The sequence below is a fragment of the Bos mutus genome, chromosome 14 (genome assembly GCF_027580195.1).
Source record: "Bos mutus isolate GX-2022 chromosome 14, NWIPB_WYAK_1.1, whole genome shotgun sequence".
Lineage (NCBI taxonomy): Eukaryota > Metazoa > Chordata > Mammalia > Artiodactyla > Bovidae > Bos > Bos mutus.
The window spans coordinates 75,618,895-75,763,073 of NC_091630.1; the positions used below are offsets into that span (position 1 = coordinate 75,618,895).

A 144,179-nucleotide genomic window follows, 5' to 3' on the forward strand; every position below is an offset into this window, starting at 1 on the left:
GTATTAAATGCTTGACAACTGAGAACTACTGTTTTTCCTAATCACTTTCTCTCCTCCCTTTCTCTGTCCTCCTCTTTCTTTCTCTTTGTTGTGCTTTCTGTCTTTCTATCACACATATTCTTCCTCCCTTTTGTCCTTCTGTTTTATCTCTCCTTTGTAGTCCAGCTCCATTGATTGTGTAGTAATCAGCTGGATCAAAAGTTGCATTATCATTCATCTGAAATGTTTGATCAAATTCCAGGGCCTTTTGAGCTAGTGAACATCAGTGGAGCAGGTCCATAATGGTACCAATATTTATGGCACCAGAACAATCTTGCCTGCCTCCTCTCCAGTAGCCAGGAGATTGCAGAGATAATCACAAAAGGGTTTATGTTTCTCTAGTCACGATGGAAAAGCATCAGAGAAACAACCTCTTAATCTAGGGTAAGATTTTTCTCTGGACAAAGCAAGTAAGAAATATGATTATTATGCTAGGATGTGAATCTTCTCTCTTCTAAATCGAGCAGGGGCTCATAAATTGTTTGCCCAGTGTTTTCAGGCCAGCTGTTAGCTGTGTTTTCTGACTCTGAATTACGGGCACCGTGTTAATCATGGAAACATTTCCATTGCCTATTTTGGAGAGAAATCCTGCTTTCTGAAGGAATATACCATTTGGCAAGTCAGAGTTTTGAATCAAGCAATGGTGAACCATTAACTCCCTAACCGCCCCTCCTCTGACGTCCTGCTAACCTCACAACTTTGGAGTGAAAACCAGGTAAGATAACAAGGCATGAAACAAATTTATTCTATGCACAAAGCAGGGAGAAACTTCAGGATGTAGTTATGATGAGTTGAGATGATGCTCAAGGGCAAAGGACTGACATTTATTGAGTAATTACTTAACAGAGCTTCAAATACTTTCTTCTGTGTTGTATCATTTGAAACCACCCCCTCCACTTCAGAAAGGCAAGCTGATTTATTACTTATCTATCATACGAGGAACACGGGGGTGCAGAGTTAAAGTAACTTGCTCATTGATAAACAGTAGATGAACTATAAAGATGAAGTCTCAACTCCTCTTTCCAACAACAGACCCTGGTTCTTTTCATCACACCGTCCTGACAAAACCAAATGAATGCTTCTCCCCTTCTTAAAAAAAAGAGAAAAAAAGAAGGAAACAAGAATAATCTCAGATAAGCAAAGCCCTGAATCTAGAAACATCTCCTCGATCCCCAGGGTGGAGTTTCCACCATCTGAGTTTCCATAGCTTTTAGTAGCCATGTAACTTTATCATAGAATTTGCCAAAATGCAAGGCCCTCAAAAGAGGAGACCCTGTCTCCATTTCACATTTATTAAACATTGATTGAGCTCTTGGCATTTGCCCAAGCCCTGCAGTAAACATTAGTGATTGAGCCAAAACAGACACAATTCCTGTTCTCATGGTGTGTATATGCTTTAGCAGAGGGAAGAGGAGTTGAATTAGCTCACAGGGTAGGAGCGTCTAACAGTGACAAGCACTGAACTGAAAGAAAAGATGGCAATTTTACTGAGAGCTCATGATAGGGAGTTTAATCTGGCCAGAGAGTAAGCACAGGGAAAGTTCCTTTCTGAGTGCGATGCTGAGCTGAATCAGAACTCTCTAATTCATCTTCAGGCCATGGTTAATACTTAGAAGCGTGCTTGACACACAGCAGATGCTCTGCAAATGATGGCTGAAGGAAGCGATAGTCGGCTATTGATAAACGTCTTAGATGATAATTATATTCACATCATACTGCACGGTTGAAACCCTCAGCACATTTTATGTCATTTTATCTCACAACAATAAAAGATATTTTGCAATGACTATTCCGTTTTTTTTTTTTTTAGAGGGAGGTAAATAAGTTTTCTAAGGCCAGGAAGAAGTGAAGCTGTGATCTGAACTCAGGGATTCTGAATCCTGAGTCTCAGCAATGTGCTTCTACATTGTTGGATAATGGCATGTGTACCAGCTTTGTGCCAGGCATTTCACTGGTATTATTCCATAACATGCCTGGAGGAGGTGGGTACCATGTTTTTTTTTCTCTCTTTGTGTATGTTGGAACTAAAAGGATAGAAGTATTTCCACCTAAAATAATAAGGTTATAAACAGCAGAGACAAGAATAGACGCAAGCTTAGCCCCCCTCAGTGGGTATCTGGATTCCTTCCACTGCCCAACTGCCCACAGATGTTGAGATGATGACAGTGGTGGGCAAGAGATGTTGGAAGCTGACAATGACGGAGAGGAGAAGGAGGAGGAGGAGGAGTGAGAGCCTCTGTTTAGATCTTCCACTCTCGTCTTGGGATTTGGAAGTGGGCTGTTAGAATAACACAGACGTTAAAGGCAATCAGCTTTTCGTGAATACCCTGGAGCCATTCCATTTCTTTATTACTCTCTACCTTTCCCAAGTCACTTTGCATTTATAAAAAAGCATCACAATCACTTGTAATACTGCCTGATTAGAAACTCAGCCTATTTTCCTATGCAAATATGAAGCTGCCCATAGTATGAAAATGTTATACAAAATTACTTGTACTCCATGGAAATTTTTAAAGAAAAATTACCGGTTGCCGCTGCAGATTTTAAATCCAGGTTTTTCTTCCAAATGGATTGAAATAATATTGAGCTATTGTTAAATGTTCCGAAGGTATGTGAGTAGAGAAACAACAGAAGAGGGGGAAGGGATGCTGAAATCTGTGCTGACTCAGCTCCTGAGCCGCAAGATGCAAGTTTCAAGACCTAAGCTGTCTCTGTAGATTCCATACCAATCATGTTAATTGGAAACCGGAAAGAGGAAATGGTCACAATCAAAACATTTATCACCCAAGGGTTGAGCAGTTCATAAATTTAATCTAGCCAAGGAATTGGAAAATAGAATTGATGCTTAGAAGGTGGAGGAGGAGGGACCCTCCAAACAACCTTTTGCAGCCAGATGGCAGGGAGTGCTTGAACATATTTTATTTGAAGCTATTAGAAATATGAAAGGCAGCTTCCTCCTGGCCCCTGGCTGTAGTATCATAGCTTCTTTTTTATGGTCTTTATTAAAAAAAAAAAAAAGCAATAAAGAGACACAAACAGGGTAGTTAAGTTTAATGGCAGTAAAAACCAGACACCTGAATATATGTAATTTATTTTCCGAAAAAACTTGCCCCATTGAGACTGCTATTAATTAGTATGGAAATGTATTGCAGAGTCAAGATTGCGTGAGGTTTGTTATCTTGGCTACTTTATAAAGAGGAAAAACAAAGCAATCAGAAGAACCATTGTCACTTCACTGTGAAAGGAGATAGTGGAAAGTCATCCGTTAGCTTGGAGGCTTCACCTGGAAAAATAATCATATGAGATCCCATCTTTCCAAAATTGCGCATAGAGACTTCCTTCACCACAGGGGCAGCATGGCCGGGAACAGGAACCCACACCAGTTCCTCCTGTGGCCAAGGACAGGTCTGTGGGCTTTACATACAGTAGCTGCTTGTGATCATTTTTCATTTGAGGAAACCGAGGCTCAGATGAGTTATGGCCAATAATCATCAGTCTGTTGGCTGCAGAGAACCCAGAACTGTATTTGGGGTCTTAGGAACTGCAGTTTGAAAGACACGAATCAGAATAAAACCATAAGGGTATTCCGGGAAAAGAGTCAGGGACTTACAAAGGCAAAAACTCAAGGTCGTTAAATCATCTGGCAAGCCTCATATTGTCACGAGTTATTTACTGTAAGGTCCCATAAGTGTCTCAAGTTTCTGGAACATTGTGTGCATGTTCTGGATGCCTGCATTAAGACAAGTAATCCAAGTCTAGATTCCTTCCTGAGATGTGTGTAAGTCACACATCCTCCATGTCTTCTCGGCTCTGTTTTAGACAGTTCTCTTAGCAATGCTGATCCCATTTTGATTTTCCTTTCGCAGGTAAGAGCCTTTGGGCTAAAAAGGGGAAGGGAGACATTCCGGGCTGATGGGAGAGTGTATACTAAGGCATAAAGACCTGAAAGTGTGTTGGGAGGGCTTCCCAGGTGGCTTCCCTTAGTGGTCAAGAACCCTGCGGCCAATGCAGGAGTTGTTAGAGATGCAGGTTCAATCCCTGGGTTGGGAAGGTCCCCTGGAGAAGGACATGGCAACCCACTCTAGTATTCTTGCCTGAAGAATCCCACGGACAGAGGAGCCTGGTGGACTGCAGTCCATGGGGTCACAAAAGAGTCAGACATGACTGAAGAGACAGCACACACGCAGGGCATGGCTAAAGCCCAGGTAGCATGGTAGCAGGAAAGTCAGGAGGCAAAGTAACGTCAGCACACTTATCTCTTGAACACACAGGTTCATGTCTTGTATGCGTTTGCTGTTCAGTGAACATTTTTTCATGGAATGTTGAATGAAAGAGCCAGTGCTCATACTTAAGAATACAAAGTGTGTCTCGATAAAGAGACACAGAGATTGGTATATTTTTTTCAGACACATGTTCTGGCTTCAGTAAGAGAGAAAGAATAGAACAAATGTGGTTTACATTAGAGAGACGTTTAGTTTTATCTTCTACAACAGTCTGAGCGTGAACAGTATAGAGTTGATAAAGCAGCTCGGTGGCCCTGGGGACCTGGGTTCCTTTTAATTTCTTGTTCTGCCATCTCAACACAGTTTCCATTTCTGGACCCATGATGGCCACTCTAGTTTTCACCACACTGCCCCCCTGTAACCAGCAGATGGGGAAAGAGAAAGAGGAGGTTGCTGCTTTATTTCAACTCCTCCTCCCAGTGGTCCAGGAGCTAACTGCAGGAGACTGGGGATGGCGGGTCAAATAAAATCTCCAGCTGTGTGATGGTTAGTTTTATGTGGCAAGTTGACTGGATCATGCAGATGCCTATATATCTAATTAAACATTTTTTTAAACTGGGTGCATCTGACTGTTTCTGGAAGAGGTTAGGAAAGGAAGTAAAAGCAAGTATTGGGGTGACATTTAGACATCTCTGATCCAATTGGCTTCTATTCTTGATTAGCCTGCTGAAATAGGAGTTACTGAGAAATCTATAAAGATGAAACTGGCTCCTGGGAAGACTTTGATTCAATGTCCATCCTGTCCCAACTGTGCAGCTAAAGTTAATTCAGTAAAAAGTAGATCTCCCTAGAGGAATGGGTCAGTGCAGCTTACATCCATTCATGGGGCGGGGGGGACAACAAAACCTCTGATGTTCATACACCAGCTATGGGAGGTGTTAGGAGTCATCTACTGCTATTAAAGCAAAAAGATTTAGAAGGAACAGTTCCCTTCTGCATTTGGATTCCTGCACTTGTATGATGAGTGTAGGAATCACTACGCTTTATAGTGCAGGAGAGAAACGGGCAGGCTGATGATCAGCTCAGTGTGACTTAGGGGGCATGTTGACATAGGGGTGACTGTCTGTCTTCTCTGCAACAGAGTCTGACAGCAGGTTTTGCCTGGGAATTCCCTCCAGAATTCATGTCACATTGCACTTGACAGAGATTGGGGACTACAGAAATCAGAGAAACGCAGAGTCTGGGAAGGAGGAAAAGTCACGGAACTCTTTTCTTCAGGGTAGGAGGAGAATGAGGCCAGTAGTATTCCTGGGAGGAAACTGAGACCCTCACACCAAGGGCTGTGACGGTGATAATTCTACACAGTTACATCTTTCATCAGATTATTTTTCAGCACATTTTACTCCCCCTCCCTCTCTTTGGAGTGGATTATACTTTTCTTCTCAACTGACTTCTGCTTGGACAATAGGAAGGAAGTAAACATATTGAATAAGAGCAGATAATGCAGGTACTATTTAAAGTGCTGGCACAGTTTGGCTGGGCTCGTGGCCTTCAGGGATTTACCTTGAGAAGTGCAAGCCCAGGAGAGCCCCTACTCCTTCAACCTGGGCCCCGTGATAAAGATGGGTGAAGCAGACCTAAACCCAAGGCAGCCTGCCGCAGCCCGAAGCTGGTTGTTGAACTGGGGAGATGTCAAAGGCCAGAAAACTTGGGAAAATAAAAATCTGAGCAGTGATCAAAAAATGCCAAGTCTTTGGGTGAGGTCCAAGATTCAGAAGTGTGCAAATCAGAAGGAAAAACATGGACAGCTTGATGTCAAACTTAAGAGTTTTCAAAGGGAAAAGTCATTTGACCCAGATAAAGTAGAGAGATCCATGGTGCCCATATGGAGAGCTTTTCATAACTATGAACAGTTCTCCTTTTCTGGGAAGTCTCTTTCTTCTTTTTCCACTTCCAATACCAAGGGTGACTCCATGATAGACCCTCAGAACAAGATAAGACTTTGCATTCATCCAGACCAGTGGGTCTCAAACTTCAGAACCACTGGGGAGTTTGTTAAAGCACAACCCAGTGGGACCCAACCAAGACCTGCCTGTTCAATAGGTCTGGGGGTGGGGAGTGGGCTCAGGTGTGTGGATATGCATGTAGTCCAGATGCTGTCCAGCCACAGAGGACAGCTGGAGTCCACTGGTGGCTCAGATGGTAAAGAATCTGCCTGCACTTCAGGAGACCCGGGTTTGATCCCTGGGTCAGAAAGATCCCCTGGAGCAGGGCATGGCAACTCACTGCAGTATTCTTGGCTAAAGAATTCCATGGACAGAGGAGCCTTGTGGACTACAATCCATGGGATCACAATGAGTCAGACACCACTCACACACACACATACACACACACACACACACACACACACACACACACAGTACACAAAGCCACTTCACTAGATTGGAAAGCTCAGACACAGGGAGGGAGAAAGAGTAGTCAGAGGGTAACCCGGCAAGATTTGAATCGCGCTTTCCCACCCAACCCAGAAATGTTTTCACCAACCCTGCCACCTTTCCATCGCCCTTGGTGAGTTCCTGGCCATTCTAGTATGTCTACTACATACCTGTGACACTTCTATCTCCTAACTTGCCTCACTGCCTGAGCTTGACTCAGAGTCAGATGTGTTTGGTGAGTCTGAGAGCAAACAAGCAAATGACAGGTAGTAACCGCTCAATAATATTGGCTGAGCTGAATTATATTTCCATAGGTGCTCTATATTTTTTTGTACTTTCCAAAAATTGAATCTGTCAACAGTAGTTGAAGATTTACCATCACTAAGGAAATAGTCTTCAGAAGAAAATTATCATTTGCATAAGAGTGCATGACAGATGACTTTGTGTCAGGCATACTACGATTTACTCATGGACCGAAAGGGAACTGAGGGAAAGCCTAGATTCCAACTCCATCTGGATGGTGTCTGGCCATCCTCTTGAAGTGTTGAACTAAAAACATTTTAAAGTTATTTTTTCGTTGTGATCTAAACAATGCATTTTCAAGTAAAGTACAAATGTCGGTTGAGGTGTGGGTATTGTGCAGATTTCGAGTTAAAAGTCTGGAATTGACACTGTTACTTAGTAATTTATAACATGCCTTCCTGGGCATCCCTGGTGGCTTGGTGGTAAAGAATCTGCCTGCCAATACAGGAGACTTGTGTTCAATTTCTGGGTCTGGAAGATCCCCTGGAGAATGAAATGGCAACCCACTCCAGTATTCTTGCCTGGGACATCACAAGGGCAGAGGAGCCTGGTGGGCAACAGTCCATGGGGTTGCAAAAGAGTCTGATATGACTTAGTGACTAAACAACAACAACAAACATACCTTTAGTATCTTATGAATTTGTATTATGAGTTTTCCTAGAAACAACAACATGCTCTGCCATATAGTGGCTCAGGAGGAATTCACAACATGGCCTGCCAGTTGGTAGTTGGACAGGGAAGCCTGGCGTGCTGCAGTCCATGGGGTCTCAAAGAGTTGGACACAACTGAGTGACTGAACTGAACTGAATCACATGGAATATTTGTTCAGCATCTCATCAGATCAGATCAGATCAGTCGCTCAGTCGTGTCCAACTCTTGGCGACCCCATGAATCGCAGCACACCAGGCCTCCCTGTCCATCACCAACTCCCGGAGTTCACTCAGACTCACGTCCATCGAGTCAGTGATGTCATCCAGCCATCTTGTCCTCTGTCGTCCCCTTCTCCTCCTGCCCCCAATCCCTCTCAGCGTCAGAGTCTTTTCCAGTGAGTCAACTCTTCGTATGAGGTGGCCAAAGTACTGGAGCTTCAGCCTCAGCATCATTCCCTCCAAAGAAATCCCAGGGCTGATCTCCTTCAGAATGGACTGGTTGGATCTCCTTGCAGACCAAGGGACTCTCAAGAGTCTTCTCCAACACCACAGTTCAAAAGCATCAATTCTTCGGCGCTCAGCCTTCTTCACAGTCCAACTCTCACATCCATACATGACCACAGGAAAAACCATAGCCTTGACTAGACGGACCCTTGTTGGCAATTGATGGAAGTTATTGGGTGTCCGAGAAGACTTGAGAATCCATAAGATGAGAGACATTAAACTGGTTGAAAAGAATAGGAGAAGAAATGTGTTTTAGCCCCTTTAAATGTCACAGGGCAGGGTTCCATGTTCTATCAACTCATCCTCTAGTAGCATTCCTAGAAGTTATATATGCGTATCCTTGTGATGCAGAGAACAAGACAGAGACTCAGGAAGATTAGGTGACTTATCCAAGGTCACGTAACTAAAGGTGACAAAAATAGGATTTGAACCTGGGTCTCACTGATTCTATAGGCTATGACACTGAATGAGATAATAACAGTAAATTTTTTAATAAGTAACATATGATTTAGATGTTACATTTTGCAACCTCCGCGTAGAATGCCTGCCCCACTCCACTTTTTCCTGCTCACCTGTTGGACCCTGGCTGAGATGTCACCTTTCTGTCATAGATATACGGCATACTGAAAGGCCAAAATGCAGTGTGAAGAGACAAATCGAGCATCGGAACTCGACTAAGATATGGCAGGGAGTTGGGAATGATCAAACCTAAAATTTTAAATAATTTAATTTAATATGACAAGGACTGCAATGTGAAAAAAGAAAAAGACCTGTCAACAACCAAGAATGGTATATCCAGCAAAACTGTCCTTCAAAGGTGAAAGAGAAATTAAACCATTCCCAGATAAGCAAAAGCTGAAGGTGTTTTAACATTATTCTACCTAAAAAGAAAGAAAATTCTGATTATGTGCGACAGAATAGGTAAACCTGGGGAATATGATGCTAACTGAAATCAGCCAGCCCCCAAAGGACAAATACTGTATGATTCCACTTCTGTGAGGCATGTAGAGTAGTCCAATTCATAGAGATGAGAAGCAGAGTAATGACTGCCAGAGTCTGGAAGCAGCCAAGGGAGAAGGGGGAGTTGTCGCTTAATATACAAAGTTTCAGTTTGGGAAGATGAAAAAAATGCTGGAGAGGGACAGGACACAACAATGTGAATGGACTTAATGCCACTGAGCTGTATTACTCAAAATATTTAAAATAATAAGTGTTTTGTATATTTCATCACAGTGAAAAATAAATACAGTACAGTTCTTCTCATAAATTTGTGTGATGACCACTTTTCTCTTTTTTCAGAAAAAGGAACTATTGTATCTTACCTTAATACAGAGATATCAGAAATTTTCAATCAGTTAATCCTCTTTCAAAGCTTAAATGAGTTCATTAAGATTCTCAAAAAGAGTTTTATCACCTTTGTCCATTGCTTAAGTCGAAGTGTCCCTTTATGATCCTTTAAATATGCATTAATATGAAAACGAGGCATCTCTCTTCACACGTTTTCATTGTTGGATCTGGAGTGTGAAGGTGAAGTGGATGTAATCAAACCTGCTAGGGTTCCTGCGGCTACTTAAGGCCCGAGTTGATTGCTGACTTTGAATACAGGGCTGCTAGAGGAAATAAGGAGAGGGAATGACTTGAGTTGCAGGGAAGATGAACTCAACTGGAATTTGTGACTTGGGCTCCTTTTCATCATGATTAATGGTCACTGGCCCCTGTTCACATCCATTTAGGCTTATTCCCAACACACAAGAGAGCCAGTCTTGCTATTGCAGAGTTAAGCGTGGTCATGACTCCTGCTGCAAAGGCTGCCTGGCCTGGGGAGGTCCTACCATCTGCTGGCACAGCCCCTCTGTCATGATGTCTCTGGCAAACAGGACAATAGGCAACACAATTGGCTGCTGGGGCCTAGCCAAGGCCGAGGGCGGAGGTGATTTACCTGCTGAGTGGTGGAGGGTCAGATAGAGATTTTGGAGCCTGGAAAAAATTCATGCCTTATTCTTAGAACTGAGACAAGTTACTTAACTTCTTATCATTTCAGTCTCTTCTAAAAAATGGGAATAAGAGGTGCCTGGCAGGTCTTTGTTTTCGGGATTGTACGTGGTAATACATTTCACTTGCCCGACTCACTGTAGCTAAGTTTTCCCTGAGTCTCATCTCTGTTATTTTTTTAAGCTTTATTTATGCTGTTTCTTTTTTGGCCGTGATTGGTCTCCATTGCTGCCCACGGGCATTCTCTAGTTACGGAGAGTGGGGGCTGTTCTTCGTCGTCCTGCACGGGTTCTCATTGCAGTGGTTCTCTCGTGGTGGAGCACAGGCTCTGGGGTGTGCAGGCTTCAGCAGTTGTGGCACGCAGGCTTAGCTGCTCCTCAGCATGTGGGATCTTCCCGGACTGGGGATGGCAACCTTGTGTGGGCAGAAGATTCTTCATCACTGGCCCCTGGGGTGGTCCACAGGGAAGCCACTCATCTCCATCATTCACTATGGTGTCCCGAGCAAAACAACTCGATTCTTGCCTTAACACTTTTGAATGAGCCTCTCTGAAGGCCTGGAATATCCTCCCACCGCTTTACAAAGTACTGCTAATCTTCCAGCATGTAGCCAGATCCATTCACTTTTCCTTTTAGGAAGGTGAAAGTGGAAGGCACTCGCTCTTTACAGTCCATGGAATTCTCCAGGCCAGAATACTGGAGTGGGTAGCCTTTCCCTTCTCCAGCGAATCTTCCCACCCCAGGGATCAAACCCAGGTCTTCAGCATGCAGGCAGATTCTTTACCAGCTGAGCCACAAGGGAAGCCCTGTAGGAAGGTAACTGTCCCCTTTTCTCCAGTAGAGACAAGTAATGCTAAGTAGCTCTCTATCTTCCGCTCCGCCTCTGTGTCTGGGCCATATTTCCAGTGTCAGGCTGTGCTCATAGAATCACTGTTGGCTCTTCTCTGTCTCCTGCCCTGGTCGTTGCTCTGTCCCAGGTATTCTCAGACCTCCTTCGTACAACGCCTGACGGTAAATGTTTTGGATTCTGAGGGGCCGCACAGTCTCCGTGGTAACTGCTCAGCTGTGCTGTTGTACTGAAAACACAGCCACAGACGCTAGGTAAACAAACGTGTGTGGCTGTATTTCCAAAAAACTTTATTTACAAAACAGGCTGCAATCCAGAATTGGCTCATGGCCACAGTCACATCCCATGCACGTAGCACAGAGCTTGGCATAACAAGCATTGGGAAAATGTATTTGTCTCAAATTCTAGACTCAAGCCTGGCCCTGAAATGTCCTTTTCTAGCTGTATGCTCTGTCTCTGTCTAGGATGGACTTGCTACATGCAAACTGAAGTCCAGGGAAGCCCACATGTGATTTTTGCTCCAGAGGCTAGATATTGTGTTTTCTTGCTTGGGGCAAAAAATAAGGACATAGGATAGTATGGAAGAGGTACTTCCTGTTCATGGAATTGGGAGACCTGAGTAGAATCTCTAGTTTGGGCACTTAATGTGCAATCCTAGGCTGGTGATGTCATCCTTTTGAGTCTCAGATGGTTCAAAGGGTAAAGAATCTGCCTGTAACGCAGTAGACAAAGGAGACAGGTTCGATTCCTGGGTTGGGAAGATCCCCTGGAGAAGGAAATGACAACTCATTTCAGTATTCTTGCTTGGGAAATCCCATGGACAGAGGAGCCTGGTGGGCTACAGTCCATGGGGTGGCAAAGATTTGGACACGACTGAGCAACTAAGCATCAAGGAACATCATCAAAAGTTCATGTATGCAAGGGTCTGTGCGCCTCCACCGGCAAATGTAGTGAGGACCACATGTGATATTGCACTGTGAGCTGCCTCGCTAGTCAATATCATTATTATGATTATTATTCTAGATTATTTCTGCTGTCTGGGCTGGTAGGGAAGAGTGTGTCTGTATTCATTCATTCATTCAACTCAATTACTCATTCAATCATAATGCAAAAACAACTCAGGAAGTCATAAACATAAAATGATGCCCAAGTCTTGTCCTCAATCTGTATTTCCAAAACTTCTGAATTTCCTCCCCTGACTCTGAACCTGACCTAGGCAGTCTTCTACCAGTCTGATCTTTTCCTTTCAAGGATGCATAATCCTAGATTCTTAAGGCAAAGATCATAAAAAAGAGAGAACAGAGGAAAAAACTGGATTCTGATCAGTTTCTGTTTCTTAAACATTTTAAAAAATTGTCAATTTGGTTATTTTATATAAAAATCAAACTTCTCTGGAGGAATCGAGGTGACACCACTGGGATTGCATTTTTCCATGACACTCATTGGCAAGCCCCAAAATCTCAAGTAGATTCCTTTCTCATACATTCTCAAAACATTCTGGTTTCGTTAAAGCATTCAACATAGTTCATACTTTTACATTTATTTCTACAAATATATAATGTTTATGCATTACTATGCATTACTGACAAGAGAGTAACATCCAGGTCTGACTTACTTATGTTGCATTCCCAGTCACTAATAAAGAATCTGCTCTAACATGGGCCATTCACAAATACTTGTTAAAGAAAGACACACTTCTGAATTAATGAGAAAGTAACATGACAGTAGTCTGTTCATCTCTCCATTTCATACCCTGCTACTGTGGCAGCTTAATAAACCGTGCCCTTCAGTAGGCAGCCAGTTCTCAGTCTTTTTGAAAAGTTGATCCGTAAAACCTAAAACTCTTGTCATCCAAGTCCAAGTGTTGGAAGTATAATGACTTCATAGTGATGTCTTTCAGCCACTTGATGACCCTAAACATTAAAGAAATTAGAATTGGCAGAGTCTGCTGGGCTATTGTTTTTTAACTTATTGGAGTTTCCACATGGTGGTTTTATGCTGCCAACTAGTATCGTACTGAGGATTTATAGGCAATAAAACATAGACAGATCCCCAACCATAATGACGGTCATGGGCTGCACGTGGGAAAAGAGTCTCTGATTTATGCTGCCTGATGAGACCATGATTGGCTATAATCGTACTTTTATTTTACACATTGGCTTTCTTCAGAGGAGATGAGGTCTTTGGACATATGGTTTATGACCTCACCAACAAAAAATTATCAGGACGCCTATAGACAAGGCAGGTCCATCACCAACAAACCTTCTGCAGAGCTCTGAGTGTATCAGTCCCTCACTCTCTTAGGTTGTTTCTATTTGAACGAATCCATTAGCCTTAGAAATTGAGCAACTACAAGATTCCAACTCTGAGAACATGGATAATCTCCCTGATGTGGTATGAAGCCCTCTGCAGGCTGACTCCACTCATGGACTCTCCAGCAAGGATTTCCTGATCCTTCCAAGCAGAGTCCCCATCTCCGGCCATCCTTCCTAGTGCTCTTAGCACTTTGCCAACTCTTCTGCCACATGTGAAACAGATTGCACTGGCTCATTGGCAAAGGACAGGTTTTCACAGGGTATGGCCCTATATCTACCTTTACTGCTACATGAATTAGGTCCATCAACTAATTATTTTATCCTCAGTCTTCCCATCTTGTGAAATCAGAAGTAACTCCACTGATTTTGCATAGTTGGGAAGAATATTTAGGATATTATAGATAAAGTAGTTAACTGTACAGATGGCATTAAATAAATATTAAATGCCTTTTCTTAGGATTTCCCTGGTGGTCCAGTGGTTAAGACTCTGAACTTCCACCATATGGAGCTCGTGTTCAATCCCTGGATGGGAAACTAAGATTACACATGCCAAGTGATGGGGCCAAAAAAATATGCAAATACATAAACTCTTTTTCTTCTCAACTATAGGAAATGGGTTACACTTTTTTATCCATACTTCTTGGCAGAGTTCCTGCTGAACTGAAGGAGATCCATAAAAAATCTTAATAAAGGAAAGGAGGAAAATTCATAGTCATTAAGTGGCATGGGTCATTTAATGATAACAGAAGCAAGACAAACAAGAATTAGGAATTTCACAAAACTTATCCAAGGAAAAGTAGATTTAAGACATATGAATAGATGTTTCTTGACAAAAAAAACCGCATGATCAACATAACCCCCCTTGGCAAGCTTCCTTCCGAGGGTTTAATATAAGGCCTTTCCAAAAAAATCTATTTTACTGTTTGACATTTGATTTCCTTCTATTAATAGGAAGTCCTTAATTTTCTCCTCTATGGGTTCACTGACCTCAATGACAAATATAAGACCCTGGGGTTTAATCGGTCCAATGAGTCCATTTGAGTCACAAAGCTATGCAGGGTGGAGACTGAACAATCTCAGTCCTCTATGGACCATTCTCTACTGCACTGATGAGATCAGTGTCACACTGTTAAACAGCAAAGCTCTCTCAGCCTCTGGAGAGGGTATCCTTGACCTCCAGCCTGGTGATCTAAGCACTCCGTCACCCTGGTCCTGCAACAACTTAACACAGGAAGTGAAGGAAAAGAGGATGAGGTCTCACTGTCCACACGGTCATGGTCACCCCACACTGACGTGATGTGAACTCCACATTCATCAGTGTCCCAACAGTTTCCCAAAGGATTTAAGAAATTATTAACTGAATTAATTAAAGCGACAATTTCAGAGCAGGAGTAGCCAAGTAAAAACAGAATCTGTGCCTTTCAGAAGCTGTATTTGTAACAGCATCTTTGAATACCCCAGCTATACCATGGTGAATCATGTTTCAGAAAGCACTTTGCCACATGCAACCTTGGTCATTCTTGGCCAGCATCTCCCCAGATTTGCAAATGGGTGATCACTGGCTTTTTTTTACACAGTGGAATCCACAAGATCAAGTTTAATATTATGCTAACAAAAAGCCTAATTTGACCCATAGGATATCTTGCCCCCACTCTGAGTACAGCCTGTAGTTACTGCCTCAGTCAAGCCAGAAGGTAGAGGGAGGCTGATGCAGTCTGTGTAAGGGACACAGGCTTCCCAGGTGGCTCTGGGTAAAGAATCTGCCTGCAGTGCAGGAGACAAGGCGATATGGGTTTGATCCGTGGGTTGGGAAGATCCCCTGGAGGAGGGCATGGCAACACACTCCATTATTCTTGTCTGGAGAATTGCATGGACAAAGGAGCTTGGCGGGCTACAATCCATGGGGTTGCAAAGAGTCGGACACTGCTGAAGGGACTGAGCATGCACGCACTCAGGTTTTTTCAAGGCATAATGATGAAACATGGAAGTGCAATTGTATAAGTAGTGCCAGGTGCACAAACTGGAGTGTGTAGCCCCTCTTTAGGGGCCTTCTTTCAAACACACAACCTTCAGTTTTCATTTACAGCCTCAGAAATTCATTTGTTATCCCCAGCTGGACCTGGGTCCAGGGCTCCAAAATAAAATCTATAATCATTAGGATTTTAGGAAAGAACAGGAGGCTCTCTCTCCAATATAGTTTCCATTCTTTTGGTGCAGCCTCCTATTATTCAAACCTGTCAAGTCACACGAGGGTTGATAATAAGATATTGGAGATTTAGACCAGCCAGATAGGCAGAGCTCCATTATGAATCAGACTCAGGCTGTTTCAGGGTGTGGGTTAGGAATAGACGTTCAGAAATGAAAATGAAGACCAGAGCAAAGAGATTTATCAAAATTATGCCATTTTTGAATCTCAATTTTATAAATATTTTAATGAAAAGTGAAAAATGAAAGCTAATTTCCAGTATGAAAGCTAATGAAAATGAAAGCTAATTTCCAATATGTTATTTCATATGTAAAATGGATAATAATAGTATTTTCTTCCCCAAAGGGTTTTAAAACTAAATAGTGACGTGAAGTGAAGTGAAAGTCACTCAGTTGTGTCTGACTCTTTGCAACCCCATGGACTATACAGTCCATAATTCTCCAGGCCAGAATACTGGAGTAGGTTGCCTTTCCTTTCTCCAGGGGATCTTTCCAACCCAAGGATTGAACCCAGATCGAACCCAGGTCTCCCGCATTGCAGGCAGATTCTTTACCAGCTGAGCCACAAGGGAAGCCCGAGGATACTGGAGTGGGTAGCCTGTCCCTTCTCCAGCAGATCTTCCCAACCCAGGAATCAAACTGGGGTCTCCTGCTTTGCAGGCAGATTCTTTACTGACTGAGCTATAAGGGAAGCCCTAAGACTAAATAAAGTAAACATTAATTCACTTCAATCATTTGTTAAATGAGGCAAGGGATAAAAGTATAGTAAAAGTAGATAGATAGGCAGGCAAGAAAATAGTAAATAAATACAGATACATAAATAGAGACTGACAACTACTCAGTGATGGTGAATGTTAAAGCCTTGAGTTCAACGTCCATCATTCACTTTTCTTCAGTCGAAAAGTCATGTCTGACTCTTTGCCACCCCATGGACTGCAGCATGCCAGGCTTTCCTGTCCTTCGCTATCTATCTCCTGGAATTTTCTCAAACTCATGTCCATGGAGTTGGTGATGCCATTCAACCATCTCATTCTCTGTTGCCCCCTTCTCCTCCTGCCCTCAGTCTTTCCCAGCATCAGGATCTTTTCCAGTGAGTTGGCTCTTCCCATCAGGTGACCAAAGTATTGGAGCTTCAGCTTCGGCATCGATCCTTCTAATGAATATTCAGAACTGATTTCCTTTAGGATTTACTGGCTTGATCTCCTTCCCTGTCAAGGGACTCTCACAAGTCTTTTCTAGCACCACAATTCAAAAGCATCAATTTTTTAGCGCTCAGTCTTCTTTATGGTCTAACACTCACATTTGTACATGACTACTGGAAAAATCATGGCTTTAACTATCTTGGACCTTTGTTGAAAAAGTAATGTCTCTGCTTTTTAATATGCTAAGTTTGTCATACTGTTCCTTCCAAAGAGCAAGTATCTTTTAATTTCATGGCTGCAGTCACCATCCTAGTTTACTGATGATTACTGCTATGTACATCTTCCAATCATAATAAGAACCACAAGGGCTGGTGCAGCCCAAACATTAATTATTGATAGGCTGAGACTGACATGAAACGTAGTACTATTGCTGTTTTAACCACTTTTCTATTTGGACATTTGCATTGGCCAGTTGTGTATATATATGTATATATAAAAATACACACATAAATATCTTTACATATGTACATTTCATTAATTTTATAGTATTGAAATATTTTCCCCAGTATTCTGATTCTGAGTTGCCTTTTTTATGACATTAAAAATAAAGAAATTTTATTCAGATATCTCCAATTTGAGGCAAAGGGAAATCTAATTTAGTCAAAAGTCTGAATTATAGGATTATTTTAAAGGGAAGTTATTGTATTATTTAGAAAAAACACAGAAGAAGTAGCAAAATGGAATAAAATTTTTCTGAAAGAGATAAGTCAGACATAATATAATGTATAAAATTGATGATGTGAGTGAACACATCACTCACAAACCCAGTTTGGTTATAAACTGGGTTTCTTTAAATGGTCCAAAGTATTTGTTCTTGGACTTAGGCAGGTTAAACTTTTTCCTTGCAAATTGTATTTAATAATACTCATTACATGTTTAAGACTTTTCCTCAGACTTTCAATTTCAACTAATGTTTCCTTGAGTATTTATTATGAATCCACCCCTTTCACACACTTGACTCAGTTAGGAGAACTCTGTAAAGTTGGTATTCTCATCCCCATTTAAAGGGAGAAGATCAAAGTTCATAGAGGTTAAAGAATGCAGGCACATAAATCAAGAATAAACTAACTTCCCAATCAGATCAGATCAGATCAGTCGCTCAGTCGTGTCCGACTCTGCGACCCCATGAATCGCAGCACGCCAGGCCTCCCTGTCCAATAGGAGAAAGATTTAAACCTAAACTTTTTGCTTTTAAATCCAATACTCTTTTATAGTATCAAAAATTTATCCAATAGAACACACTTCAACAGAAATCGTGAATATTTACCAAAAATCAGGTTTAGCCTGCATGGAATGATGCTTCTGAAATGTTCAAATTGGAGCATAAATGTTAAAGGAAAAAATGAGTGCACTGGGACGACCCAGAGGGATGGTATGGGGAGGGAGGAGGGAGGAGGGTTCAGGATGGGGAGCACATGTATACCTGTGATGGATTCATTTTGATATTTGGCAAAACTAATACAATTATATAAAGTTTAAAAACAAAATAAAATTTAAAAAAAATGATACTGAAATAAGGGCCACCCTGAAGTTAATTAACAAAAATGTTACAAGAGTAATGAGTTATAAGCACTGCGTTTAAGTGAAACAAACGTTGTTTAAGTCCTTCATGAACAAAAACATGCTAATAAACAGGTGGTGGAGTGTGCCCACACTGACATCAGTTAAAACAGAGACACCCGAATGGATATAAAAACTGTTGACGGAAACTGCTTGAAGTTGGTCGTCTTGAAGGCAGTGTCTGTATAGCAAGAGAAGCTACTGATTTTTGGTGTGCTGGTAAGTTAGTGGACTAGAAAACGTATCTTCATTTTCCTCATCCTGGAAATAATCATCTGTACAATAATAGATTTGTTATCACAAGTGTAAAGTCAAAAACTCCTGGGTAAGCCTCATCTGAGACAGCACTGGTAAAACATATGGCATTTATGGAAATTCTTTCCCTTCAGTGCTCATAATTAGAGTTCAGCTGCTTCCATGTGATGGAAGCAACTTGCCAATAAGTAAAAGAAGAGACAAACCAACCTGCCATGGCATTATGAGCAGCCGTGTTAGAAACAATAGCCATTGAGAGAGGGATGTCTCCTGTGACAACACGTGGAGTAAAAAGGAGGTTTGCATTTAGTTCAAGACCTCCAAATAATGTGACTTTGTAGAGAAAGACAGTGTCCCTCGAATCTGGTGGCATTCACTGGTGTATAATATGCTTCAGAATCCAATTCTAGAAGGATGGCTACTTTATCATATTTCTGCATCCACTTCTCAACTCCTCCTGCCAACCACCTCTATGAATTTGAAGTCAGTGGACATGTGAGACCTGGTGAAAGAAAGCAAAGCCTTGGGACATGCAGAAAACCAGACAAAAATGCTGCTAAGGATTTCTGCTCCCTAGATCAGATGAAAGCCTCAGAACCAATGTAGAGAATCCTAGAGTAAGAAGTAAAACATAGCAGCAGTAGGAAGAGCAGGACATGAAAAGATCTTGGGCTCCCAAAGGGTTCAGAGACTGAAAAAGATATTCCTAGGAAAACCTGTTGACCTTGATTTCAGAGCAGCTTTCCAGGAACTAAAGAGTCATTTGGTGAGCTGAATCTTGTAGTTTGTTAGGCAATGGCACCCCACTCCAGTACTCTTGCCTGGAAAATCCCATGGACAGAGGGGCCTGGTGGGCTGCAGTCTGTGGGGTCACTAAGAGTCGGACACAACTGAGTAACTTCACTTTGACTTTTCACTTTCATACATTGGAGAAGGAAATGGCAACCCACTCCAGTGTTCTTGCCTGGAGAATCCCAGGGACGGGGAGCCTGGTGGGCTGCCGTCTATGGGGTCGCACAGAGTCGGACATGACAGAAGCAACTTAGTAGCAGCAACAGCAGCAGGACAGAGACTAACATGTCTATCTCATCTTTGAGAACTGATGCTAAGATAGCCTGGTAGCTGAACTTGAGCCCCACTGAATGGGCAATGGAAATTTGCAGTCTGTACAAAAGGAATCTAACAGACACAGAGGGAAAATGCTGGAGAATCTGGCAGCCTCAACAAACAAAATAATAACACTTAAGATTACATTACAATATGCAAAAAAAAAAAAGGACTTCAGAGAACCAGATAATGTCAGTTTTCATTATTCATGGCTGTCATTTTATACATAATGCTGCAAACACTCAATTAGCAAATATTGAACTATTGCTCTTTGGGGAAATAAAGGGTCAGGTTCCTACAAGCTTCTAACCACAGCATTCTCATTAGCCTATCAATGTATAGCTTTGTTTTACATGTGTTTGTGTTTAAGGATACTTTAGCTATTACATATGGTAATATGTACCATTAACATTATACTTAACAGGTGAACAGATAACAATAGATAAAAGGATATAAAAAAACAGTTAATACATTAAAAATGCATTGAGTTAAAGAAAGGCTGGAGTCTGAATCCTGAAAGTCTCATACGATCTAGGCAAGACTGATATTAGACAAGACACACCAAGCCAAAGTCAGACAAGGTACTTTGTTTTTGAATCTCAGGGATAAAGAGAAAACATTTAAAGCTACCATACAGAAAGAACAATAATTTACAAAGATAAAAAAGGATCAAACTGGCATGGAAATTCGTATCCACAGTCCCAAAGAAGAAGATAATGGAATAGCATTGTGAGGATGCTGAGAATGAATTTTCACCCAAGATTTCTACCTCCAACTAAGATGATATTTATCTGCTGTTGTAAAAGAAGTTTGCAGGTATTTAAGGATTCAGGGAATGTATTACCTACACCTCACAGAAGAAAATACTGAAGTACAGACTCTAATCAAACAAGAAAGGAATCAAACGAGGGATCTCAAGACAGGAGAAGATGGGATGGAAGGGGGAGAAGTAAATAAAAGTAAGAGTCCAGGTTGTCATTGTTCAGTTTCTAGGTTGTGTTTGACTCTTTCTAAGACGCCACAAACTATAGCCCCCTGTCTGTGGGATTTCCCGGGCAAGCATACTGGAGTGGGTTGCCATTTTCTTCTCCAGGGGATCTTCCTGTCCTAGGAATTGAAACTGAGTCTCCCGCATTGGCAGGCAGATTCTTTTCCACTGAGTCACCAGAAAAGCCCCAAGAGCAGAGATAGAGATTACATAATTATTGAAAGTCTTGGAAGGCATTGCATACATACCAAAGAAGAATTCCTAAAATAAAAGTCACATTCTATAAGACAAAATGTCTAAAAGTAGAAGAACCAAACTCCTTCTGTGAATAAAACCCTAAAGATGTGTGATAGACCAGAAAGTAGAAGTAAAAATATTTTTAAAATTCTTATTATGCTGAAGTAAGAAGCTAGCAACGGGCAGGTGGGTTAAAAATCTTGCCTACGAGTAATAACTGGTACCTTATGTTAATACAATAGAAGAATTCTGAGAAAGGGGAGGTAATTGGTGGTGGTATCAAAAAGGAAAACATAAATTCTAAACTAATAAAGGGATAAACAGAGATGTATAGTAACTAGAAGAGACCAGCCACAAGAAATAAAAGGAAAAACCTGGAAATAACAATATGCAATAAATAGTCAATAGAATATGAAAGAAACAAATCCTCTATCAGTTCAGTCCCTCAGTTGTATCCGACTCTTTGCTGCCCCATGGACTGCAGCAGGCCAGGCTTCCCTGTCCATCACCAACTCCCGTAGCTTGCTCAAACTCACGTCCATCGAGTCGGTGATGCCATCCAGTTAATTTATCCTCTGTCGTCCCGTTCTCCTCCTACCTTCAATCTTTCCCAGAATCAGGGTCTTTTCCAGTGAGTCAGTTCGTATCAGGTGGCCAAAGTATTTGAGTTTCAGTGTTAGCATCAGTCCTTCTAAAGAATATTCAGGACTGATTTCCTTTAGAATTGTCTGGTTTTATCTCCTTGCAGTCCAAGAGACTGAAAATCCTTATAGTTGTTCTTTATAATTTATGTGAATGACAAAGACTGCCAAACTTACTTAAAAATAAAACCTGTCTCCATATGGTTGACACAAATGAATTTAAGACAAAGTAATAGAGAAAACTGAAAATAAAAAGATGCATAAAAATATACCAAGCATACAATTAAAAGGTCAAAACAGCAACATTAGTATTACATACACTGGAATTAATTCACATATTGTGCATATTTAAATTGTATGTGTGTATATATATATATTACCCTGTTCTTTGAATATATATTATACATTTTTAAATATGTCTAGCAAAAATTTTCAAAAATTGATCATATTTATGACTAGGAAAAAGCTTAAGAAATTCAAAAATAGAAATTTGATAGATTATATGCTGTGATCAAAATCATCATGATTGATCTTAAACAATTAATAAAATATCATCCCAAATTATTAACTACTTGGAATTTTAAAAAACCTATAATTGCAAGTGAAATTACAAACCATCAAAAGAACACGAAAAAGAGAGAACTTTATATCAAAACCTTGCTGCTGCTGCTGCTGCTGCTAAGTCGCTTCAGTCGTGTCCGACTCTGTGCGACCCCATAGACAGCAGCCCACCAGGCTCCCCCATCCCTGGGATTCTCTAGGCAAGAATACTGGAGTGGGTTGCCATTTCTTTCTCCAATGCATGAAAGTGAGAAGTCAAAGTGAAGTCACTCAGTCGTGTCCGACTCTTAGCGACCCCATGGACTGCAGCCCACCAGGCTGCTCCGTCCATGGGATTTTCCAGGCAAGACTCAAAACCCTGGGGGCACAACAAATCAATATAGAGAGAAAAATACAGAGTAATGGCATTGTTTTATAAGAAGGAAGACAAAATATAAAGGAAATTAAACTTCTTCTTAGGAAATAAGAACCAAGAATAACCCAAAAGGTCTCAATGAAGAAAGATTTATTCAAACAAAAGCTCAAATTAATGAAATATATAAAAAGGAATATATTTTAGGATAAATATATAAAAAATCTGATTCTTCAAAAAGATTAATGATATAAATAAATGCCTTCTGAAGCTGACTAATGAAAAAAGACAAATAGTAAAATATTCATGGTTCAAAATGAAATGGGAGGTGTAAACACATATAAAAGAGATTTTTAAGAATTACAAGTTAATAATATGTATACATTCATGGCAAATAAATAAACATGTAAACAAACCCAGAAAAATGGAAATCTTCCAGTCAAAGTACAAACTTTTGGAAGAAAGAAACAGATTAATTATTAAAAAAAAAAAGGATTGGAAAAGTGATTAGAGATTTGGTCTGAGGACCAGACGGCTTATTCCCAGTGTTATTTCAAAACTTTTGACAATACAATAAGACCAGAAAGGTCAACTTTTAAAATAACTGTGTAGCCAACATAACCTTGATACTAAGGTTAGTGTTAACATTAAGTACAGAAAAAAATTTTTTAATTTAAATTTATTTATTTTAATTGGACTCTAATTACTTTACAATATTGTATTGGTTCTGCCACACATCAACATGCATCCACCACAGGCATACACGTGTTCCCCGTCCTGAACCCTCCTCCCACCTCCCTCCCTGTACCATCCCTCCAGGTCATCCCAGTGCACCAGCCCCAAGGATCCTATATCGAACCCAGACGGACGATTCATTTCTTATATGATATTATACATGTTTTCATGCCATTCCCCCAAATCATCCCAGCCTCTCCCTCTCCCACAGAGTCCAAAAGACTGTTCTATGCATCTGTGTCTCTTTTGCTGTCTTGCATACAGGTTATTGTTACCATCTTTCTAAATTCCATATATATCCGTTAGTATACTGTACTGGGGACTTCCCTGATGGCTCAGATGGTAAAGTGTCTGTCTACAATGTGAGAAACCTGGGTTGGGAAGATTCCCTGGAGAAGGAAATGGCAACCCACTCCAGTACTCTTGCCTTGAAAATCCCATGGATGGAGGAGCTTGGTGCAGGCTACTATCCATGTGGTCGCAAAGAGTCGGTCACGACTGAGCGACTTCACTTTCTTTCTTTCTTACACTGTATTGGTGTTTTTCTTTCTGGCTTACTTCACTCTGTATAATAGGCTCCAGTTTCCTCCACCTCATTAGAACTGATTCAAATGTATTCTTTTTAATGGCTGAGTAATACTCCATTGTATATATGTACCACAGCTTTCTTATCCATTCATCTGCTGATGGACACCCAGGTTGCTTCCATGTCCTGGCTATTATAAACTGTGCTGCGATGAACATTGGGGTGCACGTGTCTCTTTCAGTTCTGGTTTCCTTGGTGTATATGTCCAGCAGTGGGATTGCTGGGTCATAAGACAGTTCTATTTCCAGTTTTTTAAGGAATCTTCACACTGTTCTCCATAGTGGCTGTACTAGTTTGCATTCCCACCAACAGTGTAAGAGGGTTCCCTTTTCTCCACACCCTCTCCAGCACTTATTGCTTGTAGACTTTTGGATAGCAGCCATTCTGACTGGTGTGAGATGGTACCTCATTGTGGTTTGGATTTGCATTTCTCTAATAATGAGTGATGTTGAGCATCTTTTCATGTGTTTGTTAGCCATCTGTATGTCTTCTTTGGAGAAAGGTCTGTTTAGCTCTTTGGCCCATTTTTTGATTGGGTCGTTTATTTTTCTGGAATTGAGCTGCAGGAGTTGCTTGTATATTTTTGAGATTAGTTCTTTGCCAGTTGCTTCATTTGCTATTATTTTCTCCCATTCTGAAGGCTGTCTTTTCACCTTGCTTAGAGTTTCCTTTGTTGTTCAGAAGCTTTTAATTTTAATTAGGTCCCATTTGTTTATTTTTCCTTTTATTTCCAATATTCTGGGAGATGGGTCATAGAGGATCCTGCTGTGATTTATGTCAGAGAGTGTTTTGCCTATGTTCTCCTCAATGAAGAAAAGACAATCTCTTTAACAAGTGGTGCTGGGAAAACTGGTCAACCACTTGTAAAAGAATGAAACTAGAACACTTTCTAACACCATACACAAAAATAAACTCAAAATGGATTAAAGATCTAAACATAAGACCAAAAACTATAAAACTCTTAGATGAAAAATTCTTTAAAAAAGAAAACAATGGCAATAATTACAAAATAATTATAAAAATATAAAAAAATAGAAAAATAATTACAAAAACCGTCTTTATCATATGGGAGGCCACAATTTTAACATTAACTAATGTACTATGATCTGGTAGAGTTTTTTCAAAGATACTCTATCAGGAAACCTCTTAAAATGGGAATAACAAAATGTCGAAGGCCAGTGTGGTTTCAGCAGGAACTCTGCACCAGATAATCTGCTAAATGATTTACATGCATTAGCTCAATTCCTCTCTCACTGTACTCCTGTTTGGTTAACAATTAGCAGTGAATTTTGAAGATAAGAAACATAAGGCATTAAGAAGATAAGTTAAACTTCCATGATCACACAGAGCAAAGTGGTAGGGCTTGGGAGCCTCACCTGGGAAGTACTGCTTCTTAGTCCTGCTCTTAACCCCTTTACTGCAGAGCTGCATGTTAGGAGCAGGAAGGAGGTAGGGGAAGAACACAGGATCAGATGCTGGAAAGAAATTGATAAAATTCAGTAGCTATTACAATTATAGCTAAGAAAAATAATATTAGAAAAATGAATCATTACCTAGTTTCATTGGGCTTCCCAGGAGGCACTAGTGGCAAAGAACCCGCCTCCAATGCAGGAGACACAAGAGACGTGGGTTCAATCCCTGGGTGGGGAAGATCGCCCAAAGTAGGAAATGGCAACCCACCCCAGTATTCTTGCCTGTGAAATGCCATGGACAGAGGAGTCTGGCAGGCTACAGACTATGAAGTCACAAGATTTGGGCATGATCAAGGGACTGATCATATAATAGTTCATTATTTATAAAAATCTCATCTCAAACATCATTCTCAAAAAGTGAAACTCTGAAGCTGTTTCTCTTAAAATGAAGCACAAGAGGAGATGACCATTAGCTCCATCAATTTTCAATATTTTTGTAGGTTCTTGCAAATGGAATGCAACATAAAATTTAAAAAAATAATCTAAAACACTTTGTAAAAGAATCCTCAGGGTTTTTGCTCCAGCAATTCTAAACCTGGCCCTTAAATCACAATGATCTTCTACCCCTCTGATCAGGACCATTGACTTACAAATAGAACATCCCTTTTTCTGACCTCACTTTCTCCTCCAACACCACAGCTCTTTATCTTTGCTCTTCTTTGCCTCAAAATACATTAACGTGGTGGTTGTTATGTATTTGTATTGAATAGTTCATCAGGCTCTCCCCACCCATTTACTCTTACCACACTCCAAGCCAGCTACCATTCCACCCAAAATGCTCATATGAAGATCGCAGATGACCTCCATGCTTTGGAAGCCTTTGGTCAATTTAATCTCTCCCAAAGATGGGTGCTGTAGCATGCCACCCAGGTTCCCTTTTCAAGGTTAAACCATTCATTCCTGAAGCTGCCATGAGTGTCGGCTGCTCACAGCTGAGTCTCTCCCAGGAATTTCCCCTAAGGGATTGTATGCAGTATTTTGTGGGGGCTTCATCCAGTGACTAGTCTGTGCCAGGCCACCAAGGCTTTATTTGAATTTAAGATAATATCTGAATGGCCACCTTCTGCTCCAGAGTTCCTATCGAGTGTGGCTGAAGCCTTACTTGCAAACACATTGCTTTCTTCTCTTCTTCCTCTACCCAGTCCTGCCTCCCTCACTGCCTCTTGGGTGTCCCAATCCACACGCCACCTTCTTGGACATCTCTGTCTCTATGTCTTTTCCCTAGGACACTGACCTGTGACAGACAACAGCAGCATTCGAGGTTTCACATAATCCTCAGGTCCCTGACATGCTCTCACTGCTTCCTGAGTTCTCTCTTATAACATGACATCCCCTTTTCAGTCTTCTTTGCTGATTTCTCTTCCTGTCCTCAAATTTTAATATCATAGTGGTCTGGAACCATATTCTCGATCTGCTCTGTCTACATTCCCTTCTTGGCGATATATCTGCAGTTGCCCCCCTACCCCAGATTGCCCACCGCACAACCCTCTCCAACTCAGTTGAAGGAAACTCTATCCTTCCAGATTCTCAAGCCCAAACCCTCAAGTCATCTCTGACTCCTTCCCTTTTTCTCAGATCCAGCATCTGATCCAACAAGAACTCCTGTGGGCTCCACCATCAGATTACATCCAGCTCTTCACTGCTTCTCACCTTCTCATACCCCATACTGTCACCTCTGCTCAGAGACACCACACCCTCTCCCCCAGATTCCTTAAACAGCATCCTCACAACTCTTCCTGTAGTCTCGACCTACAATTGTTTTTTCTTCAACAGAACAACCAGGGTGATTCTTTCAAAACATGAGTCAGATCATGTCATTTATCTGCTCAAAATGCTGTAATGGCCATCATAGGCATTCGATAGAAAACAATTGCCCACTTACTGAAATCATCTTTACAGTCAATAAGTTGGAATGCTTCTCTCTCTGATTCAAATGATTGGCTTTCCACAGTTAGCCTATGTACAAATGTATATCTGTATTTATATAGATTATATATATACCATGTATATTTATATGGATTATCTATTATCTTTATGTATATGTATGTATACGCATTTGGAATATTGGGGACAGGCCACCCAAGATGGGAGGGTCATGGTGGAAAGGTCTGACAGAATGTGGTCCACTGGAGAAGGAAATGGCAAACCATTTCAGTTTTCTTGCCTTGAGAACCCCATGAACAGTATGAAAACGCAAAATGATAGGACACTGAAAGAGGAACTCCCCAGGTCAGTAGGTGCCCAATATGCTACTGGAAATCAGTGGAGAAATAACTCCAGAAAGAATGAAGGGATGGAGCCAAAGCAAAAACAATACCCAGTTGTGGATGTGACTGGTGATAGAAGCAAGGTCCGACGCTGTAAAGAGCAATATTGCATAGGAACCTGGAATGTCAGGTCCATGAATCAAGGCAAATTGGAAGTGGTCAAACAAGAGATGACAAGAGTGAATGTCGACATTCTGGGAATCAGTGAACTGAAATGGACTAGAATGGGTGAATTTAACTCAGATGACCATTATATCTACTACTGTGGGCAGGAATCCCTTAGAAGAAATGGAATAGCATTCATGGTCAACAAAAGAGTCTGAAATGCAATACTTGGATGCAATCTCAAAAATGACAGAATGATCTCTGTTCGTTTCCAAGGCAAACCATTCAATATCACAGTAATTCAAGCCTATGTCCCAACCAGTAACGCTGAAGAAGCTGAAGTTGAACTGTTCTATGAAGACCTACAAGACCTTTTAGAACTAACACCCAAAAAAGATGTCATTTTCATTATAGGGGACTGGAATGCAAAAGTAGGAAGTCAAGAAACACCTGAGTAACAGGCAAATTTGGTCTTGGAGTACAGAATGAAGCAGGGCAATGGCTAATAGAGTTTTGCCAAGAGAACACACTGGTCATAGCAAAGACCCTCTTCCAACAACAGAACAAAAGACTCTACACATGAACATCACCAGATGGTCAATACTGAAATCATATTGATTATATTCTTTGCAGCCAAAGATGGAGAAGCTCTATACAGTCAGTGAAAACAAGACCGGGAGCTGACTGTGGCTCAGATCATGAACTCCTTATTACCAAATTCAGACTGACTTGAAGAAAGTGGGGAAAACCACTAGACCATTCAGGTATGACCTAAATCAAATCCCTTATGATTATACAGTGGAAGTGAGAAATAGATTTAAGGGTCTAGAAATGATAGATAGAGTGCCTGATGAACTATGGGCAGAGGTTCGTGACATTATACAGGAGACAGGGATCAAGACCATCCCCATGGAAAAGACATGCAAAAAAGCAAAATGGCTACCTAAGGAGGCCTTACAAATAGCTGTGAAAAGAAGAGAAGCAAAAAGCAAAGGAAAAAAGGAAAGATATAAGCATCTGAATGCAGAGTTCCAAACAATAGCAAGGAGAGATAAGAAAGCCTTCCTCGGTGATCAGTGCAAAGAAATAGAGGAAAACAACAGAATGGGAAAGACTAGAGATCTCTTCAAGAAAATTAGAGATGCCAAGGGAACATTTCATGCAAAGATAGGCTCGATAAAGGATAGAAAAGGTATGGACCTCACAGAAGCAGAAGATATTAAGAAGAGGTGGCAAGAATACACAGAAAACTGTACCAAAAAGATCTTCATGACTCAGATAATCATGATGGTGTGATCACTCACCTAGAGCCAGACATCCTTGAATGTGAAGTCAAGTGGGCCTTAGAAAGCATCACTACAAACAAGGCTAGTGGAGGTGATGGAATTGCAGTTGAGCTATTTCAAATCCTAAAAGATGATTCTGTGAAAGTGCTGGACTCAATATGCCAGCAAATTTGGAAAACTCAGCAGTGGCCACAGGACTGGAAAAAGTCAGTTTTCATTCCAATCTCAAAGAAAGGCAATGCCAAAGAATGCTCAAACTATCGCCCAGTTGCACTCATCTCACATGCTAGTTAAGTAATGCTCAAAATTCTCCAAGCCAGGCTTCAGCAATATGTGAACTGTGAACTTCCAGATGTTCAAGCTGGTTTTAGAAAAGGCAGAGGAACCAGAGATTAAATTGCCAACATCCGCTGGATCATGGAAAAAGCAAGAGAGTTCCAGAAAAACATGTATTTCTGCTTTATTGACTATGCCAAAGCCTTTGACTGTGTGGATCACAATAAACTGTGGAAAATTCTGAAAGAGATGGGAATACCAGACCACCTGACCTGCCTCTTGAGAAACCTATGTGCAGGTCAGGAAGTAACAGTTAGAACTGGACGTGGAACAACAGACTGGTTCCAACTAGGAAAAGGAGTTCGTCAAGGCTGTATATTGTCATCCTGCTTATTTAACTTCTATGCAGACTACATCATGAGAAACACTGGGCTGGAAGAAGCACAAGCTGGAATCAAGATTGCTGAGAGAAATATCAATAACCTGAGATATGCAGATGACACCACCCTTATGGCAGAAAGTGAAGAGGAACTAAAGAGCCTCTTGAGGAAAGTGAAAGAGGAGAGTAAAAAAGTTGGCTTAAAGCTCAACATTTGGAAAACGAAGATCATGGCATCTGGTCCCATCACTTCATGGCAGATAGACGGGGAAACAGTGAAAACAGTGTCAGACTTTATATTTGGGGGCTCCAACATCACTGCAGATGGTGATTGCAGCCATGAAATTAAAAGATGCTTACTCCTTGGAAGGAAAGTTATGACCAACCTAGATAGCATATTCAAAAGCAGAGACATTACTTTGCTAACAAAGGTCCATCTAGTCAAGGCTATGGTTTTTCCAGTGGTCACGTATGGATGTGAGAGTTGGACTGGGAAGAAAACTGAGCACCGAAGAATTGATACTTTTGAACTGTGGTGTTGGAAAAGACTCTCTTTTTTTTTAAATTTTATTTTATTTTTAAACTTTACATAATTGTATTAGTTTTGCCAAATATCAAAATGAATCCATCACAGGTATACATATGCTTGAGAGTCCCTTGGACTGCAAGGAGATCCAACCAGTCCATTAAAGGAGATCAGTCCTGGATGTTCACTGGAAGGACTGATGCTGAATCTGAAACTCTAATACTTTGGCCACCTCATGGGAAGACTTGACTCATTGGAAAAGACTCTGATGCTGGGAGGGATTGGGGGCAGGAGGAGAAGGGGACAACAGAGGATGAGATGGCTGGATGGCATCACCAACTCGATGGACATGAGTTTGAGTGAACTCCGGGAGTTGGTGATGGACAGGGAGGCCTGGCATGCTGCAATTCATGGGGTCACAAAGAGTCGGACATGACTGAGCATTTGAACTGAACTGAACTGATACATATATGTATATGATATACAGATATATGAGAGAGCGACGTAGAGAGAGAGAAATATCAATCAGTATATATATACCCTCAATATGGATTTTCTATGTACAATTAATTATGTAAATCACCCAGGCCTTAATTAATAGATTTATCATATATTTAATGACTAGGTATTATACATACATATTATTATATATTATATAATATATGCTAAAATTATATTATAATAATATAATATTATTATATATTATATATGCAGATATATATTTCATTTTATAAAAATCAAATATAGACAACAAATTTTAAAAATCTATATACATCTGCATGTGGAAGATAGAGAGACAGTGTGTGTGTATTATCTGGTAAATGGTAGAGGAAGAAAGAAAAAAGAAGTTATTGAATAAAATAATATTATGGTGATTCCCCCACTTAGTTGAAATGATAAGGTTCTTCCCTGCATATTTGCATAAAGAGAAGACTGAGATAAAGATGATAAAATTTTAATGGTGGTTAGCTTAGAGATCTGGGATTTTCATTTTTATTTTCTTCTTTATAATTTTATGTATTGTTCAAATTTTTCACAATGAATATGTATTGCTTATGTGATCAGGGGAAAATAAAATAAAGCCGTGTTCTTTGTGGGAGAAATAGACTAATAATTCTTACAAAAGAAATATTAAAGAATTCTTTTCCCTCATTCTGAGGTTTTCAGTGCTAAGTACTGAAGTGGGGGAAATCATGGAATCTAACATGTAATAATAGGTAATGTAACAAGCCATACATACTACGTTTGGTACATAAGGTTACTATGTAACAGTGGGAGCCACAACAACCTTAGGGGACAGCTAAGCCATTTAAAGAGAGGACTACAGAAGAACCTCAAATCTGGGAAGGGCCAGAGCTGGGTGTGATGGTACAGGGAGCCAGCAGGGACCAACAGGACTCCTCCAATGTGGTCAAGGAGAAGTGCTTGAGGGACTCCCCTGCTGGGCCAGTGGCCAAGACTCCACACTCCCATTGCAGGGGGCTTCAGTCTGATCCGCAGCTGGGGAACTAGATCCCATATGCTGCAGCTACACTGGGCTGGAGGACGCACAAGCTGGAATCAAGATTGCCAGGAGAAATATCAATAACCTCAGAAAAGCAGATGATACCACCCTAATGGCAGAAAATGAAGAGGAACTAAAAAGCCTCTTGATGAAAGTGAAAGAGGAGAGTGAAAAGGTTGGCTCAAAGCTCAACATTCAGAAAATGAAGATCATGGCATCTGATCCCATCACTTCATGGCATATAGATGGGGAAACAGTGGAAACAGTGGTTGACTTTATTTTTCTGGACTCCAAAATCACTGCAGATGGTGACTGCAGCCATGAAATTAAAAGACGCTTACTCCTTGGAAGGAAAGTTATGACCAACCTAGATAGCATATTCAAAAGCAGAGACATTACTTTGCCAACAAAGGTCCGTCTAGTCAAGGCCATGGTTTTTCCAGTGGTCATGTATGGATGTGAGAGTTGGACTGTGAAGAAAGCTAAGTGCCGAAGAATTGATGCTTTTGAACTGTGGTGTTGGAGAAGACTCTTGAGAGTCCCTTGGACTGCAAGGAGATCCAACCAGTCCATTCTGAAGGAGATCAGTCCTGGGTGTTCACTGGAAGGAATGATGCTAAAGCTGAAACTCCAGTACTTTGGCCACCTCATGTGAAGAGTTGACTCATTGGAAAAGATTCTGATGCTGGGAGGGATTGGGGGCAGGAGGAGAAGGGGATGACAGAGGATGAGATGGCTGGATGGCATCACCGACTCGATGGACATGAGTTTGGGTGAACTCCGGGAGTTGGTGATGGACAGGGGGGCCTGGCGTGCTGCGATTCGTAGGGTCGCAAAGAGTCGGACACGACTGAGCTACTGAACTGAACTGAACTGGGATCCTGACTCACATGGATTAGTTAGCTTAAGGAATTGGAATTTGATTAGACAGAAAAGGAAACCTCTGACACCAGATCCATAGTAGTGACCGCTCATGATTAAGGCCAATAAGAAGCAAACTCTTCCTTAGTTTGGGTAACACAAGGACATAAGATGTCCCAAGATCCAGCAAAACACCCTTCTAACATTGCCTTTAATGAGTGTTTATAGGGCTTCCCTGGCGGCCCTAGATGGTAAAGGATCTGCCTGCAATGTAGGGGACCCATGTTTGATCCCTGGGTGGGGAAGATCCTCTGCAGAAGGGAATGGCTAACACACCAGTGTTCTTGCCTGAGAATTCCATGGAAAGAACAGCCTGGTGGGCTACAGTTGATGGTGTCATAAAGAGTCAGATGCGACTGAGTAGCTAAATACAGCACAGCATGCAGCTACGTATGCATATGTATATACACTATTGGTTTCCCAGGTGGTTCAGTGGTAAAGAATCCACCTGCTGATGCAGGACGGAGGAGGCAATGGCACCCCACTCCAGTACTCTTGCCCAGAAAATCCCATGGAGGGAGGAGCCTGGTAGGCTGCAGTCCATGGGGTCACTAGGAGTCGGACACAACTGAGTGACTTCACTTTCACTTTTCGCTTTCATGCATTGGAGAAGAAAATGGCAACCCACTCCAGTGTTCTTGCCTGGAGAATCCCAGGGACGGGGGAGCCTGGTGGGCTGCCGTCTATGGGGATGCACAGAGTTGGACACGACTGAAGCAACTTAGCAGCAGCAGCAGCAGCTGATGCAGGAAACACAGGAGATGCAGGTTCAGTCTCTGGGTGGGGACGATTCCCTGGAGGAGGAAACGACAACCCACTCCAGTTTTCTTGCCTGGGAAATCCCATGGACAGAAGAGCCTGGTGGACTGCAGTCCAGGGGGTTGAAAAAGAGTTGGACATGACTAAGCATGCACACACACATCACATGAACTGTAACATTTCTTTCTTCTTATATAACTATTGAGTTAAAATACATCATAGTATATTTAGGGCAATAACTCTCTTGATCCATTTTAATTACTTCGCTCTATAATTTGTACTCTGATCAATCACTGCAAATGATCTTATTCTTTTCTTCTTAGGGGGCCGAAAAATCTATTTTCTTTCATCCATATTACATTTAAAAATTATCATGAGCCCAACCAAAGGCTTAGTGGGTCACTGTTCATTATTACAGATTTTATTATAAGGATCATCTGGGAGCCATCCAAATAGTAAACAATCAGGGAATGAATAAAGAAGTTCTAGTGCACCTCTGATAGAATAGCAGCTATGTAGACACAAAGATGTACAACTGATGCTTGCTTAGAGTTCATAATGAATCCCCCTACACCTCACCTGAGCATATATAGTATTTTGTCAGAAGTCATTAGCTTTTGCCTTCATCTGTTTAAGAAGTCTCACCCAGTTATTTCTGAATATCATCAAAGGAGAATGTCTCACGGAGTGCATGGGGTAGCAGTGGGGTCTGAGGGTGGTCTGTACCTGAAGCCCTGAAGTGGCATTCTCTTTCTGCTTCTGTTTTCCCTGCCTGAGTTTTTGCCGATGACCACTACCTTCAAAATTTCTGCTATTGGGTGCACGATTCACAAGCCTGTCCCAAGACAGTTGTCTCTGATGCTTCTGAAATCACAGTCCTCCTGGTACCAGAGAAAAGCAAGGACCATGCCGTTGCAAGTCGTCAAGATCTCATTGTATTTCTCTTAAGATTTCTTTTTTTTTTTTTTTATATATGGACCGTTTTTAGGTCTTTCTGAATTTGTTCCAATATCACTTCTGTTTATGTTTTGGTTTTTTGGCCACGAGGTATGTGGGATCCTAGCTCCCTGACTAGGGATTAAACCTGTACCCCCTGCGTTGGAGGAGAAGTCCTAAGCATTGGACCACTAGGAAAGCCCTCTCTTATTTCTGAAAGAAGGTGGAGAAATCATCCTTTTCATGAAGTTCTAAGAATCCATTCCAAATTAACTGAAGGTCTTTTCTCCAAGTTCAAGTGTAAGTCCACGTGGCCTCCACAAACACGACCAGGCCATCTGCACACTCATTGTTTCCCTTCTCAGCAACTGAGGTTTTTTACCTGCAAAGCAGCACGTGACAACATACGGTGGAGAATATATATATTCTCCCTCTCTCACTAGACATACCTGACCCATGAGTAGTTACAGACCAAGTTCAATCTATACCCTCTTCTACAAAAACATGTCAAAACATATCTGTGAATTACACTAAGTGAAATGAGTGGGTGAAGATATTTTAGATAATTGTGTAGAAAGTTACACGAACATCAATATAGAATACGGGAGACTTGTTCCACTCATATTTTCACTTTCTATATTCTCAGTAATGAGCTTTACTTTATGCTTACATTAGTCATGGGAGAAATAATAAAAGTGTAGGAAAGATAAAAGCTGTTCAATTTGTGAATAATAAAAGCTCATTGTGTTTACAGTAGGTGCTATATTCTCATTTTGTTGAAGTTAATCTTTATAATAAACTTGTAAGAGAACTGTTACTCCAATTCTATTAATGGTCAAATTGAGGTTCAGTAGAATTCCTTCAAAAGATAGGGATATCTGTTTTGTTTTTTTCTCTGATCTCACTCCCTTTTACTGGAAATCCCATAATCCTTTGGGGGAAGTTATTCCCACATTCCATATGCTACCATTGATAATTTTGCTCATCTGGACAGTAAATTGGTCCAGGGGTAAGCACGTGACCTGTGTTGAACCTACCAGACTCTTTTTATGGGACATTTGAATTGATACTATGGAGAGCATGCTAATCTCTCTCTGGTGGTCAACCTGTGAGCTCCGAGGTTCTTCGAGGTTCATAATGCATTGTCCCTGGCAGGAGCTTATTTACAGGAGGGTTGTATGAAACCCAGATGCAGGGGCAGAAGACGAAAGAGAGACCTGGCAGCTCCCATACTTGTGATTTTCTCCAAGGCTCGGTTCCCCAGGGTGATGTCCAGCAATCTCTTTCTGTGCCTCAGCTAAATCAAGCTGTCTTGCTGATGTTTGCAACACCTGCCCTCAAAAAGCCATGTGCCATTTGACAGGTAAATGGAGAACCATCATTTGAACCTGTTTCCAAACCCCCATTCTTTACACAACACTAGGCCACCTCCCACAAGCGACACAGGTGAGTACAGAACTCAGGGACAGAGGAAAGGGGTCAGGTCAGAGCCTTCCCTGCGGTTACAGGTCAGTGACCTTCAGATTAGTACCACTCCCTCCGGCCGGGCTTTTAAGATGTTATTTAGGCCACTTGTGTCTCATAAAAACTGACCTCAAAATGGGGTTCCCACTCTCAGGATTACATTAGTTCGCAAGTTGAATTTCTGGTCCTTAGGTCTTCATGTCTTCACTGGCTCAGGAGATGAAGTGCTGTTTTTCATTGCAGAACAGGCAGTACAGTGATGAGGCCTCAGTGGAGGAGAGGGAGGTAAGCTGAGTCCTAAGAGATGCTCCATGATTTCTCAAGCCTCAGAAGCTTCTCTTTGGTCTGGCTTGGATCCCTGCCAAGCCTGGGGCACTGGTCTGTAAGTATAAGAGGTCTCTGCCTTGACCCCTCTCTCCGCCACCCTCCACTCATTCCCTTTCACTCCTGCTCTCACTTTCCCACCCTGCAGCTTCCCAATCAGGTGACAGAAATCTGAAACCTTCCCCAAGAAGAAGTGGAATGATTCAGCAGAATCAGCAAGCATTTAGAAAATTGAGCAAATGTAGACTGGACCTCAGTCTCTTCCAGGAACCAGTCACTTGATCTTAAGTTACTAGCTTGCTTTAGGTCTATTTTCTTCTCTAGAAAAAGAGTATAGAGTCAAGCTGCTAAAGCTATATCAAGGACTTTACACTAGGCAATTCCCTTCTTCTCAGTTTGTTTCTGCCTAGAATGTTTTACTTTTTCAAGAAATATTTGTTGAATGAGCAAACATCTCTGTTTGACCTTATCCTATATGACCATTAAGAGGGTGGCTCTATTGCCCTGAACTCTATGCTCTTTTCTATGATATTTCCTGAGTATGTGTGTATGTGTGTATGTGTGTATGTGTGTGTGTTAGTCACTCAGTTGTGTCTGACTTTTTGTGACCCCCTGGACCGTAGCCCACCAGCCTCCTCTGTCCATGGAATTCTCCAGGCCAGAATACTGGAGTGGGCAGCTGTTCCCTTCTCCAGGGGATCTTCTCAACCCAGGGATTGAACCCAGGTCTCCCACGTTGCAGGCAGACTCTTTACTGTCTGAGCTACCCGGAAAGCCCATTTATTGAGTATATACTATGTGTTAAGACCTGTACTATATGCATTCTTTCTCCTCATCTCTGAATTCCCCTATCGCCTTAAATAATAACAGCTAACGTGCTCCAGGAGGAAACCTAGTGCTGAGGAGAGAGAAGCTGCCCTAAAATAAAACAGTTCAGCGAAGAGAAGAGACACCTCCTCCTTGCTCTCCACTGCCTACACCTGGCAAGACGCAGAAGCAGACAGACAACCTCGGTGAGTCATGTCCCCGCCCTGAGCCTCTGTCTCCTCCTTGCACGGAGCCGCTATGAGGATCCAATAAGAAGATGACTAGTTGGTACTCATATACAGTAAGTGCTCAATTACTACTCCATCACAGTCCTAATGGCACTCTTATTGCATCAGGGTAACAAAGAAAATCGTGGAAACCAAGAAGCAATTTAATTTTGTGTAAAAGGAAATCTATTTCTCACTTCCTTTTGGTTCATCAGTTTTGCTTTTCTTCTTTTCAGGGCTAGTGGTCCCAAGCTAACTGGAGGCATGTTTAGAGAATACTAAATTAATTTCCTTCATGTTCAAAACAATTAAACTGTCTGAGTTGGCAATGTCTACTCTGAAAAGATGGCAGCTGTACTAAATTCTTCTATTACCTTCCCAGGTAACTTTGGCAGTCAATTCTCAGGTCACTGCATTCCTAGGTCACTTATAAAATGCTCCTTCCCAATAAGATGGAGAAGGCAATGGCACCCCACTCCAGTACTCTTGCCTGGAAAATCCCATGGATGGAGGGGCCTGTTGGGCTGCAGCCCATGGGGTCGCTAGGAGTTGGACGTGACTGAGTGACTTCACTTTCACTTTTCACTTTCATGCATTGGAGAAGGAAATGGCAACCCATTCCAGTGTTCTTGCCTGGAGAATCCCAGGGACGGGGAAGCCTGGTGGGCTGCCATCTCTGGGGTCACACAGAGTCGGACACGACTGAAGCGACTTAGCAGCAGCAGCAGCAGCAGCTGCATATTCGTGTGGGTAAGTGCATATGCATGTGTGTATGTTGGAAAGATTTACCAAGATTCTTAATCAAGTGTGAAACTGTTTGCAAAAGATCAAGGAGGACATTATTAAGTGAACCTGAACTGGCAGCTACTGAGATCTGAGGAGATTTATTTCGTAGGTAAGCAATAATCTCTTAATAAAATCTTGAATGATGCGTGGGAGAATTGGGCAGGCGGCAGACAAATGAAAGCAGGGTAAAATTAAAATGTCAAAGGTGCATTGAATCAAATGAAACAAGAACGGTGGTGGGAGGACTGGGAGAAATCTGAACAAGTACAAACCCAGAGTTTCCAGGGAGGAAACAAACCTGAAAAATGCAACGTGCATCGGCTATACTGGCCATCCAACAGGTGAATGCTGCTTCTCGGGTCGGGGGGAATCTTAACAAACTGAAGAATCTAGAGGAGAAACCAAGACGGCAGAGAGTTTGGAAGCCTGATCCTGCCAGGGAGTTGAACACTGCGAGGATGTTGGGCTTGAGAAACTCGAGAGAGTGATGGTCCCTGAATCCAGAGCAGGGTCGGTTGTCAGATGGAGGATAATGGAGGACTGTTAACCTTCCCAGAAGCAGAGACAGGAAAGTGAGGTCTTCAATTCAACCTCTACGGAGGTCGGGAGCATGATGAGAATGAGCAAGGTGGACGAGGTGTTGGGCTCACTCAGAGTGCAACTAAAACCAGAAGACAACTGCTAAAGGGCAAAGTGTGTTAGTTGCTCAGTTGTGTCTGACTGTTTGCAACCCTATGGGCTGTAGCCTGCCCGCCAGGCTCCTCTCTCCATGGGATTCTCCAGGCAAGAATACTGGAGTGGGTTGCCATTTCCTTCTCCAGGGGATCATCCCAACCCAGGAATAGAATCCAGGTCTTCTGCATTGCAGGTGGATTCTTTACCATCTGAGCCACCAGGGAAGTAGAAACCAACCCTCTGTTGACAAGTCTTCTGATTTTTCAAACGAAGGCAGATAAGTGAAATCTATCTCTATTACTGATAATCCATGTTAAACATTGAACCTCCAGGCAATAAAGCAGAATATCTCTAAGGGCCACGGGCATCTACTGTACAGCTTTAATTGGAACTGCCTAATCATTAGGAGTTAGGTTTGTGTTCTGCAATAAAGGACTGATTTCTAATGAGTTGAACTGCTCAAAATGGGCAGGAGCTTACTGGCTGTGTGGGTGGAGGAATGAACTCTCCTGTCATGAGAAATGTTTAAGCATAAGGATACTAGATTAAAAATGTCGAAATGTTGGATGGAGAGACTTTTTATCAAACCCACTCTTTAAAATTAAAATGCCTTGATCTGTTCCCAGAGAGTCCTACAGTAGATATGTGGCAGGACCAGACACTGGGGTATTACTGGGACTCCAAGAAGACATGGGCAGAGGATATCCTGTTCGAGGACCACCACGATTCCATCCTCCTGAGATCTGAGAGATGTGGAGCAATGAGTGTTAGTCACTCAGTCGTGCCCGACTCCTGCAACCCCATGGACTGCAGTCCACCAGGCTCCTCTGTCCATGGGATCCTCCAGGCAAGGACACTGGCGTGGGTTGCCATATCCTTCTCCGATGGAGCAATGGAGACCCAAGAAACTGGAGCTGGATGATTAGGAGAACTGATCCAATACAGATAGGCAATAATAGACATCACACCACGCTGCTCTCTCTTATTTGAGTGACTGTCAGAGGCAATCCAGAGCAGGGTCCAGGCAGTACAGGATTATTTCTGGAATGTCTATCTCCTCCGCTTCAACATAACCTGGGTAAGAGGAGGGAATTTCTTAACCCCATGCACCAATGTTCCACTGTGACTGCTCCACCTGGGAGTGACCCCCTTCTTCTTCTGATATTTTCATGGCTGATTCCTTCCTTTCATTCAAGTCTCTGCTTGGACATCTTTTATTAAGTTACCTTTCTTACCTGCTTTAAAATTATGGCCTCTATCACTTCCTATCCCTTTATCTGGCATTAACTCTCCCAGGAGTATTTATCACTGACATTATTTGTATGGGCTTCCCTCATAGCTCAGTTAGTAAAGAATCTGCCTGCAGTGCAGGAGAACCGGATTCGATTCCTGGGTCGGGAAGATCTCCTGGAGAAGGAAATGGCAACCTACTCCAGTATTCTTGCCTGGAGAATCCCATGGACAGAGGAGCCTGGCGGGCTACAGTCCACCGGGTCACAAGAGTTAGACACGACTTAGTGACTAAACCACCGCCACCACCATTGTTTGTATACTTATTTGTTTGTTAGTTTGATGTCTGTTTCTCTTTCTGAGTTAGTAAATTTGAATGTCCTTTTCTCTCTTCCCTAGGTCTGGAGCACAGCGTGGTACACCTGAGATGCTTAATAAATATGTGTGGAATTAAAGAACACACAAAGGCAGAAAACCATGAAAAGATCCAGCAGGTCTGCTGAACAGACATGACTTCAGTGTACCTGGGCCTGTGGAGAGCGCTGTGTGCAGAAGAGGGCAAAAAGTGTAGGATACCTGGGGTCAGATTATGATTTTATGTCTTTTAAGCCAAGATAAGGACATTGAACATCACTTCGGAGGGAATAGGTAGCTGGAAATAGCTTGACCTGACGTGACTCCATTGGAAAGGTCTGTCCAGGAAAAAAAAGCAGAAGGAAGGTCTGCTTCCCTGGTGGCTCAGAGGTTAAAGCGTCTGCCTACAGTGCGGGAGACCCAGGTTCGATCCCTGGGTCAGGAAGATCCACTGGAGAAGGAAATGGCAACCCACTCCAGTACTCTTGCCTGGAGAATCCCATGGAGGGAGGAGCCTGGTAGGCTACAGTCCATGGGTCACAAAGAGTCGGACATGACTGAGCGACTTCACTGTACTATACTATACCATGGAGAGGTTATCGTTTGTGAGTTAGTGGAGGCCTCTGAATGGGTTTCGCTTGTGGCTTAGCTGGTAAAGAATCCGCCTGCAATGCGGGAGACCTGGGTTCGATCTCTGAGTTGGGAAGATCCCCTGGAGAAGGGAAAGGCTTCCCACTCCAGTGTTCTGGCCTGGAGAATGCCATGGACTGTATAGTCCATGGGATCACAGAGTCAGACACGACTGAGCACCTTTCACTTTCACTGTATGTGGGAAGGTGGTGGGGCTGCCTTCATCTTCCTGGAGGAGACTGGTTCCTCCTTGGTGTTTTCTAGCACTGAAAGCCCATTCGGCTGCCTTAGTCAGGTTGGAAAAGTCAAATCATTTCCAGAGGAACTTGAGAGTGGTTCCTAAGTTACACCCCCTATGAAATTTGACCCAAAATGTAGACATGAGGAGACGGGTTTGAACATCACTCAGGGTCCACACTGATCCAGACAGATAGACCAGATCCTGTCCTGTGAACGTGGGCAGGAGAGAATCAAAGCCTTGCGATGGCCTCCATTGGCTCTGACCATTTGCAAACTTCAGGCAAACAAGACAGGGGAGGCTTCTGAGCAAATTGAAGGCTGCGCGGGCAGCCCTGTTGGTCAGCTGTGTCCGTGTGCACCTGCCTGCATTCTATCCCCAGATCCTCTGCCTTCTGAAGGCTCGCCTCCCTAGCTCAGAGCTCTGGGGACCAGGACAGGTGGGGTCTTGGAGCCACCTTTCTCCCCCGATCTAGTAACTGGATTCCTAAGGTAATCCTCTGAGCCTGGGGACCCTGCAGTCCTGGTCAGGAGTCTTCCTCACTGAGCTCTGCCAGGTGCCTTCCAGGCCCAGCCCACAGTCTGCTTGGCCAGTGTCCTGATCTTTAGCCTACCTGCTCTTTGCCTTAAGACCCCCATGCACCCATCTCCCCCAAAAAACCTTTAGCAGCCAGAAAAGGAGCCCTTGCCACAAGGCCTCTCAGGGACTCTTGCATCTTGCTTTCTCCATGTCCCCATCCTGCCTTGTTTCAGACCTGTTAGAAGGTGGCACCAGCCTGGGTGGAGGGGGTGGGGACGGAGAGCAAGATAGAGGTGAAGGCAGATGAATAATGAAGGAGCAGCAGCCCAGGGATGGGAACGATGATAGAGGCTGATGACATCACCTCCTGTCTCTGCACAGAGTCAGCTGTGTCCTCATGGCACGAAGGAAGGCCAAGGGTCAATGTCAACATTTTAAACAAACAGATGGATAGAGAGAAGGCTGAGAGGGCTGAGTGACTTGCTGAAGTCAGCTGCTGAGTCAGGACACCACTTCCTGCCTGTTAACCCCTAGACCAGCATTTTTTCCTGTCCACCCTGCTGACTCCCTCTCTGAGGGTCTGGTAAGCGCTATTTTTTTTTTTCCTTCCATTCTATACATTTTAGAGTTGAAAACCTAGCTTTAAAACCTAGCTCTGGGCACTTCCCTTGAGGTCCAATGGACAAGACTCCACACTTCCAATTAAAGGGCGGGGTTTGATCCCTAGTCCAAGAACTAAGATTTTCCATGCTGCATGGCCAAATGGAGGCCAACATTCTCCTCTCTACCAGACAAAGGTACCTGGCTCTAGAGAGGAAGATGAGGGCAGAAACATATTTTCTAGGGCTTTTCTAAGAAGGCAGAAGCCTTCACAGCAGGAATTCCCTCCTTTTTGCTCTCAGTCAAGACTAAGAAGAGAGAAGAAGGGCTTTCGTATCAATGCCTTTCTCATAATCACTTTGTCTTACTGTTTTCCCACCTATAAAGTAGAAATAATAAGAGTTAGTACTATTGTGAGTATAGTATATAAAGCACACAGTAAACCCTGAGACAGCATTAACTGTCTTGATCATTGCTACAGGACTTCCCTGGTGGCTCAGTCAGTAAAGAATCTGCTTGCAATGCAGGAGACCAGGCTTGATCCTTGGGTGAGGAAGATCCCTTGGAGAAGGAAATGGCAACCCACTCCAGTGTTCTTGTCTGGGAAATTCCATGGACAGAGGTGCCTGGTAGGCCACAGTCCATGGGGTCGTGAAGAGTTGGACACGACTAAGTGATCAACAAAAAAATCATGTTCACTACAGTAAACATAATTTATTTCAAGACTCATATTGACTAATTTGCAGTGGCCCCTAGAGTAGGGTTTTGAAGCCCCTCTGGGCTCAGCAGGAAACTGTCCAGCTGCATTCATGATGTAACATGGACTGGGGTGGTGGAGAGATATGGCCCCATGGTACTTGCCAATGCTCTGAAGCCCTATTTTCTCTTACAAATGCAAGTATTGGTATTAGAGATAGGTAATTATTTTCTAAATTCAAGTACAAAATGGAAGATGTGGAAATAAAACTCTCACTGCCTTTCCAGTTCCACTTTCTAAGTTTGCTTTTGTTCCCCAAGCTCCACAGTTAACAATGACAACCGGAGTAAAATGGGAGTGGGAGGAACAAGTCTAGTAGATTTTGGAGTTTTGTCCAAAAACAGAAGGAATTTCTTTCTTCGGATGCATGCTCCTTCTGGAAGCCGATTTTGACAGACTCTTCCAGAACCGCCAGAGACTGCTGTTCCTACCTTGGAGGGCACCCTGGAAATTATTCATGCCTTCTTATCTCATGAACTTCCTAACAAATTGCTTATTTGCTCTGCAGTTTGAGAACATTTTATTTTGCTGCAGGGGTTCTTGTTTATCTCAGAAACACTGAGCAGCTCTGATGAGCCGGAACAGAACATGCCAATTCTACCGTGTTCATTGAGCACCCACTGATGCTGGCAAGGGTGCCAGGCTCTTTGAAAACTCTCATCCCATTTAAGCCTCTTAAAACACCCTGGAGTGGATATTCTTCTCTCTTTTAAAGAAATTAAAGCTTGGCAAAGTTACAAAACTTACCCAAAGCCCTATAGCTCTAAATGGTGGCATCAGAAATAAAACCCAGCTTCATCCATCTCCATTAGTTCAGTTCAGTTCAGTTACTCAGTTGTGTCCAACTGTTTGCAAGCCAATGAATCACAGCTCGCCAGGCCTCCCTGTCCATCACCAACTCCCAGAGTTCACTCAAACTCACATCCATCGAGTCGGTGATGTTATCTCATCCTCTGTCATCCCCTTCTCCTCCTGCCCTCAATCCCTCCCAGCATCAGAGTCTTTTCCAATGAGTCAACTCTTCGCATGAGGTGCCCAAAGTATTGGAGTTTCAGCTTTAGCATCAGTCTTTCCAAAGAAATCCCAGGGCTGATCTCCTTCAGAATGGACTGGTTGGAACTCCTTGCAGTCCAAGGGACTCTCAAGAGTCTTCTCCAACACCATAGTTCAAAAGCATCAATTCTTTGGTGCTCAGCTTTCTTCACAGTCCAACTCTCACATCCACACATGACCACTGGAAAAACCATAGCCTTAACTACATGGACCTTTGTTGGCAAAGTAATGTCTCTGTTTTTCAATATGCTATCTAGGTTGGTCATAACTTTCCTTCCAAGGAGTAAGCGTCCTTTAATTTCATGGCTGCAATCACCATCTGCAGTGATGTTGGAGCCCCAAAAAACAAAGTCTGACACTGTTTCCACTGCTTCCCACTCTATTTCCCATGAAGTGATCTTGACCAGATGCCATGATCTTCGTTTTCTGAATGTTGAGCTTCAAGCCAACTTTTTCACTCTCCTCTTTCACTTTCATCAAAAGGCTTTTTAGTTCCTCTTCACTTTCTGCCATAAGGGTGGTGTCATCTGCATATCTGAGGTTATTGATATTTCTCCTGGCAATCTTGATTCCAGCTTATGCTTCTTCCAGCCCAGCATTTCTCATGATGTACTCCACATAGATGTTAAGTAAGCAGGGTGACAGTATACAGTCTTGACGTACTCCTTTTCCTATTTGGAACCAGTCTGTTGTTCTGTGTCCAGTTCTAATTGTTGCTTCTTGACCTGCATATAGGTTTCTCAAGAGGCAGGTCAGGTGACCGAACTATTCCATTCCAATTGCAGGAACATTGACTTTTTTATTTTTATTTGCTTTAATTTTTTTTTTTAATTGGAGGATAATTGTTTTACAATGTTGTGTTGGTTTCTGTCCTACAACAGCATGAATCAGCCATGTAAAAAGTGAAAGTGTTAGCCGTTCAGTCGTGTCCAACTCTTTGCAACTCCAGGGACCATAGCCCACCAGGCTCCTCTGTCCATGAGATTCTCCAGGCAGGAATACTGGGGATTCTTGCCAGGATCTTCTCCAGGGGATCTTTCCAGGATTGAACACTGGTCTCCTACATTGCAGACAGATTCTTTACCATCTGACCAACCAGCGAAGCCCAAATATGCATATATCCCCTCCCTCCAACACACCCGCCTCTCCCCTACCCTTCTAGGTTGTTACAGAGCACCAGACTGAGCTCCCTGTGCTGTACAGCAACTTCTCACTAGCTTATTCTTTCTTTTTTATTTTAAAGAAAAGAATCAGGTAGGGGTGGTGGAGGGATGAGTCATTGAGAATCTAAGCGAGCCAGCCTTCAGTAGGCATTTGCATATATTATTTCCTTCCGTGTTCAGAACATTCTGTTTCCTCCACCTCCATGGATCTTGATCCCAGTGTTCGAGGTGAAGTGGCAGAGTCTAAAAAGAGCCCTTGCACCAAGTGACAACAGCTGAAAAGTGACGGAGTCAGGCTTAAATCCAGGTCCCCTGGCTCCAAATGACCATGTTCTTTTCAATGCCTGACACTGCACAGTGGAAATTTCAAGTATTGTCTACAGGAAAACATGTCATTTCAGGTCTCAATTATTCTTAATATGTCTCTTTAGGGGGAGTAGACATTTGCTGTTTTGCCTGCCTAGGATTTTTTTTTTTTTTAAATCTGATAAGAGATTTCTGACTTCCCTTTAGGATACTCCTCTGCTCTTGGGCTAAGGTCTGGTGAGACTGTTAGTCAAGTTTTCCCACACTCCCCTGTCCCAGGCATGGACGTGTGACTCAAGTTCTGCAATTTGTCTCTCTCTCTCCCCAGAGTTTGAAATTTAAGTGGAGAGGCAAAAAAAATGAGAGACAGCTGGAGCTAAAACATCCTAATGGTAAAGTCCAGAGAGACTATCCCCATGGGACCACATGCTGGGATGAATACCGGTTGTCCCAACATAATTGTTAATAACACTCCCTTTCACTCTCCAAAGTGTCATGGTTGAAATGATGAATTATATAGCCACACTAACTATCACCCCAGTTCCCACAGTCAGACATCTTCTGATGCCTGTACATCCCCTTCGATTAAGTAAACTACCTCATAGGTCTCCAATAAATTATTTTTGCATAAGCGAATCAAGTCTGTGTCTTGCTTGCAATAATAACAAAGACTTGAATTTTGTCTCTTGAAAAGACTCACCAAAATGACCTTCTGTGTAAAAGGCCCTTGGTAATCACGCGGCTAGGGTTTTAACAAATAATAATCAGCCTCCTCTTCTAACAAGACATGTGCTTACTCAACGGGCTGTGGACAGACGTCCACAGCAGCATGGACAGGAATCATTCTTAAAAGCATGGCTTCTCTTCACCTGGGTTGGCCCAACTTCTTCCATCACTCATTGCAGAAGCAACAACCAACCCTGAGGCTTCTTACGGCACCATTCCTTGAAAGGATCAGCCAGCCTTGGTGAATGAAAATAAATTGCATTCATTTTGATGAGGCAGGAATTTGTCCTTACTGGAAGTGATGCCTATTCTAGATCTGACTTTGCTTTACCCATCTCTGATGCTTACCTAGTCTGTGAACTTACCAGGTACTTTGTGCACTGGTCTGGTGCCTCAAACTAATGAACAATTGCTACTGCAATGAGACAGTTCAGTGCAGGGAGGCCTTTGAGATTCACTGCTTTATAATGACCCTAATTGCCCCAAAGCAAGTACTACTGTGCTGTGCTTAGTCACCTCAGTTGTGCCCGACTCTTTGCACCCCCTTGGACTGTAGCCTGCCAGGCTCCTCTGTCCATGGGATTCTCCAGGAAAGAATACTGGAATGGGTTGCCATGCTCTCCTCCAGGGGATCTTCCCAGCCCAGGGATCAAACCCAGGTCTCCCACAAAGTGGGCAGATTCTTTATCATCGGAGCCACCAGGGAGGCTCGTATAAAGGGGCAGGGGTTCTGTTGATAGCTCAACCTTGGCAGCATCGTGGAGACAACATTTTGTAAGGATGGGAGGTTTCTTGTGTATGTGATATATGCTCTGAACCATATCTTTGGCACTACTTTTCTCATTGACAGTAAAATGAGGGAGGGACAACCAAAGGACCAATGTGGAAATAATACAGTTCTAATTTCCCTAAAGATTTGCTATACAAATTTTGGCTTTCCCATCCTTCAATGAAGGCTTCTGCTGTTTAAAATTCTCTCTACCTGTTTCAGTCAAGATCCCAACAGACACAGCACACACAGATGGAGATAGTTCTAGTGGAGCTTATTTACAAGGCAACTCTTACACCACTGTAGGCAAAGTCTAGTAGAGCCACAGGGGATGGTGACGGAACTCAGGGCCAACAGCACTAGAGCTTTTATCACTGGTAAGCTCAAGGAAGGAATGGGATGAAAACTGGGAGACTAACCCCTGCAGAATCAACCATTTTGAGAGGAGCCATGACTTTCTGCTGAGAGACCATCAGCCAGAGGCAATCTCAAAGGAATGGAACCAGACAAGAAAACAGACCTCTCCTAAGGGACTCATTGCCCAAACCCAGAAGAAGCTCAGAGGCTTTAGAGCCTTTGATGTGCAACCCATTAGGGCATAGATCAGTCTGGAGAACAGTTGCTTGTAACTAGAGAGACAAACAGGAGATATTCCGCCTGGGGCCCAAATAAAGAATGCAGGAAACTGTTATAATTATTCATTAACTAGGAATCAGTATTTTTTAAGTCAGTTATATTTCTATATACCAGCAATAAGCAAGCAAAAACTAAATCAGTCCAGTTCAGTTCAGTTCAGTGGCTCAGTCGTGTCCGACTCTTTGCGACCCCATGAATCGCAGCACGCCAGGCCTCCCTGTCCATCACCAACTCCCAGAGTTCACTCAGACTCACGTCCATTGAGTCAGTGATGCCATCCAGCCATCTCATCCTGTGTCGTCCCCTTCTCCTCCTGTCCCCAATCCTTCCCAGCATCAGAGTCTTTTCCAATGAGTCAACTCTTCACATGAGGTGGCCAAAGTACTGGAGTTTCAGCTTTAGCATCAGTCCTTCCAAAGAAATCCCAGGGCTCATCTCCTTCAGAATGGACTGGTTGGATCTCTTTGCAGTCCAAGGGACTCTCAAGAGTCTTCTCCAACACCACAGTTCAAAAGCATCAATTCTTCGGCGCTCAGCTTTCTTCACAGTCCAACTCTCACATCCATACATGACCACTGAAAAAACCATAGCCTTGACTAGACGGACCTTTAGAAGCATGTAAACATATATAATAACCAAACAACTTCAAATACACAGAAATAAATCTAGTTAAAAATGGAAGATGCCTCTGCGCACAAAACCATAAAGCATTATTGAGATGATCTAAAGAAGACCCAATCTCAAAAACGACAGAATGATCTCTGTTTGTTTCCAAGGCAAACCATTCAATATCACAGTAATCCAAGTAACGCTGAAGAAGCTGAAGTTGAATGGTTCTATGAAGACCTACAAGACCTTTTAGAACTAACACTCAAAAAATATGTCCTTTTCATAGGGTACTGTAATGCAAAAGTAGAAAGTCAAGAAACACCTGGAGTAACAGGCAAATTTGGCCTTGGAGTACAGAATGAAGCAGGGCAAAGGGTAATAGAGTTTTGCCAAGAGAACGCACTGGTCATAGCAAACACCCTCTTTCAACAACACAAGAGAAGACTCTACACATGGACATCACCAGATGGTCAACACCGAGTTCAGATTGATTATATTCTTTGCAGCCAAAGATGCAGAAACTATACAGTCAGCAAAAACAAGATTGGGAGCTGACTGTGACTCAGATCATGAACTCCTTGTTGCAAAATTCAGACTTACATTGAAGAAAATAGGGAAAACCACTAGACCATTCAGGTATGACCTAAATCAAATACCTTATGATTATACAGTGGAAGTGAGAAATAGATTTAAGGGACTAGGTCTGATAGAGTGCCTGATGAACTATGGATGGAGGTTATTGATTATTGTACAGGAGACAGGGATCAAGACCATTGCCAAGAAAAAGAAATGCAAAAAAGCAAAATGGCTATCTGAGGAGGCCTTACAAATAGCTGTGAAAAGAAGAGAAGCGAAAAGCAAAGGAGAAAAGGAAAGATATACCCATGTGAATGCAGAGTTCCAAAGAATAGCAAGGAGAGATAAGAAAGCCTTCCTCCGTGATCAGTGCAAAGAAGTAGAGGAAAACAATAGAATGGGAAAGACTAGAGATCTCTTCAGGAAAATTAGAGATACCAAGGGAACATGTCATGCAAAGATGGACACAATAAAGGACACAAAAGGTTTGGACCTAACAGAAGCAGAAGATATTAAGAAAAGGTGGCAAGAATACACAGAAGAACTATAGAAAAAAGATCTTCATGACCCAGATAATCACGATAGTGTGATCACTCACCCAGAGCAAGACATCTTGGAATGTGACGTCAAATGGGCTTTAGGAAGCATCACTACGAACAAAGCTAATGGAGGTGATGGAAGTCCAGTGGAGCTATTTCAAATCCTAAAAGACGATGCTGTGAAAGTGCTGCACTCAATATGCCAGCAAATTTGGAAAACTCAGCAGTGGCCACAGGACTGGAAAAGCTTTTCATTCCAATCCCAAAGAAAGGCAATGCCAAAGAATGGTCAAACTACTGCACAATTGCACTCATCTCACATGCTAGCAAAGTAATGCTCAAAATTCTCCAAGACAGGCTTCAGCAATATGTGAACCGTGAACTTCCTGATGTTCAAGCTGGTTTTAGAAAAGGCAGAGGAACCAGAGATCAAATTGCCAACATACACTGGATCATTGAAAAAGCAAAAGAGATCCAGAAAAACATCTATCTCTGCTTTATTGACTATTCCAAAGCCTTTGACTGTGTGGATCACAGCAAACTGTGGAAAATTCTGAAAGTAATGAGAATACCAGACCACCTGACCTGCCTCTTGAGAAATCTGTATGCAGGTCAGGAAGCAACAGTTAGAATTGGACATGGAACAACAGACTGGTTCCAAATAGGAAAAGGAGTATGTCAAGGCTGTATATTGTCACCCTGCTTATTTAAACTTATATTCAGAGTACATCATGAAAAACACTGGGCTGGAGGAAGCACAAGCTGGAATCAAGATTGCCGGGAGAAATATCAATAACCTCAGATATGCAGATGACACCACCCTTATGGCAGAAAATGAAGAATAACTAAAGAGCCTCTTGATGAAATTGAAAGAGGAGAGTGAAAAAGTTGGCTTAAAGCTCAACATTCAGAAAACTAAGATCATGGCATCCAGTCACATCACTTTGTGGCAAATAGATGGGGAAACAGTGAGAGATTTATTTTGGGGGGCTCCAAAATTACTGCAGATGGTGACTGCAGCCATGAAATTAAAAGATGTTTACTCCTTGAAAGGAAAGTTATGACCAACCTAGACAGCATATGTCCATCTAGTCAAGCATAGGCCCATCTAGTCAAGGCTATGTTTTTTCCAGTAGTCATGTATGAATGTAAGAGTTGGACTATAAAGAAAGCTGAGTGCTAAAGAATTGATGCTTTTGAACTGTAGTGTTGGAGAAGACTCTTGAGAGTCAAATCATCCTACGGGAGATCAGTCCTAAGTGTTCATCAGAAGGACTGATGTTGAAGCTGAAACTCCAATACTTTGGCCACCTAATGTGAAGAACTGACTCATTTGAAAAGACCGTAATGTTGGGAAAGATTGAAGGCAGGAGAAGAAGGGGATGACAGAGGATGAAATGGTTGGATGGCATCATTGACTCAATGGACATGAGTTTGAGTAAACTCCGGGAGTTGGTGATGGACAGGGAGGCCTGGCGTGCTGCAGTCCATGGGGTCACAAAGAGTTGGATATGACTGAGCGACTAAACTGAACTGAAAGAAGACCCCGAAGAATGGAGGAATATATACTTGACCCTCAAACAACTCAGTGGTTAGGGCTGCCAACCTCTTGCACAGTGACAATCCCTGTGTAACTACAGTGGTCCCTCCATATCCATGCCTCTGCATCTGTGCCTATAGCCAATATATATACAGCATATAGCCAATATATACAATGGATATAGTACTACACCATAGAGTACTACAGTACTGCTACAGATCATGTAGTACTGTAACACATATTTACTAAGAAAAATCCACATGTAAGTAGCCTCCTGCAGTTCAAATCCATGTTGTTCAAGAGTCGGCTGTTTCATGTCCCAGGTTTGAAAGAATTAACACCATTAAGTTAATATTGCATTACCGATAGTTGATCTATGGATTTCATGCTACTCTAGTAAGAATTTCAAAAATTTTTAACGGAAATTTCAAGCTGATTCTCTCATTTACACAGAAATACAAAGAGACAAAAAATAGGCAAGGTGGTTTTAAAAAAGAAGAACAAAGTTGAAGGATTTATGCTACCCAATATAAATGCTTCTTATAAAGCTACATTAATTAAGGCAATGTGGCCTTGGAGCAAGGGCAGACAAATATATCCGTGGGCCTGAAGAGAGCCCAGAAATAGACCCAGTCAAATAAGGACACTTCATTTATGACACAGGTGCCACCGCCGAGGAGTGACTAATAGACAATCTTTTCAATAAATACTGTTGCATCCACTGAGGTTCACATGGGGGAAAAAAATCTGATCCTGACCCCTATTTTGTCTCCCAAAGAAAAAGCAATTCTATGAGGTTTTTAGATCCAAATGTAAGAGCTTACGAGAAAAGCTTCTAATTAACTGGAAAGAGATGATGGACCTAAATGTAAAAATGCAAAAGTATAAAACTTCTAGAGGAAACCATTGGAAAATATCTGTATCACCTTGGGTTTAGTGATGAGCTTTCAGATTCAATACCAAGTATTATTGTCAAATTGAAAAGTTAACTTTATCAGGAAACAAAAATGGATTCATTGGACTTAATTAAAATTGAAAAGCTTTGCTCTGTGAAAGACAATGTTGAGAGAATGAAAAGAGGAGCCACATAGTTGGAGAGCATAATGAAAGTCATTTATCTGATAAAGTACTTCTATGCAGTACAGGGTTCAATTTATGCTTCAGAGCTCCCCCCAGGATCAGACTCTGGATCCTGAGCCCACATTCTTGCTTAGCTTCTGTCTCTGACCCAGAGCTTTCCCCATACTTTTTCCCTTACCTCCTTATTGGTTTCTCCTAAGAGCACTCCTTAATGAATTATTAATACTTGTCCAAGAATTCTTGTCTCTTGCTCCTAGGAAACTTGCCTATGACAGGTTTCAAACTGAAAGCCACCTCTGATGATTAATTTCATGTGTCAATTTGACTGGACTGAGAGATGCCCAAGAAGCTACTGGCCTTACTTCTGGGTGGGTCTGTAGGGTGTCTCTGAACCATGTCAGCATTTGAACTGGTAGACTGAGTAATGTTGGTCCTCACCAGTGTGAATGGGTCTCATTAGTTAGTTGAAGGCCTCAGTAGAACAAGAAAGATATCATGAGCACTCTGAGTTCTTGGGCATTCAGACTTGCAGGGAAACTTACAGCACCAGCTCCCTGATCCAATTCTTGGACTTTTGGGCTCGAATGGGGGCTTACTCCCTCCACTCCCCTGATTCTCAGGTCTTCAGATTTGAACTGAATTACACCACTGGCCTGCTTTCTTGGTTCTTTCCAGCTTGCAGACAGCAGATTCTGGGACTTCTTGGTCCCCATAATCAGGTGAATTGATTCCTGTAAATAAATTTCCTCTTCCTATTTATCTATCAATTATCTTTCTCTCCCTTTCCTATCAGTTTTTTTTTTTTTTTATGGAGAACCCTAATACACTCCTTAAATGTCCATTATAGAAAAGTAGATCAATAAATCATGTTATGTATATGCATGCTCAGTCACTCAGTCGTGTCTGACTCTTTGCAACCCTATGGACTGTAGCCTGCCAGGCTCCTCTATCCATGGGATTTTCCAGGCAATAATACTACAGTGGGTTGCCATTTCCTCCTCCAGGGGATCTTCCTGACCCAGGGAATATTCCCAATCCAGGGATCAAATCCACGTCTCTTGGATTAGCAAGCAGATTCTTTACCACTGAGCCATCTGGGAAGATCCTTATGCCCCTACAATGGGAAGCAAGAGACACTCATGGGAATGAATGGACTGTTGCTACATGCAACCACATAGGTGAAACTCACACAGTTAGATGGTGCCTAATATTTTTATTGAATTGGGAAAAGTGTGTTTATATATATATTTTTTGTGTGTGTGTGTTTATATTTTTAACCTGAGTTTCACCCGGGATTTCCCTCCTGCAGAGTGAAAAGAGACCACCAGTCAGGAATTTCAATCTCTCCCGTGACCAGGATTTCCAGCCAGTTCTGAGAGAGTGGTGAGGGACAGAGTCACCCAGATGTTATAAAGCTGGGCCCTCAGTTACTTTACTCGTTGTGGTTTTATCTTTCTGTTGCTTGGGATCCCGTGGCTAAAACCTGCCATTGGCTGACGAAAGAAGTCATCCATCCCCGATGTAACTAGCAGCTTCCACAAAGCTGTTAGGTGTTCTCTGCATCCCAGGAAAACCTGGTACCCCACTGCAGTGCTCTTAAAGCAGACTTGCTTCATGCTTCCAAGGATCTCAAAGTCTTGGGGCACTAACCCTCACAACCCTCAGATCAGTGCAGAAGACATAGGGATTACCCGAAGGTCTGCTGACTGTCACACCCCCTCTCTAACTCAGGAGCGTTTTCATAAAACCAAACATGTGTGTTTATCGTTGCTCTTCTTTCAGGCCAACCAGTTGCTCAATTATTCCTCAGACCCATTGGTAAATAGATCCCACGAGGACCCTCTGCTCAGCCAGCCTTTCACCCTCTCATCTAGTTTGATTATAAGATGAGTGAATTTGCTCCAAACTTTACTCCAAAGGAAACGATGGCCTGTGGTCATTTTTAAATCCCAGAATTCTTTGGTGGAGATACTTTCTTTTCTGTAGCCTCAAACGTGTTCCAAAGTCAACGGTGATGTCAGTTCCCTGTGACCGGCCGGGATGAAGTCAGCCGCAGCCCGCCCTCAGATGTTTTTCCAGATTTCAAGTTGTGAAAAGAAATTGCTTCTTTCTTACAAATATGTTTTCCCTGGCTTTATTATTTTTTTTAAACCCACATGCTTCATGCTGGAAATATGAAAAATACACATTTTGTCAAGAAGAAATTTAAATCACCCCAAAGCTTACAGTTAACTGCTGTTATCACATCCCTGGGGTTCTGACTTAAAGTGAACTGAAAAATAAGCACATTTCTGGACAGGAAGTCAAGAGGAAATGTGAGCCTGGGCATGGGGTGATTAGTTTCTGCTCATTTCATGGTGATTTTCTGCTTTCCTTTCAATGCCTACTTGCTTAGGGGAAAATTTTTCCTTGACAGCTAAAGCCACGTGCTCCCTTGTTCATCTCCAGTGGCAGAGCGAGAAGAATCTGCTTCTTTCCCATGGTAGTCTTCTAGAGTTTGAATGGGTTCATTCAGTTCTGTGCAAAGGAAGAGGTGAATGTTTATGGCTCAGTTCACCACACTTAGTTTGCAGGAGTTCTGTGAGCTTGAAGGATGGTATAAGGTGATACATTCTGGGAAGTTACTAACTATTAGATATGATCATCAACACGTGCATTGCATCATCATTATCCCAGTGACTGGAGTCACTAATGTATGTGTTCCTTGTCCTCACACAAGATTCATTACAAGTAAATGTTAACATCAGGTAAGAAGAACGGATAAAATCTCAACAAGAGAGACCAGAGGAAAGGGGAGAGATCTCAGCCAAAGAGGCTGAGTCAGTTTGCATACCGATGAGTTTGGGGATAGAGAAAAGGAGAAGGGAAAAGCTAGATGGCTTGGGAGCTTAAAGGAGATTTGGGAATGGGGGGGTGGCATGAGACAGAGAGTCTGGATCAGGTGTAAAATCTGAATGCACAGGGGTTCAAGGAAGATTTAGGAATGGCTGGTGGGAATTACACATTGGGTCCTGGTCAAAGTCCCTCACTGGTGCTGAAGCTGAAGCTCCAATACTTTGACCCCCTGATGTGAAGAGCCAGCTCATCGGGAAAGACCCTGATGCTGGTTGGGAAAGGCTGAGGGCAGGAGGTAAAGGGGGCAACAGAGGATGAGACAGTTGGATGGCATCAATGACTCAGTGGACGTGAGTTTGAGAAAACTCCAGGTGATAGTGAAGGACAGGGAAGCCTGGTGTTCTGCAGTCCATGGGGTTGCAAAGAGTCGGACACTGCTTAGTGATTGAATAAGAAAACTTTGTCACTGCTTTCCTTTTAAGATTTTTTTTTTAATGTGGATTATTTTTAGGGAGGAGCCTGGTGGGCTACAGTCCATGGGGTCGCTAAGAGTTGGACATGACTGAGTGACTTCACTTTCACTTTTCACTTTCATGCATTGGAGAAGGAAATGGCAACCCACTCCAGTGTTCTTGCCTAGAGAAATCCAGGGACGGGGGAGCCTGGTAGGCTGCCGTCTATGGGGTTGCACAGAGTCAGACATGACTAAAGTGACTTAGCAGCAGCAGCACAGAATTTGTTACAGTATTGCTTCTGTTTTATGTTTTTTGTTGTTGTTGTTTTGGCCACAGGCATGTGAAATCTTAGCTCCCTGACTAGGGATTGAACCTGCACTCCCTGCATTGGAAGGTGAAGTCTTCTCCACTGGAGCACCAGGGAAGTCACTGCCATTGCTTTTTGAAAATATTTCACGGCTGGACTGGGCTCCCTTCACTGTGAGCACATATAGGAGCTGGACCATCTAGGACACAGATCCTACTCGAATGATAGCATAATTTACACACAATCTGTCCTTTCCACCAGGGTGTAAGATCCTGGAAAGTAAAACGTAACTTTGTTTGATGGATAATGTTTAGCACAATGTCTGTCAGAATGCAGGTGCTGAGATAGTCTTTGCAGAATTGAATTGGAGTGGAGATGAAGGGAAGGAATGGTGACTTAGATTTATTGAGCACCCACAATATTCCAAGTACTTTATGCACAGACTTGAGAGAAGTTCAGAGAGATCAACGGCCTTGCCTAGGTTTATACTTTTTGAGCGAGGCAAGTGAAAGTGACAGTGGGCCAATGGTGTCCAATGCTTTGCGACCCCATGGAATTCTCCAGGCCAGAAAACTGGAGTGGGTAGCCTTTCCCTTCTCCAGGGGATCTTCCCAACCCAGGGACTGAACCCGGGTCTCCTGCATTGCAGGCGGATTCTTTACCAGCTGAGCAATCAGGCCAGCACTCAAATTCAGGTCTTTGTGACTGAGGATCATTATTCCATGTGGACCAAAGGAAACTCATCTCCTGAGCTGGAAGGAGGGGAGATGGAGTGCTGATAAGTGAGTGCTGAAGGAGTGCTGATGAGAGAGCAGTAACTGTTTTTCCAGTTATGTGTTAAGTTCTGCTATGTTCCAGGGTCTGCTGGAGTATATGACCCATCATGGGCTCTACATGGAGATCTAGTCCATGAATCCCTTAATGAGTAAATAAATGGAATAAAGGCAACCAGAGACTAAGGGAGAATCCAGGAATAGGATAGAAGAGAAAAGATATCACAGGGAAAGAAGCATATGATAGTGAGGGAACTGGGAAAGATAAGAATAGGTACTGAGAACGGAGGACCCAGAGAGGGACAGGACAGAGGCATGCACAAGACAGAGACGAGAAAGACGAAAGGGATGGGAACATTTAGAAATCTTGTGGGAAAGCAGAGGGATCCAGGGTGAAGAGGTTGGGGAAGAAGAGGGGAGAGAGGGAAGCTGAGATGAACCCTGAGCCACTGACAGACAAGCAGTGCGGACAGAGGTGTCTTCTAGACCTGGGGAATCATCTCAAACCCCTTTGGGCAGGCGTGGTGGGCACATTTCAGGCAGAATCCAAATATCTGTCTTGAAGGATCTGGTGGGAGAAGATGCTGGGGAAACACACACACTAAATAAGGGTGAAAACACCACCAATGTAGATGTAATGATTTTCCAGGAACAATCAATGCAGAGACATCTATCTGCCCCCTAATACGTGCCAGAGTGTTCTCTCTACCTCCCTCTGCCCTCACACGGCTGGACTTTCAAATCTCAGGTCCAGGGTCTCCCCCTCCATGCCCCCAACCCACACTGTGATGTCTCTTGCTGCATAAAATGATCCCATTTGCTCTCAACAGCTGGGAGAACAGAGCATGTGATGCATGTCGACTGGGAGTGGGGACGGAATCCCTCAGCTGGGAGGATGGAGGACAGGTGTGCAGGTATCCACGGAAAGTACCCTCTGAGAAGTAGGGACGAAGGTTCCAGAAAGGCTGAGCTCCTGCTGAAGACGTGATGAGCAGCTGAGTGGTGAGGACTGGCAATGCCCAGGCTGCACACATCACTACACATATCTAAGCCAGCACCCTGATGTCTAACAGGAGGGCTGCCCTCCTACAGGCAGCAATGCTGGGTGGCTTGGCATCATGGGCAGGGGACCCATAACAACAAGCCCAGTGCAGGCTTTCCAAGCTGCCTGGGGAGGTTCCTCACGCAGGACCTCCAAAGAGGTTTGCAAGGCCCCGGCTGTGCCAGCGGACCATCCCATACTTGTTCGCCCAATTAGCACCTTGAAGCACAGCCTCCTTCTTCCAGTCTCTCATTCATTCTTTCATTCATTCATCAAGGGTTGGGTGAGGACTTGCTGTGTCCAGCAACAATACAAGACACGGATCCAGAACTCAACACAAAAGCCTGTTTACTCTATGGTAGTAAAGACTGAAGAGACAAAAATTGCAATTATGATACATTATTTTATTTTATGTTGTATTATATTGTGTCAAATTGTGTTGCATTGCATTCCATTATTTATTCATCAAATGTGATGTCAGGTGCTCATCTAAACATTAGGGATGCCACAGTGAACAAAACACAGTTCTCAACTTCATGGACCTTTTATTCTAGTGGGGAAAACAGCAACAAAAACAGCATGTTAAGTATGACAACTATACGATATCTATACTACTAGCAGCTCTTTAACCTTTTTCACCTGTTATATAAATTTTGATATTAATAAACTCTGCCTGCATGTTTCAGCTTCGTCTTTTGTCTCAAATCCGTCCTGAGATTTCTAGATATGGCAGAATCAAGCAGCATTGCTTTGGGGATGGCGCAAAAAACCCTCTCTCAAGTCTGGAATACATCTTCTCTCTTTTGGTGAGAGGTATGCCGGGGGGAAGAAATAATCATTGCATTCTGAGTCAGATGGAGACTGTATATCTTATTAATAACCGAGACGAATCGTGTACACCCTCGAAGCTGGATTGATAACGATGCATCAAACTTTGTTACCAAAACCTCAGAAAGCTGTTGTGAGTCACGGGGAGCTATTTTGCACAAGATCTGTCACCTTGATCTGAACGGGAAACGAATTACTAAATATAAGATGCTGTTTTGCCGTGATTCATGGCTTTTTCAAGCTGACAGACATTGTAAAAAGATATAATCTTTTCCCTCTTTCTAAAAAATGAGGTCAAGGGATCTGCTTCTCCATTTCTTATCAACCTGAAGAGGGATCAGAGAGAACACCTACAAGCCAACCACAAGGAATAGGTTTGTCTTTTCTACTTTCTGACAATGTTCATACGGAGGAGAAAGACTGTAATCTGTGTGCTCCACTTCTAGGAGATGATAGCTCCAAAATATAATTATCTTTACTGTAGGATGATGCAACTGGGTCTTTTCCTCCCCACAAGACGGATTCATGATTATACTTGAAAATAAGAACATATTGCAACCCCTCCTTGTCTTCAAATACCTCTCATATGTAATTGTAGCCTTTACAGATGACTTTCTGTTTATTTAAGCAATTGGGATTAAATTTATGCAAATGTCATGGCATTCCCTGAGGTCTCTTAGGATGAAAAATACAGAACCATGAGTGGTGAAGCTCAAAAGGTATTCAGTAGTCAGAAAACCAAAAGCGAAAGCTTAGATATTAGTTTGCATGTTCTCTGCAGTGAATGGAATGCATAAGCATCGTATTATGACTCAGAGACATGTACATCCTGAAGAGTTCCTAGTGACAGAAGGATTTGTAGCTAAATATTTACGCAAGGTGGATTTGATACTGCCCAGGGCAATAGCTGCCAGTCCAAGTTCATGGTAGACAAACCCTTGTTAGAACTCTGGCTCTGTAACTTACTTATTCATGGCCTTGGGCACTTAACTATTTCAAGCCTCTGGTGGCACGTGTATGTCAGTGTGTGCGTGTGTGTTTCATTTGAAAGCAAACATAAAATAATATTTGCCCCACAGAGTTACTTTAAGTATTGAATGAGATCATTAATATCATTTAATACATGACAGTACATAATATTTTTCATGGAACAGGAAAAAGTGATCAAATTTACATTATTGTTGCTAATACAAGATGCAAATTATTTTAAGTAAAATGCTGTTTCATTGGGTTTCCCCTATGGCTCAGCTGGTAAAGAATCTGCCTGCAATGTGGAAGACCTAGGTTCGATCCCTGGGTTGGAAAGATCCCCTGGAGAAGGGAACGGCTACCCATTCCAGTATTCTGGCCTGGAGAATTCCATGAACTGTATAGTCCATGGGGTCACAAAGAGTCAGACACAACTGAACGACTTTCACCAAACCAAGTTGGTAGATGCTAAAATAAAACCTCTAGTGATGTCAAACTTTCACTCAGGACTTTGCCTCTTCAGCTCAATTGTACATGTCTTCTTAACCACAAGTTCTCTCACCGGGAGAATTTCAGGAACGCAACCTATGTGAGCATGGATGGTAGAAAAGACCCCTAAGATCTCAAGGTTTCCCAGTTTATGTTTTTTAATCCCTATTCCCTCAGCTTTTGGGACCTCACTCTCCTGGCTAGATTTGTAGCTCTGGGACTGTTTCTCCTCCTTCTCACTGCACTTAAGCTTCTCTGCTTACCCGCTCAAGGTTGATGAGTCACAGGATGCTATTCTTGGACTTCTTATGCTTGCATGCATACTAAGTCACTTCAATTATGTCCGACTCTTTGCGACCCCTGGTGGACTGTAGCCCACCAGATTCCTCTGTCCATGGAATTCTCCAGGTAAGAATACTGGAGTGGGTTGCTGTGCTCTCCTCCAGGGGATCTCCCCAACCCAGGGATTGAACTCATGTCTCTTACATCTCCTGCATTGGCATGTGGGTTCTTTACCACTAGCACCACTTGGGAAGCCTCTTCTTATCTCTCTCCTCTCCAAATGATGGGACTCCTTTTTTTAAAAAAGGAGTTTTTTTTTTTTTTTTTAACTCCTTTAAAAAAAAAAAAAAAGGAGTTTACCTTTATTTACCACTGGCATGCCAGTGAATGCTGAGTCTAAAGCTCCTGTCTGACTTCAGTCCCTTGCATATCAACTTTCCTGTTGGGTTTCTCAGACTAAAAGCATTCCCATTAGCATCTCACACTCTGCATACTGCGCACAGGATTCTTTGTTCCTTACCCTCAGCATCTCTTCCAGTGTCCATTGTCACCTAATGCAGGCAATAGAAGCCACACAAGGCTGGTACCCAGGTCAGAAGTCAGGGAGTTATCTTTATCTGTCCTTCTCCTTCACCTGTCAAATCCAGTCAAAAAGGCCCATTAATCTTGCCTTCTGAATAGTCAATTTATCCATTCTTATGATAGGATAGGATAGGAAAGAAAATGAGTGCATTGCATGCAGTCAGGCTAAGTGCCGTGTAATATATTTATACAGTTGTATGTATTTTTATTGTGTTTGCATATGTGCATGCATATTGGAGCATGATTTCAAATGTATCTTTTACTGTAAGTCATGGGACAGGATAGTTTAAAAAGCACTGTCGTGAACCCTTCTTTATCAAACTCATTGAAGCCCAACTGACTAGTACTATCTACAACTCTCTGTTTTTTCTCTTCCTATGAAGCCCCTTACAATAATGAAATAAAGTAAAATAAAATATATAGAAGTAAAATAAAACAAAATGACTCTGTGTCATGTTTCCCCATAAGACCACTTCAGCTGCATTGTCCTTGGGAACACAGAGATCAACCTGTGTTCACAGCCCCTCCTCAAGGTTTGGAGTAATCTGTCCCCAAAGAATCACTTCCCAGGTAGCTCAGTCGTAAAGAATCTGCCTGCCAGTGCAGGAGATACTGGTTTGATCCCTGGGTTGGGAAGATTCCCTGGAGGAAATGGCACCCTCTCCAATATTCTTGCCTGAAAAATTCCATGGACCTAGCAGCCTGAGAGGCTGCTTACATAGAGTCAGACATGACTGAGCAACTGAGCACACACATCCCCATGAATAGAACCATGTGCATTCTGGAGATGACTGTTTTAGAAAGACAGGGATCCTTGCCTTCAGAGAGATTTCTAGTAAAGGAGAGTGATATAGTAAAGCTCTCCTGGCAGACTCTGGGAGAATCAGAGAGCCCATTTCCCATGGGTGATCCCTGTACATTGAGTTACTAGAGAATTTGATGAAGGGATTTGCTTTTCCTTTACTCCCATCCTAATACACTCCACAGCTCCACTTATCCACCCAAACACATCCATGTTCAATTTTATTCTCGCTCTTTCAGCATTTTATTTTTCTTCTAGGTCAATGGGTTTTTTAAAAAGCATTTTCAGTAGCAGAATGCTTTTTTTTTTCAAAGAAAATCTTTACTAATACTTCAACCTATAAAATGGATGAAAGCAATAAATGGGTTCCTAAAGCATTTAAATATTCATTGTTTGATGGGAGAAAATAACTATAATAGTTGTTTTTTATTAAGAACCCCTGAAACCTATCTTCAGAGCCCAGCTTGAAAAATTAGTCCTTGATGAACACTGGGGAGGCAGATATTGTCCATTCCTGAATGGTTCTAAAGCCTGGATAGGTTTATATATGAGCAACATTTCCGCTGTAAGGTGCACATCCTCGTACTATTATTATTAGTTGTACTTCTGCTTTCTCTAGCCGAACAACCTTGGGCAAACCATTCAGCCTTAGGAGGCCAAGGGGCTCTATTTTCCATCCATGAATCATTAGGATCAAACCGAAGGATCTCTAGCTTCCGTTATGTTCCATGCAGCCATAAAATAAACATGAGCACTGTTCTTAACACCAAGGTGTTGAAACTCGCCATAGAGCCAGGGTTCATGGTGAAGTTTGTACTCATCACTGTGGGTCTTTTCTAGGTGGTTGATTTTATGATCCATTCAAAGAGGTTCCATGTGTCTCTTAAGTAATTTTTATAATATCAGTGTTTAACTATACAACCAAGAAACTCATTTTCACATGTATCATTGAGTTCTTGTAATAATAATAGTAACCACAGCAATTTGTTTTAGTACTTGGCAATCTACACATGCTTATATCTATTATAAGCCTTTGATTCTCACAGTAATTCTATGTCTCCATTCTTAAGAGAGCACAGATGCTGAGAGGAAAGCTGATTTGCTAATGCTGTTAGCAAGAAGCTGAAGCTGTGATGGGGTGTCAGATGGGGGGTGGTCACACTTTGGGAAACCTTGGTACCAGGTCGAGGAGTCTTCATTTCGCTCGGTCCATGTGTTTCTGAGTCTAAGCTCACACTGCTCGCTGTATACGCCAGGCCAATAAATCGAGACACCAATTGTTGGGGCAGAGAAGAGTGACTTTATTCAGAAAGCCAGCAGGCTAAGAAGATGGTAGACTAAAGTCCCAGAGAACCATCTTGCTCGGGTTTGGATGCTAGCTTCTTTCATGGAACAAAGAGAGAAGGAAGTGAGGAGATAAAGTAAAAAAGGTGATTAGTTGTTGCAAACGTTTCCTAGCTCTGCCCAGACTCCAGAGTTGTTGTTCAGTCCCTGAGTCGTGTCCTACTCTTTGCGACCACATGGACAGTAGCATGCCAGGCTTCCATGTCCTTCACTGTCTCCTGGAGTTTGCTCAAGCTCATGTTCATTGAGTTGGCGATGCTACCTAACCGTCTCCTCCTCTGCTGCCCGCCTTCTTCTCCTGCCCTCAATCTTTCCCAGCATAAAGCTCTTTTCTATGAGCCGGCTGTTTGCATTAGGTGGCCAAAGTATTGGAGCTTCAGCATCAGTCCTTCCACTGAATACTTAGGGTTGATTTCCTTTAGGATTGCCTGGTTTGATCTCCGTGCAGTCCAAAGGACTCTCAAGAGTCTTCTCCAGCACCACAAAGGGTATGCTAATTTCTTCTTTCCTGCAGCCATCCACAGGTGGGCCTGATCAGGATGTTTCCTGTGAACTAAACAAAGGTATTTTAGATTAATGATCAGACATGGGAGGCAGGGTTCCCAGAGAAGAGCCACTAAGTACAGTTTAAGCTATGGGCAACATTCCTTTAGTGCTTAACTTCTAGAAAAAACAATAGAATACAAAGGTTAAAGTAAAAGAAACAGATTCAATACAGTCAGATTTGTTCTTCCTTAGAGAACAAATCTCCACACAGCCTTGGAGGAAGAAAGAGGGGATTTACTTGCTCCAGGTAGAGAGGTTAAGGCCAGGTGATGGCCACCTGACGGACCCCAGAGAGATCCTGTGACCGCTGCCTTGGTTGTGGAAGTGGGGGTGTGTAGCAGCCAGGTAGACAGAGGGAGCAAATACAAGAGAGCATTTCACTCGTATCTTTCAGGGAATCCTGAACCCTGCAACTGAAACCTCTTTCTTTAGTATGTCTTATGAAGAAACACAGAATAGCTCCAAACTAAAAATCAGTCTTCATCTGAACGTTAAATTCCAGAGGGCAGCGAGAGTCCCCTCCTCACCTCCTCTTTCTTCATTGGCCCTTTCCCTCTGGGTTCCCTTTCCTACCCTCCAGCGGTTCTCATGAGTATTAGGTACATCAGAGTGTCTCGTTCCCCGCCTCAAGCTGAAAACCAGAATCCAAGAGTCACGAGAAGGTCTAGGTCAGTTTTGTGAAGCTGCCAAATCTGATGGGCTAAGTTTCCATTCTATTTATGTTATGTATTTCAAAGGTTCATATTCATTGAGCCGTGAAAACTGCTCTATTCCCAAGTTATTTAAAAGGACAAAAGCTGCATTGTCGGCAGCAGTCTTTGGCCTAAGTCTGAAAAATAATGAAGCAGTAAACTGGTCTTGAATTTCTTAGGCATCCTATAGACATGAGGCAGTCGGTGGAGGGTGGGGTTCTGACCGCATGCTGGAAGAGCTGAAGGCATGAGAGACAGACCTAATGATGCTCTAGAACGTGCATGAGGCTGGTGCATCGGCGTCATGTAACTTCTGCCTTGGAAAGGAAAGCAGGACGTTGACATCTGCACTTCTCTGGTGCTGCTATCACAGGAATGCATTTCGGTGCTCACCCCATCAGACGTCTTCAATATGCTGTATGAAACCAAATAAACACCACGCAAATGAGAATAAACATAAGCAGACTGAGGTGAGGAAAAGCTTCATAACAGAAGAAAAAAGGGAAGGCTTTCAGAGATGCCCTGATTGGAAGCTGTTGGCACGCTAAAACTGCAGGTGCTCCAATTAGCTGGTGGGCTGGTACACGGAAGACACTCCAAGCCTCAAGGCTTGCACTTGGGCGAAGAGCTTCCCACCGTCAGGCCTGCCTGAAAATGGGATGCTTCTGACATAACTCAAACATGAGTGGGAGATGGAGGATTTGCGGGTACGTGGCCTCCACAGTCACCCTGCTGCCCTGACACAGGCTACAGCTGAAGAAGGCTGACTCCCCTCCTCGGACCAGTTCAAGGACTGTGCACATGATTCTGCCTAGGGCAGTGCTTCTTAAATCTGGCTCCCTGTTTAAAACTCTGGGGAACCTTAAAAAATGATAACCAGCTCCAGGCAAGACAAATCAGAATTTCTCAGGATGGCCATGGGTCATTTGCTAATATCTCTTAAGAGCTCCTCAGATAAATCTGATACCAAACCCACTGGATTAAAAATGTCTTCCCTAGAACAGCATCACTGGTGTAAGAGGAAATGAGAAGGGTCATTCCAAGGGAAAATGAAACGGCTTTCTATTTCCTAGTAAGATCAATGGGAAATAATTAATCCCGAGGGAGCTAGCCACAGTAAAATAGAGCTAGCATATTGGCCAGTACACGCAGGGTCTGCGGCACTAATTTTGACTGTACTGGATCAGAACTGAAGTTTGGCTTTGGCAAGGAGATCCAGCGCTCTGTTTCAGTAAAATGTGTCACATCGCTAAATGGGAATATTTTCTGTAGACTCTCTCATGTAACAGGGACTGTGTTCATAGCCAGCCCTGCAGTTCTCCAGGGGCTTTAATATCATATTAGGTTGTTTTGGTAACAAAAGTGATTAATATATATAAAAAAAAAACAAAGAAACATAGATAAGTATAAATATGGAATATTAAGGAAAGTATAAAGAAAAAGTATGAAACTTTCCTCTAATTCCATCATATAAAGCCAGCCATTTTTACAGGCTCACTGTAATACACTTGCTTCCCTGTTGGCTCAGGCAGTAAAGAGTCCACCTGCAATGCAGGAGACTCGGGTTCGATTTCTGGGTGAGGATGATCCCCTGGAGGAGGGCATGGCAACCGGCTCCAGTATTCTTGCTTGGAAAATCCCATGAGCAGAAGAGCCTGGCAAGCTACAGTCCTGGGGTCGCAAAGTCAGACACGACTATGAAAGTGAAAGAGAAAGTTGCTCAGTCATGTCCGACTCTTTGTGACCCCATGGACTATACAGTCCATGGAATTCTCCAGTCCAGAATACTGGAGTGGGTAGCCTTTCCCTTCTTCAGGGGATCTTCCCAACCCAGGGATCGAACCCAGGTCTCCTGCATTGCAGGCAGATTCTTTACCAGCTGAGCGACCAGGGAAGCCCGACACAATTGAGTGACTAACAACTCCACTGTAACATATACAGACGGCATACACAGTAATCATGTGTGTGTATATATATATGCATACACATCGTTGTCTGTCTAAACTTCTTTTCATTTATCTGCATGTTAGGCTCTGTAAGAAGCACTTTTGATGAACTTTTTTTTGAAACCTCAAAACAGAAGTGATTTTTTTCACCTACGGTGACAGTATTAGTACTTACCTCATGGAATTGTTCTGTGTCAACATTAGTCAATAGACAGAAAATACTTGTAACAGTTTCTGACATGTACCAAAGCCTCAGTAAGTGTTAGAAAGAGAAAGAAAAGAAGAGAGAGAGGGAGGGAGGGAGGAAATTTGCTCAAGTTAGAAAGAGGCAGAATGAAGATGAGAACTTAGAGCTGGATTTTTTACCTGACTGCTGACATGTGGGCTGGATAATTATTAGTTTGGCACTGGGGGATGTTCTGTGATTGGCAGCACACTTGGCAGGACCCCTGGCCCCTCCCCAATCAATGCCAGTCACAACCCCCTCCCCAGAGCATGGCAATCAAAAATGTTTCTAGATACTGCAAAATATCCCTGGAGGGAGAGAAATCACCCCCAGTGAGAACCACTGACCTGAATCCATAGTATTCTAACTCCCGTTCTCTCAGCAAAAAAAAATTTTAAACAATTGCACATGTCAAAAAACTTAAATGAGATCCAAATACATATACAATGCTGTATTTTGCCTTTTCACTTAATGTCACATTGCCATAATTTTTCCACATCATTAAACATTCATTACAATTGTCATTTTCAGTGACTGTGTTATATTCCTTTCTGAACATATTATCATTATTTTAATGGCACACTTTTGAAGTAGATTGTTGTCAAATTTTGCTGTTATCACTTATCCCCCGAACACATGCGCATATATATGCTCAAGTATAAACGTATCCTGTCCACATTTTTTCTCTTTTCCCTTGGGTAAATTTCTCAGAGTAAAGTTACTGGAACAAAATAATTGAGATCTTGAAGCTTCCTGATGAATATTGTCAAGTTGCTTTCCAAAACAGCTGTTCAAATTCACAGCCCACCAACATTCAGGTCAGCATCTGAACTGTGCTAGTTATGGGTGGCATCATGGTTTTGATTTGCACTGAATAAAAGGGTTCTTTTATCCTAAACTTCATAAAAGTTAAAAAAAAAAAAGAAGAGTTAATAAAATAGGACTCATGATACGGAAAGAGCAAGTTCAGGGTCATACAGCCAGGATGGATATCTAATTTCCAACCACTCAGGGGGATGACAGCCATGTCTTGTATAAATGGGGCGACTTCCTTTTATAACATTCTAGAATCCTTGCAGCAGGCAGATAATCTGCTGCTTCACTCTTCTGTGCTCTGTTTTGGACAGAAACACAGTCCTGTATCAACTACTGGAATTTCTGGGCTCTGGTGTCCTAGCTGCATCTGGGGTGTGGATTCAAACTTCTCTGCAGACTCATGAGCCCCATTGTTCTGGAAATTTCTGACTCCAAGCCCTCAGTTATTCTTAACATTTCTATGAAGATCACATGGATTTCTCCAACAGTACAACCAGGGGCAGAGTGGTTGAGCTAATAAAAAAGGCTGACTAATCCGAATGGGCTTTTAGCACAGCCTGATAGAACTGAGAAGGCAATGGCACCCCTCTCCAGTACTCTTGCCTGGAAAATCCCATGGACGGAGGAGCCTGGTGGGCTGCAGTCCATGGGGTCACGAAGAATCGGACACGACTGAGCAACTTCACTTTCACTTTTCACTTTCATGTACTGGAGAAGGAAATGGCAATCCACTCCGGTGTTCTTGCCTGAAGAATCCCAGGGACGGGGGAGCCTGGTGGGCTGCGGTCTATCGGGTCGCACAGAGTCGGACACGACTGAAGCGACTTAGCAGATAGAACTGAACATATACTTTTCAGATTGTCTTTTGATAAGTGTTATGGAAATAACTGAGTCGCATCCCTCCAAAATCCCCTTAACCCCCAGTACTTCAGAATGTGACTGTTTGCAGATAGGGTCTTTAAAGAGGTAATTAAGATGAGGTCATACATTTAGGCCCTAATCCAATCTGACTGGCATGTCATAAGAAGAGATTAGTACACACACGGAGGACAAATCACATGAAGATGCAAAGAGAAGGTGGCCACCTACAAGCCAAGAAGAAAGGCTTCAGAAGAAATGAACCTAGCCAACACCTTGATCTCAGACTTATCACCTTCCAGAGCTGTAAGAAGATAAATCTCTGTTGTTTGAGCCACCTATTCTGTGAAACTTTGTTATGGCAACCCTAGAAAACTAATACAGTAAGTAATGGAATTTCAATGACGTTCACTGAATACTGTCTTGGTCTGAGCCTTTATTTGAGGTGCTGTAGAGGATAAACAAGATATTGTTCCAAGAATTTAGAGTCAAGAAGAGAAGATGTTGAAACATATACAATTATCTAGAATATCAGGCATAAAGTTAAAAGAAAAAAGTCTATTATAAATTGTGTCCAAAGACTTCAAAGCAAAAAGACAAGCATGTAGCGAGCATTGTACAGGTCTTAGTATGTGCCAGGCACTGTTCTAAGTGCTTTACTTAAAGCTAACTCACTCAGTTCTCAAAATGCTCTTTCCAAAGTGGCATCATTATTTAACAATGTGTCCAAATCCCAGAGCTAGTAAGTACAAGAGTTAAGAGACAGACCCCACTAGCTGGGCCCAGAGACTGTGGGCTTAGAGGCTATTTCTCCTTAGTTGGGTTTAGGGAGAGCCTCAGGAAAGACAGATCTCCCAAACAGCTTGTGAGTTATGCTGGACAATATGAACATTACCAAGGAGGTAAGAAGGCTTTAGTGGTGTCTCAGAAGTAAAGAATTCCCCTATAATATAGTAGACAGATTTAAATGTAGAAGACACATATTCCATCCCTGGGTTAGAAAGAGCTCATGTAGAGCGAAATGGCAATCCACTCCAGTACTCTTGCCTAGGAAATCCCATGGACAGAGGAGCCTGGTGGGCTACAGTCCATGGGATTGCAAAGAGTCAGACATGACTTAATGACTAACCACCACCACCAAGGAGGCAAGACGGGACTAAAGCGTATTTTTCAGCAGGTGACCCACATTGTTAAAACTGAACCCTAAGAAGATGAATCTAGTAGCACCAAGTTGGAGGGAGGAGGCACGGGAAATAGGGGAACAAAGATTGATGGTTAACAATCATCCAGGTTTGCAGCAGTAGCTCCATGAAGGGACAGACATTGTGAGATAAATAACCACTTTATGGAGCTTGACAGTGTCTCACACTGACCCAGAAGGGGAGCTATTGACATCCAAGTTAGCAGATAAAGAACCCAAAGCAGAGAGGAGTTAGATGTATGGCCCAAGAATTCACAGTTTGTGAGAGACAAAACTTGGATTTAAACTCCTATCCATCAGAATCCGAAGTCCTTATACTTTCTATCATCGCCATGCATAATAGGCATCCATTCCCTACTGGCTGGGATGGGATTGGAACAGCTGACTCGGGTTAGAGATGGATTGTGGACCAGACAGGCAGAGAGAAGCTTCCGGTTTTCTCTTTTCTTCCAGCCACAGGTGCAGGGTTCACGGGCATGAAGGCATCATGTACTATTGTTTTTTTGTTCAGCTACAATCTGACTTTCACTCCTGCATAAAATCGCATCCCCCAGGGACAGTTGCTGAGGCTACAGACTTTCTGTTGACTAGGAGCCCTAGAGTTTTGCCCCTGAAAGAGGCCCATACACTGCAGGCTTGGACTGCGGAATCCTTACTCATGTTTGGAGTGCCTGATGCTTCTTCCAGAATCACAGAGGGAAGCTGGTATCTGTTGGGAGGAAAATGGTGTAGATGGGGCTCTAGGCTGGATTGTAGCTCTTAAATACACACACACACACACACACACAAAGAACAGGCATTGAATAACATACTATCATAGACTGATGAGATAAATTGGGGACCCGAAGTTTATTTATTCTCTCAAAAAATAATCTTTAGGAGTAGTTACTGTATCACATGTCATAGGATCATTAGCGATAACAGGTTCTAGGTGAATAATTAAAGAGACTCATAGGATCATATGATGTCTTGTTATCATGGAAGCAATATAGCGACACCTTTGCCATATTCTATCAGTTGCAAGTTATCACAAGCCCTGGCTGGAGAAGGGATTATATAAGAACATGAAAACTGGGAGATGGGGTCAGAGGGGCACTTTAAAGTCAGTTCAAGACAGAAGCAGAAAAGATACCTGTGTTAGTCAGGATTCTTCAGGGAAAGGGGACCAACAGGTTGGAGAGAGTAAGATATAAAGGTTTACTATAAGGAACTGGCCCACATGATCTTGGAGGCTGGGGAATCTCAAGATCTGAAGTTGTCACCCAGAGAAGCCAATGGTGACAGGTCCCACTTTGAGCTGGGACTGTCTTTGGAATTGAATCAAAACCATCCTGAGTCTCAAGACTGCTGGCTTTCAGGCAGGAACTGACACCATTGGGTTTTCTGGGTGACACAGCAAAGTTCAAACTAGGTAATATTAGAAGTCATCAGAGAAAAAGATAGCTTACCTACAAAGGAATGGCAATTAGACTTAACGATAGACTTTACTTCCCAACAATAGACACCAGGAAAGGGGAAGTATCATCTTGAAAGCGTTGAGGCAAATGACTGAAAATCTAATAAAAAGAAAAATAAATGATAGCCATCAACTCTTGAGCACTTAGTATGGCGTCCTGGAGGTCTGTATTCAGCAGTACGATCATTTCATGAGAGTGAAATACGGACGTTCAGACAGCCAAAGCATCTGCTAGCCATTGGCTTTCAGTGGAAAATGAAATCTGCAGGAGGATGGTAGGGATGGAGAAAATGAAAGCAAACACAGAAACTGGCAAAATAAATGGCTAAACATTTTTAACCATTTATACATTAATGGTAATGACTGTTTTGTGTTTTTAAGGTGGTAGAATTGAAAATGACAACAAGAAAGATACCAAGCATTTAATATGGAAAGTGTCTGAGATAATTTGTGCCTCTTGAAAATGACTGAGATGAAGAATACATTTAGAACTTGTTAGAAAAATGATTAGCTGCGTGTGAATATTGGACATAAGTATGAACAACAGAAAGGATAAAAATATTCATCATCACACGGAGAATATGTATTGCATACCTACACTGGGAAAGCCCTGTTTTATGCATTGATGATGTAAGAGAGAACAAGACAGAAAAGTCTCTAGCCATGTGGATTTATCCATTTAAATCAAAGTGTGTTCTTACAGTAACTCTGGTTATTTGCAACAATGCAGAGACACCTACTTCAGATTTTCTTTCTAGAAATAGGTACACATAAACCATATATAGGGCCTGCAGCTCATGGAGAAGGAAAATCTTTTTTTTTTTAAGTCCTCATTTTTTTCAACACTGCATGGCATGCAGGATCTTAGTGCCCTGACCAGAGATTGAACACCATGCCCCTTGCATTGGAAGCACCAACTCTTAATCACTGGCCCGTCAGGGAAGTCCCAAGAAAGTCTTCTTGATGAGACTCTCAATTCCGCTGTCCTTAGCGTTTACATGACACTTGTCTTCTCCCCATGGGTTTAACATGAATGATTATCAGTGGCTGAGCTTTAACACGCAGACACAACTGAACACTAGAAGGTGAGAGGTGAGCCAGGCCAGGCGGGCGTGGGGCCAGGGGAGGGGGCAGACCATGGGGAAAACCAAAGCACGGCGTGGGCTCAGGTGAGCAGTACGGAGTCAAGCTCCCCTCTGTCCTCCGTCCTGAGCAACCGTGAACAAGTCTGCTATCTTCTCTGAGCGTCAATGTACTCATATGAAGAAATCACCAGCTTACTGTGAAAACCATATGCCGTAGAGGACATGATCACCTCCTAGTAGGAGCTCTCAGCCATTCAATAATAAGTGTCCAAGTACTGATGGGAGCGCCCTCAGATACATTTTGTATTTCTCTCAGCTTGGTTTAAACCCTTGGAGGATAAGTGCTGGTTCTTTTGTGTGTTTGGATTCCTTAGTATTGCATGAGAAACATGGTCATTTCTCAACACATATTCCTTAATTGAAGAAAATGAAATGAAATTGGATTGTATTGGCAATCTAAACACAATAAAATTAGGACACAATAGAAGACGCCATTTCATTAAGGGCTGGTTTTCCTGGCTTTTAGAGAAATATAGCAATTCAGAGAAGAGGGAGATTAAGGTAGGTTCACCAAGCATTTGCTGGAAACATGTGTTTATTGAACTCTTGTTCTGTGCCTGGCATCATGCCAGTTTCTCTCCTAAATTTTACCTCCTAGCAACACATGGGAAAATACTACTAACTCTATTTTACAGAGAATCTAGAGGTTCAGATAAGCAAAGTATCGCAAAGTGACCAGGGGGAAAGCATCTGAAACAGGGCAAAGTAAGCAGCCAGCTCTCTCTGTCCCCCTGCATCCCTCCCACCCTTGCCACTCAGCCCCCAGCTGGGGCTAGGGAGGATGCCTCTGCTTGCTTCCATTTATTTCTCTTTGGTTTCTTCTGCTGCATTGGCTGAGATGCCCTCAAAATGCCCATTTTCAATTATAGCCTGCAAGTCTCTGCTTTGAAAAAACATAATTTATTTTCCCAGTCAGACCAAATAGAAAACATAATTGTGTGTTTAAATGCTAATTAACCTTTCACAGCTGTATGCTTTTCTCTCTCTCTCACTTATTCTCAGCAAATACGAAGGACAATTCTCGACTCGATTTCTTTCCTTGAGTCCGCCTCGTGGGAGGTCTGTCGATGATGGCTAGGAGGACCTCTGCACTTGAATTAAACTCCTTTAGAAAGAGGAGATGACCATGGGTGTGATCACTAATGTGCTTTTGTCTCTGCATGGAGAATTTTAAGCTCCCCTCGCCATAGGGTTTGCATGGTCCATTCCAAGGATGGTCCTATGGAGGTCCCCATAGATACCATTCCCATTGACCATATTATTTCCCCCTGTCTGAAATCTCTAGTTGTCGCCAAAGGGCATGGACTCTGAATGCAGACAGCCTGCACGTGTAAATGAACTTCCTGCATCATACAAACCAGCTTTAAGTTTATCTCATTAATCATTGCACATCAACCTCAGAGTCTCCTCAGGCTGCCTCCCATCACCCATTCAATGGCTCCCAGTGTTTTGCCTTGAGAAAATGGCCTGAGGATTTGTTCTCCAGGGGGGGTCCATAATGCTTCCCTCACACCTTTCCCCTTTAGTAACCAAAAGTTTGCTTTTGATGTCTGTGAGTCTGTTTTGTAAATAAGTTTTGTTTTAGATTTCACACATAATAGATTTCATATGATATTTGGCTTTTTCTGTCTGACTAATTTCACTTGGTATGATCATCTGTAGGTCCTTGGGTGGCACTAGAAGTAAAGAACCCACCTGCCAATATAGGAGACATTAACATTTTTTAGTTTGATTCCTGGGTGGGGAAGATCTCCTGGAGGAGAGCATAGCAACCCACTCCAGTATTCTTGCCTGGAGAATTCCCATGAACAAAGAACTGTGTAGGCTACAGTCCATGGGGTCATAAACAGTCAGACATGACTGAGTGAATAGGCACAGCACACATATAAAATAGATAATCAGTAAGAACCTACCATAAAGCACAGGGAACTCTACTCGATATTCTGTAATAACCTATATGGGAAAAGAACCTGAAAAATAATAAATATATGTATAACTGAATCACTTTGCTCTACCCTTGAAACTAACACAACATTGTAAATCAACTATACTCAAATATAAAATAAAAATTAAATTTTATTTTATTTATTTATTTTTTAATTTTTTAAACTTTATTTGATAAAATTTGTGAATCAAAGTCAGTTATTTTCATTTGTTTAAGCAAAGGGAAGGCACTTGTGAATAGGTAAAGATTCAGAGAAATCTTTAAAAAGGATGGATAAAACTCATATAAAAGAATTGGTAATGATCATATCGACTTAATATCAATCTTAAGCATGGGACAACAACAGATACATGTACAAAATGATTGTTAATAGGGAATATATAGAATATTAAAATAATGAGTCAATCTATCATAATCTCTCTTAAGCAAGCCATTATTGGAAACCAGGAGGAAAAGGACAAATTATTTAACCTATATGCATAAGGAAACTCTAAAATTAATTTCTTGTTTTAGATTTTGCAAAAAGAAATATTTTTTGAAAGTATTTTTAAGAAGTAAAACCATCCACTAATAACATTTAAAATAGGATATATAAGAAAGAACCCTTAACTTAGTATAAATAAGTCAAAAACAAGTTATAAAAATAAATGTTAATGATTTATATTATATTAATAGGAAGCAAACTCTCCTTAATGACTTAAAAACAAACCTCAACTACATTTCCTCTCTCATTGAGTTAATTTTGCTTCTTTGTCCTAAATTAATTGGTCATATTTGTGTGGGTCTGCTTTTGGTTTCTCTATTTTGTTTCTTTTTTTTTTTTTTTGCACCTTTTACCCATGCATGATTTTGTAATGCTCTTTGTTCATTTTGAAAACACTGGCTCACAAAGTTATGCAAATCTTCCAAAATGTTGACACATTAAAAATTAAATTTTAAAAAGAGGCCACACTAGTCTAGCTTGAAATGTATAATTATACAGGCAACAATTGCGATATGACTTTTTAAAGGTATACAATTAAGAACTGAATTGTGTGTAATACACTGAGGGATAAGAAAAAGGGGCTGTGTGTACTTCCTTTGCAAACACAAAGGTGAAATCTTCTTTGGCTCAGACGGTAAAGCGACTGTCTACAATGCGGGAGACCCAGGTTCAACCCTGGGTTGGGAAGATCCCCTGGAGAAGGAAATGGCAATCCACTCCAGGACTATTGCCTGGAGAATCCCATGGACAGAGAAGCCTGGTAGACTACAGTCCATGGGGTCACAAAGAGTCGGACACGACTGAGCAACTTCACTAACTTTACTAATCTTCAACTCAGAATCCTGTTTGACTAGTATTTCAAGAATTAGCAAGTTTTCATTCCAATCCCAAAGAAAGGCAATGCCAAAGAATGCTCAAACTACCGCACACTTTCACTAATTTCACATGCTAGTAAAGTAATGCTCAAAATTCTCCAAGCCAGGCTTCAGCAATATGTGAACCGTGAACTTCCTGATGTTCAAGCTGGTTTTAGAAAAGGCAGAGGAACCAGAGATCAAATTGCCAACACCTGCTGGATCATGGAAAAAGCAAGAGAGTTCCAGAAAAACATCTATTTCTGCTTTATTGACTATGCCAAAGCCTTTGACTGTGTGGATCACAATAAACTGTGGAAAATTCTGAAAGAGATGGGAATACCAGACCACCTGACCTGCCTCTTGAGAAATTTGTATGCAGGTCAGGAAGCAACATTTAGAACTGGACATGGAACAACAGACTGGTTCCAAATAGGAAAAGGAGTACGTCAAGGCTGTATATTGTCACCCTGCTTATTTAACTTATATGCAGAGTACATCATGAGAAACGCTGGACTGGAAGAAACACAAGCTGGAATCAAGATTGCTGGGAGAAATATCAATAACCTCAGATATGCAGATGACCTACCCTTATGGCAGAAAGTGAAGAGGAACTCAAAAGCCTCTTGATGAAAGTGAAAGTGGAGAGTGAAAAAGTTGACTTAAAGCTCAACATTCAGAAAACAAAGATCATGTCATCCGGTCCCAACACTTCATGGGAAATAGATGGGGAAACAGTGGAAACAGTGTCAGACTTTATTTTTCTGGGCTCCAAAATCACTGCAGATGGTGACTGCAGCCATGAAATTAAAAGACGCTTACTCCTTGGAAGGAAAGTTATGACCAACCTAGATAGCATATTGAAAAGCAGAGACATTACTTTGCCAACAAAGGTTCGTCTAGTCAAGGCTATGGTTTTTCCTGTGGTCATGTATGGATGTGAGAGTTGGACTGTGAAGAAGGCTGAGCACCGAACAATTGATGCTTTTGAACTGTGGTGTTGGAGAAGACTCTTGAGAGTCCCTTGGACTGCAAGGAGATCCAACCAGTCCATTCTGAAGGAGATCAGCCCTGGGATTTCTTTGGAGGGAATGATGCTGAAGCTGAAACTCCAGTACTTTGGCCACCTCATGTGAAGAGTTGACTCATTGGAAAAGACTCTGATGCTGGGAGGGATTGGGGGCAAGAGGAGAAGGGGACGACAGAGGATGAGATGGCTGGATGACATCACTGATTTGATGGACGTGAGTTTGAGTGAACTTCAGGAGTTGGTGATGGACAGGGAGGCCTGGCACGCTGCGATTCATGGGGTGGAAAAGAGTCAGACACAACTGAGTGACTGATCTGATCTGATCTGACCAAATCCCCTGGAGACTGCTACTCATTCACTTATTTAACAGATATTGACTGGGTTCCTCAGTTCAGATCAGTTCAGTCGCTCAGTCGTGTCTGACTCTTTGTGACCCCATGGACTGCAGCCTGCCAGGCTCCTCCATCCATGAAATTATCAGAGGGTGACAGAGAAACCCTGTGGAGATTCAGGCTCTGTCACATACAGAGACTGTTCAGTGGTGGTTAAGGGCATGCCTAGACGTCATCTTCAAAGTAAAAGGGAAATTATTTCAAGTTCCATCTCCCTCCTCAAACAGGGATGCACAGTGTCTGATTGGCCTCTCCCGGTTCTTATTGGAGCACTTGGCACATGCAAGATAATATTTAGACACGTGGATGGAATGACATGACAAGCTGCCAGCTTTGAGTGGGCATCAGAGCTCAGAGGGCTCTGTGGTAGGTTCAGGCTGCAGTGCAAGAAGCTGACTGATGAACCAGGTGACTCAACAAATCTGATGCTGCTGGGAGGTATCAGTGACAGGAAGAGACGCCCTATGGAGTATGTGACGTGCTCCATGGGTGGGTCCCAGAAGGACATTGATGTTTAGCCCAAGGTCATGTCATTTACAGGAGAGCCCTGTGTCTATTGAAAATAAATCCTGTGTATTGCTGGTGTTTGGCTGGAACCACCCATCCCGAGCTGGGTCACAACCAGTAAGTCATCAGGCTGGAAAAGATGAGCAGGCGTCTCTCATGAGACAGAAGAGGTGGACCACCTGAGACCAGGCGGGTGCAACATCAGCGCGCACGAGCCACGTGGCTCACACACCTGTTGCACCAGGATGCCTCATGCCTGCACCAGTATGAGGGATGCTGCAGGACCAGCCGAGTGCCAGGCACCATGGGGGCAAATAGCTTCTATTTCCCTTGCTTCTATTGACAGCAAGCCCATGAGGGCAGCATGCAATCTCCCCTGTTCCACAGAAGCTCATGCCCCCCAGAAGCCAATCACCTCTCTCTCCCAGGTGAGTTTCCCTGCTTTTCCTATCTGAAGTCAAGGGTGACCTGCAAAGGGAGAAGAAGTAAACCTTGAACCTGGAAGAGAAAAAGTCCAGCCCTAGGACGGCTGCGCTGGGCCCCTCTAGGGTGACGCCCTAGAAGCAGCCTGGGGTTGCTTTCTCACTCACCCCGCAGAATTAATGCTTAGTTCTGCGGTGGTGACCAAAGCTCTGTGGCCCCGAAGATGAAAATATTGACTCTCTGGCCCTTTTCTGTAAAAGAAAGTTTGCCATTTATTCCTGTAATCCATTTTTCTGGAAAGCTGTTGAATCTGCCAGAGTCTGAAGGGAAAATGAAGTAGAGTTGTTGAGTTGGGAGAGAGATTCCCCTGAAAATGATTGAAATCGTTTTTTTTTTTCCCCATAAGAGAACCTGAGACAGGTGATCATTCTTGCTCCCTTTAATTCAATTCCTTTCCCCATTTCTTCTTATTTAACCCTGAGTGAGTAGCTCCATCTCACAGGGCAGATATTTGCACAGACATCCCACCGAGCTAAACTTTCTGTTTCCTAGGGATTAGACAAAGATATTGTGGTGATTGAAAATATAAAATAAAATAAAATGCCCTGGGAAATTTAGCTCTAGAGAAAAGAGAAAGTTCAAGTTCCAGGCAGCTATGGCTGAGAATTATAACCAAGAAAATCAAAGAATTTGTTTGATGACCCCTGGGGGCTTGAAAGTTCCTTTAAGGTGAGGACTCATCAAGCCAACATTAAAAATTGGGCAGTGGTGCTTAGCACAGAGTTGGGTGATTTGTGTTCCTGTAAAGATATCTGGACTTCCTGATCACTCTGCCTGCATACATGAAGGTGCCCTTACTCAAAAATAGGATCTTGCCGGATAAAATCATGCTGAGATGGGGTCATACTGGATTAGAGGGGACCCCAGTTTAACGGCTTGTGTCCTCATAAAATGAAAAGCATTGAACATAGACGCACAGAGAGAAAAACTTGGTGTTAAGAGATGGGCACACAGGGGAGACAGCCGTCCGAGGGTGGAGGCGTACACCCGTGGATGCGTTGACAGGTCAAAGATTCTAGGGGTTACCGGCAACCAAGGAAGACTTCTTGCCCGGAGCCTTCAGAGGGGTCACAGCCCTGCTCACACCTTGATTTTGGACTTCCAGCCTCCAGAACTGTGAGAGAATACATTTTTGTTATTATAAGCCACTTATTTTTTTGGTGCTTGCTTTCAACAGCCCCAGGAAACTAATATAGTAGGTGATTAATAAATGTTTGCTCGTTCACAAAATCTGTGAGTCTTTTTCTGTTTTGTAAGTTCCTTTGTATCATTTCTTTTTATATTCTGAGTTTATGTTTGCCAGGATTGGGGGAGGGGAGAATAGAGGAATGGGAGAGTGAAGGAGTCTGGGACGGACATGTACACACTGCTATATTTAAAACAGATAACCAACAGGGACCTACTGTAGAGCACAGGGAACTCTGCTCAATGTCACGTGGAAGCCTAGATGGGAGGGAACTTTAGGAGAGAATGGACACATGTATATGTGTGGCTGTGTCCCTTTGCTGTTCACCAGAAACCATCACAACATTGTTAATCAGCTATATCCAAACAAAATAAAAAGTTTGAAAAAATGAATACTCCTTTAAAAGTCAGAAAACAAATGTTTGCTGAGTGACTAAATGAGTGAGTGGATGAATGAATGAATGAATAAAAACAAATCCCAAGGGGCCGAGAAGCAGGGCTGGGGGTGAACGGAGACCAAGCCAGCATCTGAAAAGGGGGCAACTCTCGAGTGTTTGCCAAGCATGATGCCAGGGCATCCTTTCTCAGCCACCCATTCATAACTGCAGAGGGAGGTCAGCCCCAGGGCAGAGGAGGGGGACAGCAGTGTCATTCCACGTGGGTTAGGAGCCAGACGTCAGCTCTGCAGCATCAGGCTCTGAGGTTGCCCAGGGAGGAAGGTCCCTGAGCACCCAGGACAACTGCTCCTATGAGCTGGGGCATGGCACTGACTGCTGATGGCCTTGACGCTAGGGCTGAGGATGAGCGGACAGGCCCCAGGGACAGACAAGACAGGCTGGTCCACCCTCAAAAGGCATCCAAAGCAAGTTGCACACTTGGTGAATACTGGGAGGGTGGGTCCTAATTACTGAAGGACAATCTGATCCAGGGAAAGCACCAGGCACCTGAGCAGGAGGAAGGGGTCAGGGGATGGGTGAGGGCATGAAGTGAAAATCAGGATTGGAGAAAAAGACTCCAAGACCCAAGTCTTGAATGAAATAGGGTTGGTATGAGCCCCATTCATAGAGCAGCGAAGACGGGCCAGTTACTATCGCCTGTAGGCTTTACTGCTCTGAATTCCTGTGCATCTTCTGAGAGAAATCACCTCCCTCAAGGCAGAGTGGAAGAAACTGAGGTCCAGAGAAATAAAGCAGCGTCTCAAGGTCACGTGCTTAGGAGATAATAGAGCTCGGATGCTAAGCTGCTTCGATCTAATTTCAAAGCCCAAGCCAGGCCCAACCGACCTGGTGCGTCCTTCAGCTGTTTAGTCACTAAGTTGTGTCCAACTCTTTGGGACCCCATGGACTGCAGCCTGCCAGGCTCCAGAAGCTAACTAAGCTCCCGTCCCCCCAGCCTTTCCCCCAGCCCCTTGGGGATGTCTCTGCTGAGCAACAGAAGGCTTTCCAGAGAGACCAGGGGACTTTCACTATCGCCTTCTAACGAGCCTTTTAGATATAGATATATTGTTCTTGATGTTGAAGCTGAAGCTCCAATACTTTGGCCACCTGATGCGGAGAGCTGACACATTTGAAAAGACCCTGATTCTGGGAAAGACTGAAGGCAGGAGGAGAAGGGGATGACAGAGGATGAGATGGTTGGATAGCACCACCGACTCGATGGACATGGGTTTGTGTGAACTGCGGGAGTTGGTGATGGATAGGGAGGCCTGGTGTGCTGCGGTTCGTGGGGTCACAGAGTTGGACACGACTGAGTGACTGAACTGAGCTGATATTGTTCCTAGTCTCTACCTCCTCATCATGAGATTTTAATACCAAAGTTGTACTCTTGCTGTTTATATACTGTATGAATATCTATGCTTTATCCACAAAAAAGGTAAGACTTTTTCCCCCAAGAAACAATTTTCCCCTGGCCCCCATTCCATGCTGATATTTCACAGATTGGATATTGATCTCATTTTCCCACATAGTGCAGGTTGCTCTGGGTGATCTTTTACATCAGAACAATCTTATTCAATGAGATGGGGAAGTTCTCACTGACCAAGCTGAAACCTCCCATGAACTAATTCGGTCATAGAATTAACCAGAAGCCAATGTTTCTCCTTTCTTGAAGAAAGTGAAAGAGGAGAGTGAAAAATTCCAGAAGCCACTGTTTACTTTTTTCTTGAGGAAAGTGGAAGAGGAGAGTAAAAAATCTGGCTTAAAACTCAACATTCAGGAAACTAAGATCATGGCATCCTGTCCCATCACTTCATGGCATAGATGGGGAAACAATGGAAGCAGTGAGAGACTTTATTTTTGGGGCTCCAAAATCACTGCAGATGGTGACTGCAGCCATGAAATTAAAATATGCTTGCTCCTTGGAAGAAAAGGTATGGCCAACCTAGGCAGCATATTAAAAAGCAGAGACATTACTTTGCCAACAAAGGTCCGTCTAGTCAAGGCTATGGTTTTTCCAGTAGTCATGTATGGATGTGAGAGTTGGACTATAAAGAAAGCTGAGCACCAAAGACTTGATGCTTTTGAACTGTGGTGTTGAAGAAGACTCTTGAGATCCCTTGGACTGCAAGGAGATCCAACCAGTCCATCCTAAAGGAAATCAGTCCTGAATATTCATTGGAAGGACTGATGTTGAAGCTGAAGCTCCAATATATTGGTCACATGATGCGAAGAGCTGACTCATTTGAAAAGACCCTAATGCTGGGAAAGATTGAAGGTGGGAGGAGAAGGGGACGACAGAGGATGAGATGGTTGGATGGCATCACCAACTTAATGGACATGAGTTTGAGTAAGGTCTGGGAGTTGGTGATGGACAGGGAAGCCTGGCGTGCTGCAGTCCATGGGGTCACAAATAGTTGGACACGACTGAGGGACTGAATTGAACTGAACTGTTCCTCCACACCAACTGATTCTCCAGTTCCCTGGGGACACCAACTAAGCGTTCTATAAGTTAACTCAACTCTGACGCTCACTGCTTAGAGTGAGTGCAGACTCTGGAGGTGAAGGGTTTATTCCCACAAGACTGTCACCCACTCCAGATGCCAATCACAGGCTTTCCAGCATTTCTGTCCAACTTAAGCTACAAATCAGGGGTTCCACAACTCCCCCAGATTTGATCATTTGCTATAACAGCTTACAAAATGTAGGGAAACACTTATGGAAAGATTTATTATAAAGGAGATATTAAAGGATATGAGCTTCCCCAGTGGCTCAGCAGTAGAGAATCTGCCTGCAACGCAGGAGATGTGGGTTCGATCCCTGGGTCTGGAAGATCTCCTGGAGGAAGACATGGCAACCCACTCAAGTACTCACGCCTAGAGAATCCCAAAGGCCCAAGAACCTGACAGGCTGCAGTCCAGTGGGTCACAGACAGTCCGACATGACTGAAGCGGCTGAACACAGCACACTCGTTAAAGGATACAGATGACCAGCCAGATGCAGAGGCACCCACTGTAAAGCCTGGAAGAGCCCTGAGGACAGGAGCTTTCTGTGCTCACGGGGCTGAGAAACACCAGTCTCCCAGCACATAGATGTGTTCACCAGCCCAGATGCTCTCTGCATCCCATAGTTTAGGGATGTGTACAGAGGCTTCATCACATAGGCATATCAATTATTAACTCAGTCTCCAGTCCCTCCCTTCTTCCCAGAGGATGGGGGAAGGGGTTGAAAGTTCAAGCTACCACTCATGGCTTCTGTGATCAGCCTCCATCTTGAAGTTGTCCGAGAACCTACCCAGAGACACCTCGTTAGAACAAAACCCCAGGAAATCCCTGGGATTCAGAGCTTTGTGTCAGGCACCAGAGACAGAGACCGAGACCAAATATATGTTTCTTAAATGTCACAAATACCCTCCCTTTGAGAGACTTAGAAATGATTTCTTCTTACCCAGCTTATCGATCCTGACTAATTCAAAGAACCCCAGGCTCTACCCACCCTGTACCAAGCCCTCCCTCTGTCTCTCTCTGTCTCTCTCTCTCCCCCTCATGTTTGTGCATGTACACATACTTTTTCTGAAAACTGAGTTAAGCAACCTGGTCTTACATTTTTGCCAGCCACAGAACCATGACTAATTCAGTCCATGAACTGTGCTCTGTAAACCATGAAGCAATTTGCAAATACGCATTGAGCATGGGAGGTACTCAGTGAACGTTTGAAGTGTGCTGAACTGTGCTCGTTAGCCCCTGGCTGACATGTCCATATGCAGGTGGATGGCAGGACTGAAGAATTCATGTGTATTTCATCCTCCCGTTACAAGTAGTGTGGTCTTCCCATTACAGTCTGATTTCCATGCCTCAAGCTTTCATCTGTGGTAGGGGCAAAGCCCGAAGAAACTCTGGACACAAAAGTCACTAGGTCTCCTGGCTTTGAGGGGAATCACACAGCCTCTTTGCAGAAGGAAGGTGTCTGGAGACAAATGTTCAGGATTTCACAGTAGAAAATCTTTGGAAAGAAAGGGAAAGTGTTAGTCGCTCAGCTGTATCTGACTCTTTGTAACCCTGTGGACTGTAGCCCTCCAGGCTCCTTGTTCATGGGATTTTCCAGGCAAGAATACTGGAGTGGGTTGCCATTTACTTCTCCAGGGGAATCTTCCCAACCCAGGGATGGAACCTGCATCTCCTGTGTCTCCTGAAGAATCTCTGGAACTGGTCCATAAAAGGATGATCCCTAGGAGACTAAAGAAAGAGGGAGAATTCTTAGGAATTTCTAATAAGGGAAGACTCTTGGGCTCTGCTCGCCCAGAACTCCCCAGACTGAGTTGTTACAAAATGTGTAACAACTGATCATGCTGTGTCTGTAACTGCCTCCAAGACCAAATGCAGAAGCATCCTATGCCAAGTGAAGGGAAGAGGATGGACCTAGATAATCTCCTCCTATAAGTTTCAAATGCATCCTTTCATTGCAAAGGGGCTCAGAAGCTTAGAGCTGGGAAGATTATCTGGAGACACAGGGTTGAATGACCCCATTTCATACACAAGAAGACTGAGACTCAGGTTTAAGACACCAACTCAAGGTCACGGCCAAGAGGTGGCAGAGCAATGCCTCCTGATATGCTCGTAGACATAGGATCTGTGTTTTTAAGTGTCTTATCTGAAATTCACAGATGAGAAACTCATGAAATGGATCTGATTAGTAGAATAAACCAACCTTTTCTTTCAAAACCTGGTAAATATTAGTCATTAAGCCTTTAGAGAGAATTATTTTGATCCAATTACATCTCTTTCAGTTACACTGTGAAGATGAAAGTTATTTGAGGAGGAAGAGGTGCTATGAATAAAGGCCAGCTTGGGTTGGACTGGGGAGGGGTGGGAGAGATGGAAAAGAATAGAGAACTCTAAAACAGTATAAAGGAAGCTAAAATGTGAGGGGAAAAAAAAAAAAAGCAAAGCAAAACCAGGATTCCAACGCCATGGGCCCTCATCCCAGCTTGACCTCTGAGCAACTATGCCTTTCTGAAATGTTTTCCTCCTTTCTGTGGTCAGTGTCCCACCCTGGTCTGTGGAGCTAGGAGATGCCCTGGGGCCTGCTTGCCCGCTTGCCCAGGATGTTAGGACATCAAGTGGATCATGAAAATCCCATGAGGGCTGTTCCTCTAGGGGTGGAAGGAAGAATAGCCATGCTGTGGGCTGTCCTGCTGTTATACCTCCCTGCTCCTTCATGCTAAGCCAAAGCCCTTTAAAGTAAGGCAAGAATCAAGCAGCCAGTCCCACTCACATTTTCTGTTCCTTCCCACAGACCTGCCTGCAGTACACAGGTATTCTTAGCCACCCAGGGACCCTCTGCTACAGCATTGAGCTCTCTGCTGCATCCTCCAAGGGGTACAAAGGATGCTTGGACAAAACACAGCTCTTGGTGGAAGGGAAACTCACTTGCAGTAGTATATGGCCCAGCTAGGTCTTGACCTTAACAGGGAAACTGAACTAGCTCGGGAAGCAGAAAGGTTCTGCACCCAAGGATGCCTCTTAGATGAAGGGAAGCAACAGCACTGATGGAGCCCCAGAGATGGGTCAGGCCATGTCACTGCTACTCCCTGTTTTTGTTTCATTTACGCCTCCTAACAAACTTACATAGAAACAGCAGCGTTCATAATTTACGGATGAGGAAATCAACACAAAACACGTTAATAGATGTAGCGAAGCAAGCAGTTGATGAATAGCAAAGCTGGGACTGGTGCCTAGGACTGCCTGACCCACAAATGCACGTACGCACATTACAACAAATGATTTATTATGTGTGCCTTATGAGGTGGGAGGTACATTCAGCGCTTGGCGTGTATTGTCTCATTTTCCTCTAAAAACAGCTCCATCCGATAGACATACTGTTTTCCCTATTTTATGAGAAAACTGAAGCTCAGAGATGTGAGATAACTCCATCGATGTCACACAGCAAGGTCTTATTGGTGCCAGGTTCTGAGGTTTAAATACACAGTGTACTGTCCTCCTTGGGGTTTTCCAGATGGCACTAGTGGTAAAGAACCCATCTGCTAATGCGGAAAATATAACGTGGAAAATATAACGAGATGCGGTTTCAATCCCTGGGTCAGGAAGATCCCTTGGAGAAGGAAATGGCAGCCCACTCCAGTATTCTTGCCTGTAGAATCTCATGGACAGAGGAGACTGGCAGGCTATATTCTACGGGGTTGCAAAGAGTCAGACATAACTGTTCTCCTTGGAAGACCCCAGCTTATCTTTCATGGGGGAAGTGGAGAGAAAGTGTGAGTACAGGAAATCATTGTTCTCAAGTTCAATATGGCTGTTATTCTTAGGGAAGAGCAGTACAGATAGGAATCCAAAACCGTGTGCTCCCCACTCTGCTCGCACTCCAGGAGGGGCTGTGAGCAGAACAACCGTCTTCACGTGGGAGGTGATGCAGATTCAGGGTCTCAGCTTCCCACTTCCTGCACAACGCAAGTTATCTTGGTGGAGAAAACTTCTCAAATCTATCCAGAGAGGCTGTGAGCAGAACAACCATCTTCACGTGGGAGGTGATGGAGATTCAGGGTCTCACCTTCCCACTTCCTGCACAAGGCAAGTCATCTTGGGGGATAAAACTTCCCAAATTTGTCCAAAGTTGCTTTTCCTTTAATTATCTGCTCAACAAATTGTTGGTGCTTTCCTATCAATAATTTACAGCTTCTTCTTAAATATCCAAGATAATTTTTAAAAGTTAAAAAAACTTGGAAGGAGGCTCAGTGACACACCTTTTTGATTCTGCCCTTTTTTGGGTCATTAGTACTCATCGGGCACAGACTTGATCTGGTAGATTTCCAGACACTAGCTGTCATCTGCTTGAAGCATATACTCTTAGAAAAAGTACTTCAGGACTATTTGCTAGAAGCTTCTGCAATGGTGGAAATGATCTCTGTTTGTGTTGGCTCAATACCATAGCCCTGGTCTTGAAAGGCTAATATGCACTTGAAATCTGGCTAGCACAACCGAGGAGTGGAATTTTTAATTAAATTTATATAGCCCTATGTGACTAATGGGAACAGGACTGGACAACACAAGCCTAGGTAATTACTAAGAAAATATCCGCCCAGTGGCTTAGGCATACACTTATTTTATTGTAAATGTGGACGGACTTCAGTTTGTTTACACAATGGGTTTAACTCTTGGCCCCAGTATTTTGCACTGCAGGGAGTCACAGTTATGAAAACACTCGGCGCACGAAATTAAGTTCAAGAAAGAGGCCATGTATTGGCTTATTAGCACTGTGCTGTAAAAACTCCAAGAGTCATAATTGAAAGACTAAACACTCAGAAACGCAGTCTCACCAGCATTCCCTGCCTACCTGCTACACAATGTTGCCAAGGTTGAAAAGCAGAAATGCAAGTATCACATCACCTTCGTGGGCTTCACCTGCAGAAATTTTCCCACCAGGCATGAATGGGGCTGCAGGAGGTGCCAGCTCCTTGCTAGCAAGTTCTCTCTGTTCAGTAGTTCACTCCCCTTCCCTCACTTTTCTATGGAGTCCTTACCCTATTCAAGAAGCTTTTATGATCATGAAAGACCCTTTCGTGGAGTGCTGGCATCACAGCATCTCTCTCCAAAGCCACATCCTTTCTAAGTCCTGAATGGAAATGCAGTGGCCACTCCAACATTTCAAATGCACAGATTCCTCAACCCAGTCCAGAGATCTGGATTAGAACAACCACAGCACCGCCTGGACAGCTGTGTTTTTTCAAAGCTCCCTGGGTGATTCTGATCTGTAGCCAGATTTGGGAAACATTGACTCAAATCATTCTCTGTTGGCAAAGGGCTTTAGCAGCAGGGTCAGCTCTGAAGTCCTGCCCCAGCCATGGGGATCTGAATGGGATGGATCATTATGATCACAGCTGTTGACTGACATTCTCCCACACGCTGTGTCCCAGGCTAGGCACTTAATATAAGCTGTCCGCATGTAGCCCTAGGAGGGTGTGGTTTCTCTTCCTGGGAAGAGGCAGAAAGCTTAGAGAAATTAATACAAGTTCATTCAACCTTTACGCAGCAAACAGTGTTATGCACCCAGTCTGTGCCATCTGCTGACCCAGGATGTGGAAGCACAGCAGTAAATTAAAGATAATTATCTGTTCCCGGAGAGCTTCCCTTCCAACTGGAGGAACTGTTAGTCACTCAGCTGTGTCCAACCCTTTGCGGCCCTATGGACTGTAGCCCGCCAGGCTCCTCTGTCCATGGGATTCTCCAGGCATGAATACTGGAGTGGGTAGCCATTTCCTTCTCCAGGGAGTCTTCCCAACCCAGGACTGAAGCTGGGTCTCCCACACTGCAGGCAGATTCTTTACCATCGGAACCACCAGGGAAGCGGGTCCTGACGGGAGAAGACAGACAATAAGCTACATCAGATGGCACAGGTCATGATGAGCAGAGGCTTGAAGAACTGTCTTGAAAAAAATGAGACTCTACAGGGAAGAACTCTCAGATGGGAAAGCACGTGAAAGAGCCCTGTGACCCGAGAGTCACACAGGACAGGGGGCCAAGTCAAGATTCGATCCAGCTCTTTCTGACTCCCAAAAGAGCTCTTCCTGGGGTCCTGTGGCCACATCCTGCTGGTTCACCAAGGGACCAGTTTTGTTGCTAAGTTACATGGAAAAACTAATTTATCTTTTTCTCCTCATCTGGAAAAAAAAAAGAAGTTTGGCAAAAATGGGAAAAATCTCTTATATAGCAAACGGATTTTTATGCACACAGGATAGTTTATTCCTGCAACACTGTGAGCTGGGCATTGTGATCATCCCCATTTTGCAGATGAGAAAACTGAGGCATGCCAAAAAGAACTGACTCTCTTAATGTGACTCAGCTGCTATGAGGCAGAAGCGGGATTTGAATCCAGAGCCATCTCTAACACAATAGTTCATTCCCATTGGAACATTCTCTGCTCCTGTCATTTAAGGCCCACATTTGGTGGAGTCCAGGAAGAAAGCTCTGGGTATCATGGGCTGTGAGCTGCACCTCGTTGGCTGAGTTGGGATTAAATACAGTACGAGGTCTCAACCCCTGTGAAGTGAGAAATTGGTAGAATTTACCTCCTAATGTTGACTTTCAAAGGAAAAAAGAAAGAGAGGTTCTCACTGAGGCGTACGACAGCTGACACATTAGAACATCATAGCTCCAAATTGCAGACTTATTAAAGTAATTAGGATAATTATAATTGAGAATTTACTTAAAAGCCGATAATGACTTTTTAGACAGCCCTTGGCTTGAGCACCTTCTCCCATCTCTGTCATCCTCCTTCCTCCTTCTCCCCCCAGACAAGCTCCTTGGAGACCCCAGTGGGAGAATTTGTTCTCTGCATCAGCACCTGCAGAGCCCTAGTCTGATAAGCATCATGGAAAATTCATGCGGAAGGAAAGAAACAGGACTCTCCAGGCTGCTTTTGGTGTCCTGCATTTCCTTAGCTTGTTTGGAGAAGGGAAGCCTGAGCTAAAAACCCTGTTCATCTGGTGAACTCCTCCCAATCTTGCATGACCCAAAGGCAATGCCCCACCTAAGAAGACCCTTCTCTAGGCAAGCAAACATTTCCCCCTTTAGGCCCCGACAGCTTCTATGAATCACTAGAGCTGTTTCATATCAGTTTAATTTCTGTTTGCACATCAGTCTTCCTTGGGAGGCCATGACTGACTCCAAGTTTAATTCTCCAAATGTTTAATGCTTTATCTTTATGAGGCCTATTCACACAACTCAGTGAGAAAAGTGAAAGTGTCTTCTGTCCATTGAATTCTCCAAGCAAGAATACTGGAGTGGGTAGCCATTCCCGTCTCCGGAGATCTTCCCGACTTAGCATGCCCCGCATTGCAGACAGATTCTTTACTGTCTGAGCCACCAGGAAAACCCCAAAAGAAGCCCCTCTCCTTTGAGCCAGAATCAAACCATCAACCGCAGGATGGCCGAGGACCTTCACCTACAGTCCTTTACTCTACCAGGTAAGCTATCGAATGTAAGTGCTTCTTTGGTGGCTAAAGGTACTCTTTAGGTAAAGAGTCTGCCTACAATCCGAAAGACCCAGGTTCAATCCCTGAGTTGCGAAGATCCACTGGGGGAGGACATGGCAACCCCATCCATGGATGGTGGAGCCTAGCAGGCTATAGTCCGAGGAGTCTCAAAGAATTGGACACAACTGAGCATCTAACACACGAATGCTTAATGCAGAACCTGACACAAAGATTAAGCTTAAAAAATAATAGGTGGCTAAATGAAAGAATGAATGGACTCTTGTGTATATTGCTACCAATGACCCTTTTTAGATATGAGAACAAACATACTGTAATATGGTCTTTCCAGATGGTGCTAGTGGCAAAGAACACCTGCCAAAGCAGGAGATGTAAGAGATGTGGGATCGATCCCTAGATCGGGGAGACCCTCTGGAGGAGGGCAGGGCAACCCACTCCAGTGTTCTTGCCTGGAGAATCCCATGGACAGAGGAGCCTGGTGGGCTGCAGTCCACAGGGTTGCAAAGACTCAGACACGACTGAAGCGATCTGGCACACACAGCACACGTGCTACTGTATCTCAGGAGGAAATGCAGGTGCATCAGGTAGATCCGAGATAAATCAGAGCCTTTATGTGGAACCCAAAAAAATTATCTAAATGAACTTATTTATAATACAGGTTTGCAGACATAAAAAACAAAACTATGGTTCTCAAAGGAGAAATGTGATGGGCGTCCAAGCTGGAGAAGTGACGCTTTGGTACCTTCAGCTCAAGGGCAAGCCTGCCTTTCAAATCACTTGATGAGTAAATTAAGAAAAATAAACGTTCCTCCCCTTTCTTTACATTGTTTGTGTGCGTGTTTTCTCCTAAGATTACACAGGCAAAAACAAGCACCCGCTTCCTGAAAGAGAATCCCTCTTTGTGCACCTTAGAAAAGGGCCTAAGTGTTTGGTCCATTGGAAGCCTTGTTTAATGAAACTTCTACCTTTGGAACGTCTTATTCTCAAATACAAGACAGTGTCTTGTTCTCAAACACAAGCTGTCACGTAGGCCAGCCTGGGGAGTTACTCATGAAACCCACACATACAGAAGCCTGGGGAAGAGACTTCCACAAGCCACGTGGCCCTGAGAAGATGGTTACAGATCCTGTTTTTTGGAAAATAGTGTCCATTCTTTGAATATTTTCAAAGCACTTAGGGTTCTTGACTTTTCATAAGAGTCCAGAATGGCTGTGTCCCTTTCTCCTTGGCACCATACCTGGCACATAGTAAGCGCTCAAACAATGACAGGGACTCTTCTCTCCTATCGTCTGTGGAGTGAAAGATCCTTTCTAAAGATGAACAATTGAACTGTGCTATAAATTTGGGGCTTTATATAAAAGTGAACCTCAACCAAATGAAGGATGTCAATCCTTGACTCATTCAAGAAATCTGCTATGTATCAGGCACTGTGAAAAGCTTTAGTGGTAAGACGTGGATTCTGTGAATAAATAAGTGTGCATAGATTTCTGGAGAACAATGATGAGAATTATAGGATTAAAATCATGATAGTTTTATTTATTTGTTTTTTTGATGGAACTTGACAAGCTGGTCACAAAATGTAAATGAAAAAGCAAAGAAACAGAAATAGCCAAAACTTTCCAAAAGATGAATTGGTGACATAACTTACTAGATATCTAGACTTGATCGCAAGCTCTAGGGATGAAGTTAGTGGGGTGTGGATACAGGGATGGACAAAGGGCTAAAGGGAGAGCTTAGGGAGGGCACTGCCATCTATGAAAAGCAGACAACTCCTCAGCAGGGAAAAGGCAGATAGATGTTCAGTGAGCAATATGAGATCATGGCCATCCATATAGAAAAATAATTTAACTAGCAGCCCTTTGTCACATTATACACAAAAATTAATTCCAGGAGACCTAGAGACTTCAGGGTTAAAGATAAAACTATAGAGGTTGGGTGACTTGTATGTTGATGGCTCATTCACTTTTCCTCTTCTATTGAATGGAATCTGCTTTGCCCATTATTCTACTGAGTTGTTGGTTCTGACCAACAACTAACCTTAAACTTAGAGATACTAAGATACTAAAATTGCTATAAAACTATAACAATTTTAGAAGATGACATAGAAGAATGGTTTTATGCACTCAAGCTAGAAAACAATTTATTAAACAAGGCACAACAACCACATACAATAAAGGGGGAAAAAAGCCAGCAAAACTGTCTACATTAAATTTAAGAGCTTCAATTTATCAAGAGAGACCATAAAGAGTATGAAGATAAGCCAGAATTAGGAAGACATATTTGCACATAGAAAATTGACAACGAATTACTTCTCAGAATGTGCAATAAACTACAAATCAATAAGAACCAACAACACAGTAGAATAATGGGCAAAACAGATTCTATTCAATAGAAGAGGAAAAATGAATGAGCCATCAACACACAAAAAGACACCCAACCTCTCTAGTCATCAGGGAACCATAAAATAAAACCGCAATGAGATGTCATTTCACATCTGCCAAATTAGCAAAAATTAAAGTCTGGCAATCAAATGATGCCAGGAATTGGGACAATCAGTCCCCATCCCCAACCAATGCCGGACGGGAGTGTCATTTGATAAAATCACTGTAGATAGCAATTTGGCATCATGGAAAAGCATTGAGGAATTGCGTGAGTCTGCCCCAGCAATTCCTCTCTGGGTAGACACCCTGTGATATCTTGCAATTGCTCCAAGAAACCTATACAGAGTTGGCCACATCAACAGAATTTCTTTTTTTTTTTTTAAGGCAACAAAGTAGTGTTTATTGAGCTTACTAGAATGATAAATCCAGTTGGCAGTCACTTTATTGTATCCAAGTTCAATTCATTTGTTTCTTTTTTAAAAAAATTATTCTGTATCGAGGTGTAGCCTATTAATGTTGTGATCATTTCAGGTGGACAGCAAAGGCACTTAGCCATATATATAACATGTATTCAGATCAGATCAGATCAGTCGCTCAGTCGTGTCTGACTCTTTGTGACCCCATGAATCCCAGCATGCCAGGCCTCCCTGTCCATCACCAACTCCCGGAGTTCACTGAGACTCACGTCCATCGAGTCAGTGATGCCATCCAGCCATCTCATCCTCTGTCATCCCCTTCTCCTCTTGCCCCCAATCCCTCCCAGCATCAGAGTCTTTTCCAATGAGTCAACATGTATTCACTCTTGCCCAAACTACCCTCCCATCCAGACTGCCACATAACACTGAGCAGAGTTCCCTGTACTATTCAGTAGGTCCTTGTTGCTTATCCATTTTAAATATAGCAATAATGGCACCCCACTCCAGTACTCTTGCCTAGAAAATCCCATGGGCGGAGGAGGCTGGTAGGCTACAATACATGGGGTCGCTAAGAATCGGACATGACTGAGCAACTTCACTTTCACTTTTCACTTTCATGCATTGGAGAAGGAAATGGCAACCCACTCCAGTGTTCTTGCCTAGAGAATCCCAGGGATGGGGGAGCCTGGTGCGCTGCCATCTATGGGGTCGCACAGAGTTGGACACGACTGAAGCGACTTAGCAGCAGCAGTGTGCACTCACAATTTATAATAGCAAAAACTGGAAATAACTGAAATGCCCATCCTCAGCAGTAATGGATTTTTTTTTAATGTGCTCTTTTCAGCTAAAGGAAAAGTATATAGCAGTGAAAATGAACAGATCACAGAAAAGGGCAAAAGGGTGGATTAACTTCTCAAATGTAATTTTGAGGGGGAAAAAGGCAGCTCACGGAGAATAGGCAGTATGATTCTGTCTACATAAAGTTCAACATCAGCTGTGACTAGGTATGACATCATTCAAGGAAATAAACGAGCATGATGAAACTACAAAGAAAAGAAATGGGATGACAAATGCAGGATGCCTGGCAGGAGTCTTTTCTGAAAGTGGAGGAACACACAGAAGATTGCAAAGGTGATGACAGTATTGACAAGCCTGAATTGTGGGCACACAGGTGTTCGGTTTACGGCGGTTCTTTCTACCTGACTCTTGGCTTATGGAGAGTCTGCTTCCCCTCTCTTCCACTATTTGATATTATCATTAAACATTGAATCATTTAGTTCTACCTGCATGAAAGGAATAAAGTCAATGGGAAAGACTGATGAAACAGATGATTCTGTTTCCTTTTGATCTAGATCTTAAAGGTTGAGTTTGCTCAGGAAGAAGGAAGAAACAAAATATGCTTCAGGCAGATGAAACAGAGACAAAAAGGAGCCTGTGGGGATGGCAAGTGGGTGAAGGTTAAGATCAGTGGGTAGAGAATGAAACGTGCAAGATAGGGGTCATGAAGTTCTCTGAGGTTCCTGCAAACCTGGGCAGGGTACTCTGAGATTCATGGGGATTCATGAAAGAATTCTGTGTTACAGAAACAAAGACATAATTTAAAATCTACCATTTTAGCCATTTTTAAGCGTCTAGTTTGGTGACACTAAACACATTCATGTTGTTGAGTGATCATCACCGCTACGTCCAGAACTTTTTCATCATCCTAAGCCATTAAAATTTTTTTGTCAAGGTGAATGGATAAAGAAGATGTGGTACATATGCACAGTGGAATATTACTTAGCCATAAAAGGGAATGGCATTGGGTCATTTATATTGATGAGAATGAATCTAGAGTCTGTCATAAGAGTGAAGTAAGTCAGGAAAAATAAAAAGAAAACAAGCATTGTACATTAAGGCATATATACAGAATCTAGAAAATGGTACAGATGAACCTATTTGAGGGCAGGAATAGAGATGCAGACTCAGAGAAGGGGCTTGTGGACACAGGTTGAGAAGGAGGGGGTGGGAATAATTGGGAGAGCAGCACTGACATATATACACCGTGTGCCTGTGTGGCTTGACTGTGCTCAGCGCAGCTCTTGAGACCTCATGGACTGCAGCCCACCAGGCTCCTCTGTCCATGGGATTCTCCAGACAAGAACCCTGCAGTCGGTTGGCATTTCCTCCTGCAGGGGATCTTCCTGACCCAGAGTCGAACCCTGCATTGAATCCTGTGTTTCCTGCATTGCAGATTCTTTACCACTGAGCCACCTACGGAATCCCCATAAATACATTACCATGCTTCTCAGGTGGCGCTGGCGGTAAAGAACCCACCTGACAATGCAGGAGACCTTGATCCCTGGGTCAGGAAGATCCCCCAGAGAAGGGCTTGGCAACCCACTCCAGTAATCTTGCCTGGAAAATTCCATGGACAGAGGAGCCTGGTAGGCTACAGCCCATAGGGTCGCAAAAAGTCAGACACAACCGAAGTGACTTAGAATAGATGATGTATAAAAGAGATAGCTAGTGGGAAGCTGCTATACAGCACAGGGAGCTCAACTCAGTGTTCTGTGATGACCTAGAGGGGTGGGATGGGCTGGTGGGAGGTAGACTCGAGAAGGAGGGGACATACGTGTGTACATAGCTGATTCACTTTGTTATACAGCAGAAATTAACACAATCTTGTAAAGGAATTATATTCCAATAATAAGATTTTTGAAGAGTGAGCAAAAAAGTCTGTCAGGTAAGTGATATGATTGAATTTGTCTTTTATGGAAAAAAAAAAATGAAACCAGAGAATATCTAAAGGCAGGCAGATTATTCTAAAAGATCAAATTGCTGTCCAAAGGTAACAGATATCCAGGATGTTTGGTCCTGGGAAAAGTGCACAGACATCCATGATTAATTTCGTGGGAGGAAGGATGGATTCCAAGGTTGCTCAGGTTTCTGAGTTGAAAATATTCCAGGGTCATTTATGAGAACAGGTTATAAGAGAAAAGAACAGGTTGGTTAGGTTTTTTTTTTTTTTTTTTTTTAAATTAGAGCTGTGATCTGTGATCACACACCACACACCACACACCACATAAGGCAACCCTACCCCTTATCTTGTCCAGAGTTTTATCTCCAAAGCCTTCAGGGCTGTCAAAGCCTATTTTGTGATAATCAAGTGTGTGAAGGGAAGGATGGATCCCCCATGATCTTGCTTAGTTTTTATACAGGGGAAAAATGAATGAGTGTGTGGCTCAGACTCAATTGTCAGCATGACTATGAGGCTCTCCGGATGAACGAGAGGACAGCCAGACCCCAGGTGGTACCCAGAGCCCTAGGAGCTGGTATCTGCTTCTACAGCACTGATAGTTCCCTATGCCTCTGGTTCTACTCTAACCCCCAGTTCAGTTCAGTTCAGTCCCTCAGCTGTGTCCGACTCTTTGAGACCCCATGGACTGCAGCATGCCAAGCCTCCCTGTCCATCACCAACTCCCAGAGTTTACTCAAACTCATGTTAATTGAGTTGGTGATGCCATTCAACCATCTCATCCCCTTCTCTTCCCGCCTTCAATCTTTCCCAGCATCAGGGTCTTTCCAAAGGGGTCAGCTCTTCGCATCAGGTGGCCAAAGTATTGGAGTTTCAGCTTCAACATCAGTCCTTCCAATGAACACCCAGGACTGATCTCCTTTAGGATGGACTGGTTGGATCTCCTTGCAGTCCAAGGGACTCTCAAGAGTCTTCTCCAACACCACAGTTCAAAAGCATCAATTCTTTGGTGCTCAGCTTTCTTTATAGTCCAACTCATATCCATATATGACTACTGAAAAAACCATAGCCTTGACTAGACAGACCTTTGTTGGCAAAGTAATGTCTCTGCTTTTTAATAGGCTGTCTAGGTTGGTCATAACTTTCCTTCCAAGGAGCAAACATCTTTTAATTTCATGGCTGCAGTCACCATCTGCAGTAATTTTGGAGCCCATAAAAATAAAGTCTCTCACTGTTTCCCCATCTATTTCCCATGAAGTGATGGGACTGGATGCCATGATCTTAGTTTTCCGAATGTTGAGCTTTAAGGCAACTTTTTCACTCTCCTCTTCACATTCATCAAGAGGCTCTTTAGTTCTTCTTTGCTTTCTGCCATAAGGGTGGTGTCGTCTGCATAGCTGAGGTTATTGATATTTCTCCTGGCAATCTTGATTCCAGCTTGTGCTTCCTCCAGCCCAGTGTTTCTCATGATGTGCTCTGCATATAATGATGTACTCTGACACTCAGAGTCTTCTTCAAACCCAAATGAAGCTTCCTGGGGAGCCCCCAACTGCCTGCAGGGCCATGGGCAGGGACCCCCTAGTTTTATTGCCCAACCAGTGAGGATCCTGGGCCCCGAGAGATGACTGGCACCCCGTATGCCACACAAGGTTTAAAAGACAGAGTGGAGACTTGAGCCCAGCCAGCATGAAACACCTTCTAGGAAAACAGCAGAGAAAACACTGTGGGATCTGAAACAAGAGTATAGCCTAGGGGTTGGAGAACCACAGCCTAGGAACCAAATCCAACCAGCCGCCTGTTTTTGCACAGATCTATGAGCTCCAATACTTTGGCCACCTGATGCAAAGAACTGACTCATTTGAAAAGACCCTGATGCTGGGAAAGATTGAGGGCAGGAGGAGAAAGGGACGACAGAGGATGAGATGGTTGGATGGCATCACCAACTGGATGGATACGAGTTTGAGCAAGCTCCAGGAGTTGGTGATGGCGAGGAAGGCCTGGCATGCTGCAGTCCGTGGGGTCACAAAGCATTAGACACGACTGAGCAACTGAACTGAGGAAAATGTATTCCAGTGACTTCTTCATCTTAGGTTGAAGTCTAAAGGGTGAATAGTACTTAGCTTTGTGAAGAGAACGAGTAGAGTTTACCAGACCTGTAATAAAGACAAGAGATATGCTTAGGGAGCTTAGATTGCTTGGAGGAACTTAAAGAGTACCTATGGATGAATCAGGCAGTGCCAGAGAGATGACACTGGAGAGATAAGTAAGGACCAGATTTGAAGAGCCCTTTAAGCTATGTTAAGGAATTTGTGGGGCTTTCCTAGTAGCTCAGATGGTAAAGCATCTGCCTACAATGTGGGAGACCTGGGTTCAATCCCTGGGTTGGAAAGATCCCCTGGAGAAAGAAATGGCAATCCACTCCAATATTCTTGCCTGGAAAATCCCATGGACCGAGGAGCCTGGTAGTCTACAGTCCATGGGGTCGCAAAGAGTTGGACACAACTAAGCGAATTTGTATATTGTATTGTATGAGCTAAGAATGGTTTTCATGTTCTTTAATGGCCAGAGAAAAGAAAAAAAATCAAAAGAAGGAAAGTAGGTGTGACACATGAAAGAGTGTGAAATTCCCTTTTCAGTGATCCTAAGTAAAATGTTGTTGGAACACGTCATCCCCATTCATTCCCGCACTGTTTGTGGTGGCTTCCGTGAGATGATGGCCAAGATGAGCAGCTGCAGCAGAGACCCTGAGGCCCACAAGGGTAATGGCATTTACAGAGGATGTTTGCCAGTCCCTAGTACAGACCTGGAGGGCTCCGTGATTCTGCATCAGGTAGGAGAGAACCTGGGGTCAGTGGGGGACCATTAGCCTGATGGCCGAGGAAGCCTGACACCCCACATTCTGGAAGCTCCTCTCCCCTTCCACCACTGCACTCTAGCCCACACCCTAAGTAAGAACTAGGGTCCAACTCAGAATGAAGTTACCACCCACATCCACGGAGCTGAACCCGTATCCACCTATGATCTGAACAAAACACCCTGTCTATTCATTCCTGTTTTTGAACAAGACTTTGTCGAATCCATACTGTGTGTTAGGTGGGAAGGATGCACTAATAAACAACAATGAAGAAGACAGGAGTGTCTCTGTCCTAATGGTGTGAAGAGTCAAATACATCAGCGTGCCTGTAGCCTCAGTCGCTTCAGTCGTGTCCGACTCTATGTGACCCTATGGACTGCTATGTGACCCTATGGACTGTCACCTGCCAGGCTCCTCTGTCCATGGGTTTTCCCAGGAAGAATACTGGAGTGAGTTTCCATGCCCTCCTCCAGGGATCTATGCAACCCAGGGATCAAAACTGAGTCTCTTATGTCTCCTGCAGTGGCAAGCGGGTTCTTTACCACTAAAGCCACCTGGGAAGGCCCTAATGCATGAGAAGCATCACCAGATAAGACCCCAAGTAAATGTCCATCTGTAGCTTCAGCAAGGAGGCCAAAGGAAGACTAGACAGAGCAGCCAGGACCCGGGTCCATGAGAGGCAAGCTGAGGGTCTGAAGGATGAGTGGGTGTTCCCTCCATAAAGGGGCTAGAACAGGACTTCCCTGGTGGTCAGATGGTTAAGAATCCACCTGCCAATGCAGGGGACATGGGTTTGATCCCTGGTCCAGGAATATTCCACATGCCACGGGGCAACTAAACCCAACTACCACAATGAATAAGCTCGAGGTCCCTAGATCCCATGCTCTGCAACAAGAGAAGTCACTGCAAGTCAGAAAAATGAGAAATCTGAACATCACAACTAGAGACTAGCCCCTGCTCACTGAAATGAAAGTTCACCACAACTAGAGAAAGCCCACCTGCTGCAACCAAGACCCAGTGCAGTCAAAACTACATTTTAAAAATTAAATACAAAAAAAAAAGGGAAGAGAACAGTATTTGGGCAAAGACAACAGTATTTGCAAGGACCCTGAAGAACATAGGGAATTTAAGGAGCCAAGAGAGACAAAAGAAGACAGTGTGGATGGAGCAGGGCGGATGGGTGGTCCCTATCAGTTGGTCAACATCCCGGCCACGCCTCCTCTTCCTCCCTCCCTTCCACATCCTTGCACACATTTCCCTTGGAACAGACAAGCTCCAACTTGAGCACAGGAGCTGGATGAATTACTCCTCATCTACGCCATGGTTATATTATCCAACCATAAAGGTTCAATTAAGGAGATTAATTGCATGTAAATTTCCTGAGCTGTAATTTAGTGTGACTGGAAAAAAAAAGATCGTAAGTGGTTTGGACAGCAGAATCACACCTTTGTCAAGTAGGTATGTGTGGGTGAGATAATTCGAGTAAAGCATTTAGCACAGTGCCTGGGACATTTTAAGGGCTCAATATATGTTAGTTATTGGCCTCCCTGGTGGCTCAGTAGTAAAGAATCCATCTGCCAATGATGGATCCTGCAATCCATCTGCAGGAGATGTGGGTTAGATCTCTGGGTTGGGTAGATCCCCTGGAAAAGAAAATGGCAACCCACTCTAGTATTCCTGCCTGGGAAATCCCATGGACAGAGGAGCCTGGCTGGTTACAGTGCACGGGGTTGCAAAGAGTCAGACACAACCTAGCAACTAAACAGCGATAACAACAATATGTTAGTTATTACTATTATTGTCATCATTTTTACTTCATGGACCAAAAATAAAACCATGACTCAGAGAATCGTTCACAGTGGGATATATCTTTGCTCCATTTTTCTCATTTTCACAGATATTACTGACATGTCATCCTCTGTGTTACAGTGTAAAATCCTGAATTCTTGAGATGACTTGGACAAGCGGGACCACTCAGGTGCTGCCCCCTGGCAGGAGGAGAAGCCACAGAAAAGCACCATTGTGACTCAGAGGCAGACCAGGGAATTTGCTGCAGCCTCAAGTTGCCTAAGCCACCCCAGCCCCATGCCCTGGAAACTCTAAGTGGCATTGGATGGGGAAGATCTGTTATCAGGGTGGGTTCGGAAAGTGCTGAGTCAGCCCGCAACTGTAATGTGAGTAATGACCCTGAGGCTGATCAGCCCTGATCCACAGTTTGGATCAAAGAATAAAGCCCAGTGCTTTCAGCCTCGTGGAGGCCTCGGCTCTGAGTGTCCTCATGTGAACTCCGGTCCCTTCCCCTCTGGGTCCCAGACCTCAGCGCAGCTGGCAGTGTGTCTGGGAGGACCTGTCCTGCCACCTGTGTCCAACTGTGGGAGAAGATTCTGGTCCTGGCCACTGTGCATGGGCCCGGGAGTTCTGGATACTCCATCCCAGTTGGACAGAGCTCCCAGTTCAAGTCCAGAAGAAGGAGGATGAAAATAGGACAGCTTCAGGACCAGACAGCCAACTCCAGCTCTGCCTCTCTCGAGCTGCGTGATGGTGGACAAGTGGCTTAGCCCCTCTGTGCCTCATTTTCCTCACCTGTTAAATGGGAATGTAGCTAATCCACTTTGAGGATTCCACATAAACATGACAAGCACTTAGAATGGTACCCAGTACCCAGTACGTTCTCAAGTGTTAGGTCTGATGACGGCATGGGTCTAGGAGCCTCGTATGGCCTCGTAGGGCCGAGCGCTTAGCAGAGCCCTGGCTTGGTTTCATATCCTTGTTATTTAGTCACTAAGTCAAGTCCAACTCTTTGCAACCCCACGGACTGTAGCCCATCAGGCTCCTCTGCACGTGGGATTCCCAGGCAAGAACACTGGAGCGGGTTGCCATTTCCTTCTCTAGTGGACCTCCCCGACCCAGGGATCAAATCTGCTTCTCCTGTGTCTTCTGCGTTGGCAGGCGGATTCTTTCCCACAGAGCCACCAGGGAAGCCCTTCCTATTCTACTGTCACTATACTGAAACTCTGAATAAGTTTTCCAAAATCTGATCTCACATCTTTATTTTGCATGGGGTCGCACAAACTACGCTGGTCCTGTGACTACCATCTATCGAGTTCCCTCTGTCCCAGGAGCCACCTAGGGACTTCACAAACACCAATCCAGCAGAGGATGTCTCTTTGGTCTCACAAGCCTGGCGCTCTCCAGGTTACAGAGGAGGAAGCTGAACTCCTAACCCACTCCACCTAGGAGCTCAGTCTGCACAGATGAGGTTCGGCCGATGGAGTGTCCCCCAGCCCCCAATTCCTTACCCCGATCTTTCTCAGTAATAACCCAGGAGGCTTTGGCCTTGGTATGCCTGACTGAAAGCTTGAGGCCGGTCAGAAAAGGTCTGCAGAAGCTGGAATAGGTATGTTAGGGTCATCTGCATCAGAAAAAAACTTAAAAAATGCCTTCATTAAATTGTAAAATGATTGCTAGCATAGGCCGAGGGGTAGCTTGCCGGCAAGGTTCTGTGAACATATATGCTATTTTGAGCCATTTATGTGAATTAGCTGCTGACCCTTGGGAGATTTTCCTAAAATCCCCTATATTTAAAGGCTTCTGGCAGATTTGGCAACTCTGGGCCCTCTTCCCAGCAGGTCCATGGGCCGGGGGTCGAGGGGAAGCTCTCCCTTCAGGTGGGGTATGTGTCTGCAGCCGGCCAGGCTCCGTCCACTCCCCAGGGCTGGTCTCAGCTCCTGTTCCTCACTTGTGGTCTCTTGGGCCTCAGATACCATCGGCTTTCTGGACCCTGCAGACTTTGTACTTCTGATCTCTGGTTTCAACTCTGAATTGCACAGAGAACACTGGGCCTGGAGCCACGGGAATCAGTGGGTCCCCCGGCCCTGCCCCTGCACGGCGGGGCCAGGCTGAGCAGAGACCACAGGCCTCTGAGTCAGGCCGGCATCCTGGGCTCTCCGTGTCCCACTTGCTCAGCAGGGTGACGTGGGGCACATCGCTCCCGATGATTCTTCACCACCAGCGGCTCACTCAGGACAGCGCCATCCCCACTTTATGTGCCGCACGCTCTGCCTGGCCCCTGCATCCTTGGTTCCCATCCTCCCTGTATCTCTGCCAGGTGCCACTTCCCTGTGCTATGGATGTGGAGGCCAAGAGAAAGCCCAGGGAAAAAACCAACAACAGATGCTAAGTCGGGATCTAGATACCTCCAGGCCTTCATGGAGACCTGTGATGCTGCATGTTTGGGGGACGGGGGAGAGGGCACGGCAGGAGGCCAAGGTGCCCTGTGGTGAGGGTTTCAGCAGGGCCCGGCCTGGTGGGGACAGAGGCACACATCAGCTCACCTTACCTGCCCCTGACAGGCTGGGAGAAAAGCTAGAGTCTCCCGGAGCCCAGGCAGCTCTGCTGTGAGGTCTCACCAAGGTCAGGAGCAACTGAGAAGGGGCCGTGCTGGTCTCCCGCCAAGCTCTGTGGGCCTGAAGGGAGCAGCTTCAGGTGAGGTGAAGGGACTAGGGGGCCGGGCAGAAGCCAGGAGGCCAGCGGGGACAGGGACACCTCAGAGGTTCACCAGGTGATGGCCTAGAATTCAGAGAGCCCAGGAGCCCTGCTGACCCCTCTAGACACCTGAGGAACAGGTGGACTCCCCATCACATACTGATCATATGTGCATATATGTGTGTGCACGTGTATGCGTGTGTGTGCATATGTGTACACGTAGTGGGTGAATGTTATATACATGTCTATGAGTATGTGTATATAGGTATAAGTGCCTGTGTGTATACGTATATATGTATATAAAATATATATCCCTCTGTTCTATCTATTTATTAGAATATGCATGTAAGTATGTATGCATGGGCTTATACATGTATATACACACATACATGTACATGTGTATATTTACATTGAGCCCTAGGATCAAGGGGCCTTCCCTGGTGGCTCAGACCATAAAGAATCTGCCTGTAATGCAGGAGACCCGGGTTTGACCCCTGGGTTGGGAAGATCCCCTGGAGAAGGGGAATGCCTACCCACTCCAGTGTTGTTGTCTGGAGAATTCCATGGACAGAGGAGCCTAGTGGGCTACAGTCCTTGGGATCTCAGAGTCAGACACAACTGAGCGACTAACACTTAAGATATAATTATATAACAAATGAAACTAAAAAGCGTTTATAATGAATGGGTGAAAGTAATCAAAAGACATGTACTTCCTTTCATAAAATGAACAAGTCCTAGGGACATAATGTACAGCAGGGTGATGACACAGTATTGCGTATTTAAAAGTTGCCAAGAGAGGAGATCTTAAAAGTTCTTAGGAGGAAAAAAAATTATAATCATGCATGATAGATATTAACTAGACTGGTCATGGTATTCATGTCATAATATATACATATAACAAAGCATTATGTTGTACACCTAAAACTCATACCAAGTTATATGTCAATTATATCTTAATTTTAAAAATAAATGACAAATTATTTTTTAAAAAGCCTTTGTGTGTCTTACCACTTAGGGAGGTGTTCAAGGTAGAGTTAGGAATCTTGAAAGTGGGCCTCCCATCCTGCTCTTCAGGTGTGGGACCATCCAGGAGATGGAATCAGAAATGTACACAAGACCTCTCTTTATACAGCAACTGAGGCCCAGATGGAAAGGAATCACACATGCATATTCTCCTGCTTTAGTTTATGTTTCTTGGTGATTAATTGTTATGGCTGGAGTTGTGCTGCTGGAAGAGAGGAAGGATGATTCATCTCTACCCAAACTCCAGGAGAGGGTAGCGCCGTGTCACAGGCAGGGATAGTCTGGATGAAGGGGTGACGGCCGCGGACCGCGCCTACAGCAGCCTTGGAAAAGGCGTGTGCAGCCTTGGACCACAACCCCAGCTCTCCCACTCCCAACCTCTCCTTTTTTTAAAGCCTGGCACCTCACATATTACATTTATTTTCTCAATATCATGCCGATTAAAAAAAGTGATAGCAATGAGAAAATTTTAAAAGTACTCTAAGATGAGCCAACATCTTGGCTCATTTCTTTAACAGGTCCAACATACAATAACATAAGTGACATATGTTTGGCCAGGGCAGATACTGCAATCCATTTTATTTCCACAGATGGGACGTTTTGAGGAATTAGACAGTCCAATGCCTCCGTCTTACTCTCTGGACACACATCCAGAGAATGTGGCCATTCTGGCCATTCAGAAATAGAATGTCCATTTGCTATTTAACCGAGGAGTCAGAACTCTTCTGACATGTACAAAACAACTGGTATTTTAATTAGATTGTTTTCATAGAAGTTAAGTTCTCAAATTAGCTTTTCTATTACACTGCAATCTAGCTCAGAAGTGGCTTATTCCCTTCTTGAATATTCCCTAAACCTCATTTTTCTTTTTGCCCTTGAATTGAGTTGTTTCAGCTTACACGTGGATTCAAGAAAACCAGTGTAGTTCCATTTCTTCTACAGGTACATATATTTCTTTGCATATGTATATATTTTACTAGATTGTATTTCCTGAGGTTTCAAAGAGGCTGGCTTAGTTTCTTATTTTAAAACTTTACCCTCTCTGGAAGCCTTCTGTGAAATAACTTTGAAACAGGCAGCCAATGAAATCGCCTGTTGGACTTTGCGGTCACTTTCATCAGGCTCATGAAAGAACAAAATTGCTGAAACAAGGGCAGGAACCAAACTGAGCCCTGGGCTTGGGGACTGGTGTTTGCAGCCCTCACCTCTGATTCACCCCCCTGGACCACTTTATTCCCCTCCTGAAAACTGTCTTCAGGTGAAAGCAGAAGAGAGGAGGAGAAATGGGAGTAATTCATTCTCTCGGCATCACAAGTCGTTGAAGACCAGGTGGATCTTGATGCTGAAAAACACTTGGTCTCCCCACTATGGTTCCCTGATGCTGATGGGGAGGTGCAAAGATGCTTTCAGAACCAAGTTCCTTAGGAACCCCCAGGGAGCCATCCTCCCAGAGTTCCAGCTACCAACTGCTGGCATTTGGGCGGCTGCCCCAGAGGGAGTTTTCTGATGCCAAGAAGGCCTTCCCGCCGGCAGCCTTTAATTAAGTGCTGTGATTACAGTCACTTGGAGCCAAGGTGGCATTCCTCTTTTGCTAAACATTGCCAATTTAAGCACAATAGCTGTTTTATGGGCAACAAGAGACAGAGCTTTGTAAACCTTCCCCATCTAGAGAAAGATGGCTGTGAAGGGTCCCTCCCTCTCTGTCCTCAATCTTTGAAAACACCCCCTTTTTTTTGGCTTAAAGCAACAGAAATGCATTCTTTCTTTTTAAAATTTAGTTATTTTTAATTGGTGGACAATTGCTTTACAGTACTGTGTTGGCTTCTGCCATACAGCAGCATGAATGAGCCGTAGGTAGACACACGTCCTCTTGAACTTCCCTCCCACCCCATCACACCTCCCTGGGTCATCACAGAGCACCAGGTTTGAGTTCCGCGCATCACACAGCAGGTTTCCACTGACAATCCATGGTTACACATGGTCATGTGTACGTTTCAGCGCCAGTCTCTCGATTCATCCCGTCCTCTCACACTCCCCTGCGCCCACGAGTCTGTTCTCTGTGTGCGTCTCCACTGCTGCCCTGCAAATAGGTCATCAGTGCCATCTTTCTCGACTCCACGTGTATGTGTTAATATACCGTATTTATTTTTCTCTTTCTGACTGACTTCACTCTGTGTAATAGGCTCTAGGTTCATCCACCTCACTAGAACTGACTCAAATGCGTTTCTTTTTTATGGCTAATAATCCACTGTGTATATGTACCACAACTTCCTCATCCATTCCTCTGTCAATGGGCCTCTAGGTTACTTCCATGTCCTGCTGCTACTGCTGCTAAGTCGCTTCAGTCGTATCCAACTCTGTGCAACCCCACAGACGGCAGCCCACTAGGCTCCTCTGTCCCTGGGATTCTCCAGGCAAGAACGCTGGAGTGGGTTGCCATTTCCTTCTCCAATGCATGAAAGTGAAAAGTGAAAGTGAAGTCGTTCAGTCGTGCCCAACTCTTAGTGACCCCACGGACTGCAGCCTACCAGGCTCCTCCATCCATGGGATTTGCCAGGGAAGAGTACTGGAGTGGGGTGCCATTGCCTTCTCCCTTCCATGTCCTAGCTATTGTAAATAGTGATGCAATGAATGTTGGGGTACAGGTATCTTTTTCAATTGCGGTTTCCTCAGGGTATGTGCCCAATAGTGGGATAGTTGGGTCATGTGGCAGTTTTATTCCTAGCTTTTTAAGGACTCTCCATACTGTTCTCCTTAATGGCTGTATCAATTGGCATTCCCACCAATAGTACCAGAGGGTTCCCTTTTCTCCACACCCTCTCCAGCACTTATCACTTGGACATTCTTTGATAATGGTCATTCGGATGGGTGTGAGGTGGTAATTCAATCCCCCTTTTCCTTTTTCCTCTGCCCCACAGACCCACAGCCTGTCAGGTGAGCTTCAGTGAAACCCTGGGTCTTTATGGAATATGAGGTTTTCTCAAGGGGACATTCCTATATCCCCCAAGGCTCCTCTTTAGAAGCAGACTCCTAGGCTCTGCAACCTTGCAACATTAGCATCATTACACACAGGCCTGAGAACCTGTGTCTGTAACAAGCCCCAGCTCACACTGATGGACAGAGGTTTGAGAACTGCTGCCCTATTATGTGCTAGGATCCTGAGAGAAACACAAAGAAAAATGGCCACCCCGGAATGTTTTATACATTTCTGGGACACATCCATAGATGAGAAGAGGAGGGAGAAGACTCACGGATCATCTCATATCTACGAGACTGGACCTTTTGCAAGCATCACCCTTTACCATTCTTGCAACAACTATGAATGAGTAAGGTCCATTCTTTCCCATTTTGCATATGGGAACGTTTGAGGCTCAGAAAGGTTAGGTCATTTGCTCAAGGTCACACAGCTGACAAGGGGCAGAGCTAGGATCTGAATCCAGGTCAGCCTGAAACCAACTGCTCTGGAATGACTTCTAAATTCCAGGGGCCAGCAGCTTTATCAGTTGACAAGCTGGGTGGTGTAGGAGGAGGGTCAAGACAGAGACCTGGGGCATAGAGGGCAGTGGTCTACAGAGAAAGTGTTCAACTCCAGAGTGCTGTGCAAAGGCAAAAGCTGCCATTGTGTTAGTGTGCACACATGCTGAGTCATGCCCAACTCTTTGCAACCCCAGGGAGTGGTAACCCTCAGGGGTCCTCTGTCCATCGGATTTTCCAGGCAATGGGGTGCCATTTCCTTCTCCAAGGAATCTTCCTGACCCAGGGATGGAACTTGTGTCTTCTGCATTAGCAGAATTCTTTACCATTAATGCCACTTGGAAATACTTCTTACCCTTTGTTAGATCACCATATGTTAGAAGATCATCGAATTCTTGCATCTATTAACAGAATCTGGCAAGTGTTGAACTTACCAGTGACCACAATCCCCTGGTACTTCAGCAACAGCTGCAGGATCAACATTTCAGCAGAGCAGGCCACATGGAACCATCCCGAGCCAACATCTGGGGGCATGCCATGGTATTCACGGTAAATTAGAAGTGTGACGGTGCTTTCAAACAGCGAGTGCTCTGACACCTACCCAAGAACCACATTCTCCTGCCACCCACGCCTGGTGGGAGATGTGCCTGGATGTGTATGGACACGTACACCAACCTCTCTCCCCTTCCTCCCTCGCTTTCTCCCTTCGCTTCTTCTCTTTCTTGCTCCCGAGCTCAGACCAGCACATGGCACCTACTCTGGGCTACACGTGGTGGAGCTGAGGGTACCAGGTCCAAGGCAGAGGCAGAAAGCAGGCACTTGTTCACTGTCTGTTGAGAGGCAGCACAGCTGGATACACATGCAGCTTCACAAACTCAGCATCTCTTGGTGTTTAAGTCACAGTTGAAAATATCTGGGAACTGTCCACTGCAAGAAAACCTATCTCTCCTGGATGTGACTGGCTTTAGAAAGTGATGGGAAATGTGGGGAAAGCATTAGGTGTCAGGGATGTGTTTGTGTGTGTGTGTGTGTGTGTGTGTGTGTGTGGCGGGCGGTGGGGGGTACTTCTTGATGCTGTCTTCCTTTCTTCTTTCTTTTCCTCTGTAAATTCTTGGAGACTCACATTACAAAGTTAGTTCAGTTATTGAGGCATACATGCTAAGTCGCTCCAGTCGTGTCCGACTCTTTGCAACCCATGGACAGTAGCCCGCCAGGCTCCTGCATGGGATTCTCCAGGCAAGAATACTGGAGTGGGTTGCTGTGCCCTCCTCCAGGGGATCTTCAGGACCCAGGGATCAAACCAGCATCTCCTACATTGCAGGTGGATTCTTTACTGGTGAGGCTCTGGGGAAGCCTCTCAGTTATTTATAATAAGCATTTATTGTCTACTATGTGCCTGGCATTGATGTAAGTGATCTCATCAAATTATCTTTGTAAATAGATAGATGTCCTTATTCTTACTTTGGTAAATGAAAAAATTGAGAAATATTGCATTTCTTGCCTAAAGATGTTCAGGTAAGATGATAAGAACATAAATAGAGTCACAGATGGGGAAACAAACTTATGGTTACTAGAGGATAAGCCAGGGGGAAGAGATAAATTGGAAGATCGGGATTGACCTACATACATTGTGTGTGTGTGTAGGTGTGTGTGTGTGTGTGTGTGGTGTGTCCTTGGTCACTCAGTCAGGTCCAACTCTTTGCAAATCCATGGACTATAGCCCACTAGGCTCCTCTGTCCATGAGATTTCCCAGGCAAGAATACTGGAGTGGGTTGCCACTTCCTATGGCAGGAGATCTTCCCAACTCAGGGATCGAACCCATGTCTCTTGCGTCTTCTGCATTGGCAGTTGGATTCTTTACCACTAGAGACACGTATGTAGCCCACCAGCACTAACAGCTTTGAAGAAAACATTTATCCTTATCTGTTTTGGGCTAATCTCAGACCCCAGGTCACCTTTTCAGGAATTTACACCAGCTCTCAATAGATTCTCCCGTTCAAGTTTAGGACCAAATACTGAAGAGCTTTGTGAGTACCCCTGTAATTACTCTATGACTTCAATTTTCAAGGCAGGAATTTTATTCTTTAGCTGAGAAATATTTTTAAAAATAATTTCAAATTAATTTTCTATTTACTGGTTTTGGATCTTTTAAAGATATACACATACCTGTAATAATTTTAACTCAGCATCTGCTAAAGAACAGAAGGTGCAGAGTGTACTAATGCATGGAGAAAATACAAATTAGAATTCAACAAATCTGGATTTGTGTCCTGGATATATCATTTCTTAGCTGTGGGGCCTTAGGGAAGTTGGCCAACCTCTCTGAGCCTTGGTTTATTCACATAGTAAGTGAGAACTGGGGTTTCCCAAGTGGCTCAGTGGTGAAGAATCATCCTGCCAATGCAGGAGATGCAGAAGATGCCAATTTGATCCCTGGGTTTGGAAGATGCCCTGGAGAAGGAGATGGCAACCATTCCAGTATTCTTGTCTGGGAAAACCACAGAGGGGCCTGGTGGGCTACAGTCCATGGAGGTCCCAAAGAGTCAGACACAACTGAGCATACACACACACACACACACACACACAAGCAACAACCAGCACATCTATCCATGAAGTATGGTTTGTGGATAAAAGGACCCAGAGCGCCAAAGTTATAAGTCCAAGTCCAAAGGCCCAAGAACCAGGAGTGGTATTGTTCAAAGGCAAGAAAAAATGCTGTCCCATTTCAAGCAGAGAGCAAATTCATGTTTCCTCCACCCTATTGTTCTATGCAGGCCCCCAACAGGTCAGTGTCCATCCACACTGAGAGGGCAATCTTCTTTACCGCCTACCAATTCAAGTGTTAGTCTCTTCCAGAAGCATCCTTATCAGCTCAGTTCAGTTCAGTTCAGTCACTCAGTCTTGTCCGACTCTTTGCGACCCCATGAACTGCAGCACGCCAGGCCTCCCTGTCCATCACCAACTCCCAGAGTCCACCCCAAACCCATGTCCATTGTGTCGGTGATGCCATCCAACCATCTCATCCTCTATCATCCCCTTCTCCTCCTGCCTTCAATCTTTCCTAGCATCAGGGTCTTTTCAAATGAGTCAGCTCTTCACATCAGGTGGCCAAAGTATTGGAGTTTCAGCTTCAACATCAGTCCTTCCAATGAACACCCATCAGCTCACCTGGAATAATATTTTACCTGTTAATCTGGGCATCTCTCAGCCCAGTCAAGTAACATAAAATTAACCATTGCATTCAGACAGAACTCAGATCTTTTTGCTTCCAAGACCACTTTGTCTGGTGTACGTTTCTCTGCTCAGTAGGAATTTCTATGGAATCACTGAACATAAGAACTGTCCGCTGCTATAAAGGGAAAGCCCACCCTTGACATTATCCTGCAGAGATTGGACCCTTCACTGATCTGTCCTGCTATTTCCTGGATGCCTACGCTTTTTTGAGAAGCTTCTAAGGCCCCCTGAGAGCCAGAAATTCTGTAAAATTTGATCTGTCCATGTAGATTGCTGCCCAAAGAGGGTTAAGAGATGAACTGTGGAGAAAGTTAATTTAATCTGGTGCGGAGCCAGGAAGTAAATCAGGCCTGTTGCCAGAAGACCTACTGCAGTTAGAAGACAAGACCCTCTCATTCAAAATCGCCCGTGGCAATTCGATCCTTATTAAAGCGGGATGTAAAATCGTAATGTGAACATTGTTGCGATTCATAAAGGATTTTATAAAAAATGTCTGCTGGGTGAGTTCGCTGTCCCTCTTAAATACAGGAGCCATTAAACTGCCTCAGTAACTCTGGGAATATTAAGGAGGACTTACTGGGGACAATAGGCTACATGGGAATCCCTCATGGATTTTCTTCTTTCTCATTACTTAACCCCTGCCATTTAACCCCAAAGCCCAGAGCTCCAGAAAACGGGAAAAAGCCTACAGTGACAAAAAAGAAATTACCCGCTCGGCAGTACCCAGAGGCTCTTCTTGAGAAGGGTCAGCCATGCCCAGAAACTCAACAGTCCTGGCCAAGGGCAGGCAGGATGCTGGCATCCCCATGCCTTCAGCAGAAGAGAGTTCGAGGCACAGATGGCAGCTTTCCCCTCCCAGCCCAAGCTGAGTTTCCCAGCTGACACAACCAGAATTCTATCTAAACTCCGAATGGGGATCCACACCACCTATCGGGACTGGTATTCCAGCCGGACCGCAAGCCCCTGGCCCACGGGACTCCTCCCGGTCACCCTCCCATGGCCCACACACTGTGACTCACACACACAGCATTTTCCTAGCCTTCTGGACACTCAGAGAGGAGCTCCCAGCTCATTCCTCCCATATGATGGCTCTTCTTGAACACAAGTATGAACATGCTGCATGAGTATGGTAGATACTCTGCCTACTAGGCTGGCCTCTTCTGAATAAGGGCTTCCCTGGTGGCTCAGCAGTAAAGAATCTGCCTGCCCGTGCAGGAGACGTAGGAGACATGGGTTTGATCCCTGGATCAGGAAGATCCCCAGAGAAGGAAATGATAACCCACTCCAGTATTCTTACCCAGGAAATCCCATGGACAGAGGCGCCTGGTGGGCTACAGTCCATGGGGTCGCAGAAAGTTGGACAGGATTTAGCAACTAAACAACAACAGCACTGGGATAAGCTCCAGCTCATCAGCATCCCTCTGGGCAGTGCCTGGATCCTCTCGCTGAGGTCGGCACGGAGCCTGGGCTGGGTACCACTTAACACATCCCATGAGGCCAACCACAGGGCAGGAGGATTCTGGCAGGTGCTTCTCAAGGTGGCGTTTTGCCGAGCTCCCTATCAACTCAAGCCCCAGATCTTTCCTCATGGGACAAAGGCTAATGAGGTCATTATGACCTTGACCTTAGTCTTGAAGAGAATGAGGAGATCAACTTTTGAAATAAGACAAGTCAAGCATGAAAAGAATTCAGTTATGAGGGAGAAGGTCCTACTCCTTGAGCAATCGGGAATCCTATTGATTTCAGAGGAACTGTGCCAAAGGCTTGGGAAGGAGGGAAAAACAGGTTGTTCTGGCCAGCCCTTGCCTTCACGATAGAAGCAGCCACCAGTTAGATTCCCTGTCCGGCCCCAGCTTAGAGCCCCATAAAAGGGTCACGTAAGTCTTAGGAATGGACAGACACTAAAATAACTTAATATAGAGCAAGCCACCCCCACCCACCCCACATGTCCGCAACTCCTATTAGCCCTACACACACACACACACACGATATAACTTAAAGCGGTAAGCTCTGATTACTGTATGCAATTAATTATATACAGTTTAGCAATTAAAAAGGACAAAGTACTGATGCATGCTCCAACATGGATAAACCTCAGAGCCATGATGCTCCCTGAAAGAAGCCAAATGCAAAAGACCACAGGCTGCCTGATTCCATTGATAAGAAATGTCCAGGGAAGGAAAATCTACAGAGACAGAAAGTCAATTCGTGTTTATCTTGAGTGGAAGGAGGGATGGAAGAGGGATGGAAGGGGACCATGAATGACCATGATGATTCTTCTTGGAGGAATGAAGATGTTCAAAAATTATAATGAGGTGATGGCTGCATAAATTTGTAAATATACTTGTGAAAAATCACGGACCTGTACACTTAAAACGGATGGGTGTTGTGGCATGCAATTTAATGCTGCAAGAAATCTATTTGTAAAATATAACTGGCCCTGAACCTGGATACACATTAAAGATCTGTGAGGTGGTGTCGATGAATCTAGCTGCTCTTTCTCTCCTGGATGAGGGTGAACACGGGGCTGGAAATCAGGCTTCTTCCTGGGAGAACCATGATGCTGGGGGGCGGGGGGCTGGTTGGATGGATCACAGGAGGGCACTGCGTTGGGTAAGGTGCCCTCTGTCCCTGTCGCCACGGCTTGTCTTCGAGCTTTGCTCTGGCTGCATCTTGGCCTTGTCGCCACTCCCCTGAGCGGCAGTGGGGGTGCTCACTTGGGTTACAGCTACACTACTTGGCCCATGAGTCTGGGAAAAGGGTTTCAGGATCAGGAAGGCAGACCCAGCATGTGTGTGTTTATGTATTGTGACCCAGATTGTTTTTAATCGCATCTTAATCCTGCCTTGGAAGCAGCATTTATATGAAAAGATCACTAAAAAATCTGAGCAAGATCAAAGCCCCTAAAAATATCTAAGAAATGTAAGCCAGCTCTTCTGGTTCTGGGATACCCTCTTCCCGCATCTAAGATTATAACCTCAGATAACCAGTGTATTAGTCTCCCAGGGCAGCGGTAGGAATATATCACAGACTGGATGGCCTAAATAACAGATTTGTCTTCTCATGACTCTGGACACTGGAAATCCGGGATTAGATGCGGGCAGGGTTGGTTTCTCCCGAGGCGGCTGGCCTGGGCTTGCAGTGACGGCTGTCTTCTCTGCGTCCGTGCCTGGTGGCACTCTGTGCTCCCATTTCCTCTTCTTCTGAGGACAACAGTCACATTGGGTTAGGGCCCAGCTTGTGACCTCCTTCTACCTTAAATACCTCTCTTTCAAGGCCTTGTCCACAAATACAGTCACGTTCTGAGATGCTGGGGCTTAGGCGTCAGCATACACATCTGGGGAGGGGGTGCGGTTCAGGCCATAACACGTGGTCATAATATGTCAGGACACCCCCTTGTGCCTGGAGCTTTATGAGACCCTGTTGTCCTCTCGGAAACTCTTAAAGGTCAGGGGGATTATAGGCGTGTTTGTAAAGGAAGTAATTAAGCCTTGTGGTTGGTGAATCCTTGAGTTAAAAAACAAATATTTACTAGATTTTCCTATCTGCCAAGTACTGGGAGTCTAAAGGGACAAAGACATAGCTGCCTCCCCGCCAGGAACGCAGGGTCTGGGGAAGGGGGGAGGGCAGGGCAGGAAACAGGCCATTGTGATGCATGGAGCTACGTGCTGTGATGGGCAGTGCTCTGAGAAAGGCCTGCCTGCTAAGTCTCTTCAGTCTTGTCCAACTCTTTGTGACCCGTGGACTGTAGCCCTCCAGGCTCCTCTGTCCATGGGATTCTCCAGGCAAGAACATTGGAATGGGTTGCCATGCCCTCCTCCAGGGGATCTTCTTGACCCAGGATTCAAACTCACATCCCTTATGCCTCCTGCGTTGACAGGTGAGTTCTTCACCCCTAGCATCGCCTGGGAAGCACCTGGAGGAGAGGACCCTCACCAGTTGTCAGGTGCCACCACCAGCTAAGGCTGTGAGGAATTTGAAGATCTTACCTGGCATCTCAGGACTTCCCCCAACCCAGCTGACCCTGAGGAAGTGAGATCCAGGGGAAGGTGATTCCAGAGGAACAAAAGCCACTCAAGAGGCATTCGTGGGCAGCTGACCCTGTACCCACAGGTGACAACTGTGTAAAATGCATCCCAGAATTGTCCTCTCAAGGGCCCAGGAAGCTGGGCATATGTTCACACGCTCTTTCCCCTTGCTGACTGGGGTTTGTTCCGGGAGGTGTGAAGTCTTCACACCTGCCCTGTGCTCTGTGAAGCTGGCTTCTGCCAAAAGCAGCCATGGGGCAGAGAAGCAGCAGGAGGGAAGGGCCGGTGGCTGGAAGCAGGTGTGGCTGCTTGTTGCTGCTGCAGACGAGCTGAGATGGGATGGGGCCGGGGGGCACCCACAGCCTCTGGAGCACAGGGGAGGGGGCCCTCGTCAAATTGAGGCGAGGCTATATGGCAGCTTTCCAGGAAGGGAGACGGCATGAGCCAAGGAAAGACAGAGGAGTCGGGTATGGGAGAAACACAGGTCCGTGGGCAGAGCCACTGCGGTGGGTGAGGCCAGACGGCAGGAGGCTGAGGCTGGAGGAAGCAGGGCTCAGCTTTCCCAGTGATGGACCCTTACTCCCCTCTTTGCATGGAACTTCTTCTAGCTTGTTCTTAGAGGATATTTCTAGACCTTTTTCCAAATTTGTACTTCTCTTGATAGCCCAGGACTCACAGAAATGCCAATGCCAGCCTCCTTCTCTGCAGGAGTAATTCCCTTCTGCTGGAAACCTCAGATACATGTGTGTGTGTGCACATGTGTGAAAACACACACAGAGAATAAGTGAAAGTGAAAGTCACTCAGTCGTGTCCGACTCTTTGTGACCCCATGGACTGTATGGTCCATGGAATTCTCCAGGCCAGAATACTGGAGTGGGTAGCCTTTCCCTTCTCCAGGGGATCTTCCCAACCCAGGGATCGAACCCAGGTCTCCACATTGCAGGCGGATTCTTTACCAGCTGAGCCACAAGGCAAGCCCAAGCATACTGGAGTAGGAGCTTATCCCTTCTCCTTCGGATCTTCCCAACCCAGGAATCGAACTGGGGTCTCCTGCATTGGAGGCAGATTCTTTACCAACTGAGCTACGAGGGAAGCCCCCAGAGAATGATAGGGGATCCATCTGAGTCACATATGTGATCATCCTTTTTGGGACAGTCTACTGAGTATCCATTCTTAAACCACATTAAGCATCAACACTTTTTTTTATTTGGGAGTGAATTTGTGCCAAGCATGGCAGTAAGACCCATGCAGTCTTGGCTATAACAAGGACAAGTCCATCCAGGCTAGAGGTTCGTGAGTGTGCCCAGGCCGGCACAGAGCCCAGTGCCTGTTGGTGGATGTGAGCGTTTGGCATGCCTGTCTTGGCATGTGGAGCAGTTTTGATGAAGCATGCCTGTTTCCCCCCCTCAACTCATGTGCTCTTGCCTTGGCTGCAAGAATGAAATTGTTTCTGTAGTACTAAGAGCACTCAGGCATTAGTACCCGATTTCTGCCCCGCCAGTGACCCCTCTTTCTCCCTTGGATTCTAAAAAATTTGTAGACACAACACATAATAAATGCAAATCAAAGCCACAATGAGGTACCATCTCACACTGGTCAGAATGGCTGCTCTCCAAAAGCCTACAAGCAATAAATTCTGGAGAGGGTGTGGTGAAAAGGGAACCCTCTTACACTGTTGGTGGGAATGCAAACTAGTACAGCCACTATGGAGAACAGTGTGGAGATTCCTTAAAAAACTGGAAATAGAACTGCCATATGACCCAGCAATCCCACTGCTGGGCATAAACACCGAGGAAACCAGAATTCAAAGAGACACGTGTACCCCAATGTTCATCACAGCACTGTTTATAATAGCCAAGACATGGAAGCAACCTAGATGTCCATAAGCAGATGAATGGATAAGAAAGCTGTGGTACATATACACAACAGAATGTTACTCAGCCATTAAAAAGAATACACCTGAATCAGTTCTAATGAGGTGGATGAAACTGGAGCCTATTATACAGAGTGAAGTAAGCCAGAAAGAAAAACACCAATACAGTATACTAACGCATATATATGGAATTTAGAAAGACGGTAACAATAACCCTGTATGAGAGATAGCAAAAGAGACACAGATGTAAAGAACAGATTGTTGGACTCTGTGGGAGAGGGCAAGGGTGGGATGATTTGAGAGAATGGCATTGAAACATGTATAATATTATATGTGAAATAGATTGCCAGTCCAGGTTCGATGCATGAGGCAGGGTGCTCGGGGCTGGTGCACTGGGATGACCCTGAGGGATGGGATGGGGAGGGAGATGGGAGAGGGGTTCAGGATGGGGACACATGTATACCCATGGCGGATTCATGTCAGTGTTTGGCAAAAACCCCTACAATATTGTACAGTAATTAGCCTCCAATTAAAATTAAAAAAAAAAACACATAATAGCAGATGCATTTTAAATGGATAACCAAAGAGGACTTACTGTATAGCACATGGAATTCTGCTTAATGTTACATGCAGCCTGGATGGGATCGGGGTATAGGAGAGAATGGATGTGCATATATGCATGTCTGAGTCCCCTTGCTGCTCACCTGAAACTATCACAAGATTGTTAATCGACTATACCCAATACAAAATTAAAAGTTCAAAATACAAGACATGATAGCAGAATGAAAGGCAAAGTATCACTTGACTTAGAAGTTGAGGCCCTGTCACGAATGCAGAATGCTACAGTAACAGCATAGATGGGCCATCTGAGGCCAAGAGGAATCCTGCACCAACTGAAATCTAAAGCTTGCGCCTATCAACCTCTGGCTGCATGGAGGATGCACACTGGAGGGGGATGGAGCCCAGGGAGCTGGCATGCTGGAGCTGTGCACAGTGGAGCCTGAACTCATCATCCAGCCACCTGTATGGGTGGGGGAGGTGGAACGGAAGGGAGGGCATATGGATGCTTTGACTCTTCTCCATGAGGACCCTGCCACGCAACCAACAGCTCTTCTTTCCTGAACTTTTACTATTGGAAGCTCTGATAGGTGCCCAGTGAGTAGGAGAGCGGCTGTAGACTATAGAAACATTCACATATGTTTGTGGGGCATATAGAAACATATAGAAACACAGGACATACAGAAATCAGTGCTAGAAAAAAAAAGTGGATCGTGTGTTCTTGTTTTATTAGCACCTAACACAACAGTGCTCTTTCCAATGTTGAGTGGAAGGATACCAGATAATGCCAGCATTTAACTGATCCTGGTGGGCACAGTAGTCCTGCAGGCTTCTGACTTCAAAAAAATGATGCTTGGCACTGGAAATCATCATCGAATGGAGAAATTAAAGTGGCGATGTTGCCAACACATTCTGTGTCGCTCAAAAGTTGTCAGTGGGCCACACCTGCTCGAGCTACCCCACACAAAGCCCTGGCTGTGATTTTCTGTAACATGGGACACAGGATGCCTCCTGGTATTCGGGCTCACACCAGGATCAGTTGCACAAGGGAAAGAGGGTTATCAGTTTAATCGCCTGTTCTGTACCAGATAATTCCAGCATTTACCTGATCCTGGTGGGCACAGTAGTCCTGCAGGCTTCCAACTTCAAAACACGGTGCTCGGTTATTCTCATAGGTTATAAATGGAAGCTTTCACCTTCCTTTATCTGCCTTTAAATGATTTATTGCACTTAACTTGTTTACAAGCCATTCTGTTCTGCTGGATCATAAACTTTTGGACTCAGAATCTAAGCTTTAATCCTTGCTGTATCTGCAGTACCTAGCCTAGGGCCTGGCATGGTGTAAGGGCTTAATAAAGGCTTGTTAGATAATAAATCAAAGAATGAATGAACAAATCACAAACACTCAGCTCATTGTCTTACACACAGTGTTCCAACTGTTTCCAGCTACACGCTGCAGTTGTTGTCTATCAGCTTGGTTTTTCTCTGCCTGTAAATCTAGACACTTTGCCAACAGACTGATTATTAAAAAATATGCATTAAATAGGAAAACAGCGGGATATAAAAGGAAGAACAATGGCTTTGAAGATAGACGAAGTTGCATCTGAAACTTGGTGGCACTGTTAATATGGTTCAGGAAAATCATTTGCTCTTCCAGGCTGTATATATAGAGAGAGTCTAGGGAGTAGATGTCCAGTAACTATATTCTGGGGTCTTCTGCCCGTCAGGAGGATGGGGTCTGTAGCATGATGGTTACCCTAGCAACAGACCTTGAAATAAAAATTAAGGTACCCAGTGTACCCTAACGCAGCAACTGTTGAGAACAGTATGGAGGTTCCTTTAAAAAAAAGAAAACTTAAAAATAGAGCTACCATATGACCTGCAATCCCACTTCTGGGCATGTTATCAGGAGAAAAACATGATCCCAAAGGATCCATGCACCACAATGTTCATTGCCGCAGTGTTTACAATAGCCAGAACATGAGAGCAGCCTAAATGCCCATCGACAGAGGAATGGATAAAGAAGATGTGGTACATATATTCAATGCAATATTACTCAGCCACTAAAAAGAATGAAATCATGCCATTTACAGCAACGTGGATAAACCCAGAAGCTAACATACCAAGTGAAGTAAGTGAAACAGAGAAGGAGAAATATCATTATGACTTCCTTTTTCTGTGGAATCTAAAAATAAATGATGCAAATGAACTAACTTACAAAACAGAAAGAGACTCACAGAGTTAGAGAGTGGATTTATGGTTGCCAAGGGGAAGGAGGGGGCACGAAATACTTAGGGAGTTTGGGATGGACATGAACACACTGCTATATTTAAAATGGATCACGAGGACCTACTGGATAGCACATGGAACTCTGCTCAATGTTCTGTGGCAGCCTGGATGGGAGGGGGGTTTAGGGGAGAATAGATACTGTCCACCTGAAACTATCACAACATTGTTTATTAATTGGCTATACCCCAATACAAAATAAAAAGCTAAAAAAAGATCACCTATACCATTTTTCTAGGTTCCACATGTGTGCACTAATATACAATATCTGTTACTTTTTCTTTCAAGAATTCTGACATGTCTTCAGCTTTCTCTGCTTTATTGTTGTGTACTTGAAAGCCTCTTTGCAATGCTGATCAGGAGATCCCTGCTTTCTTAGCTCTTATTTGCCAATTTAGTCACTCTTTCCTTTTCACCATGGTTTTCCAGAGTATCTCTTGAGCTTAGCAATGGTCACTCTACTTCATTGCCCTTCTATTTACTCTTTGCCCCATATTTACAAGACGTCTGATACATGACACCAATGAATGCGTCCCCTCCCAGCAATAGCCATCCGAGCTTACCAGCAGTGAATCTTCTCTTGCCTGGTGCTGCAGGCCTCTGTGCTCCTCTGAACCCCATGGATGGAGACCTCATCACCGATAAGCAGTTCCAAATCTCACCTTAGCATCTTCTTTCCTAGGCACCTCAGGGAGCCAGCTGCCATGTGTTCTGTTCTCCAGGAAGCAGATGCAAATGGAAATTTGGACACAGAAAATTTAATGAAGGGTAACTTTGCAGGGTAGAAGGGAAGGATGTAGAATAGAGAAGAGGAAGAAGTTAAGCTGTGATTCAAGCCCCAAACAGGCCAACACCAGCCCAAAAGGACCTCAGGAGCCAAGAGGATCTTCAGACATGTCCTAGATGGGGGAAGGTGGACATGCCCTGTCTGAAGACCGTATCGGCTCGAGAGGTCCTATATTCCTCCTATAAAATGGAAAATATTGCAGGCAAGGCAGTGTCAGAAGAGGGCTGATAGATTTTCAACTCCTGGTCAGACACCTGGGCAGGACACCACAGGGCCCTCCCAGGCTCCTAACCTCTACAGCCTGTCACTGCTTGCTCTCTGCTTCAAAACAGTGGAGACCCAGGATTGACTGGACCAAGTGGACAGCTTCCTTAATACACCAGGCCAATCACTGTCTTTGGAGGAACTTGGACGTGGCAGTAAGTGGGAGTTAAGAGAGAAAGTCAGCCTCTGTGGGTGGCTGGGTCTCTGTGAAGCATGCCATCCAGGAACTCATGGGACAGCCAGGTCCTACCCTAAAGACTGTAGATCAGGGGAAGCCTGTCTGTCATGGAGGAAGAAAAGGCTAAAATAAACCAGCAGAGAGAAGTAGAGACAAGAGTTAGAAGCCTGAGACCCTTCGGATCCCCACTTCCAAACCTCTTAAGTGAGTGAGTGATGTTGCTCAGTCGTGTCCGACTCTTTGCGACCCCATGGACTGTACCCTACCACGCTCCTCTGTCCATGGGATTTTCCAGGCAAGAGTACTGGAGTGGGTTGCCAAATTCAGTGGGTTGCTAAATCAAATTCAGTGGGTTGCTAAATCCATGACCTTGAGCTCTGTACGACTATATCCTTGTAACACATTAGTTCCAGTTTGCTACTATTACATGCACCAGAAAGACCCAATCATATGTTAAACACAAAATAAACCTTAGCTAACTCTTGCGTGTGTGTGTACTCAGTCACTCAGTCTGACTCTTTGCGAACCCATGGATTGTAGCCGGCCAGGCTCCTCTGTCCATGGAATGTTTCAGGCAAGAACACTGGAGTGGGTTGCATTTTGTCCTCCAGGGGATCTTCCTGAGTGAGGGATCAAACACAGATCTCTTGCATCTCCTGCACTGGCAGGCAGATTCTTTACCACTGGACTACCTGGGAAACCCAGCCAACTCTCAGTTTTTCCATCCAGCAAAAGTGCTGTTTGCAAGATGCGCTTGTTTTGTTGTTGTTATGTTGTTTTTATTTGCTTGTTGTCTCCCCATCTTTTTCTTTCCTCTAACAATAACCCCTTTCCCGGATATCCTATCTTTAATGGTATTTCCTTTCAACAATGTGGATATCTAAATAAACTCTATTGTCTGAGACTACTCTTTGTCTGCATGTTTAATCAGCTCCTCCCTACAGGAGAGTCAGAGTGACAAGCCCATGGTATTTGGTGTAAGCAGAAGTGAATTTGAATCTCTGCTCCACCACTTACAAACAATTCAGTCTGGGTCTAGTTACTGAGCCTAGCAGAATTGTAATGATTACAGCTATGTAATGGTAATAATTATACCTCTCTTGTAAGTTGTGAGAATATTTGTGAAACACCTACCAGAATCTCAGAGAGGAAATCTGAGATCTCAATGAAGATGGATACCGGGATTCTTAGCCATTCACCTCCATTTCTTCCCTTTTGGATTTTCCAAAAGAGAAACATAAAAGATGAGAGTCCAGAGTGGTTTTAGAAATTATCAAATCCAACTTAGAAATACGAAAATAGAAGTTTAAAATGGTTAAAGGGCTTTCCAAAAGTCAAACAGCTCAAAGCATAAAAGAATGAATTTGAATAAAGAGCTGTTGGACTTTAAGATAAGCATGTGAATGAGAAGATAAACTGTAGAAATAATTAATTTAGGCTAACAGAGCTCAATTGATAAAGAATAAAGCTCAGTTTCAAATCTCCCTCTCCCACTGACTGATAAGAGAACTTTCAGATCAGATCAGTCGCTCAGTCCTGTCCGACTCTTTGTGACCCCATGAATCCCAGCACACCAGGCCTCCCTGTCCATCACCAACTCCCGGAGTTCACTCAGACTCACATCATCAAATCAGTGATGTCATCCAGCCATCTCATCCTCTGTCTTCCCCTTCTCCTCCTGCCCCAAATCCCTCCCAGCATCAGAGTCTTTTCCAATGAGTCAACCCTTCCCATAAGGTGGCCAAAGTACTGGAGCTTCATCTTCAGCATCATTCCCTCCAAAGAAATCCCAGGGCTGATCTCCTTCAGAATGGACTGGTTGGATCTCCTTGCAGACCAAGGGACTCTCAAGAGTCTTCTCCAACACCACAGTTCAAAAGCATCAATTCTTCAGCGCTCAGCCTTCTTCACACTCCAACTCTCACACGCATACATGATCACAGGAAAAACCATAGCCATGACGAACCTTTGTTGGCAAAGTAATATCTCTGCTTTTGAATATGCTGTCTAGGTTGGTCATAACTTTCCTTCCAAGGAGTAAGCGTCTTTTAATTTCATGGCTGCAGTCACCATCTGCAGTGGTTTTGGAGCCCAGAAAAATAAAGTCTGACACTGTTTCCACTGTTTCCCCATCTATTTCCCATGAAGTGATGGGACCAGATGCCATGATCTTCGTTTTCTGAATGTTGAGATTTAAGCCAACTTTTTCACTCTCCACTTCACTTTCATCAAGAGGCTTTTGAGTTTCTCTTCACTTTCTGCCATGAGGGTGGTGTCATCTGCATATCTGAGGTTATTGATATTTCTCCCAGCAATCTTGATTCCAGCTTGTGCTTCTTCCAGCCCAGCGTTTCTCAGGATGTAGTCTGCATAGAAGTTAAATAAGCAGGGTGACAATATACAGCTTTGATATATTCCTTTTCCTTATTTGGAACCAGTCTGTTGTTCCATGCCCAGTTCTAACTGTTGCTTCCTGACCTGCATACAGATTTCTCAAGAGGCAGATCAGGTGGTCTGGTATTCCCATCTCTTTCAGAATTTTCCACAGTTTATTGTGATCCACACAGTCAAAGGCTTTGGCATAGTCAATAAAGCAGAAATAGATGTTTTTCTGGAACTCTCTTGCTTTTTCCATGATCCAGCGGATGTTGGCAATTTGACCTCTGGTTCCTCTGCCTTTTCTAAAACCAGCTTGAACATCAGGAAGTTCACGGTTCACATATTGCTGAAGCCTGGCTTGGAGAATTTTGAGCATTACTTTACTAGCATGTGAGATGAGTGCAATTGTGAGGTAGTTTGAGCATTCTTTAGCATTGCCTTTCTTTGGGATTGGAATGAAAACTGACCTTTTCCAGTCCTGTGGCCACTGCTGAGTTTTCCAAATTTGCTGGCATATTGAGTGCAGCACTTTCACAGCATCATCTTTCAGGATTTGGAATAGCTCAGGTCCATGAATCAAGGCAAATTGGAAGTGGTCAAACAAGAGATGACAAGAGTGAATGTCGACATTCTAGGAATCAGCAAACTCAAATGGACTGGAATGGGTGAATTTAACTCAGATGACCATTATATCTACTACTGTGGGCAGGAATCCCTCACAAGAAATGGAGTAGCCATCATGGTCAACAAAGGAGTCCGAAATGCAGTACTTGGATGCAATCTCAAAAACGACAGAATGATCTCTGTTCGTTTCCAAGGCAAACCATTCAGTATCACAGTAATCCAAGTCTATGCCCCAACCAGTAATGCTGAAGAAGCTGAAGTTGAACAGTTCTATGAAGACCTACAAGACCTTTTAGAACTAACACCCAGAAAAGATGTCCTTTTCATTATAGGTGACTGGAATGCAAAAGTAGGAAGTAAAGAAACACCTGGAGTAACAGGCAAATTTGGCCTTGGAATACGGAATGAAGCAGAGCAAAGACTAACAGTTTTGCCAAGAAAATGCACTGGTCATAACAAACACCCTCTTCCAACAACACAAGAGAAGAGACCTTTACCCTCCATCAGTTCAGTTCAGTTCAGTCGCTCAGTCGTGTCCAACTCTTTGCGACCCCATGAATTGCAGCACTCCAGGCCTCCCTGTCCATTACCAACTCCAAGAGTTCACTCAGACTCACGTCCATTGAGTCAGTGATGCCATCCAGCCATCTCATCCTCTGTCGTCCCCTTCTCCTCCTGCCCCCAATCCCTCCCAGCATCAGAGTCTTTTCCAATGAGTCAACTCTTCCCATGAGGTGGCCAAAGTACTGAAGTTTCAGCTTTAGTGTCATTCCTTCCAAAGAAATCCCAGGGCTGATCTCCTTTAGAATGGACTGGCTGGATCTCCTTGCAGTCCAAGGGACTCTCAAGAGTCTTCTCCAACACCACAGTTCCAAAGCATCAATTCTTCGGCTCTCAGCTTTCTTCACAGTCTAACTCTCACATCCATACATGACCACAGGAAAAACCATAGCCTTGACTAGACGGACCTTTGTTGGCAAAGTAATGTCTCTGTTTTTCAATATGCTATCTAGGTTGGTCATAACTTTCCTTCCAAGGAGTAAGCGTCCTTTAATTTCATGGCTGCAATCACCATCTGCAGTGATTTTGGAGCCCAGAAAAATAAAGTCTGACACTGTTTCCACTGTTTCCCCATCTATTTCCCATGAAGTGATGGGACCAGATGCCATGATCTTTGTTTTCTGAATGTTGAGCTTTAAGCCAACTTTTTCACTCTCCACTTTCACTTTCATCAAGAGGCTTTTGAGTTCCTCTTCACTTTCTGCCATAAGGGTGGTATCATCTGCATATCTGAGGTTATTGATATTTCTCCCAGCAATCTTGGTTCCAGCTTGTGCTTCTTCCAGCCCAGGGTTTCTCATGATGTACTCTGCATAGAAGTTAAATAAGCAGGGTGACAATATACAGCCTTGACGTACTCCTTTTCCTATTTCACATACCCCTAATTATCTCTCTTGCCCTCCTAAACTTTGCCTTGTACAGCACGTTTTTTTCCCCCAGGAAAGTTTGAAGATCTTAAAGATGCACTCACACTACCAGGAATAACAGACCAATTGTGCCTGGACCAACCCAGCAAGTGGCTAGACAAGGAAACCAAAGTCTTAGTGTCTGATATGTACATGGATTCTTTCGTGGATTATTCTGAAACTGGATTCCCAGGTGGGGCTAGTGGTAAAGAATCTGCCTGCCAGAGCAGAACTAAGAGACAAGGGTTTGCTCCCGAGGTTGGGGAGATCCCCTGCAGGAGGGCAAGGCAACCCATTCCAGTATTCTTGCCTGGAGAATCCCATGGACAGAGAAGCCTGGTGGGCTACAGTCCATAGGGTGGCAAAGAGTTGGACATGACTCAAGTGACTTAGCACATATGCTGAAACAAGAGCCTGTGTCCTCTGTTAGCTGTGAACATCAGCATCCCATTGTCATTCTTCCCTTTGCCCACTGGGTCTGGCACAAAACCAAATAGAGGATGAAGCCAGCCTTAAACACACCTGAAGCTTTCTATTCTATTCACTTTCCTTAAGAGCTGGAGTTATTTAAGAAGAAGGAAGAAACCAAAGCACTCTGGATTGAAGAAAGGACACGCAGGTGACATGAATGCACCCTCCCAGTTCATCCAACTGCTGCTCTTGCCTCTGATATTAAGGCAGCATCGGGCCAAGTGGTCACCAGACCCACCTTCCTCTTTCTGAGCACACAGTCAAGCTGTATTTCCCAGACTCTGTGATCCTAATCTTATGGCTGCTTCCGAACTATGAACTATTCTACTCTTTCTTATTGATCATGTGCTACCTGAATGTAAAATTTCTCATATCGAATTCTGAGCCTGCAGAGGGACTCTGATGTTCTGCAGACATCTGGGGCCTTGACCGAATGGCACCTGGATTACTGAGTCATCTGGACTTAGGAAATTAAGCAATCCAACCCCACTGAACTTTATGTTGGAAGAAACAAATTTTGATTGTGTTAAGCCACTGAAATTATGGGGTTGTTTGCTATAACAACTGACATTAGTCACCCTAATCAACACAGCTACACAACCTAATGGTTGTGTTTATAAAATAGGATTTTCCCAATAACAAGGGAATTCATTCACATCAGGAAAAGAGGTCATGGACTTGCTTGGCGGTCCAGTGGCTAAGACTGTGAGCTCTCAAGACAGGGGGCCTGGGTTTGATCCCTGGTCAGGGAAACAAATCCCATATGCTGCAACTAAGAATGTGCATGTTCAACTAAGAGGTCAAATGCTGTAACTGGGACCCAGCACTGTCAAATAAATAAATATTACAAAAAAAAAAAAAAAAAAAAAGCAGCGTCTGATGAAGTTCACCCTTGTTCCTTTATGTACTTGTTCTGTGTTGGTACCACCCAGAAGCTGCCTTGCTCAGCCTGTATGTATGTTGTCTGATTTGCTAATTCAGTCTGGCCTTTCTAGGCCTGGCTGTCACCAGGTGGATGAGCTTCTGGTGGAAGCCTCCTGGAACACACGGAGCTTGTCCTGCTCCCTTCACTTCCAGTGCCCTGTCTGTCTTACGCCACCCCCATGCAGCCCCTCGCTTCTCGACACTCTTCTTCGTGTGAGCTGGATGAAGGCTCCTAGGTGTTCGCTTTCCTACCTTCTCCACGGTGCCTGGTATAACAGGATAGCAGGCCCGTCCCAGGAACCAAATCAATCCCTCTGGCTAACAGGCTGTTTTCTAAACTCCCTAAAAGCTCTGATGGTTTACTGGCTTAATTTGTAATCAATTTTCTTAAACTCAGAAAATTGACTGAAGAATTTACTTACAGGGCAGCAATGGAGAAACAGACAAAGAGAATAGACTTATGGACACGGGCAGAGGGGACGAGAGGGTGAAATGTATGGAGAGAGTCACATGGAGACTTACATTACCATATGTAAAATAGACAGCCAACAGGGATTCACTGTATGGCTCAGGAAACTCAAACAGGGGCTCTGTATCACCTAGAGGGGTGGGATGGGGTGGGAGATGGGAGGGAGGTTCAAAAGGAGGGGACATATGTACACCTGTGGCTGATTCATGTTGAGGTTTGATAGAAATCAAAATTCAGTAAAGCAGTTATCCTTCAATTAAAAAAAATTTTTAAAAAGAAAATAAAGTGCTACCTTTTAACTTGTTCTTTTTCAATATTAAAAAAAAAGAAAGAAAATCAACTCTCTTTCAAAACTTGAAAAATAACTATTTGATTTAGAAATTGGAAGAAAGCCTTTCTCCCTTCTGAGAATCTGTTTTGTCATTTTATACCCTGGAAGATTTCCACTCCAATAACCACTTATTTAAACTTACAATGAGTGTGGCATTTGAAAAAAAAAATTTGATCTGGGAACCGGGAGGCCTGGCCCTGCCCTTCCATGTCAGCACAAACTCAGCAAGTCACAGCGCTTCTCAGAGGCTTGGTTTTCTCATACACCGTGGGAAGGCCAGAAAAACATCCTTCTGGACATGGAGCAGGCATTCTGCTCAGAGGTGACCACTTCCTCTCATTTCACTGCTACAAAACCCCCGTGAACTGGGTACCGTCATTTCACTATTTTTGGAGATGAAGAAGCTGGGGCTTAGTGCAGTTGAAGTCATTTACATGAAGCCACACCTGTCATAAATTGTAAAACTAGGCTTTTATTTTTCTGGGCTCCAAAATCACTGCATATGTTGATTGCAGCCATGAAATTAAAAGACGCTTACTCCTTGGAAGGAGAGTTATGACCAACCTAGATAGCATATTCAAAAGCAGAGACATTACTTTGCCAACAAAGGTCCGTCTAGTCAAGGCTATTGTTTTCCTGTGGTCATGTATGGATGTGAGAGTTGGACTGTGAAGAAGGCTGAGCGCTGAAGAATTGATGCTTTTGAAGTGTGGTGTTGGAGAAGACTCTTAAGAGTCCCTTGGACTGCAAGGAGATCCAACCAGTCCATTCTGAAGGAGATCAGCCCTGGGATTTCTTTGGAAGGAATGACGCTAAAGCTGAAACTCCAGTACTTTGGCCACCTCATGTGAAGAGTTGACTCATTGGAAAAGACTCTGATGCTGGGAGGGATTGGGGGCAGGAGGAGAAGGGGACGGCAGAGAATGAGATGGCTGGACGGCATCACTGACTCAATGGATGTGAGTCTGAGTGAACTCCAGGAGTTGGTAATGGACAGGGAGGCCTGGTGTGCTGCGATTCATGGGGTCGCAAAGAGTCGGACATGACTGAGTGACTGATCTGATCTGATCTGATCTGAGGCTTTGAAACCAGGCATGCTGACCAAGCCTAAGTCCTCGTTCCTGAGCACCACCCAACAGGCAGATCTGAGATTTTTCCTCCATGGCCATTCCACACTACAGAGGAGAGTAAATATCCTCCTACGTGCTCCCTTATCCTCTGGGCTCGGTCACTCAGTCATGTCCAACTCTTTGCCTCCCCGTGGATTGTAGCCTGCCAGGCTTCTCTGTCCATGGAATTTTCCAGGCAAGAATCCTGGAGTGGGTTGCCATTTTCTTTTCCAGGGGATCTACCTGACCCAGGGATTGAAATCACATCTCCTGTGCCTCCTGCATCGGCAGGCAGATTCTTTACCACTGAGCAACCTGGAAAGCCCAGGCTGTTTCTTTACCATGTTTTTTAAAAAATAATCACCCTAATTAAAACATAGCCTCTTTGATACCCTCTTTGTCACTGTATCCCTAGCTACCATCACGGGACCTGTCACTTGGCAGGGACTTCATGAGGATGACAAGCTTTAGGAAGGAAAAGAACTATTTGTGTGTCAAGCCCCTTCCACATGTCAAACTCTGTGCTAACACTTTCAGGCATTTGGTTCTATTTCATCGTTTCTGAAGTCCTCTGAGGTCAATCCTGATGACCTCTAAAGCTGCCCTTGAGGAAACCTCGGAGCAGATCTGCTCAAGGGGACTCAGCCTGCGTCTTCTGATGTCTGACGCCAAAGGCTTGTTTAGCAAAGCATTGAAAACAAAGGTGTAAAAGAGTAAACTTCTAAAAACCACAGACAGGAACCATACAGCAACCAGGGGAAAGGATAGGCTTCCTCATTAAAACACGCATGACTTCAGCAAACAAGGAAAGTCAACATGCCACAAAGTCACAGCGCTTCTCAGAGGCTTGGTTTTCTCATACACCGTGGGAAGGCCAGAAAAACATCCTTCTGGACATGGAGCTGACATGATCAAGAGCAGCATCTTTGAAACTGCTTGTGTTGGGCAGAGACTTCTGCCCAACACTTGTCGATCTAAACCCTGGGAATGGAAGCTATGGAAAGAGAGCTGTTTAATATGCAGAGGGGCTCAGCTTTGCAGGGAGCAAAGGGTCTTTATCTCCCCAAATATATTCAGGGAGTGAGCAGAAAGTAGCATTTAACAAGATTTGAATATACAGAAGACCTGGGCTACAAAGGTGGCTCAGACGGTAAAGCGTCTGTCTACAATGCGGAAGACCCAGGTTCGATCCCTGGGTCGGGAAGATCCCCTGGAGAAGGAAATGGCAATCCACTCCAGTACTATTGCCGGGAAAATCCCATGGACAGAGGAGCCTGGTAGGCTACAGTCCATGGGATCGCAAAGTCGGACACGACTGAGCGACTTCACCTTCATGTGGAATTGTTTTTCAGCAGAACAAACCACCCCAAGGTTTACTGGCATAAGGTCACAGTCGTTTATCTAGCTCACTTGTCTGTGGGTCCACTGGGCAGTCCTATGGATCCCAGCTTGATTCAGAGTCTGCATGGATGGCAGGTCAGCTGGGATCTGGCTAGTCTAGGATGAGCCTTGGCTGGGAACAGTGTGTCCATGTGATCTCAAGCTCCAGCAGGCTTTGCTGTTTTTGTTGTTTAGTCACTAGGTCATGTCCGACTCTTTTGCAACCCCATGGACTGCAGCCCGCCAGACTCCTCTTTCCAGGGGATTTCTCAGGCAAGAATACTGGAGTGGGTTGCCATTTCCTTCTCCAGGGGATCTTCCTGACCCAGGAATCAAACCAGCACTTGCTGCACTGGCAGACGGATGCTTTACCACTGAACCACCAGGGAAACCCTCTAGCAGGCTAGTGCAGGCTCAGGATCCACGGCACAGGAAAGGTGAGGCCCAGCTCGGAATGATGTACTGTTCCTTCTGCCACTTTCCGCTGTCAAAACATGTCACCACCTCAATTCAAGATGTGTGAGAGTAGACAGTACTTCTGATGGAAGGAGCTGCCAGTCACATGGCAAGGAGTGTGATACAGAGAGAACAACTGTGGCCATTTTTGTTGAGATGGACCACGAGGAACCTCAGACAAAGAAACATCCTCAGATCTCATGGACCCCGAGAGGTCAGAGATTTTTATCTGCCGTCACACAACAAGGCATAGTCAGAGCCCAAAATACAACACGAGCATTACAGAGAATATAAATGTAGTGCACCCCTACTTAGCACCATGGCAGGTCTTTATACACTGGATCTCATTTAATCTTCCCAATAACCTGGTGAGCAGCTTCTGGTGCACTCCCCAGGTGTTTAGATCCTTGGCGTTTTTCGCCTGCCCAGCCAGACTCCTCTGCTTTCTTCAGTAACAGCATCCCAACTTTCCTTTGAGAAAATATGGTTCTTCCATGGTCTATTTATGAGATTTAATAGGCTTGACCCCTTCCCTGGCTCCAAAATCAGCTCATGACACAGCCCATTAAAGAAGCCCCTCTCTCTAGTCTGGAGTGACACGTGGACCCAAGGCAGATGAATCACGTCCACCATGGGAATTCCACGGAAGAGGGTATTCCTCTCACTGTGGTCAAGGATGCCGCAGCCTAGAGCTGCTGGTGGCCTTTGCATCCACTCAGGAGGAGCTATCTGGCAATGCTCCAGCATGGACAAAGTGGACGGAGAGAGCAGCACAGACAGAATCCCAGGGAAAGTCGTAAAGAACCCAAGGATACAGGTGTGCCAGGAACCAGGTTCACCCTGTGAAATTTCTGGTCTTCTGGGGAAGTTAATTCCATTTTTCATTTAAGGCAGATGGAGTTAGCTTTCTGTCAATTGCAACCAAAATCATGGTTAATAAACCAATTTAAAATATGCCTTTATACCTGAACCTGTGGGGTTTGGCTCTGTTAGTTCAGTTCAGTAGCTCAGTCGTGTCCGACTATTTGCCACCCCATGGACTGCAGCACACTTGGCTTCCCTGTCCATCACCAACTCCCAGGGCTTGCTCAAATTCATGTTCATCGAGTAGATGAGGCCATCCAACCATCTCGTCCTCTGTCATCCCCTTCTCTTCCTGCCTACAATCTTTCCCAGCCTCAGGGTCTTTCCCAATGAGTCAGTTCTCCACATCAGGTGGCCAAAGTATTGGAGTTTCAACTTCAGCATCAGTCCTTCCAATGAATATTCAGGACTGATTTCCTTTAGCGTTGCTTGGTTTGATTTCCTTGCAGTTCAAGGGACTCTCAAGAGTCTTCTCCAACACCAAAGTTCACACTTCACCATAGTTCACAGTACACTTGGCTCTGTAGGGAAACCAAAATCATATCCATACTTTCCCCACCCTTAAAGAGCTTTCTATTTTATTGGAGAAGGAAGAAAAATACGCATGAATCAATGAGATAAGATAAGAGAGTTTGCAATAAAAGGCTAAGAAGTATCCATTTAACAAATGAAGTGAAAAGTGAAAGTGTTAGTTTCTCAGTCATGTCTGACTCTTTTCGACCCCATGGACTGTAGCTTGCCAGGTTCTTCTGTCCATAGAATTCTCTAAGCAAGAATACTGCAGTGGGTAGCCGTTCCCTTCTCCGGGATCTTCCCGACCCAGAGGTCTAACCTGGGTCTCCTGCGTTGCAGGCGGATTCTTTACCACCTGAGCCACCAGGGAAGCCCATCCATTTAACAAATACTGAAGGTCAAAACTGAGTCAAGCACAGGTGCCCTTGTTACAACCCTTTATGGCACCCTGTGGTTTGGAACAGTCAACAGTCTAGTAATTTCCAGTTCTGTGTAAATCATACTAGACTGTAAGCCCCAAGAGGCCAGGCAATATTTTTGCCATGCTCTTTAGTATTTCACATAGTTCTGAGAGGTGGGGCAGGTGTCCTCTTTGCTCCCTAACTATTTCTTCAGTATCTTTAAAATTCATGTTCAAAACTCTCAGTTCCTTGGAAATCTGCATCATGATTAATTGTCCTCTGAGCAACTTCACTTTAATTTTTCACTTTCATGCATTGGAGAAGGCAATGGCAACCCACTCCAGTGCTCTTGCCTGGAGAATCCCAGGGACGGAGGAGCCTGGTGGGCTGCCATCTATGGGGTCGCACAGAGTCGGACACAACTGAAGCGACTTAGCAGCAGTGTTACCTTGTATTGTCTTACACCTTCCTCTTTCCCACCTTAAGGACTCTGGTTCATCATTGAAATCCCTTCCTTGTCCATGTGTAAAAGAATGAAACTAGAACACTTTCTAACACCATGCTGCTGCTGCTGCTGCTGCTAAGTCACTTCAGTCGTGTCTGACTCTGTGCGACCCCATAGATGGCAGCCCACCAGGCTCCCCTGTCCCTGGGATTCTCCAGGTAAGAGTACTGGAGTGGGTTGCCATTTCCTTCTCCAATGCATGAAAGTAAAAAGTGAAAGTGAAGTCGTTCAGTTGTGTCCGACTCTTAGAGACCCCACGGACTGCAGCCCACCAGGCTCCTCCATCCATGGGATTTTCCAGGTTTCAAAATGGATTAAAGATCTAAACTTAAGACCAGAAACTATAAAACTCCTAGAGGAAAATATAGGCAAAACACTTTCTGACATGAATCATAGCAAGATCCTCTATGACCCTCCTCCCAGAGTAATGGAAATAAAAGCAAAAATAAACAAATGGGACCTAATTAAAATTAAAAGCTTTTGCACAATGAAAGAAACTATAAGCAAGGTGAAAAGATAGCCTTCAGAATGGGAGAAAATAATAGCAAACTAAGCAACTGACAAAGAATTAATCTCAAAAATATACAGCAACTCCTGCAGCTCAATTCCAGAAAAATAAACCACCCAATCAAAAAATGGGCCAAAGAGCTAAACAGACCTTTCTCCAAAGAAGACATACAGATGGCTAACAAACACGTGAAAAGATGCTCAACATCACTCATTATCAGAGAAATGCAAATCAAAACCATAATGAGGTACCATCTCACGCCAGTCAGAATGGCTGCTATCCAAAAGTCTGCTGCTGCTGCTGCTGCTGCTGCTAAGTCGCTTCAGTCATGTCGGACTCTGTGCAACCCCATAGATGGCAGCCCACCAGGCTCCTCCGTCCCTGGGATTCTCCAGGCAAGAGTACTGGAGTGGGTTGCCATTTCCTTCTCCAATGCACGAAAGTGAAAAGTGAAAGTGAAGTTGCTCAGTCATGTCCGACTCTTAGTGACCCCATAGACTGCAGCTCACCAGGCTCCTCCATCCGTGGGATTTTCCAGGCAAGAGTACTGGAGTGGGTTGCCATTGCCTTCTCCGATCCAAAAGTCTACAAACAATAAATGCTGGAGAGGGTGTGGAGAAAAGGGAACCCTCTTACACTGTTGGTGGGAATGCAAACTAGTACAGCCACTATGGAGAACAGTGTGGAGATTCCTTAAAAAACTGGAAATAGAACTGCCATATGACCCAGCAATCCCACTGCTGGGCATAAACACCGAGGAAACCAGAATTGAAAGAGACATATGTACCCCAATGTTCATCGCAGCACTGTTTATAATAGCCAGGGCATGGAAGCAACCTAGATGTCCATCAGCAGATGAATGGATAAGAAAGCTGTGGTACATATACACAATGGAGTATTACTCAGCCATTAAAAAGAATACATTTGAATCAGTTCTAATGAGGTGGATGAAACTGGAGCCTATTATACAGAGTGAAGTAAGCCAGAAAGAAAAACACCAATACAGTATACTAACACACATACGGAATTTAGAAAGATGGTAACGATGACCCTGTATGTGAGACAGCAAAAGAGACCCAGATGTATAGAACAGTCTTTTGGACTCTGTGGGAGAGGGCTAGGGTGGGATGATTTGGGAGAATGACATTGAAACATGTATATTATTATATGTGAAATGAATCGCCAGTCCAGGTTCAATGCATGATACAGGATGCTCGGGGCTGGTGCATTGGGATGACCCGGAGGGATGGGATGGGGAGGCAGGTGGGAGGGGGGTTCAGGATGGGGAACACATGTACACCCATGGCTGATTCATATCAGTGTATGTCAAAACCACTGCAATATTTTAAAGTAACTAGCTTCCAATTAAAATAAATAAATTTATAAAAGAAAGAAAGAAAGAAATCCCTTCCTGAGGGCAGTATTAATGTCTTCCTCCCCACCCATCATTCTTACCTGGCCATCAATTCCCCTCTTCACCTATTCCTTGACCTACATCCAAGCAATTCAGTATTGCTATAGGTAACCAAATCATCTCTGCTTAAATAGAGACTCTACCTGGAGACTTTAACTGACTAACCACTCTTCACTCTCACATAGCTCCTTTTTAAATTTAAAATATTTTCCCGGGGCTTTCCTGAAAGTCCACTGGTTGAGACTTTGCCTTCCAGTGCAAGGGGTGCAAGTTCAATACCTGGTCAGGAAACTAAGATCTTGCATGCTTCGAGGCCAGTAAGGTAAAACCTGAAACAAGCAATATTGTAACAAATTCAATAAAGACTTTAAAAATGGGCCACATCAAAAACAAACAAACATCTTTAAAAATAATTAAAAATAAAATAGTTTCCAGAATATGTGAATATGTACATTAAATGATACAAAAGTCTCTACAGAGGAAAAAAGAGAAAAGTTTTCTTCCTTTTCTGCAGCCAACTCAGTTTCCCTGGAGGTAACTGTTGTTCCTACTTTCCCTATGCAGTTAAGAACACATATTCTTTTGTTTGATTTTTTCCCATAATTCCATGGGAGCACACTAAATGTACTCCCCTACAAGCTGCTTTTTTCACCTAACAAAATATCTTCGATGCCATTTCACCTACTAGCTATCTAGGCATCTGTCAATCATTCATCTGTAAACCGTCTCCCTCTTTTTAATGGCTACAAAATGCTCCACTGTCGGGACACACACCATTCTATTTAATCATCACTCTATTGGTGGACATATAAGTTGTTTCCACTCATTTGCTAGCTCGATGATGCCATGAATATCCTTGTTTTCCATAAGCACTAACATGCCTGTGGGATAAATTGTGCGTGCGCGCTCAGTTGTGTCTGACTCTCTGCAACCCCATGGACTGTAGCCTGCCAATTTCCTCTGTCCATGGGATTTCCCAGGCAGGAATATTGGAGTGAGTTTCCATTTCTTCCACCAGGGGATCTTCCCAACCCAGGGATCAAACCAGCAGTCAAAGGGAATGTGCATTTTACATTTTCATAGCTACTCTTCCTTGCCCTCCATAGAAGTCATCCCAGGTCACACTTCCACCAGCCTCATTTCAGTTTAATCCTCTGCAGAGCAATCACCACTTTTCAGGAGTGTTTGTTGTTGGTGGCTGTCTCCCCCCAGGGCAAGAAGCGATTCATTGCTGCTGGATTCCCAAATGCCTAGATTACTGTCTGGCAAGCTCCCAATAAATAGGTTTGGAATAAATGAATAAACAACTGAAAGTGGGCAAAAGGAAAAGAGGCTTGTCACCCAACTGACATGAGATTCGTATCCTGGGCCTGTGCCAGCTGTGTGACCTGGGGCAAAGTACTTAACCACTCTGAGCCTCGTTTCTTCATCCGGTAGACAGAGAAAATGATAATCTTCAGTTTTTAGATTTGCTTTCGGGACCAAAAAGAATAATGGATGTGCCCTGCCCCCGCCTACCCTCCCCGCTACCCCATGGAAGCTAAAATGCTGGCTGATGACAAACCATAGCCAGCTAAAGGTAGACCCTAAATCACACATTTAAACGTGGTGACGGCACATGTTGAACCCCATAAACTTCCGATTAAATTTGTATTTAGAAACCACAAGGATAATTTGTCAGGACTTCCACTGGCTAGTCCTTATTGAAGAGAAGGTTGATTTACCAGTCCCTCCAGTACTCTTGCCTAGAAAATCCCATGGACGGAGGAGCCTGGTGGGCTGCAGTCCATGGGGTCACTCAGAGTCGGACACGACTGAACGACTTCCCTTTTAATTTTCACTTTCATGCATAGGAGAAAGAAATGGAAACCCACTCTAGTGTTCTTGCCTGGAGAATCCCAGGGATGGGGGAGCCTGGTGGGCTGCTGTCTGTGGGGTCACACGGAGTCGGACATGACTGAAGTGGCTTAGCAGCAGTAGCAGCCAGTACTCTTGCCTGGAAAATCCCATGGATGGAGGAGCCTGGTAGGCTACAGTCCATGGGGTCACAAAGAGTCAGACATGACTTAGCGACTTCACTTTCTCTTTTACTTTTCTTTCATTCCCTACAGAGAACCGTTGGACATGACTGAGTAACTTTTTTTTTTTTAAGTCTATCAAGGAAATCAGGAGACAAACCATCCAACTACTGCAGCAATAACCAGCACTAATATTCTAGCAAATTAAAAAAAAAAAAGTCCACTTAAAGAGACTGCTGATGGCCGGAGTGAAGTGGAGCAAAAGTGAGATTTAGCAAAGATTGGGGGAGAACACCTTTTTTCAGGGACACACGGGGCTCTCTCCCCAACGTCAAAAACAGCCTCAGAGGGTGGGCAAATAAAGAATTTAATAGCTCTGACAAAAATTCGCCAGAACCAATTATAATTAGGACTAGCCTGGCTTAGCATGAAATGTCTGATGGAAACTCCATGCTGAGAAATTGAGTGCCTTATTGGGGAGAGGGGCTGGCTGCTTTCCAGAAATCCCTGGATGGAAGGCCACCCTGCTGTCTCTGTTTTAGATGGTGATTGACCACTGAATAGCTGCCCAAATTGAGACGCCCTGCCCAGAGCCCGGCCTGACAGAACAATCAGGTTGCACTGCCCTGGAGACAGCCGGGGCAGGAGCTGGTAATTGACAGAGAGCTCATTATGGAAGCGAGAGCGGGAGCAAAGCGGGGAATCTGAACTGACAGAGCCCGAGGGCACAGGAGCTGGACTCGGGGAACAGACAGCCTGAGTGGTCTGTGTCACAATGCACAGAGGGCTCTGGCTTTGAAATTCAGCCCTGCCAGGCCCTCCGTGCGACTCTGGACGTGTGCCCGGCCTCTATGAGCCTGTATTACCTGCCGCAAAACAGAGAGGAGAAGAAACATCTTTAGAGGAGTGAAAAATGAGGATGCTGTGAAGTTGACGATTGTTCTAATAACAACCAGCACCTCTGTCACTTTTTCCAGGTGCCAAAGACCATCTAGGAATGCGAAAAATGCACCTTCACGAGGCCTCTGCTGCTATTCTCCCCGTGTTCCAGACCAAGCGACGGAGGAATAGAGATTTTAAGGTATTGCCCACGGTTACATAGCTAGAAGCTGACAAATCCTGAATCTGAACCTGAGCTTTCTGGCTCTGGACTTCACACTTGGAAACACTGGAAAGGCCTCGTGGCTCTGAGGAATAAAAAGGAAAAGGGTTCCTGCAGTGTCTGCAGGAAGATTGTACTCAATGAAAGCGAGTTCCTTCTTTTTCGCACTCCCTCCTAGCTGCCTGCCACCCTGGCTGCGAAGACCCTAGACTAACTTTGAATCTAAAATGCAGGCGTAACAGACTTGTGGACATGCGGTGGAAGGAGACAATGGGATGAACTGAGAGAGCAGTGTTGACAATATATCCACTACCATGTGTAAAACAGATAGCTAGTGAGAAGTTGCCGTATAGCACAGGGAGTCCAGCTCAGTGTTCTGTGATGACCTGAAAGGTGGGACAGGGATGTCGGAGAAAGGCTCAAAAGGGAGGCAATATTTACAGCTGATTCGCTTTATATATAGCAGAAACGAGCACAACATTATAAAGCAATTATACTCTAATTAAAATACAAATTTTAAAAAATGCAGGTGTGTGCCAACACAGTAGCTGGACAGGAACACATTTTTCTACATCCCCATATACTGATGGAAGCTCAAAGGTTCTCCAAGGACTGAGCCCCACTGTACAATATGTGCAATAACCCCCTGGATCCCCCACTGACCTTGAACAGCAAGAACGAGCAGGGTAGATGGAGACCGGGGAATAGATGAATCTGAGTAGAAGCTGTCCCCCAGGAGAGGGACCAGCAGGACAGAGCTTTCGGTCTGCTCATTCCAGGCCTGGGAGAGTGAGGGCCGATCAGGCGGAGCCAAAGCACAGGGACTGCAGGAGATTGAGACAAGGAAGACAGGAAGTGTAGGTTCAGCCAAATGGTTAAGGACCTTGAACACGGCGCCCAGGGTTGAGAGTTCACTTTCTACAAGGCTTCCTGCAGTTCCCTGCTCTGTTCACCTTCCCGTCTCACTCAAGGCTCTCTTCACTGCAGTGGAACTGTCCTTGGAGCATCTGCCCCTCCATCTGTCATGTGCGGAACCCAGACTGGTACTAGGCAGATGGGACGCTGTCACCTACTGTCCTGGTGTCTTATGGTGGCTGTAACACATTACCACAAACATAGTAGCTTAAGCCAACATAAATGGAGCATCTTACAGTTCTGGAGATTAGACATCTAAAAGGGTATCCAGCCCTTTGTGGTCCCCTGTATAACCTTCCTCACCCTTCCACACCACCTCTCAGAGGCCCTGAGCAGACAGAGCCCCTGGCCCTCCCAGTGGTCACTGGCTTGATACCTGTTAAAGAGAGAAACCACAGGCCCCAAGTGACGTCACCTGTGCTAAAGCCTATGTTACATGTTACCAAACCTAGATTTAATATCTAAACTCATTGCAGTTTTGACCTGAACCTGAAATGCAATCTTAATCTGCCAGTCTGGAATTTTCTGCTCAGCACCAATGATGTTGGAGAAGGAAACGGCAATCCACTCCAGTATTCTTGCCTTGGAAATCCCATGGACAGAGGAGCCTGGTGGGCTATAGTCCATGGGGTTGCAAGAGTCGGACACAACTGACTTAGCAACTAAATCACCACCAATGAAGTAATCTGCCACATGGACATTTCCATCCCCTAGAGGAAGAAAAGGTAGTCTGCAAGACTAAATATTAATAATAATAATAATAATACGGAGTTCGTTCCTCCTCCCCCAAAGGTTCTGACCTTAGACACACTTCATTTCTCTTGTCGTGCTAATAGTTCCCTTGCCTCACCATTCTTCCTATAAAAACCTTCCATTTTGCACAACCTCTTGGAGAGCTCTTCTAGTTGTTAGATCAGATGCTGCCTCATTTATGAACCATCTAATAACACTAATTAGATCTGAAAGGCTGAACCCAGAGCTGAGCTCACAGCAGGTGTCACAGCAAAAAGCTTCTCTTCTCAGGGGTGGTTTTCGTCCTTCCCAGGAGAATGTCTTCCTTTGCAGTGGCCACCTGTGCCCCAGAAAAGGGAGCACCTCTGGGGCAGGGAGTGGACCTTGTTTATTGTGGCCTTAATGCCCAAAAGGGGGCTTCTCTGGTGATTCAGCAGTAGAGAATCCACCTGCTAATGCAGGAGACTCTGGTTCAATCCCTGGGTTGGGAAGATCCCCTGGAGAAGGAAATGGCAACCCACTCCAGGATTCTTGCCTGGAGAGTCCCATGGACAGAGGAGACTGGCGGGCTACAGTCCACGGGGTCACAAAGAGTCAGACACATCTTAGTGACTAAACAACAACAACTGGTGCCCAAAAGAGTATCTTTTCCGCACGAGTATTCATCTCACTGGTTAATTTAGGACAGGGGGACTTTACTCTGGGCTCTCAGACGCCCAGAGAGCTAAAGTAAGGCAACCACTGAACTGAGAGGCCTGTAAGAGAAAGGGCTGTGGCTGGCTCCTCTCTGTGTCTCCAGGGCCTTGTCTACGGCTCTGCACATGGAATAAATACTTGGGGAGGGAAGGAAGGCTGCTTACGAGGTCACCCAAGGCGGCTCTCTCAATGTTCCCCAGGGAGCCCTCCATGATGAGCCAAAGGTTTTGATGAAGATATTTCTCTCTGCTCCAATCCACCTGGGCAGCTGAGGCCTAGTTCCCTTTCTGGGCTCATTCATTAGAAGGAACACAGGGGCCTGCCAATTGCAAAGGCTGCTGGGAAGCCTAAAGCTGTGAAGATGAATCACCCACAAGGGCAGGAGTTAGATTCAGCAATGCAAACAAATCTCCATCTGGGAGCTCTCCTCTTTCAAACATCAAATACAGCTCTTGATCCTCAAACCATCAGTGCCCAAAGAGGCTCAAGACATGTCTGCTCCAAGGGTCCATTCATTGACAATCTGGATGCAGTGGGAAGAAAAGGAAATTAAAGTTTGGTGAAAACTACCATCCAAATCATGCATGACAAAGTCTTCCTGCAAAGCACAGACCCTCCTGGGCTCTCTAAGCTGTTTCTAAAAATAGTATCAGGCTTATTTAAAAAAAAATATGTTCATTAATATCCTTATAATAAGTAATTAAAAACTTTAAACAGATCTCTTTTTTAAACAGATATGCACAGTGAGTGGGTGAAACTCCAGTGCTGAGGCCTTTGGGTGGGTGAAAGGGCATGGGCAGGAGCCCAAATGTCAGAGGTTGGTCCTGACTTGTGAAGAGAAAATCACCAAGTTGAGGGCACATCTGGGTCAACTGATGATGACTCGAGCAGCCCAGGGAGGTAGACAGGAGTCTCCATTTTTTTCCACATGGTCTGTCCTCTGTGGGACAAAGAATATTACCCACCATATCAGTAAACAAGGGATATTGTGAGTATAAAACACTCAGCCACAGCAGCTGCCCCTAAGGTTGTACCCCATGGGGCATTCAAAATGTAAGCAGGATACTGGCCTTAGATAGTCAAGATCAGCAGCAAAGGAATGATTTCAGTGAGCCTAGACTAGTGCAACTTCTCATACACTGAAAAGCACTAAAACCTTTAACTTCAGATGTCTGGTTTTGTAATTAGCAGTCATCTTTTGATTTCGACTACATTTTTTTATTTTCAAGAAAACTCCTATAGATCCTGTTTCCTCCCTTAATGCTTTGTAACAGTCCCTCAGGACTATCTGAGACGTCTCAGGCTATAGTCCTCAGTAAGCCTGCTGAATAAAACATAATTCTCAACTTTGAGGTTGTGCCAATATTTTTTCATTCCACATTTCTCACTCCATCCCTGCCTACCTCCAACATCCTCTGCTTCCATGGGTCCCCTTTGCATCCTGGAACTTGCCTTTTGAACTGATAATATCACAGTTAGTCTTATGTCTACTGAATGCCTACCAAGTGCCAGACACTCTATATCCATGCTTGCCAAACACACAATGGTTCCTGGAAAATAGATCCAGTGAACAAACAAGATAACTACACACAGAGAGGTACAGTGGGGGGAAGTTTCCAAGTCAGAATTGGAAGGCAAGTCTATGTGACCTCAATCAAGCTTCAGACCACAGATTAAAGGGTTCAGGGGGCTGCAGATATGCATGGCAGTGGTGCAGGGAGAGGCCTGGAGACCTGTGTGCTGGAGGGCCAGCTCCTTATTTTGCCACCTCTGGGCTCTGCTCTGCCAACTAGGGGTTCCACCAGCTGCTGAGTGATGATGTTGAGGTTCCTCTAGGGATCTATCATTCTAAAGAGGCCCAGGTCTCACGAAGCAGTTGGAGGAGGATATATTTGAAGAGTCCAATACACTCCCTGGTAGCTCAGCTGTTAAAGAATTCACCTGCAATGCAGGAGACCCCTGGTTTGATTCCTGGGCTGGGAAGATCTGCTGGAGAAGGGATAGGCTACGCACTCCAGCATTCTTGGGCTTTCTTGGTGGCTCAGCTGAACCTGGGTTCGATCCCTGGGTTGGGAAGATCCCCTGGAGAAGGGAATGCCTACCCACTCCAGTATTCTGGCCTGGAGAATTTCATGGACTGTACAGTCCATGGGGTCACAAAGAGTTGGACATGACTGAGTGACTTTCACTTCACTCACTCCAATACACGCCTGGGTTCTCTACTTTCTGTGACTGCATTTGCTTGCCCCTGTGTATGTGTGTGTGCGTTTGTGTGTGTGTTTGTATTTCCCCATCACACTTTGGATCCCTCCAGTCTCTGTTTAGACATGGCCTCTGCTGACCTGGACCCTCCGCATTCTCTCAACCATGAGCCACCCTCTGCACAATAACAGTTCCTGGTGCTCATGTTAATGTTTGCTGCATCATATGGTACTGAGATTTTATTGACTGCGTGTTCATCCCCCTTACCAGCCATGAGCTTGCTTATTCATAAGTGGGGAATGGCTTATTCATTTCTCTACCCCCAGGGCCTAGGACTCACTACCGCCTGGTACATAGTTATGACTCCAGACACCAAATTTTCTTAATTTGATCTAACCTGAACTGGAAAGTGACGTGGGGAAAAATTCCTGGATCCTGGGCTAATGGAAACCTTAAATTCCATAAGTTTCTTCATAGGTATCATCCGCTTCTGTACAGGAGTAATAGAGGAAAAGAGAGAAGGAGAGTAAAAATATGGAGAGAGAAAAAGTACAGAGGTGAGGGAGGGCGAGAGAAAGAGGAGGCAGAGGAGGGGAAAGGGAGAGTAGCAAGGATGGAGGGAAAGATGAGGGACCATCTCTCCTTTCAGTGAGCAAAAAAGCCCTGCTCTACTCTGATTGGCCCACTCACTGAGGTCCAGCTGTGCGTCAGTGAATTTATTGACTTAGGCCTGGGGTACTGAACGAATCAGGATCAGCCTTGCAGGGATGAGAACCAAGTATTCTCACACTTGGAGAGTTAGAGGTGGGAATGGTTGGAGGAGAAAGCCACGACCCTCTCTACAGCTTCACAGGCCACGCCCCCTACGCCCCCCACCCACCAGGTACTACTTGACGATCAGATCTGCCACGTGCTTGCTTTTTTAAATAATGGAACGCAGGCATGCTCCTTCGTTTATATACGATCTGTGGCTGCTTTTGCTCTACAAAGTAGAAGTTGAGTGTGGCTCCCAGAACAGAAGATATTTACAGAGAAAGATTGCCCACCTCCTGCTCTGACAGAACCCCGAACGCCAGGGGCTCCGGTGTCCTGAAACACTCTAGACGCTTCCTTTGGACATCTTTGTTATTCAACTCTTCTTTCAATTCCTGAGCTGGTCAGGATTCTTCCCACAAATGGGTCTCTTTTAGTCTCAATTAAGCAAATTGGGGTCTGTTTATATTGCATTCAATCCAAATGACTTCAGATACATGGCCTCCTCCCACCCTACATCCCCACCGCCATGTGCACTCTTTCGTGTATTTCACAGCTTCTTTCCAGAAGAGGTCCACTGTTTCCCAGCATGAGATGTCACATGAGGGAGAAGAAATAGCCCTTTTGAGACCCGCCTTAAGGCCTTGGTTCCTGCAGGAAAACTGTACGAAGAGCCTCACGTCAACACTCATGTCACCAAATATTTCACAACAGACTCGGTCCTGAGTTGTGACGTCTAGCCTGGGAGAAGCCCAGAACTAATTGGAATTCCAGATACTGCCCAAGCATTCCCTTTCTTATCTGTCCTAACACTAGGTGCAGAGTCAGAAATGAGACATGGCTGCCAGAACTTTATGTTTTCCTGGAATACTTTATCAACACATAGATTAAGTGTTTATGGCTTCCCAGGAATTCCTCATATCTCACAGATAAGCGCTAATTACCCAGGCCCTGTGTTGCGTGCCAGTGCCCCTGGTACACTGAGATCCCAGGGAGAGCATACACACGCAGTGTGCCCAGTGGGGCCATCGGCCAAAGTACTTGGAACCCCCGCGCTGTGCAGTGTGGAGCCCTGGCCTGGGGGCAGGACTCCTCAGTATTCCTGGGAAATCCAGCTAGTGAGCTGAACACAGCGCTGCAGAACTAAGCATCAGGCCACAGTGAGCTCTGCATTCTTTCATTTTCATGCATGACTTGAACTTTTGTTATGACCCACTGGAGCTTCCCAGGCAGCACTCGTGATACAGGACTCGCCTGCCAAAAATGCACAAGACTAAGAGATGCGGGTTCTATCCCTGGGTTGGGAAGATCCCCTGGAGAAGGGCAACCCACTTAGTATTCTTGTCTGAAGAATCCCGTGGACAGAGGAGCCTGGCGGACTACAGTCCATAGGGCCACAAAGAGTCAGACACGACTGAAGGGACGGAGCACAGGCTCTGCTCAGAGGTGGGATTCGGGGTGGGGCAGGAGCAGGGAGATCCTACTGCAGGGGGTGGACAAGACCGGCGATTACAAGACGCTCCAATGAGAACTAGGCTGGAGGATGTGCAGGATGCTTGGAGGGCACCTACAAGTAATCACTGTTGCTAACATCTATATGCTGTCGGTGCTTTACATATAGCAGCTGTTGTTCTATGAGCCCTGCAACTATCAACTAACAGAATCATGAAGGTGGGCTCTATTTGGCCATGAGAGTGTTGACATGAGGCTCTTTGTGCAGTTTTCCAAGGTCATATGCCAAAAATGACAGGGTTGGTTGTCAATAAATAGCAATGAATGATGATCCTCTCCCTACATTCTATACCAGAGGTGGTCCTGGGAGTTTCACATACACTATCACAGGTAATTTCCATGACAACCCATGAGGCAGGTATAGAGCTCCTTACTATAGGAGGACATTGAGAGTCGGAGGTTATGTAGCTATCCTGTGGTCACACAGCTAATGGACAGTCAAGCAAAATTCAAACCTGCTATATTTGGGGCCACGGCCCTGGCTTAATGAGACATGGTTCGTCTGTTCAAGATGTGAGCAAACTAGTTGGAAAAACATCACGGATGGATTAAAGGAAAGTAAGACGGCAAGGGACTCAGTCTTTGGATTCTAGGAACTTAAAATGGAATTCGGAGTTCACCTGTCCAGGTCTGTGACTGCATGTGGGAGAGGACCACACAGTATCTCAGCCAGGTTCACACCCAGCCACTGGGATGCTCTGTCCACACAGGAAGCAGGGGCCCCAGCTCATAGGAAGCCACTCCCAGCTGGGTTGGGCCACTTTATTGAGGAGCTGATATCTGCTTCCCATAACTCATCTAGACTATTCCATCTCACATAGGTCATTAGAGTATGAAGGAAAAGATCTTGGACCTCCTATTTGTTTTTCCTAATTAATATCTGGACAAGGACCACATCCTTAAGACAATCCTCATCTTTGCCATAGCATCACTTCACTGTTAAAGAACAGTGCCTAGAAAGAGCAAGCCCGCCTCCAGGCTTTTGTGACCAGAGCAGATTGAAAGACATTGTTGAAAGAATAAATAAATGAGTGAATGATTATATGAATGAATGAGAGAGTGAAAAAGTATATATGTTTATGTGCTAAGCCCTAAAGCCCTGAAGGGAAAAATTCCTCCTCATAGGTGATACATATAAGAAAGAGAAAGAATGCTACAATCTGTAGT

The 144,179-nt window shown here is 44.1% G+C and overlaps 1 long non-coding RNA gene across 1 annotated transcript; it reads right to left on the reverse strand.

Moving 5' to 3' along the window:
- Positions 1 to 62,774: 62,774 nt before the first annotated feature.
- LOC138990774 (uncharacterized) lies at positions 62,775 to 118,801 on the reverse strand. Its single transcript, XR_011466874.1, has 3 exons — positions 118,603 to 118,801; positions 63,982 to 64,136; positions 62,775 to 63,036 (listed from the first exon to the last, which is right to left on the reverse strand). It is a non-coding gene; the product is annotated as an uncharacterized lncRNA (long non-coding RNA).
- Positions 118,802 to 144,179: the final 25,378 nt, after the last annotated feature.